Below are 144,179 nucleotides of genomic sequence, written 5' to 3' on the forward strand. Positions count from 1 at the left end.
ATACTTCGGATCCCTTTGAAGACTATAGGGCCAAAGGAAATATCCTCTGATAACAAAGAGAAAGAAGCTTTCTGAGAAACTTCTTTGTGTTCTGTGAAATCATCTCACAGAGTTACATCTTTCCCCTAAAGAAGCCTTTCGCTAAGACAGTTCTTGTGGAATTGGCCAAGTGATATTTGGAAGCCCATAGAGGGCTACGGTTAAAAAGGAAATATCCTCAGATGAAATCCGGAAAGAAGCTTTCTGAGAAACTGCTTAGTGTTCTGTTAATTCATCTCACAGAGTTACATCTGTATTTCGTGCATCTCTTTGCTAGCCTTATTTCTGTGGAATCTGAGAACAGATATTTCGGATCCCTTTGAAGACTATAGGGCCAAAGGAAATATCCTCCGATAACAAAGAGAAAGAAGCTTTCAGAGAAACTTCTTTGTGTTCTGTGAAATCATCTCACAGAGTTACAGCTTTCCCCTCAAGAAGCCTTTCGCTAAGACAGTTCTTGTGGAATTGGCAAAGTGATATTTGGAAGCCCTTAGAGGGCTATGGTGAAAAAGGAAATATCCTCAGATGAAATCTGGAAAGAAGCTTTCTGAGAAACTGCTTAGTGTTCTGTTAATTCATCTCACAGAGTTACATCTGTATTTCGTGCATCTCTTTGCTAGCCTTATTTCTTTGGAATCTGAGAACAGATATTTCAGATCCCTTTGAAGACTATAGGGCCAAAGGAAATATCCTCCGATAACAAAGAGAAAGAAGCTTTCTGAGAAACTTCTTTGTGTTCTGTGAAATCATCTCACAGAGTTACAACTTTCCCCTCAAGAAGCCTTTCGCTAAGACAGTTCTTGTGGAATTGGCAAAGTGATATTTGGAAGCCCTTAGAGGGCTATTGTGAAAACGGAAATATCCTCAGATGAAATCTGGAAAGAAGCTTTCTGAGAAACTGCTTAGTGTTCTGTTAATTCATCTCAGAGAGTTACATCTGTATTTCGTGGATCTCTTTGCTAGCCTTATTTCTGTGGAATCTGAGAACAGATACTTCGGATCCCTTTGAAGACTATAGGGCCAAAGGAAATATCCTCCGATAACAAAGAGAAAGAAGCTTCCTGAGAAACTTCTTTGTGTTCCGTGAAATCATCTCACAGAGTTACAGCTTTCCCCTCAAGAAGCCTTTCGCTAAGACAGTTCTTGTGGAATTGGCAAAGTGATATTTGGAAGCCCATAGAGGGCTATGGTGAAAAAGGAAATATCCTCAGATGAAATCTGGAAAGAAGCTTTCTGAGAAACTGCTTAGTGTTCTGTTAATTCATCTCACAGAGTTACATCTGTATTTCGTGCATCTCTTTGCTAGCCTTTTTACTTTGGAATCTGAGAACAGATATTTCGGATCCCTTTGAAGACTATAGGGCCAAAGGAAATATCCTCCGATAACAATGAGAAAGAAGCTTTCTGAGAAACTTCTTTGTGTTCTATGAAATCATCTCACAGAGTTACAGCTTTCCCCTCAAGAAGAATTTCGCTAAGACAGTTCTTGTGGAATTGGCAAAGTGATATTTGGAAGCCCATAGAGGGCTATGGTGAAAAAGGAAATATCCTCAGATGAAATCTGGAAAGAAGCTTTCTGAGAAACTGCTCAGTGATGTGTGACTTCAACTCACAGAGTTACATCTGTATTTCGTGGATCTCTTTGCTAGCATTATTTCTGTGGAATCTGAGAAGCGATATTTCGGATCCCTTTGAAGACTATAGAGCCAAAGGAAATATCCTCAGATAACAAACAGAAAGAAGCTTTCTGAGAAACTTCTTTGTGTTCTGTAAAATCATCTCACAGAGTTACAGCTTTCCCCTCAAGAAACCTTTCGCTAAGACAGTTCTTGTGGAATTGGCAAAGTGATATTTGGAAGCCCATAGAGGGCTATGGTGAAAAAGGAAATATCCTCAGATGAAATCTGGAAAGAAGCTTTCTGAGAAACTGCTTAGTGTTCTGTTAATTCATCTCACTGAGTTACATCTGTATTTCGTGGATCTCTTTGCTAGCCTTATTTCTGTGGAATCTGAGGACAGATATTTCGGATCCCTTTGAAGACTATAGAGCCAAAGGAAATATCCTCAGATAACAAACAGAAAGAAGCTTTCTGAGAAACTTCTTTGTGTTCTCTGAAATCATCTCACAGAGTACAGCTTTCCCCTCAAGAAACCTTTCGCTAAGACAGTTCTTGTGGAATTGGCAAAGTGATATTTGGAAGCCCATAGAGGGCTATGGTGAAAAAGGAAATATCCTCAGATGAAATCTGGAAAGAAGCTTTCTGAGAAACTGCTTAGTGTTCTGTTAATTCATCTCACAGAGTTACATCTGTATTTCGTGCATCTCTTTGCTAGCCTTTTTTCTTTGGAATCTGAGAACAGATATTTCAGATCCCTTTGAAGACTATAGGGCCAAAGGAAATATCCTCCGATAACATAGAGAAAGAAGCTTTCTGAGAAACTTCTTTGTGTTCTGTGAAATCATCTCACAGAGTTACAGCTTTCCCCTCAAGAAGCCTTTCGCTAAGACAGTTCTTGTGGAATTGGCAAAGTGATATTTGGAAGCCCATAGAGGGCTATGGTGAAAAAGGAAATATCCTCAGATGAAATCTGGAAAGAAGCTTTCTGAGAAACTGCTCTGTGATGTGTGACTTCCACTCACAGAGTTACAACTGTATTTCGTGGATCTCTTTGCTAGCCTTATTTCTGTGGAATCTGAGAAGAAATACTTCGGATCCCTTTGAAGACTATAGGGCCAAAGGAAATATCCTCTGATAACAAAGAGAAAGAAGCTTTCTGAGAAACTTCTTTGTGTTCTGTGAAATCATCTCACATAGTTACATCTTTCCCCTCAAGAAGCCTTTCGCTAAGACAGTTCTTGTGGAATTGGCCAAGTGATATTTGGAAGCCCATAGAGGGCTACGGTTAAAAAGGAAATATCCTCAGATGAAATCCGGAAAGAAGCTTTCTGAGAAACTGCTTAGTGTTCTGTTAATTCATCTCACAGAGTTACATCTGTATTTCGTGCATCTCTTTGCTAGCCTTATTTCTGTGGAATCTGAGAACAGATATTTCGGATCCCTTTGAAGACTATAGGGCCAAAGGAAATATCCTCCGATAACAAAGAGAAAGAAGCTTTCAGAGAAACTTCTTTGTGTTCTGTGAAATCATCTCACAGAGTTACAGCTTTCCCCTCAAGAAGCCTTTCGCTAAGACAGTTCTTGTGGAATTGGCAAAGTGATATTTGGAAGCCCATAGAGGGCTATGGTGAAAAAGGAAATATCCTCAGATGAAATCTGGAAAGAAGCTTTCTGAGAAACTGCTTAGTGTTCTGTTAATTCATCTCACAGAGTTACATCTGTATTTCGTGGATCTCTTTGCTAGCCTTATTTCTTTGGAATCTGAGAACAGATATTTCGGATCCCTTTGAAGACTATAGGGCCAAAGGTAATATCCTCCGATAACAAAGAGAAAGAAGCTTTCTGAGTTACTTCTTTGTGTTCCGTGAAATCATCTCACAGAGTTACAGCTTTCCCCTCAAGAAGCCTTTCGCTAAGACAGTTCTTGTGGAATTGGCAAAGTGATATTTGGAAGCCCATAGAGGGCTATGGTGAAAAAGGAAATATCCTCAGATGAAATCTGGAAAGAAGCTTTCTGAGAAACTGCTTAGTGTTCTGTTAATTCATCTCACAGAGTTACATCTGTATTTCGTGGATCTCTTTGCTATCCTTATTTCTGTGGAATCTGAGAACAGATACTTCGGATCCCTTTGAAGACTATAGGGCCAAAGGAAATATCCTCCGATAACAAACAGAAAGAAGCTTTCTGAGAAACTTCTTTGTGTTACGTGAAATCATCTCACAGAGTTACACCTTTCCACTAAAGAAGCCTTTCGCTAAGACAGTTCTTGTGGAATTGGCAAAGTGATATTTGGAAGCCCATAGAGGGCTATGGTGAAAAAGGAAATATCCTCAGATGAAATCTGGAAAGAAGCTTTCTGAGAAACTGCTTAGTGTTCTGTTAATTCATCTCACGGAGTTACATCTGTATTTCGTGGATCTCTTTGCCAGCCTTATTTCTGTGGAATCTGAGAACAGATATTTCGGATCCCTTTGAAGACTATAGGGCCAAAGGAAATATCCTCCGATAACAAAGAGAAAGAAGCTTTCTGAGATACTTCTTTGTGTTCCGTGAAATCATCTCACAGAATTACAGCTTTCCACTCAAGAAGCGTTTCGCTAAGACATTTCTTGTGGAATTGGCAAAGTGATATTTGGAAGCCCTTAGAGGGCTATGGTGAAAAAGGAAATATCCTCAGATGAAATCTGGAAAGAAGCTTTCTGAGAAACTGCTTAGTGTTCTGTTAATTCATCTCACAGAGTTACATCTGTATTTCGTGTATCTCTTTGCTAGCCTTATTTCTGTGGAATCTGAGAACAGATATTTCGGATCCCTTTGAAGACTATAGGGCCAAAGGAAATATCCTCCGATAACAAAGAGAAAGAAGCTTTCTGAGAAACTTCTTTGTGTTCTGTGAAATCATCTCACAGAGTTACAGCTTTCCCCTCAAGAAGCCTTCCGCTAAGACAGTTCTTGTAGAATTGGAAAAGTGATATTTGGAAGCCCATAGAGGGCTATGGTGAAAAAGGAAATATCCTCAGATGAAATCTGGAAAGAAGCTTTCTGAGAAACTGCTTAGTGTTCTGTTAATTCATCTCACAGAGTTACATCTGTATTTCGTGGGTCTCTTTGCTAGCCTTATTTCTGTGGAATCTGAGAACAGATATTTCGGATCCCTTTGAAGACTATAGGGCCAAAGGAAATATCCTCCGATAAAAAACAGAAAGAAGTTTTCTGAGAAACTTCTTTGTGTTCTGTGAAATCATCTCACAGAGTTACAGCTTTCCCCTCAAGAAGCCTTTCGCTAACACAGTTCTTATAGAATTGGCAAAGTGATATTTGGAAGCCCATAGAGGGCTATGGTGAAAAAGGAAATATCCTCACATGAAATCTGGAAAGAAGCTTTCTGAGAAACTGCTTAGTGTTCTGTTAATTCATCTCACAGAGTTACATCTGTATTTCGTGGATCTCTTTGCTAGCCTTATTTCTTTGGAATCTGAGAACAGATATTTCGGATCCCTTTGAAGACTATAGGGCCAAAGGAAATATCCTCCGATAACAAAGAGAAAGAAGCTTTCTGAGAAACTTCTTTGTGTTCTGTGAAATCATCTCACAGAGTTACAGCTTTCCCCTCAAGAAGCCTTTCGCTAAGACAGTTCTTGTGGAATTGGCAAAGTGATATTTGGAAGCCCATAGAGGGCTATGGTGAAAAAGGAAATATCCTCACATGAAATCTGGAAAGAAGCTTTCTGAGAAACTGCTTAGTGTTCTGTTAATTCATCTCACAGAGTTACATCTGTATTTCGTGGATCTCTTTGCTAGCCTTATTTCTTTGGAATCTGAGAACAGATATTTCGGATCCCTTTGAAGACTATAGGGCCAAAGGAAATATCCTCCGATAACAAAGAGAAAGAAGCTTTCTGAGAAACTTCTTTGTGTTCTGTGAAATCATCTCACAGAGTTACAGCTTTCCCCTCAAGAAGCCTTTCGCTAAGACAGTTCTTGTGGAATTGGCAAAGTGATATTTGGAAGCCCATAGAGGGCTATGGTGAAAAAGGAAATATCCTCAGATGAAATCTGGAAAGAAGCTTTCTGAGAAACTGCTTAGTGTTCTGTTAATTCATCTCACAGAGTTACATCTGTATTTCGTGCATCTCTTTGCTAGCCTTATTTCTGTGGAATCTGAGAACAGATATTTCGGATCCCTTTGAAGACTATAGGGCCAAAGGAATTATCCTCCGATAACAATGAGAAAGAAGCTTTTTGAGAAACTTCTTTGTGTTCTGTGAAATCATCTCACAGAGGTACAGCTTTCCCCTCAAGAAGAATTTCGCTAAGACAGTTCTTGTGGAATTGGCAAAGTGATATTTGGAAGCCCATAGAGGGCTATGGTGAAAAAGGAAATATCCTCAGATGAAATCTGGAAAGAAGCTTTCTGAGAAACTGCTCAGTGATGTGTGACTTCAACTCACAGAGTTACATCTGTATTTCGTGGATCTCTTTGCTAGCATTATTTCTGTGGAATCTGAGAAGAGATATTTCGGATCCCTTTGAAGACTATAGAGCCAAAGGAAATATCCTCAGATAACAAACAGAAAGAAGCTTTCTGAGAAACTTCTTTGTGTTCTGTGAAATCATCTCACAGAGTTACAGCTTTCCCCTCAATAAACCTTTCGCTAAGACAGTTCTTGTGGAATTGGCAAAGTGATATTTGGAAGCCCATAGAGTGCTATGGTGAAAAAGGAAATATCCTCAGATGAAATCTGGAAAGAAGCTTTCTGAGAAACTGCTTAGTGTTCTGTTAATTCATCTCACAGAGTTACATCTGTATTTCGTGGATCTCTTTGCTAGCCTTATTTCTGTGGAATCTGAGGACAGATATTTCGGATCCCTTTGAAGACTATAGAGCCAAAGGAAATATCCTCAGATAACAAACAGAAAGAAGCTTTCTGAGAAACTTCTTTGTGTTCTCTGAAATCATCTCACAGAGTACAGCTTTCCCCTCAAGAAACCTTTCGCTAAGACAGTTCTTGTGGAATTGGTAAAGTGATATTTGGACGCCCATAGAGGGCTATGGTGAAAAAGGAAATATCCTCAGATGAAATCTGGAAAGAAGCTTTCTGAGAAACTGCTTAGTGTTCTGTTAATTCATCTCACAGAGTTACATCTGTATTTCGTGCATCTCTTTGCTAGCCTTTTTTCTTTGGAATCTGAGAACAGATATTTCGGATCCCTTTGAAGACTATAGGGCCAAAGGAAATATCCTCCGATAACATAGAGAAAGAAGCTTTCTGAGAAACTTCTTTGTGTTCTGTGAAATCATCTCACAGAGTTACAGCTTTCCCCTCAAGAAGCCTTTCGCTAAGACAGTTCTTGTGGAATTGGCAAAGTGATATTTGGAAGCCCATAGAGGGCTATGGTGAAAAAGGAAATATCCTCAGATGAAATCTGGAAAGAAGCTTTCTGAGAAACTGCTTAGTGTTCTGTTAATTCATCTCACAGAGTTACATCTGTATTTCGTGGATCTCTTTGCTATCCTTATTTCTGTGGAATCTGAGAACAGATACTTCGGATCCCTTTGAAGACTATAGGCCAAAGGAAATATCCTCCGATAACAAACAGAAAGAAGCTTTCTGAGAAACTTCTTTGTGTTACGTGAAATCATCTCACAGAGTTACACCTTTCCACTAAAGAAGCCTTTCGCTAAGACAGTTCTTGTGGAATTGGCAAAGTGATATTTGGAAGCCCATAGAGGGCTATGGTGAAAAAGGAAATATCCTCAGATGAAATCTGGAAAGAAGCTTTCTGAGAAACTGCTTAGTGTTCTGTTAATTCATCTCACGGAGTTACATCTGTATTTCGTGGATCTCTTTGCTAGCCTTATTTCTGTGGAATCTGAGAACAGATATTTCGGATCCCTTTGAAGACTATAGGGCCAAAGGAAATATCCTCCGATAACAAAGAGAAAGAAGCTTTCTGAGATACTTCTTTGTGTTCCGTGAAATCATCTCACAGAGTTACAGCTTTCCACTCAAGAAGCGTTTCGCTAAGACATTTCTTGTGGAATTGGCAAAGTGATATTTGGAAGCCCTTAGAGGGCTATGGTGAAAAAGGAAATATCCTCAGATGAAATCTGGAAAGAAGCTTTCTGAGAAACTGCTTAGTGTTCTGTTAATTCATCTCACAGAGTTACATCTGTATTTCGTGGATCTCTTTGCTAGCCTTATTTCTGTGGAATCTGAGAACAGATATTTCGGATCCCTTTGAAGACTATAGGGCCAAAGGAAATATCCTCCGATAACAAACAGAAAGAAGCTTTCTGAGAAACTTCTTTGTGTTCTGTGAAATCATCTCACAGAGTTACAGCTTTCCCCTCAAGAAGCCTTCCGCTAAGACAGTTCTTGTAGAATTGGAAAAGTGATATTTGGAAGCCCATAGAGGGCTATGGTGAAAAAGGAAATATCCTCAGATGAAATCTGGAAAGAAGCTTTCTGAGAAACTGCTTAGTGTTCTGTTAATTCATCTCACAGAGTTACATCTGTATTTCGTGGGTCTCTTTGCTAGCCTTATTTCTGTGGAATCTGAGAACAGATATTTCGGATCCCTTTGAAGACTATAGGGCCAAAGGAAATATCCTCCGATGAAAAACAGAAAGAAGTTTTCTGAGAAACTTCTTTGTGTTCTGTGAAATCATCTCACAGAGTTACAGCTTTCCCCTCAAGAAGCCTTTCGCTAACACAGTTCTTGTGGAATTGGCAAAGTGATATTTGGAAGCCCATAGAGGGCTATGGTGAAAAAGGAAATATCCTCATATGAAATCTGGAAAGAAGCTTTCTGAGAAACTGCTTAGTGTTCTGTTAATTCATCTCACAGAGTTACATCTGTATTTCGTGCATCTCTTTGCTAGCCTTATTTCTGTGGAATCTGAGAACAGATATTTCGGATCCCTTTGAAGACTATAGGGCCAAAGGAATTATCCTCCGATAACAATGAGAAAGAAGCTTTTTGAGAAACTTCTTTGTGTTCTGCGAAATCATCTAACAGAGGTACAGCTTTCCCCTCAAGAAGCCTTTCGCTAAGACAGTTCTTCTGGAATTGGCAAAGTGATATTTGGAAGCCCATAGAGGGCTACGGTGAAAAAGGAAATATCCTCAGATGAAATCTGGAAAGAAGCTTTCTGAGAAACTGCTCTGTGATGTGTGACATCCACTCAAAGAGTTACATGTGCATTTCGTGGATCTCTTTGCTAACCTTATTTCTGTGGAATCTGAGAACAGATATTTCGGATCCCTTTGAAGACTATAGGGCCAAAGGAAATATCCTCTGATAACAAAGAGAAAGAAGCTTTCTGAGAAACTTCTTTGTGTTCTGTGAAATCATCTCACAGAGTTACATCTTTCCCCTCAAGAAGCCTTTCGCTAAGACAGTTCTTGTGGAATTGGCCAAGTGATATTTGGAAGCCCATAGAGGGCTACGGTTAAAAAGGAAATATCCTCAGATGAAATCTGGAAAGAAGCTTTCTGAGAAACTGCTTAGTGTTCTGTTAATTCATCTCACAGAGTTACATCTGTATTTCGTGCATCTCTTTGCTAGCCTTATATCTGTGGAATCTGAGAACAGATATTTCGGATCCCTTTGAAGACTATAGGGCCAAAGGAAATATCCTCCGATAACAAAGAGAAAGAAGCTTTCAGAGAAACTTCTTTGTGTTCTGTGAAATCATCTCACAGAGTTACAGCTTTCCCCTCAAGAAGCCTTTCGCTAAGACAGTTCTTGTGGAATTGGCAAAGTGATATTTGGAAGCCCATAGAGGGCTATGGTGAAAAAGGAAATATCCTCAGATGAAATCTGGAAAGAAGCTTTCTGAGAAACTGCTTAGTGTTCTGTTAATTCATCTCACAGAGTTACATCTGTATTTCGTGGATCTCTTTGCTAGCCTTATTTCTTTGGAATCTGAGAACAGATATTTCGGATCCCTTTGAAGACTATAGGGCCAAAGGTAATATCCTCCGATAACAAAGAGAAAGAAGCTTTCTGAGTTACTTCTTTGTGTTCCGTGAAATCATCTCACAGAGTTACAGCTTTCCCCTCAAGAAGCCTTTCGCTAAGACAGTTCTTGTGGAATTGGCAAAGTGATATTTGGAAGCCCATAGAGGGCTATGGTGAAAAAGGAAATATCCTCAGATGAAATCTGGAAAGAAGCTTTCTGAGAAACTGCTTAGTGTTCTGTTAATTCATCTCACAGAGTTACATCTGTATTTCGTGGATCTCTTTGCTATCCTTATTTCTGTGGAATCTGAGAACAGATACTTCGGATCCCTTTGAAGACTATAGGGCCAAAGGAAATATCCTCCGATAACAAACAGAAAGAAGCTTTCTGAGAAACTTCTTTGTGTTACGTGAAATCATCTCACAGAGTTACACCTTTCCACTAAAGAAGCCTTTCGCTAAGACAGTTCTTGTGGAATTGGCAAAGTGATATTTGGAAGCCCATAGAGGGCTATGGTGAAAAAGGAAATACCCTCACATGAAATCTGGAAAGAAGCTTTCTGAGAAACTGCTTAGTGTTCTGTTAATTCATCTCACGGAGTTACATCTGTATTTCGTGGATCTCTTTGCTAGCCTTATTTCTGTGGAATCTGAGAACAGATATTTCGGATCCCTTTGAAGACTATAGGGCCAAAGGAAATATCCTCCGATAACAAAGAGAAAGAAGCTTTCTGAGATACTTCTTTGTGTTCCGTGAAATCATCTCACAGAATTACAGCTTTCCACTCAAGAAGCGTTTCGCTAAGACATTTCTTGTGGAATTGGCAAAGTGATATTTGGAAGCCCTTAGAGGGCTATGGTGAAAAAGGAAATATCCTCAGATGAAATCTGGAAAGAAGCTTTCTGAGAAACTGCTTAGTGTTCTGTTAATTCATCTCACAGAGTTACATCTGTATTTCGTGGATCTCTTTGCTAGCCTTATTTCTGTGGAATCTGAGAACAGATATTTCGGATCCCTTTGAAGACTATAGGGCCAAAGGAAATATCCTCCGATAACAAACAGAAAGAAGCTTTCTGAGAAACTTCTTTGTGTTCTGTGAAATCATCTCACAGAGTTACAGCTTTCCCCTCAAGAAGCCTTCCGCTAAGACAGTTCTTGTAGAATTGGAAAAGTGATATTTGGAAGCCCATAGAGGGCTATGGTGAAAAAGGAAATATCCTCAGATGAAATCTGGAAAGAAGCTTTCTGAGAAACTGCTTAGTGTTCTGTTAATTCATCTCACAGAGTTACATCTGTATTTCGTGGGTCTCTTTGCTAGCCTTATTTCTGTGGAATCTGAGAACAGATATTTCGGATCCCTTTGAAGACTATAGGGCCAAAGGAAATATCCTCCGATAAAAAACAGAAAGAAGTTTTCTGAGAAACTTCTTTGTGTTCTGTGAAATCATCTCACAGAGTTACAGCTTTCCCCTCAAGAAGCCTTTCGCTAAGACAGTTCTTGTGGAATTGGCAAAGTGATATTTGGAAGCCCTTAGAGGGCTATGGTGAAAAAGGAAATATCCTCAGATGAAATCTGGAAAGAAGCTTTCTGAGAAACTGCTTAGTGTTCTGTTAATTCATCTCACAGAGTTACATCTGTATTTCGTGCATCTCTTTGCTAGCCTTATTTCTTTGGAATCTGAGAACAGATATTTCAGATCCCTTTGAAGACTATAGGGCCAAAGGAAATATCCTCCGATAACAAACAGAAAGAAGCTTTCTGAGAAACTTCTTTGTGTTCTGTGAAATCATCTCACAGAGTTACAACTTTCCCCTCAAGAAGCCTTTCGCTAAGACAGTTCTTGTGGAATTGGCAAAGTGATATTTGGAAGCCCTTAGAGGGCTATTGTGAAAACGGAAATATCCTCAGATGAAATCTGGAAAGAAGCTTTCTGAGAAACTGCTTAGTGTTCTGTTAATTCATCTCACAGAGTTACATCTGTATTTCGTGGATCTCTTTGCTATCCTTATTTCTGTGGAATCTGAGAACAGATACTTCGGATCCCTTTGAAGACTATAGGGCCAAAGGAAATATCCTCCGATAACAAAGAGAAAGAAGCTTCCTGAGAAACTTCTTTGTGTTCCGTGAAATCATCTCACAGAGTTACAGCTTTCCCCTCAAGAAGCCTTTCGCTAAGACAGTTCTTGTGGAATTGGCAAAGTGATATTTGGAAGCCCATAGAGGGCTATGGTGAAAAAGGAAATATCCTCAGATGAAATCTGGAAAGAAGCTTTCTGAGAAACTGCTTAGTGTTCTGTTAATTCATCTCACAGAGTTACATCTGTATTTCGTGCATCTCTTTGCTAGCCTTTTTACTTTGGAATCTGAGAACAGATATTTCGGATCCCTTGGAAGACTATAGGGCCAAAGGAAATATCCTCCGATAACAATGAGAAAGAAGCTTTCTGAGAAACTTCTTTGTGTTTTATGAAATCATCTCACAGAGTTACAGCTTTCCCCTCAAGAAGAATTTCGCTAAGACAGTTCTTGTGGAATTGGCAAAGTGATATTTGGAAGCCCATAGAGGGCTATGGTGAAAAAGGAAATATCCTCAGATGAAATCTGGAAAGAAGCTTTCTGAGAAACTGCTCAGTGATGTGTGACTTCAACTCACAGAGTTACATCTGTATTTCGTGGATCTCTTTGCTAGCATTATTTCTGTGGAATCTGAGAAGAGATATTTCGGATCCCTTTGAAGACTATAGAGCCAAAGGAAATATCCTCAGATAACAAACAGAAAGAAGCTTTCTGAGAAACTTCTTTGTGTTCTGTAAAATCATCTCACAGAGTTACAGCTTTCCCCTCAAGAAACCTTTCGCTAAGACAGTTCTTGTGGAATTGGCAAAGTGATATTTGGAAGCCCATAGAGGGCTATGGTGAAAAAGGAAATATCCTCAGATGAAATCTGGAAAGAAGCTTTCTGAGAAACTGCTTAGTGTTCTGTTAATTCATCTCACAGAGTTACATCTGTATTTCGTGGATCTCTTTGCTAGCCTTATTTCTGTGGAATCTGAGGACAGATATTTCGGATCCCTTTGAAGACTATAGAGCCAAAGGAAATATCCTCAGATAACAAACAGAAAGAAGCTTTCTGAGAAACTTCTTTGTGTTCTCTGAAATCATCTCACAGAGTACAGCTTTCCCCTCAAGAAACCTTTCGCTAAGACAGTTCTTGTGGAATTGGCAAAGTGATATTTGGAAGCCCATAGAGGGCTATGGTGAAAAAGGAAATATCCTCAGATGAAATCTGGAAAGAAGCTTTCTGAGAAACTGCTTAGTGTTCTGTTAATTCATCTCACAGAGTTACATCTGTATTTCGTGCATCTCTTTGCTAGCCTTTTTTCTTTGGAATCTGAGAACAGATATTTCGGATCCCTTTGAAGACTATAGAGCCAAAGGAAATATCCTCCGATAACATACAGAAAGAAGCTTTCTGAGAAACTTCTTTGTGTTCTGTGAAATCATCTCACAGAGTTACAGCTTTCCCCTCAAGAAGCCTTTCGCTAAGACAGTTCTTGTGGAATTGGCAAAGTGATATTTGGAAGCCCATAGAGGGCTATGGTGAAAAAGGAAATATCCTCAGATGAAATCTGGAAAGAAGCTTTCTGAGAAACTGCTCTGTGATGTGTGACTTCCACTCACAGAGTTACAACTGTATTTCGTGGATCTCTTTGCTAGCCTTATTTCTGTGGAATCTGAGAAGAAATACTTCGGATCCCTTTGAAGACTATAGGGCCAAAGGAAATATCCTCTGATAACAAAGAGAAAGAAGCTTTCTGAGAAACTTCTTTGTGTTCTGTGAAATCATCTCACAGAGTTACATCTTTCCCCTCAAGAAGCCTTTCGCTAAGACAGTTCTTGTGGAATTGGCCAAGTGATATTTGGAAGCCCATAGAGGGCTACGGTTAAAAAGGAAATATCCTCAGATGAAATCTGGAAAGAAGCTTTCTGAGAAACTGCTTAGTGTTCTGTTAATTCATCTCACGGAGTTACATCTGTATTTCGTGGATCTCTTTGCCAGCCTTATTTCTGTGGAATCTGAGAACAGATATTTCGGATCCCTTTGAAGACTATAGGGCCAAAGGAAATATCCTCCGATAACAAAGAGAAAGAAGCTTTCTGAGATACTTCTTTGTGTTCCGTGAAATCATCTCACAGAGTTACAGCTTTCCACTCAAGAAGCGTTTCGCTAAGACATTTCTTGTGGAATTGGCAAAGTGATATTTGGAAGCCCTTAGAGGGCTATGGTGAAAAAGGAAATATCCTCAGATGAAATCTGGAAAGAAGCTTTCTGAGAAACTGCTTAGTGATCTGTTAATTCATCTCACAGAGTTACATCTGTATTTCGTGGATCTCTTTGCTAGCCTTATTTCTGTGGAATCTGAGAACAGATATTTCGGATCCCTTTGAAGACTATAGGGCCAAAGGAAATATCCTCCGATAACAAACAGAAAGAAGCTTTCTGAGAAACTTCTTTGTGTTCTGTGAAATCATCTCACAGAGTTACAGCTCTCCCCTCAAGAAGCCTTCCGCTAAGACAGTTCTTGTAGAATTGGAAAAGTGATATTTGGAAGCCCATAGAGGCCTATGGTGAAAAAGGAAATATCCTCAGATGAAATCTGGAAAGAAGCTTTCTGAGAAACTGCTTAGTGTTCTGTTAATTCATCTCACAGAGTTACATCTGTATTTCGTGGGTCTCTTTGCTAGCCTTATTTCTGTGGAATCTGAGAACAGATATTTCGGATCCCTTTGAAGACTATAGGGCCAAAGGAAATATCCTCCGATAAAAAACAGAAAGAAGTTTTCTGAGAAACTTCTTTGTGTTCTGTGAAATCATCTCACAGAGTTACAGCTTTCCCCTCAAGAAGCCTTTCGCTAACACAGTTCTTATAGAATTGGCAAAGTGATATTTGGAAGCCCATAGAGGGCTATGGTGAAAAAGGAAATATCCTCACATGAAATCTGGAAAGAAGCTTTCTGAGAAACTGCTTAGTGTTCTGTTAATTCATCTCACAGAGTTACATCTGTATTTCGTGGATCTCTTTGCTAGCCTTATTTCTTTGGAATCTGAGAACAGATATTTCGGATCCCTTTGAAGACTATAGGGCCAAAGGAAATATCCTCCGATAACAAAGAGAAAGAAGCTTTCTGAGAAACTTCTTTGTGTTCTGTGAAATCATCTCACAGAGTTACAGCTTTCCCCTCAAGAAGCCTTTCGCTAAGACAGTTCTTGTGGAATTGGCAAAGTGATATTTGGAAGCCCATAGAGGGCTATGGTGAAAAAGGAAATATCCTCACATGAAATCTGGAAAGAAGCTTTCTGAGAAACTGCTTAGTGTTCTGTTAATTCATCTCACAGAGTTACATCTGTATTTCGTGGATCTCTTTGCTAGCCTTATTTCTTTGGAATCTGAGAACAGATATTTCGGATCCCTTTGAAGACTATAGGGCCAAAGGAAATATCCTCCGATAACAAAGAGAAAGAAGCTTTCTGAGAAACTTCTTTGTGTTCTGTGAAATCATCTCACAGAGTTACAGCTTTCCCCTCAAGAAGCCTTTCGCTAAGACAGTTCTTGTAGAATTGGCAAAGTGATATTTGGAAGCCCATAGAGGGCTATGGTGAAAAAGGAAATATCCTCATATGAAATCTGGAAAGAAGCTTTCTGAGAAACTGCTTAGTGTTCTGTTAATTCATCTCACAGAGTTACATCTGTATTTCGTGCATCTCTTTGCTAGCCTTATTTCTGTGGAATCTGAGAACAGATACTTCGGATCCCTTTGAAGACTATAGGGCCAAAGGAATTATCCTCCGATAACAATGAGAAAGAAGCTTTTTGAGAAACTTCTTTGTGTTCTGTGAAATCATCTCACAGAGGTACAGCTTTCCCCTCAAGAAGAATTTCGCTAAGACAGTTCTTGTGGAATTGGCAAAGTGATATTTGGAAGCCCATAGAGGGCTATGGTGAAAAAGGAAATATCCTCAGATGAAATCTGGAAAGAAGCTTTCTGAGAAACTGCTCAGTGATGAGTGACTTCAACTCACAGAGTTACATCTGTATTTCGTGGATCTCTTTGCTAGCATTATTTCTGTGGAATCTGAGAAGAGATATTTCGGATCCCTTTGAAGACTATAGAGCCAAAGGAAATATCCTCAGATAACAAACAGAAAGAAGCTTTCTGAGAAACTTCTTTGTGTTCTGTGAAATCATCTCACAGAGTTACAGCTTTCCCCTCAAGAAACCTTTCGCTAAGACAGTTCTTGTGGAATTGGCAAAGTGATATTTGGAAGCCCATAGAGGGCTATGGTGAAAAAGGAAATATCCTCAGATGAAATCTGGAAAGAAGCTTTCTGAGAAACTGCTTAGTGTTCTGTTAATTCATCTCACAGAGTTACATCTGTATTTCGTGGATCTCTTTGCTAGCCTTATTTCTGTGGAATCTGAGGACAGATATTTCGGATCCCTTTGAAGACTATAGAGCCAAAGGAAATATCCTCAGATAACAAACAGAAAGAAGCTTTCTGAGAAACTTCTTTGTGTTCTCTGAAATCATCTCACAGAGTACAGCTTTCCCCTCAAGAAACCTTTCGCTAAGACAGTTCTTGTGGAATTGGCAAAGTGATATTTGGAAGCCCATAGAGGGCTATGGTGAAAAAGGAAATATCCTCAGATGAAATCTGGAAAGAAGCTTTCTGAGAAACTGCTTAGTGTTCTGTTAATTCATCTCACAGAGTTACATCTGTATTTCGTGCATCTCTTTGCTAGCCTTTTTTCTTTGGAATCTGAGAACAGATATTTCGGATCCCTTTGAAGACTATAGGGCCAAAGGAAATATCCTCCGATAACATAGAGAAAGAAGCTTTCTGAGAAACTTCTTTGTGTTCTGTGAAATCATCTCACAGAGTTACAGCTTTCCCCTCAAGAAGCCTTTCGCTAAGACAGTTCTTGTGGAATTGGCAAAGTGATATTTGGAAGCCCATAGAGGGCTATGGTGATAAAGGAAATATCCTCAGATGAAATCTGGAAAGAAGCTTTCTGAGAAACTGCTTAGTGTTCTGTTAATTCATCTCACAGAGTTACATCTGTATTTCGTGGATCTCTTTGCTATCCTTATTTCTGTGGAATCTGAGAACAGATACTTCGGATCCCTTTGAAGACTATAGGGCCAAAGGAAATATCCTCCGATAACAAACAGAAAGAAGCTTTCTGAGAAACTTCTTTGTGTTACGTGAAATCATCTCACAGAGTTACACCTTTCCACTAAAGAAGCCTTTCGCTAAGACAGTTCTTGTGGAATTGGCAAAGTGATATTTGGAAGCCCATAGAGGGCTATGGTGAAAAAGGAAATATCCTCAGATGAAATCTGGAAAGAAGCTTTCTGAGAAACTGCTTAGTGTTCTGTTAATTCATCTCACGGAGTTACATCTGTATTTCGTGGATCTCTTTGCTAGCCTTATTTCTGTGGAATCTGAGAACAGATATTTCGGATCCCTTTGAAGACTATAGGGCCAAAGGAAATATCCTCCGATAACAAAGAGAAAGAAGCTTTCTGAGATACTTCTTTGTGTTCCGTGAAATCATCTCACAGAGTTACAGCTTTCCACTCAAGAAGCGTTTCGCTAAGACATTTCTTGTGGAATTGGCAAAGTGATATTTGGAAGCCCTTAGAGGGCTATGGTGAAAAAGGAAATATCCTCAGATGAAATCTGGAAAGAAGCTTTCTGAGAAACTGCTTAGTGTTCTGTTAATTCATCTCACAGAGTTACATCTGTATTTCGTGGATCTCTTTGCTAGCCTTATTTCTGTGGAATCTGAGAACAGATATTTCGGATCCCTTTGAAGACTATAGGGCCAAAGGAAATATCCTCCGATAACAAACAGAAAGAAGCTTTCTGAGAAACTTCTTTGTGTTCTGTGAAATCATCTCACAGAGTTACAGCTTTCCCCTCAAGAAGCCTTCCGCTAAGACAGTTCTTGTAGAATTGGAAAAGTGATATTTGGAAGCCCATAGAGGGCTATGGTGAAAAAGGAAATATCCTCAGATGAAATCTGGAAAGAAGTTTCTGAGAAACTGCTTAGTGTTCTGTTAATTCATCTCACAGAGTTACATCTGTATTTCGTGGGTCTCTTTGCTAGCCTTATTTCTGTGGAATCTGAGAACAGATATTTCGGATCCCTTTGAAGACTATAGGGCCAAAGGAAATATCCTCCGATAAAAAACAGAAAGAAGTTTTCTGAGAAACTTCTTTGTGTTCTGTGAAATCATCTCACAGAGTTACAGCTTTCCCCTCAAGAAGCCTTTCGCTAACACAGTTATTATAGAATTGGCAAAGTGATATTTGGAAGCCCATAGAGGGCTATGGTGAAAAAGGAAATATCCTCACATGAAATCTGGAAAGAATCTTTCTGAGAAACTGGTTAGTGTTCTGTTAATTCATCTCACAGAGTTACATCTGTATTTCGTGGATCTCTTTGCTAGCCTTATTTCTTTGGAATCTGAGAACAGATATTTCGGATCCCTTTGAAGACTATAGGGCCAAAGGAAATATCCTCCGATAACAAAGAGAAAGAAGCTTTCTGAGAAACTTCTTTGTGTTCTGTGAAATCATCTCACAGAGTTACAGCTTTCCCCTCAAGAAGCCTTTCGCTAAGACAGTTCTTGTGGAATTGGCAAAGTGATATTTGGAAGCCCATAGAGGGCTATGGTGAAAAAGGAAATATCCTCATATGAAATCTGGAAAGAAGCTTTCTGAGAAACTGCTTAGTGTTCTGTTAATTCATCTCACAGAGTTACATCTGTATTTCGTGCATCTCTTTGCTAGCCTTATTTCTGTGGAATCTGAGAACAGATATTTCGGATCCCTTTGAAGACTATAGGGTCAAAGGAATTATCCTCCGATAACAATGAGAAAGAAGCTTTTTGAGAAACTTCTTTGTGTTCTGCGAAATCATCTAACAGAGGTACAGCATTCCCCTCAAGAAGCCTTTCGCTAAGACAGTTCTTCTGGAATTGGCAAAGTGATATTTGGAAGACCATAGAGGGCTATGGTGAAAAAGGAAATATCCTCAGATGAAATCTGGAAAGAAGCTTTCTGAGAAACTGCTCTGTGATGTGTGACTTCCACTCAAAGAGTTACATGTGTATTTCGTGGATCTCTTTGCTAACCTTATTTCTGTGGAATCTGAGAACAGATATTTCGGATCCCTTTGAAGACTATAGGGCCAAAGGAAATATCCTCCGAAAACAAAGAGAAAGAAGCTTACTGAGAAACTTCTCTGTGTTCTGTGAAATCATCTCACAGAGTCACAGCTTTCCCCTCAAGAAGCCTTTCAATAAAACAGTTCTTGTGGAATTCGCAAAGTGATATTTGGAAGCCCATAGAGGGCTATGGTGAAAAAGGAAATATCCTCAGATGAAATCTGGAAAGAAGCTTTCTGAGAAAATGCTTAGTGATCTGTTAATTCATCTCACGGAGTTACATCTGTATTTCGTGCAACTCTTTGCTAGCCTTATTTCTGTGGAATCTGAGAACAGATATTTTGGATCCCTTTGAAGACTATAGGGCCAAAGGAAATATCCTCCGATAACAAAGAGAAAGAAGCTTTCAGAGAAACTTCTTTGTGTTCTGTGAAATCATCTCACAGAGTTACAGCATTCCCCTCAAGAAGCCTTTCGCTAAGACAGTTCTTGTGGAATTGGCAAAGTGATATTTGGAAGCCCATAGAGGGCTATGGTGAAAATGGAAATATCCTCAGATGAAATCTGGAAAGAAGCTTTCTGAGAAACTGCTTAGTGTTCTGTTAATTCATCTCACAGAGTTACATCTGTATGGCGTGCATCTCTTTGCTAGCCTTATTTCTGTGGAATCTGAGAACAGATATTTCGGATCCCTTTGAAGACTATAGGGCCAAAGGAAATATCCTCCGATAACAATGAGAAAGAAGCTTTCTAGAAACTTCTTTGTGTTCTATGACATCATCTCACAGAGTTACAGCTTTCCCCTCAAGAAGCCTTTCGCTAAGACAGTTCTTGTGGAATTGGCAAAGTGATATTTGGAAGCCCATAGAGGGCTATGGTGAAAAAGGAAATATCCTCAGATGAAATCTGGAAAGAAGCTTTCTGAGAAACTGCTTAGTGTTCTGTTAATTCATCTCACGGAGTTACATCTGTATTTCGTGGATCTTTTTGCTAGCCTTATTTCTGTGGAATCTGAGAACAGATATTTCGGATCCCTTTGAAGACTTTAGGGCCAAAGGAAATATCCTCCGATAACAAAGAGAAAGAAGCTTTCTGAGAAACTTCTTTGTGTTCTGTGAAATCATCTCACAGGGTTACAGCTTTCCCCTCAAGAAGCCATTCGCTAAGACAGTTCTTGTGGAATTGGCAAAGTGATATTTGGAAGCCCATAGAGGGCTATGGTGAAAAAGGAAATATCCTCAGATGAAATCTGGAAAGAAGCTTTCTGAGAAACTGCTTAGTGTTCTGTTAATTCATCTCACAGAGTTACATCTGTATTTCGTGTATCTCTTTGCTAGCCTTTTTTCTGTGGAATCTGAGAACAGATATTTCGGATCCCTTTGAAGACTATAGGGCCAAAGGAAATATCCTCCGATAAAAAACAGAAAGAAGTTTTCTGAGAAACTTCTTTGTGTTCTGTGAAATCATCTCACAGAGTTACAGCTTTCCCCTCAAGAAGCCTTTCGCTAAGACAGTTGTTATAGAATTGGCAAAGTGATATTTGGAAGCCCATAGAGGGCTATGGTGAAAAAGGAAATATCCTCAGATGAAATCTGGAAAGAAGCTTTCTGAGAAACTGCTTAGTGTTCTGTTAATTCATCTCACAGAGTTACATCTGTATTTCGTGGATCTCTTTGCTAGCCTCATTTCTTTGGAATCTGAGAACAGATATTTCGGATCCCTTTTAAGACTATAGGGCCAAAGGAAATATCCTCCGATAACAAACAGAAAGAAGCTTTCTGAGAAACTTCTTTGTGTTCTGTGAAATCATCTCACAGAGTTACAGCTTTCCCCTCAAGAAGCCTTTCGCTAAGACAGTTCTTGTGGAATTGGCAAAGTGATATTTGGAAGCCCATAGTGGGCTATGGTGAAAAAGGAAATATCCTCATATGAAATTTGGAAAGATGCTTTCTGAGAAACTGCTTAGTGTTCTGTTAATTCATCTCACAGAGTTACATCTGTATTTCGTGCATCTCTTTCCTAGCCTTATTTCTGTGGAATCTGAGAACAGATATTTCGGATCCCTTTGAAGACTATAGGGCCAAAGGAATTATCCTCCGATAACAATGAGAAAGAAGCTTTTTGAGAAACTTCTTTGTGTTCTGTGAAATCATCTCACAGAGGTACAGCTTTCCCCTCAAGAAGCCTTTCGCTAAGACAGTTCTTCTGGAATTGGCAAAGTGATATTTGGAAGCCCATAGAGGGCTATGGTGAAAAAGGAAATATCCTCAGATGAAATCTGGAAAGAAGCTTTCTGAGAAACTGCTCTGTGATGTGTGACTTCCACTCAAAGAGTTACATGTGTATTTCGTGGATCTCTTTGCTAACCTTATTTCTGTGGAATCTGAGAACAGATATTTCGGATCCCTTTGAAGACTATAGGGCCAAAGGAAATATCCTCCGATAACAAAGAGAAAGAAGCTTTCTGAGAAACTTCTTTGTGTTCTGTGAAATCATCTCTCAGAGTTACACCTTTCCCCTCAAGAAGCCTTTCGCTAAGACAGTTCTTGTGGAATTGGCAAAGTGATATTTGGAAGCCCATAGAGGGCTATGGTGAAAAAGGAAATATCCTCAGATGAAATCTGGAAAGAAGCTTTCTGAGAAACTGCTCTGTGATGTGTGACTTCCACTCACAGAGTTACATCTGTATTTCGTGCATCTCTATGCTAGCCTTATTTCTGTGGAATCTGAGAAGAGATATTTCGGATCCCTTTGAAGACTATAGGGCCAAAGGAAATATCCTCCGATAACAAAGAGAAAGAAGCTTTCTGAGAAACTTCTTTGTGATCTGTGAAATCATCTCACAGAGTTTCAGCTTTCCCCTCAAGAAGCCTTTCGCTAAGACAGTTCTTGTGGAATTGGCAAAGTGATATTTGGAATCCCATAGAGGGCTATGGTGAAAAAGGAAATATCCTCAGATGAAATCTGGAAAGAAGCTTTCTGAGAAACTGCTTAGTGTTCTGTTAATTCATCTCACAGAGTTACATCTGTATTTCGTGGATCTCTTTGCTAGCCTTATTTCTGTGGAATCTGAGAACAGATATTTCAGATCCCTTTGAAGACTATAGGGCCAAAGGAAATATCCTCCGATAACAAAGAGAAAGAAGCTTTCTGAGAAACTTCTTTGTGTTCTGTGAAATCATCTCACAGAGTTACAACTTTCCCCTCAAGAAGCCTTTCGCTAAGACAGTTCTTGTGGAATTGGCAAAGTGATATTTGGAAGCCCTTAGAGGGCTATGGTGAAAACGGAAATATCCTCAGATGAAATCTGGAAAGAAGCTTTCTGAGAAAGTGCTTAGTGTTCTGTTAATTCATCTCACGGAGTTACATCTGTATTTCGTGCATCTCTTTGCTAGCCTTATTTCTGTGGAATCTGAGAACAGATATTTTGGATCCCTTTGAAGACTATAGGGCCAAAGGAAATATCCTCCGATAACAAAGAGAAAGAAGCTTTCAGAGAAACTTTTTTGTGTTCTGTGAAATCATCTCACAGAGTTACAGCATTCCCCTCAAGAGGCCTTTCGCTAAGACAGTTCTTGTGGAATTGGCAAAGTGATATTTGGAAGCCCATAGAGGGCTATGGTGAAAAAGGAAATATCCTCAGATGAAATCTGGAAAGAAGCTTTCTGAGAAACTGCTTAGTGTTCTGTTAATTCATCTCACAGAGTTACATCTGTATTTCGTGCATCTCTTTGCTAGCCTTATTTCTGTGGAATCTGAGAAGAGATATTTCGGATCCCTTTGAAGACTATAGGGCCAAAGGAATTATCCTCCGATAACAATGAGAAAGAAGCTTTCTGAGAAACTTCTTTGTGTTCTGTGACATCATCTCACAGAGTTACAGCTTTCCCCTCCAGAAGCCTTTCGCTAAGACAGTTCTTGTGGAATTGGCAAAGTGATATTTGGAAGCCCATAGAGGGCTATGGTGAAAAAGGAAATATCCTCAGATGAAATCTGGAAAGAAGCTTTCTGAGAAACTGCTTAGTGTTCTGTTAATTCATCTCACAGAGTTACATCTGTATTTCGTGCATCTCTTTGCTATCCTTATTTCTTTGGAATCTGAGAACAGATATTTCGGATCCCTTTGAAGACTATAGGGCCAAAGGAAATATCCTCCGATAACAAAGACAAAGAAGCTTTCTGAGTTACTTCTTTGTGTTACGTGAAATCATCTCACAGAGTTACAGCTCTCCACTCAAGAAGCCTTTCGCAGAAACAGTTCTTGTGGAATTGGCAAAGTGATATTTGGAAGCCCATAGAGGGCTATGGTGAAAACGGAAATATCCTCAGATGAAATCTGGAAAGAAGCTTTCTGAGAAACTGCTTAGTGTTCTGTTAATTCATCTCACGGAGTTACATCTGTATTTCGTGGATCTCTTTGCTAGCCTTATTTCTGTGGAATCTGAGAACAGATATTTCGGATCCCTTTGAAGACTTTAGGGCCAAAGGAAATATCCTCCGATAACAAAGAGAAAGAAGCTTTCTGAGAAACTTCTTTGTGTTCTGTGAAATCATCTCACAGAGTTACAGCTTTCCCCTCAAGAAGCCTTTCGCTAAGACAGTTCTTGTGGAATTGGCAAAGTGATATTTGGAAGCCCATAGAGGGCTATGGTGAAAAAGGAAATATCCTCAGATGAAATCTGGAAAGAAGCTTTCTGAGAAACTGCTTAGTGTTCTGTTAATTCATCTCACAGAGTTACATCTGTATTTCGTGCATCTCTTTGCTAGCCTTATTTTTGTGGAATCTGAGAAGAGATATTTCGGATCCCCTTGAAGACTATAGGGCCAAAGGAAATATCCTCCGATAACAAAGAGAAAGAAGATTTCTGAGAAACTTCTTTGTGATCTGTGAAATCATCTTACAGGGTTACAGCTTTCCCCTCAAAAAGCCTTTCGCTAAGACAGTTCTTGTGGAATTGGCAAAGTGATATTTGGAAGCCCTTAGAGGACTATGTTGAAAAAGGAAATATCCTCAGATGAAATCTGGAAAGAAGCTTTCTGAGAAACTGCTCTGTGATGTGTGACTTCCACTCAGAGAGCTACATCTGTATTTCGTGCATCTCTTTGCTAGCCTTCTTTCTGTGGAATCTGAGAACAGATATTTCGGATCCCTTTGAAGACTATAGGGCCAAAGGAAATATCCTCCGATAACAAAGAGAAAGAAGCTTTCTGAGAAACTTCTTTGTGTTCTGTGAAATCATCTGTCAGAGTTACAGCTTTCCCCTCAAGAAGCCTTTCGCTAAGACAGTTCTTGTGGAATTGGCAAAGTGATATTTGGAAGCCCATAGAGGGCTATGGTGAAAAAGGAAATGTCCTCAGATGAAATCTGGAAAGAAGCTTTCTGAGAAACTGCTCTGTGATGTGTGACTTCCACTCACAGAGTTACATCTGTATTTCGTGCATCTCTATGCTAGCCTTATTTCTGTGGAATCTGAGAAGAGATATTTCGGATCCCTTTGAAGACTATAGGGCCAAAGGAAATATCCTCCGATAACAAAGAGAAAGAAGCTTACTGAGAAACTTCTTTGTGATCTGTGAAATCATCTCACAGAGTTTCAGCTTTCCCCTCAAGAAGCCTTTCGCTAAGACAGTTCTTGTGGAATTGGCAAAGTGATATTTGGAAGCCCATAGAGGGCTATGGTGAAAAAGGAAATATCCTCAGATGAAATCTGGAAAGAAGCTTTCTGAGAAACTGCTTAGTGTTCTGTTAATTCATCTCACAGAGTTACATCTGTATTTCGTGGATCTCTTTGCTAGCCTTATTTCTTTGGAATCTGAGAACAGATATTTCAGATCCCTTTGAAGACTATAGGGCCAAAGGAAATATCCTCCGATAACAAAGAGAAAGAAGCTTTCTGAGAAACTTCTTTGTGTTCTGTGAAATCATCTCACAGAGTTACAACTTTCCCCTCAAGAAGCCTTTCGCTAAGACAGTTCTTGTGGAATTGGCAAAGTGATATTTGGAAGCCCTTAGAGGGCTATGGTGAAAACGGAAATATCCTCAGATGAAATCTGGAAAGAAGCTTTCTGAGAAACTGCTTAGTGTTCTGTTAAATCATCTCACGGAGTTACATCTGTATTTCGTGCATCTCTTTGCTAGCCTTATTTCTGTGGAATCTGAGAACAGATATTTTGGATCCCTTTGAAGACAATAGGGCCAAAGGAAATATCCTCCGATAACAAAGAGAAACAAGCTTTCAGAGAAACTTCTTTGTGTTCTGTGAAATCATCTCACAGAGTTACAGCATTCCCCTCAAGAGGCCTTTCGCTAAGACACTTCTTGTGGAATTGGCAAAGTGATATTTGGAAGCCCATAGAGGGCTATAGTGAAAAAGGAAATATCCTCAGATGAAATCTGGAAAGAAGCTTTCTGAGAAACTGCTTAGTGTTCTGTTAATTCATCTCACAGGGTTACATCTGTATTTCGTGCATTTCTTTGCTAGCCTTATTTCTGTGGAATCTGAGAAGAGATATTTCGGATCCCTTTGAAGACTATAGGGCCAAAGGAATTATCCTCCGATAACAATGAGAAAGAAGCTTTCTGAGAAACTTCTTTGTGTTCTGTGACATCATCTCACAGAGTTACAGCTTTCCCCTCAAGAAGCCTTTCGCTAAGACAGTTCTTGTGGAATTGGCAAAGTGATATTTGGAAGCCCATAGAGGGCTATGGTGAAAAAGGAAATATCCTCAGATGAAATCTGGAAAGAAACTTTCTGAGAAACTGCTGAGTGTTCTGTTAATTCATCTCACAGAGTTACATCTGTATTTCGTGCATCTCTTTGCTAGCCTTATTTCTTTGTAATCTGAGAACAGATATTTCGGATCCCTTTGAAGTCTATAGGGCCAAAGGAAATATCCTCCGATAACAAAGAGAAAGAAGCTTTCTGAGTTACTTCTTTGTGTTCCGTGAAATCATCTCACAGAGTTACAGCTCTCCACTCAAGAAGCCTTTCGCTGAGACAGTTCTTGTGGAATTGGCAAAGTGATATTTGGAAGCCCATAGAGGGCTATGGTGAAAAAGGAAATATCCTCAGATGAAATCTGGAAAGAAGCTTTCTGAGAAACTGCTTAGTGTTCTGTTAATTCATCTCACGGAGTTACATCTGTATTTCGTGTATCTCTTTGCTAGCCTTATTTCTGTGGAATCTGAGAACAGATATTTCGGATCCCTTTGAAGACTATAGGGCCAAAGGAAATATCCTCCGATAACAAAGAGAAAGGAGCTTACTGAGAAACTTCTTTGTGTTTTGTGAAATCATCTCACAGAGTTACAGCTTTCCCCTCAAGAAGCCTTTCGCTAAGACATTTCTTGTGGAATTGGCAAAGTGATATTTGGAAGCCCATAGAGGGCTATGGTGAAAAAGGAAATATCCTCAGATGAAATCTGGAAAGAAGCTTTCTGAGAAACTGCTTAGTGTTCTGTTAATTCATCTCACAGAGTTACATCTGTATTTCGTGCATCTCTTTGCTAGCCTTATTACTGTGGAATCTGAGAAGAGATATTTCGGATCCCTTTGAAGACTATAGGGCCAAAGGAAATATCCTCCGATGACAAAGAGAAAGAAGCTTACTGAGAAACTTCTTTGTGGTCTGTGAAATCATCTCACAGAGTTTCAGCTTTCCCCTCAAGAAGCCTTTCGCTAAGACAGTTCTTGTGGAATTGGCAAAGTGATATTTGGAAGCCCATAGAGCGCTATGGTGAAAAAGGAAATATCCTCAGATGAAATCTGGAAAGAAGCTTTCTGAGAAACTGCTTAGGGTTCTGTTAATTCATCTCACAGAGTTACATCTGTATTTCGTGGATCTCTTTACTAGCCTTATTTCTTTGGAATCTGAGAACAGATATTTCAGATCCCTTTGAAGACTATAGGGCCAAAGGAAATATCCTCCGATAACAAAGAGAAAGAAGCTTTCTGAGAAACTTCTTTGTGATCTGTGAAATCATCTTACAGGGTTACAGCTTTCCCCTCAAAAAGCCTTTCGCTAAGACAGTTCTTGTGGAATTGGCAAAGTGATATTTGGAAGCCCTTAGAGGGCTATGTTGAAAAAGGAAATATCCTCAGATGAAATCTGGAAAGAAGCTTTCTGAGAAACTGCTCTGTGATGTGTGACTTCCACTCAGAGAGCTACATCTGTATTTCGTGCATCTCTTTGCTAGCCTTCTTTCTGTGGAATCTGAGAACAGATATTTCGGATCCCTTTGAAGACTATAGGGCCAAAGGAAATATCCTCCGATAACAAAGAGAAAGAAGCTTTCTGAGAAACTTCTTTGTGTTCTGTGAAATCATCTCTCAGAGTTACAGCTTTCCCCTCAAGAAGCCTTTCGCTAAGACAGTTCTTGTGGAATTGGCAAAGTGATATTTGGAAGCCCATAGAGGGCTATGGTGAAAAAGGAAATATCCTCAGATGAAATCTGGAAAGAAGCTTTCTGAGAAACTGCTCTGTGATGTGTGACTTCCACTCACAGAGTTACATCTGTATTTCGTGCATCTCTATGCTAGCCTTATTTCTGTGGAATCTGAGAAGAGATATTTCGGATCCCTTTGAAGACTATAGGGCCAAAGGAAATATCCTCCGATAACAAAGAGAAAGAAGCTTACTGAGAAACTTCTTTGTGATCTGTGAAATCATCTCACAGAGTTTCAGCTTTCCCCTCAAGAAGCCTTTCGCTAAGACAGTTCTTGTGGAATTGGCAAAGTGATATTTGGAAGCCCATAGAGGGCTATGGTGAAAAAGGAAATATCCTCAGATGAAATCTGGAAAGAAGTTTCTGAGAAACTGCTTAGTGTTCTGTTAATTCATCTCACAGAGTTACATCTGTATTTCGTGGGTCTCTTTGCTAGCCTTATTTCTGTGGAATCTGAGAACAGATATTTCGGATCCCTTTGAAGACTATAGGGCCAAAGGAAATATCCTCCGATAAAAAACAGAAAGAAGTTTTCTGAGAAACTTCTTTGTGTTCTGTGAAATCATCTCACAGAGTTACAGCTTTCCCCTCAAGAAGCCTTTCGCTAACACAGTTATTATAGAATTGGCAAAGTGATATTTGGAAGCCCATAGAGGGCTATGGTGAAAAAGGAAATATCCTCACATGAAATCTGGAAAGAAGCTTTCTGAGAAACTGGTTAGTGTTCTGTTAATTCATCTCACAGAGTTACATCTGTATTTCGTGGATCTCTTTGCTAGCCTTATTTCTTTGGAATCTGAGAACAGATATTTCGGATCCCTTTGAAGACTATAGGGCCAAAGGAAATATCCTCCGATAACAAAGAGAAAGAAGCTTTCTGAGAAACTTCTTTGTGTTCTGTGAAATCATCTCACAGAGTTACAGCTTTCCCCTCAAGAAGCCTTTCGCTAAGACAGTTCTTGTGGAATTGGCAAAGTGATATTTGGAAGCCCATAGAGGGCTATGGTGAAAAAGGAAATATCCTCATATGAAATCTGGAAAGAAGCTTTCTGAGAAACTGCTTAGTGTTCTGTTAATTCATCTCACAGAGTTACATCTGTATTTCGTGCATCTCTTTGCTAGCCTTATTTCTGTGGAATCTGAGAACAGATATTTCGGATCCCTTTGAAGACTATAGGGTCAAAGGAATTATCCTCCGATAACAATGAGAAAGAAGCTTTTTGAGAAACTTCTTTGTGTTCTGCGAAATCATCTAACAGAGGTACAGCATTCCCCTCAAGAAGCCTTTCGCTAAGACAGTTCTTCTGGAATTGGCAAAGTGATATTTGGAAGACCATAGAGGGCTATGGTGAAAAAGGAAATATCCTCAGATGAAATCTGGAAAGAAGCTTTCTGAGAAACTGCTCTGTGATGTGTGACTTCCACTCAAAGAGTTACATGTGTATTTCGTGGATCTCTTTGCTAACCTTATTTCTGTGGAATCTGAGAACAGATATTTCGGATCCCTTTGAAGACTATAGGGCCAAAGGAAATATCCTCCGAAAACAAAGAGAAAGAAGCTTACTGAGAAACTTCTCTGTGTTCTGTGAAATCATCTCACAGAGTCACAGCTTTCCCCTCAAGAAGCCTTTCAATAAAACAGTTCTTGTGGAATTCGCAAAGTGATATTTGGAAGCCCATAGAGGGCTATGGTGAAAAAGGAAATATACTCAGATGAAATCTGGAAAGAAGCTTTCTGAGAAAATGCTTAGTGATCTGTTAATTCATCTCACGGAGTTACATCTGTATTTCGTGCAACTCTTTGCTAGCCTTATTTCTGTGGAATCTGAGAACAGATATTTTGGATCCCTTTGAAGACTATAGGGCCAAAGGAAATATCCTCCGATAACAAAGAGAAAGAAGCTTTCAGAGAAACTTCTTTGTGTTCTGTGAAATCATCTCACAGAGTTACAGCATTCCCCTCAAGAAGCCTTTCGCTAAGACAGTTCTTGTGGAATTGGCAAAGTGATATTTGGAAGCCCATAGAGGGCTATGGTGAAAATGGAAATATCCTCAGATGAAATCTGGAAAGAAGCTTTCTGAGAAACTGCTTAGTGTTCTGTTAATTCATCTCACAGAGTTACATCTGTATGGCGTGCATCTCTTTGCTAGCCTTATTTCTGTGGAATCTGAGAAGAGATATTTCGGATCCCTTTGAAGACTATAGGGCCAAAGGAAATATCCTCCGATAACAATGAGAAAGAAGCTTTCTAGAAACTTCTTTGTGTTCTATGACATCATCTCACAGAGTTACAGCTTTCCCCTCAAGAAGCCTTTCGCTAAGACAGTTCTTGTGGAATTGGCAAAGTGATATTTGGAAGCCCATAGAGGGCTATGGTGAAAAAGGAAATATCCTCAGATGAAATCTGGAAAGAAGCTTTCTGAGAAACTGCTTAGTGTTCTGTTAATTCATCTCACGGAGTTACATCTGTATTTCGTGGATCTTTTTGCTAGCCTTATTTCTGTGGAATCTGAGAACAGATATTTCGGATCCCTTTGAAGACTTTAGGGCCAAAGGAAATATCCTCCGATAACAAAGAGAAAGAAGCTTTCTGAGAAACTTCTTTGTGTTCTGTGAAATCATCTCACAGGGTTACAGCTTTCCCCTCAAGAAGCCATTCGCTAAGACAGTTCTTGTGGAATTGGCAAAGTGATATTTGGAAGCCCATAGAGGGCTATGGTGAAAAAGGAAATATCCTCAGATGAAATCTGGAAAGAAGCTTTCTGAGAAACTGCTTAGTGTTCTGTTAATTCATCTCACAGAGTTACATCTGTATTTCGTGTATCTCTTTGCTAGCCTTTTTTCTGTGGAATCTGAGAACAGATATTTCGGATCCCTTTGAAGACTATAGGGCCAAAGGAAATATCCTCCGATAAAAAACAGAAAGAAGTTTTCTGAGAAACTTCTTTGTGTTCTGTGAAATCATCTCACAGAGTTACAGCTTTCCCCTCAAGAAGCCTTTCGCTAAGACAGTTGTTATAGAATTGGCAAAGTGATATTTGGAAGCCCATAGAGGGCTATGGTGAAAAAGGAAATATCCTCAGATGAAATCTGGAAAGAAGCTTTCTGAGAAACTGCTTAGTGTTCTGTTAATTCATCTCACAGAGTTACATCTGTATTTCGTGGATCTCTTTGCTAGCCTCATTTCTTTGGAATCTGAGAACAGATATTTCGGATCCCTTTTAAGACTATAGGGCCAAAGGAAATATCCTCCGATAACAAAGAGAAAGAAGCTTTCTGAGAAACTTCTTTGTGTTCTGTGAAATCATCTCACAGAGTTACAGCTTTCCCCTCAAGAAGCCTTTCGCTAAGACAGTTCTTGTGGAATTGGCAAAGTGATATTTGGAAGCCCATAGAGGGCTATGGTGAAAAAGGAAATATCCTCATATGAAATTTGGAAAGATGCTTTCTGAGAAACTGCTTAGTGTTCTGTTAATTCATCTCACAGAGTTACATCTGTATTTCGTGCATCTCTTTCCTAGCCTTATTTCTGTGGAATCTGAGAACAGATATTTCGGATCCCTTTGAAGACTATAGGGCCAAAGGAATTATCCTCCGATAACAATGAGAAAGAAGCTTTTTGAGAAACTTCTTTGTGTTCTGTGAAATCATCTCACAGAGGTACAGCTTTCCCCTCAAGAAGCCTTTCGCTAAGACAGTTCTTCTGGAATTGGCAAAGTGATATTTGGAAGCCCATAGAGGGCTATGGTGAAAAAGGAAATATCCTCAGATGAAATCTGGAAAGAAGCTTTCTGAGAAACTGCTCTGTGATGTGTGACTTCCACTCAAAGAGTTACATGTGTATTTCGTGGATCTCTTTGCTAACCTTATTTCTGTGGAATCTGAGAACAGATATTTCGGATCCCTTTGAAGACTATAGGGCCAAAGGAAATATCCTCCGATAACAAAGAGAAAGAAGCTTTCTGAGAAACTTCTTTGTGTTCTGTGAAATCATCTCTCAGAGTTACACCTTTCCCCTCAAGAAGCCTTTCGCTAAGACAGTTCTTGTGGAATTGGCAAAGTGATATTTGGAAGCCCATAGAGGGCTATGGTGAAAAAGGAAATATCCTCAGATGAAATCTGGAAAGAAGCTTTCTGAGAAACTGCTCTGTGATGTGTGACTTCCACTCACAGAGTTACATCTGTATTTCGTGCATCTCTATGCTAGCCTTATTTCTGTGGAATCTGAGAAGAGATATTTCGGATCCCTTTGAAGACTATAGGGCCAAAGGAAATATCCTCCGATAACAAAGAGAAAGAAGCTTTCTGAGAAACTTCTTTGTGATCTGTGAAATCATCTCACAGAGTTTCAGCTTTCCCCTCAAGAAGCCTTTCGCTAAGACAGTTCTTGTGGAATTGGCAAAGTGATATTTGGAATCCCATAGAGGGCTATGGTGAAAAAGGAAATATCCTCAGATGAAATCTGGAAAGAAGCTTTCTGAGAAACTGCTTAGTGTTCTGTTAATTCATCTCACAGAGTTACATCTGTATTTCGTGGATCTCTTTGCTAGCCTTATTTCTGTGGAATCTGAGAACAGATATTTCAGATCCCTTTGAAGACTATAGGGCCAAAGGAAATATCCTCCGATAACAAAGAGAAAGAAGCTTTCTGAGAAACTTCTTTGTGTTCTGTGAAATCATCTCACAGAGTTACAACTTTCCCCTCAAGAAGCCTTTCGCTAAGACAGTTCTTGTGGAATTGGCAAAGTGATATTTGGAAGCCCTTAGAGGGCTATGGTGAAAACGGAAATATCCTCAGATGAAATCTGGAAAGAAGCTTTCTGAGAAAGTGCTTAGTGTTCTGTTAATTCATCTCACGGAGTTACATCTGTATTTCGTGCATCTCTTTGCTAGCCTTATTTCTGTGGAATCTGAGAACAGATATTTTGGATCCCTTTGAAGACTATAGGGCCAAAGGAAATATCCTCCGATAACAAAGAGAAAGAAGCTTTCAGAGAAACTTTTTTGTGTTCTGTGAAATCATCTCACAGAGTTACAGCATTCCCCTCAAGAGGCCTTTCGCTAAGACAGTTCTTGTGGAATTGGCAAAGTGATATTTGGAAGCCCATAGAGGGCTATGGTGAAAAAGGAAATATCCTCAGATGAAATCTGGAAAGAAGCTTTCTGAGAAACTGCTTAGTGTTCTGTTAATTCATCTCACAGAGTTACATCTGTATTTCGTGCATCTCTTTGCTAGCCTTATTTCTGTGGAATCTGAGAAGAGATATTTCGGATCCCTTTGAAGACTATAGGGCCAAAGGAATTATCCTCCGATAACAATGAGAAAGAAGCTTTCTGAGAAACTTCTTTGTGTTCTGTGACATCATCTCACAGAGTTACAGCTTTCCCCTCAAGAAGCCTTTCGCTAAGACAGTTCTTGTGGAATTGGCAAAGTGATATTTGGAAGCCCATAGAGGGCTATGGTGAAAAAGGAAATATCCTCAGATGAAATCTGGAAAGAAGCTTTCTGAGAAACTGCTTAGTGTTCTGTTAATTCATCTCACAGAGTTACATCTGTATTTCGTGCATCTCTTTGCTAGCCTTATTTCTTTGGAATCTGAGAACAGATATTTCGGATCCCTTTGAAGACTATAGGGCCAAAGGAAATATCCTCCGATAACAAAGACAAAGAAGCTTTCTGAGTTACTTCTTTGTGTTACGTGAAATCATCTCACAGAGTTACAGCTCTCCACTCAAGAAGCCTTTCGCAGAAACAGTTCTTGTGGAATTGGCAAAGTGATATTTGGAAGCCCATAGAGGGCTATGGTGAAAACGGAAATATCCTCAGATGAAATCTGGAAAGAAGCTTTCTGAGAAACTGCTTAGTGTTCTGTTAATTCATCTCACGGAGTTACATCTGTATTTCGTGGATCTCTTTGCTAGCCTTATTTCTGTGGAATCTGAGAACAGATATTTCGGATCCCTTTGAAGACTTTAGGGCCAAAGGAAATATCCTCCGATAACAAAGAGAAAGAAGCTTTCTGAGAAACTTCTTTGTGTTCTGTGAAATCATCTCACAGAGTTACAGCTTTCCCCTCAAGAAGCCTTTCGCTAAGACAGTTCTTGTGGAATTGGCAAAGTGATATTTGGAAGCCCATAGAGGGCTATGGTGAAAAAGGAAATATCCTCAGATGAAATCTGGAAAGAAGCTTTCTGAGAAACTGCTTAGTGTTCTGTTAATTCATCTCACAGAGTTACATCTGTATTTCGTGCATCTCTTTGCTAGCCTTATTTTTGTGGAATCTGAGAAGAGATATTTCGGATCCCCTTGAAGACTATAGGGCCAAAGGAAATATCCTCCGATAACAAAGAGAAAGAAGATTTCTGAGAAACTTCTTTGTGATCTGTGAAATCATCTTACAGGGTTACAGCTTTCCCCTCAAAAAGCCTTTCGCTAAGACAGTTCTTGTGGAATTGGCAAAGTGATATTTGGAAGCCCTTAGAGGACTATGTTGAAAAAGGAAATATCCTCAGATGAAATCTGGAAAGAAGCTTTCTGAGAAACTGCTCTGTGATGTGTGACTTCCACTCAGAGAGCTACATCTGTATTTCGTGCATCTCTTTGCTAGCCTTCTTTCTGTGGAATCTGAGAACAGATATTTCGGATCCCTTTGAAGACTATAGGGCCAAAGGAAATATCCTCCGATAACAAAGAGAAAGAAGCTTTCTGAGAAACTTCTTTGTGTTCTGTGAAATCATCTGTCAGAGTTACAGCTTTCCCCTCAAGAAGCCTTTCGCTAAGACAGTTCTTGTGGAATTGGCAAAGTGATATTTGGAAGCCCATAGAGGGCTATGGTGAAAAAGGAAATGTCCTCAGATGAAATCTGGAAAGAAGCTTTCTGAGAAACTGCTCTGTGATGTGTGACTTCCACTCACAGAGTTACATCTGTATTTCGTGCATCTCTATGCTAGCCTTATTTCTGTGGAATCTGAGAAGAGATATTTCGGATCCCTTTGAAGACTATAGGGCCAAAGGAAATATCCTCCGATAACAAAGAGAAAGAAGCTTACTGAGAAACTTCTTTGTGATCTGTGAAATCATCTCACAGAGTTTCAGCTTTCCCCTCAAGAAGCCTTTCGCTAAGACAGTTCTTGTGGAATTGGCAAAGTGATATTTGGAAGCCCATAGAGGGCTATGGTGAAAAAGGAAATATCCTCAGATGAAATCTGGAAAGAAGCTTTCTGAGAAACTGCTTAGTGTTCTGTTAATTCATCTCACAGAGTTACATCTGTATTTCGTGGATCTCTTTGCTAGCCTTATTTCTTTGGAATCTGAGAACAGATATTTCAGATCCCTTTGAAGACTATAGGGCCAAAGGAAATATCCTCCGATAACAAAGAGAAAGAAGCTTTCTGAGAAACTTCTTTGTGTTCTGTGAAATCATCTCACAGAGTTACAACTTTCCCTTCAAGAAGCCTTTCGCTAAGACAGTTCTTGTGGAATTGGCAAAGTGATATTTGGAAGCCCTTAGAGGGCTATGGTGAAAACGGAAATATCCTCAGATGAAATCTGGAAAGAAGCTTTCTGAGAAACTGCTTAGTGTTCTGTTAAATCATCTCACGGAGTTACATCTGTATTTCGTGCATCTCTTTGCTAGCCTTATTTCTGTGGAATCTGAGAACAGATATTTTGGATCCCTTTGAAGACAATAGGGCCAAAGGAAATATCCTCCGATAACAAAGAGAAACAAGCTTTCAGAGAAACTTCTTTGTGTTCTGTGAAATCATCTCACAGAGTTACAGCATTCCCCTCAAGAGGCCTTTCGCTAAGACACTTCTTGTGGAATTGGCAAAGTGATATTTGGAAGCCCATAGAGGGCTATAGTGAAAAAGGAAATATCCTCAGATGAAATCTGGAAAGAAGCTTTCTGAGAAACTGCTTAGTGTTCTGTTAATTCATCTCACAGGGTTACATCTGTATTTCGTGCATTTCTTTGCTAGCCTTATTTCTGTGGAATCTGAGAAGAGATATTTCGGATCCCTTTGAAGACTATAGGGCCAAAGGAATTATCCTCCGATAACAATGAGAAAGAAGCTTTCTGAGAAACTTCTTTGTGTTCTGTGACATCATCTCACAGAGTTACAGCTTTCCCCTCAAGAAGCCTTTCGCTAAGACAGTTCTTGTGGAATTGGCAAAGTGATATTTGGAAGCCCATAGAGGGCTATGGTGAAAAAGGAAATATCCTCAGATGAAATCTGGAAAGAAACTTTCTGAGAAACTGCTGAGTGTTCTGTTAATTCATCTCACAGAGTTACATCTGTATTTCGTGCATCTCTTTGCTAGCCTTATTTCTTTGTAATCTGAGAACAGATATTTCGGATCCCTTTGAAGTCTATAGGGCCAAAGGAAATATCCTCCGATAACAAAGAGAAAGAAGCTTTCTGAGTTACTTCTTTGTGTTCCGTGAAATCATCTCACAGAGTTACAGCTCTCCACTCAAGAAGCCTTTCGCTGAGACAGTTCTTGTGGAATTGGCAAAGTGATATTTGGAAGCCCATAGAGGGCTATGGTGAAAAAGGAAATATCCTCAGATGAAATCTGGAAAGAAGCTTTCTGAGAAACTGCTTAGTGTTCTGTTAATTCATCTCACGGAGTTACATCTGTATTTCGTGTATCTCTTTGCTAGCCTTATTTCTGTGGAATCTGAGAACAGATATTTCGGATCCCTTTGAAGACTATAGGGCCAAAGGAAATATCCTCCGATAACAAAGAGAAAGGAGCTTACTGAGAAACTTCTTTGTGTTTTGTGAAATCATCTCACAGAGTTACAGCTTTCCCCTCAAGAAGCCTTTCGCTAAGACATTTCTTGTGGAATTGGCAAAGTGATATTTGGAAGCCCATAGAGGGCTATGGTGAAAAAGGAAATATCCTCAGATGAAATCTGGAAAGAAGCTTTCTGAGAAACTGCTTAGTGTTCTGTTAATTCATCTCACAGAGTTACATCTGTATTTCGTGCATCTCTTTGCTAGCCTTATTACTGTGGAATCTGAGAAGAGATATTTCGGATCCCTTTGAAGACTATAGGGCCAAAGGAAATATCCTCCGATGACAAAGAGAAAGAAGCTTACTGAGAAACTTCTTTGTGGTCTGTGAAATCATCTCACAGAGTTTCAGCTTTCCCCTCAAGAAGCCTTTCGCTAAGACAGTTCTTGTGGAATTGGCAAAGTGATATTTGGAAGCCCATAGAGCGCTATGGTGAAAAAGGAAATATCCTCAGATGAAATCTGGAAAGAAGCTTTCTGAGAAACTGCTTAGGGTTCTGTTAATTCATCTCACAGAGTTACATCTGTATTTCGTGGATCTCTTTACTAGCCTTATTTCTTTGGAATCTGAGAACAGATATTTCAGATCCCTTTGAAGACTATAGGGCCAAAGGAAATATCCTCCGATAACAAAGAGAAAGAAGCTTTCTGAGAAACTTCTTTGTGATCTGTGAAATCATCTTACAGGGTTACAGCTTTCCCCTCAAAAAGCCTTTCGCTAAGACAGTTCTTGTGGAATTGGCAAAGTGATATTTGGAAGCCCTTAGAGGGCTATGTTGAAAAAGGAAATATCCTCAGATGAAATCTGGAAAGAAGCTTTCTGAGAAACTGCTCTGTGATGTGTGACTTCCACTCAGAGAGCTACATCTGTATTTCGTGCATCTCTTTGCTAGCCTTCTTTCTGTGGAATCTGAGAACAGATATTTCGGATCCCTTTGAAGACTATAGGGCCAAAGGAAATATCCTCCGATAACAAAGAGAAAGAAGCTTTCTGAGAAACTTCTTTGTGTTCTGTGAAATCATCTCTCAGAGTTACAGCTTTCCCCTCAAGAAGCCTTTCGCTAAGACAGTTCTTGTGGAATTGGCAAAGTGATATTTGGAAGCCCATAGAGGGCTATGGTGAAAAAGGAAATATCCTCAGATGAAATCTGGAAAGAAGCTTTCTGAGAAACTGCTCTGTGATGTGTGACTTCCACTCACAGAGTTACATCTGTATTTCGTGCATCTCTATGCTAGCCTTATTTCTGTGGAATCTGAGAAGAGATATTTCGGATCCCTTTGAAGACTATAGGGCCAAAGGAAATATCCTCCGATAACAAAGAGAAAGAAGCTTACTGAGAAACTTCTTTGTGATCTGTGAAATCATCTCACAGAGTTTCAGCTTTCCCCTCAAGAAGCCTTTCGCTAAGACAGTTCTTGTGGAATTGGCAAAGTGATATTTGGAAGCCCATAGAGGGCTATGGTGAAAAAGGAAATATCCTCAGATGAAATCTGGAAAGAAGCTTTCTGAGAAACTGCTTAGTGTTCTGTTAATTCATCTCACAGAGTTACATCTGTATTTCGTGGATCTCTTTGCTAGCCTTATTTCTTTGGAATCTGAGAACAGATATTTCAGATCCCTTTGAAGACTATAGGGCCAAAGGAAATATCCTCCGATAACAAAGAGAAAGAAGCTTTCTGAGAAACTTCTTTGTGTTCTGTGAAATCATCTCACAGAGTTACAACTTTCCCCTCAAGAAGCCTTTCGCTAAGACAGTTCTTGTGGAATTGGCAAAGTGATATTTGGAAGCCCTTAGAGGGCTATGGTGAAAACGGAAATATCCTCAGATGAAATCTGGAAAGAAGCTTTCTGAGAAACTGCTTAGTGTTCTGTTAAATCATCTCACGGAGTTACATCTGTATTTCGTGCATCTCTTTGCTAGCCTTATTTCTGTGGAATCTGAGAACAGATATTTTGGATCCCTTTGAAGACAATAGGGCCAAAGGAAATATCCTCCGATAACAAAGAGAAACAAGCTTTCAGAGAAACTTCTTTGTGTTCTGTGAAATCATCTCACAGAGTTACAGCATTCCCCTCAAGAGGCCTTTCGCTAAGACACTTCTTGTGGAATTGGCAAAGTGATATTTGGAAGCCCATAGAGGGCTATAGTGAAAAAGGAAATATCCTCAGATGAAATCTGGAAAGAAGCTTTCTGAGAAACTGCTTAGTGTTCTGTTAATTCATCTCACAGGGTTACATCTGTATTTCGTGCATCTCTTTGCTAGCCTTATTTCTGTGGAATCTGAGAAGAGATATTTCGGATCCCTTTGAAGACTATAGGGCCAAAGGAATTATCCTCCGATAACAATGAGAAAGAAGCTTTCTGAGAAACTTCTTTGTGTTCTGTGACATCATCTCACAGAGTTACAGCTTTCCCCTCAAGAAGCCTTTCGCTAAGACAGTTCTTGTGGAATTGGCAAAGTGATATTTGGAAGCCCATAGAGGGCTATGGTGAAAAAGGAAATATCCTCAGATGAAATCTGGAAAGAAACTTTCTGAGAAACTGCTGAGTGTTCTGTTAATTCATCTCACAGAGTTACATCTGTATTTCGTGCATCTCTTTGCTAGCCTTATTTCTTTGGAATCTGAGAACAGATATTTCGGATCCCTTTGAAGTCTATAGGGCCAAAGGAAATATCCTCCGATAACAAAGAGAAAGAAGCTTTCTGAGTTACTTCTTTGTGTTCCGTGAAATCATCTCACAGAGTTACAGCTCTCCACTCAAGAAGCCTTTCGCTGAGACAGTTCTTGTGGAATTGGCAAAGTGATATTTGGAAGCCCATAGAGGGCTATGGTGAAAAAGGAAATATCCTCAGATGAAATCTGGAAAGAAGCTTTCTGAGAAACTGCTTAGTGTTCTGTTAATTCATCTCACGGAGTTACATCTGTATTTCGTGTATCTCTTTGCTAGCCTTATTTCTGTGGAATCTGAGAACAGATATTTCGGATCCCTTTGAAGACTATAGGGCCAAAGGAAATATCCTCCGATAACAAAGAGAAAGGAGCTTACTGAGAAACTTCTTTGTGTTTTGTGAAATCATCTCACAGAGTTACAGCTTTCCCCTCAAGAAGCCTTTCGCTAAGACATTTCTTGTGGAATTGGCAAAGTGATATTTGGAAGCCCATAGAGGGCTAAGGTGAAAAAGGAAATATCCTCAGATGAAATCTGGAAAGAAGCTTTCTGAGAAACTGCTTAGTGTTCTGTTAATTCATCTCACAGAGTTACATCTGTATTTCGTGCATCTCTTTGCTAGCCTTATTTCTGTGGAATCTGAGAAGAGATATTTCGGATCCCTTTGAAGACTATAGGGCCAAAGGAAATATCCTCCGATAACAAAGAGAAAGAAGCTTACTGAGAAACTTCTTTGTGATCTGTGAAATCATCTCACAGAGTTTCAGCTTTCCCCTCAAGAAGCCTTTCGCTAAGACAGTTCTTGTGGAATTGGCAAAGTGATATTTGGAAGCCCATAGAGCGCTATGGTGAAAAAGGAAATATCCTCAGATGAAATCTGGAAAGAAGCTTTCTGAGAAACTGCTTAGGGTTCTGTTAATTCATCTCACAGAGTTACATCTGTATTTCGTGGATCTCTTTACTAGCCTTATTTCTTTGGAATCTGAGAACAGATATTTCAGATCCCTTTGAAGACTATAGGGCCAAAGGAAATATCCTCCGATAACAAAGAGAAAGAAGCTTTCTGAGAAACTTCTTTGTGATCTGTGAAATCATCTTACAGGGTTACAGCTTTCCCCTCAAAAAGCCTTTCGCTAAGACAGTTCTTGTGGAATTGGCAAAGTGATATTTGGAAGCCCTTAGAGGGCTATGTTGAAAAAGGAAATATCCTCAGATGAAATCTGGAAAGAAGCTTTCTGAGAAACTGCTCTGTGATGTGTGACTTCCACTCAGAGAGCTACATCTGTATTTCGTGCATCTCTTTGCTAGCCTTCTTTCTGTGGAATCTGAGAACAGATATTTCGGATCCCTTTGAAGACTATAGGGCCAAAGGAAATATCCTCCGATAACAAAGAGAAAGAAGCTTTCTGAGAAACTTCTTTGTGTTCTGTGAAATCATCTCTCAGAGTTACAGCTTTCCCCTCAAGAAGCCTTTCGCTAAGACAGTTCTTGTGGAATTGGCAAAGTGATATTTGGAAGCCCATAGAGGGCTATGGTGAAAAAGGAAATATCCTCAGATGAAATCTGGAAAGAAGCTTTCTGAGAAACTGCTCTGTGATGTGTGACTTCCACTCACAGAGTTACATCTGTATTTCGTGCATCTCTATGCTAGCCTTATTTCTGTGGAATCTGAGAAGAGATATTTCGGATCCCTTTGAAGACTATAGGGCCAAAGGAAATATCCTCCGATAACAAAGAGAAAGAAGCTTACTGAGAAACTTCTTTGTGATCTGTGAAATCATCTCACAGAGTTTCAGCTTTCCCCTCAAGAAGCCTTTCGCTAAGACAGTTCTTGTGGAATTGGCAAAGTGATATTTGGAAGCCCATAGAGGGCTATGGTGAAAAAGGAAATATCCTCAGATGAAATCTGGAAAGAAGCTTTCTGAGAAACTGCTTAGTGTTCTGTTAATTCATCTCACAGAGTTACATCTGTATTTCGTGGATCTCTTTGCTAGCCTTATTTCTTTGGAATCTGAGAACAGATATTTCAGATCCCTTTGAAGACTATAGGGCCAAAGGAAATATCCTCCGATAACAAAGAGAAAGAAGCTTTCTGAGAAACTTCTTTGTGTTCTGTGAAATCATCTCACAGAGTTACAACTTTCCCCTCAAGAAGCCTTTCGCTAAGACAGTTCTTGTGGAATTGGCAAAGTGATATTTGGAAGCCCTTAGAGGGCTATGGTGAAAACGGAAATATCCTCAGATGAAATCTGGAAAGAAGCTTTCTGAGAAACTGCTTAGTGTTCTGTTAAATCATCTCACGGAGTTACATCTGTATTTCGTGCATCTCTTTGCTAGCCTTATTTCTGTGGAATCTGAGAACAGATATTTTGGATCCCTTTGAAGACAATAGGGCCAAAGGAAATATCCTCCGATAACAAAGAGAAACAAGCTTTCAGAGAAACTTCTTTGTGTTCTGTGAAATCATCTCACAGAGTTACAGCATTCCCCTCAAGAGGCCTTTCGCTAAGACACTTCTTGTGGAATTGGCAAAGTGATATTTGGAAGCCCATAGAGGGCTATAGTGAAAAAGGAAATATCCTCAGATGAAATCTGGAAAGAAGCTTTCTGAGAAACTGCTTAGTGTTCTGTTAATTCATCTCACAGGGTTACATCTGTATTTCGTGCATCTCTTTCCTAGCCTTATTTCTGTGGAATCTGAGAAGAGATATTTCGGATCCCTTTGAAGACTATAGGGCCAAAGGAATTATCCTCCGATAACAATGAGAAAGAAGCTTTCTGAGAAACTTCTTTGTGTTCTGTGACATCATCTCACAGAGTTACAGCTTTCCCCTCAAGAAGCCTTTCGCTAAGACAGTTCTTGTGGAATTGGCAAAGTGATATTTGGAAGCCCATAGAGGGCTATGGTGAAAAAGGAAATATCCTCAGATGAAATCTGGAAAGAAACTTTCTGAGAAACTGCTGAGTGTTCTGTTAATTCATCTCACAGAGTTACATCTGTATTTCGTGCATCTCTTTGCTAGCCTTATTTCTTTGGAATCTGAGAACAGATATTTCGTATCCCTTTGAAGTCTATAGGGCCAAAGGAATTATCCTCCGATAACAAAGAGAAAGAAGCTTTCTGAGTTACTTCTTTGTGTTCCGTGAAATCATCTCACAGAGTTACAGCTCTCCACTCAAGAAGCCTTTCGCTGAGACAGTTCTTGTGGAATTGGCAAAGTGATATTTGGAAGCCCATAGAGGGCTATGGTGAAAAAGGAAATATCCTCAGATGAAATCTGGAAAGAAGCTTTCTGAGAAACTGCTTAGTGTTCTGTTAATTCATCTCACGGAGTTACATCTGTATTTCGTGTATCTCTTTGCTAGCCTTATTTCTGTGGAATCTGAGAACAGATATTTCGGATCCCTTTGAAGACTATAGGGCCAAAGGAAATATCCTCCGATAACAAAGAGAAAGGAGCTTACTGAGAAACTTCTTTGTGTTTTGTGAAATCATCTCACAGAGTTACAGCTTTCCCCTCAAGAAGCCTTTCGCTAAGACATTTCTTGTGGAATTGGCAAAGTGATATTTGGAAGCCCATAGAGGGCTATGGTGAAAAAGGAAATATCCTCAGATGAAATCTGGAAAGAAGCTTTCTGAGAAACTGCTTAGTGTTCTGTTAATTCATCTCACAGAGTTACATCTGTATTTCGTGCATCTCTTTGCTAGCCTTATTTCTGTGGAATCTGAGAAGAGATATTTCGGATCCCTTTGAAGACTATAGGGCCAAAGGAAATATCCTCCGATAACAAAGAGAAAGAAGCTTACTGAGAAACTTCTTTGTGATCTGTGAAATCATCTCACAGAGTTTCAGCTTTCCCCTCAAGAAGCCTTTCGCTAAGACAGTTCTTGTGGAATTGGCAAAGTGATATTTGGAAGCCCATAGAGCGCTATGGTGAAAAAGGAAATATCCTCAGATGAAATCTGGAAAGAAGCTTTCTGAGAAACTGCTTAGGGTTCTGTTAATTCATCTCACAGAGTTACATCTGTATTTCGTGGATCTCTTTACTAGCCTTATTTCTTTGGAATCTGAGAACAGATATTTCAGATCCCTTTGAAGACTATAGGGCCAAAGGAAATATCCTCCGATAACAAAGAGAAAGAAGCTTTCTGAGAAACTTCTTTGTGTTCTGTGAAATCATCTCACAGAGTTACAACTTTCCCCTCAAGAAGCCTTTCGCTAAGACAGTTCTTGTGGAATTGGCAAAGTGATATTTGGAAGCCCTTAGAGGGCTATGGTGAAAACGGAAATATCCTCAGATGAAATCTGGAAAGAAGCTTTCTGAAAAACTGCTTAGTGTTCTGTTAATTCATCTCACGGAGTTACATCTGTATTTCGTGCATCTCTTTGCTAGCCTTATTTCTGTGGAATCTGAGAACAGATATTTTGGATCCCTTTGAAGACTATAGGGCCAAAGGAAATATCCTCCGATAACAAAGAGAAAGAAGCTTTCAGAGAAACTTCTTTGTGTTCTGTGAAATCATCTCACAGAGTTACAGCATTCCCCTAAAGAGGCCTTTCGCTAAGACAGTTCTTGTGGAATTGGCAAAGTGATATTTGGAAGCCCATAGAGGGCTATGGTGAAAAAGGAAATATCCTCAGATGAAATCTGGAAAGAAGCTTTCTGAGAAACTGCTTAGTGTTCTGTTAATTCATCTCACAGAGTTACATCTGTATTTCGTGCATCTCTTTGCTAGCCTTATTTCTGTGGAATCTGAGAAGAGATATTTCGGATCCCTTTGAAGACTATAGGGCCAAAGGAATTATCCTCCGATAACAATGAGAAAGAAGCTTTCTGAGAAACTTCTTTGTGTTCTGTGACATCATCTCACAGAGTTACAGCTTTCCCCTCAAGAAACCTTTCGCTAACACAGTTCTTGTGGAATTGGCAAAGTGATATTTGGAAGCCCATAGAGGGCTATGGTGAAAAAGGAAATATCCTCAGATGAAATCTGGAAAGAAGCTTTCTGAGAAACTGCTTAGTGTTCTGTTAATTCATCTCACAGAGTTACATCTGTATTTCGTGCATCTCGTTGCTAGCCTTATTTCTGTGGAATCTGAGAACAGATATTTCGGATCCCTTTGAAGACTATAGGGCCAAAGGAAATATCCTCCGATAACAAAGAGAAAGAAGCTTTCTGAGTTACTTCTTTGTGTTCCGTGAAATCATCTCACAGAGTTACAGCTCTCCACTCAAGAAGCCTTTCGCAGAAACAGTTCTTGTGGAATTGGCAAAGTGATATTTGGAAGCCCATAGAGGGCTATGGTGAAAACGGAAATATCCTCAGATGAAATCTGGAAAGAAGCTTTCTGAGAAACTGCTTAGTGTTCTGTTAATTCATCTCACGGAGTTACATCTGTATTTCGTGGATCTCTTTGCTAGCCTTATTTCTGTGGAATCTGAGAACAGATATTTCGGATCCCTTTGAAGACTTTAGGGCCAAAGGAAATATCCTCCGATAACAAAGAGAAAGAAGCTTTCTGAGAAACTTCTTTGTGTTCTGTGAAATCATCTCACAGAGTTACAGCTTTCCCCTCAAGAAGCCTTTCGCTAAGACAGTTCTTGTGGAATTGGCAAAGTGATATTTGGAAGCCCATAGAGGGCTATGGTGAAAAAGGAAATATCATCAGATGAAATCTGGAAAGAAGCTTTCTGAGAAACTGCTTAGTGTTCTGTTAATTCATCTCACAGAGTTACATCTGTATTTCGTGCATCTCTTTGCTAGCCTTATTTTTGTGGAATCTGAGAAGAGATATTTCGGATCCCTTTGAAGACTATAGGGCCAAAGGAAATATCCTCCGATAACAATGAGAAAGAAGCTTTTTGAGAAACTTCTTTGTGTTCTGTGAAATCATCTCACAGAGGTACAGCTTTCCCCTCAAGAAGCCTTTCGCTAAGACAGTTCTTCTGGAATTGGCAAAGTGATATTTGGAAGCCCATAGAGGGCTATGGTGAAAAAGGAAATATCCTCAGATGAAATCTGGAAAGAAGCTTTCTGAGAAACTGCTCTGTGATGTGTGACTTCCACTCAAAGAGTTACATGTGTATTTCGTGGATCTCTTTGCTAACCTTATTTCTGTGGAATCTGAGAACAGATATTTCGGATCCCTTTGAAGACTATAGGGCCAAAGGAAATATCCTCCGATAACAAAGAGAAAGAAGCTTTCTGAGAAACTTCTTTGTGTTCTGTGAAATCATCTCTCAGAGTTACAGCTTTCCCCTCAAGAAGCCTTTCGCTAAGACAGTTCTTGTGGAATTGGCAAAGTGATATTTGGAAGCCCATAGAGGGCTATGGTGAAAAAGGAAATATCCTCAGATGAAATCTGGAAAGAAGCTTTCTGAGAAACTGCTCTGTGATGTGTGACTTCCACTCACAGAGTTACATCTGTATTTCGTGCATCTCTATGCTAGCCTTATTTCTGTGGAATCTGAGAAGAGATATTTCGGATCCCTTTGAAGACTATAGGGCCAAAGGAAATATCCTCCGATAACAAAGAGAAAGAAGCTTTCTGAGAAACTTCTTTGTGATCTGTGAAATCATCTCACAGAGTTTCACCTTTCCCCTCAAGAAGCCTTTCGCTAAGACAGTTCTTGTGGAATTGGCAAAGTGATATTTGGAAGCCCATAGAGGGCTATGGTGAAAAAGGAAATATCCTCAGATGAAATCTGGATAGAAGCTTTCTGAGAAACTGCTTAGTGTTCTGTTAATTCATCTCACAGAGTTACATCTGTATTTCGTGCATCTCTTTGCTAGCCTTATTTCTGTGGAATCTGAGAAGAGATATTTCGGATCCCTTTGAAGACTATAGGGCCAAAGGAATTATCCTCCGATAACAATGAGAAAGAAGCTTTCTGAGAAACTTCTTTGTGTTCTGTGACATCATCTCACAGAGTTACAGCTTTCCCCTCAAGAAACCTTTCGCTAAGACAGTTCTTGTGGAATTGGCAAAGTGATATTTGGAAGCCCATAGAGGGCTATGGTGAAAAAGGAAATATCCTCAGATGAAATCTGGAAAGAAGCTTTCTGAGAAACTGCTTAGTGTTCTGTTAATTCATCTCACAGAGTTACATCTGTATTTCGTGCATCTCTTTGCTAGCCTTATTTCTTTGGAATCTGAGAACAGATATTTCGGATCCCTTTGAAGACTATAGGGCCAAAGGAAATATCCTCCGATAACAAAGACAAAGAAGCTTTCTGAGTTACTTCTTTGTGTTACGTGAAATCATCTCACAGAGTTACAGCTCTCCACTCAAGAAGCCTTTCGCAGAAACAGTTCTTGTGGAATTGGCAAAGTGATATTTGGAAGCCCATAGAGGGCTATGGTGAAAACGGAAATATCCTCAGATGAAATCTGGAAAGAAGCTTTCTGAGAAACTGCTTAGTGTTCTGTTAATTCATCTCACGGAGTTACATCTGTATTTCGTGGATCTCTTTGCTAGCCTTATTTCTGTGGAATCTGAGAACAGATATTTCGGATCCCTTTGAAGACTTTAGGGCCAAAGGAAATATCCTCCGATAACAAAGAGAAAGAAGCTTTCTGAGAAACTTCTTTGTGTTCTGTGAAATCATCTCACAGAGTTACAGCTTTCCCCTCAAGAAGCCTTTCGCTAAGACAGTTCTTGTGGAATTGGCAAAGTGATATTTGGAAGCCCATAGAGGGCTATGGTGAAAAAGGAAATATCCTCAGATGAAATCTGGAAAGAAGCTTTCTGAGAAACTGCTTAGTGTTCTGTTAATTCATCTCACAGAGTTACATCTGTATTTCGTGCATCTCTTTGCTAGCCTTATTTTTGTGGAATCTGAGAAGAGATATTTCGGATCCCCTTGAAGACTATAGGGCCAAAGGAAATATCCTCCGATAACAAAGAGAAAGAAGATTTCTGAGAAACTTCTTTGTGATCTGTGAAATCATCTTACAGGGTTACAGCTTTCCCCTCAAAAAGCCTTTCGCTAAGACAGTTCTTGTGGAATTGGCAAAGTGATATTTGGAAGCCCTTAAAGGGCTATGTTGAAAAAGGAAATATCCTCAGATGAAATCTGGAAAGAAGCTTTCTGAGAAACTGCTCTGTGATGTGTGACTTCCACTCAGAGAGCTACATCTGTATTTCGTGCATCTCTTTGCTAGCCTTCTTTCTGTGGAATCTGAGAACAGATATTTCGGATCCCTTTGAAGACTATAGGGCCAAAGGAAATATCCTCCGATAACAAAGAGAAAGAAGCTTTCTGAGAAACTTCTTTGTGTTCTGTGAAATCATCTCTCAGAGTTACAGCTTTCCCCTCAAGAAGCCTTTCGCTAAGACAGTTCTTGTGGAATTGGCAAAGTGATATTTGGAAGCCCATAGAGGGCTATGGTGAAAAAGGAAACATCCTCAGATGAAATCTGGAAAGAAGCTTTCTGAGAAACTGCTCTGTGATGTGTGACTTCCACTCACAGAGTTACATCTGTATTTCGTGCATCTCTATGCTAGCCTTATTTCTGTGGAATCTGAGAAGAGATATTTCGGATCCCTTTGAAGACTATAGGGCCAAAGGAAATATCCTCCGATAACAAAGAGAAAGAAGCTTACTGAGAAACTTCTTTGTGATCTGTGAAATCATCTCACAGAGTTTCAGCTTTCCCCTCAAGAAGCCTTTCGCTAAGACAGTTCTTGTGGAATTGGCAAAGTGATATTTGGAAGCCCATAGAGGGCTATGGTGAAAAAGGAAATATCCTCAGATGAAATCTGGAAAGAAGCTTTCTGAGAAACTGCTTAGTGTTCTGTTAATTCATCTCACAGAGTTACATCTGTATTTCGTGGATCTCTTTGCTAGCCTTATTTCTTTGGAATCTGAGAACAGATATTTCAGATCCCTTTGAAGACTATAGGGCCAAAGGAAATATCCTCCGATAACAAAGAGAAAGAAGCTTTCTGAGAAACTTCTTTGTGTTCTGTGAAATCATCTCACAGAGTTACAACTTTCCCCTCAAGAAGCCTTTCGCTAAGACAGTTCTTGTGGAATTGGCAAAGTGATATTTGGAAGCCCTTAGAGGGCTATGGTGAAAACGGAAATATCCTCAGATGAAATCTGGAAAGAAGCTTTCTGAGAAACTGCTTAGTGTTCTGTTAAATCATCTCACGGAGTTACATCTGTATTTCGTGCATCTCTTTGCTAGCCTTATTTCTGTGGAATCTGAGAACAGATATTTTGGATCCCTTTGAAGACAATAGGGCCAAAGGAAATATCCTCCGATAACAAAGAGAAACAAGCTTTCAGAGAAACTTCTTTGTGTTCTGTGAAATCATCTCACAGAGTTACAGCATTCCCCTCAAGAGGCCTTTCGCTAAGACACTTCTTGTGGAATTGGCAAAGTGATATTTGGAAGCCCATAGAGGGCTATAGTGAAAAAGGAAATATCCTCAGATGAAATCTGGAAAGAAGCTTTCTGAGAAACTGCTTAGTGTTCTGTTAATTCATCTCACAGGGTTACATCTGTATTTCGTGCATCTCTTTGCTAGCCTTATTTCTGTGGAATCTGAGAAGAGATATTTCGGATCCCTTTGAAGACTATAGGACCAAAGGAATTATCCTCCGATAACAATGAGAAAGAAGCTTTCTGAGAAACTTCTTTGTGTTCTGTGACATCATCTCACAGAGTTACAGCTTTCCCCTCAAGAAGCCTTTCGCTAAGACAGTTCTTGTGGAATTGGCAAAGTGATATTTGGAAGCCCATCGAGGGCTATGGTGAAAAAGGAAATATCCTCAGATGAAATCTGGAAAGAAACTTTCTGAGAAACTGCTGAGTGTTCTGTTAATTCATCTCACAGAGTTACATCTGTATTTCGTGCATCTCTTTGCTAGCCTTATTTCTTTGGAATCTGAGAACAGATATTTCGGATCCCTTTGAAGTCTATAGGGCCAAAGGAAATATCCTCCGATAACAAAGAGAAAGAAGCTTTCTGAGTTACTTCTTTGTGTTCCGTGAAATCATCTCACAGAGTTACAGCTCTCCACTCAAGAAGCCTTTCGCTGAGACAGTTCTTGTGGAATTGGCAAAGTGATATTTGGAAGCCCATAGAGGGCTATGGTGAAAAAGGAAATATCCTCAGATGAAATCTGGAAAGAAGCTTTCTGAGAAACTGCTTAGTGTTCTGTTAATTCATCTCACGGAGTTACATCTGTATTTCGTGTATCTCTTTGCTAGCCTTATTTCTGTGGAATCTGAGAACAGATATTTCGGATCCCTTTGAAGACTATAGGGCCAAAGGAAATATCCTCCGATAACAAAGAGAAAGGAGCTTACTGAGAAACTTCTTTGTGTTTTGTGAAATCATCTCACAGAGTTACAGCTTTCCCCTCAAGAAGCCTTTCGCTAAGACATTTCTTGTGGAATTGGCAAAGTGATATTTGGAAGCCCATAGAGGGCTATGGTGAAAAAGGAAATATCCTCAGATGAAATCTGGAAAGAAGCTTTCTGAGAAACTGCTTAGTGTTCTGTTAATTCATCTCACAGAGTTACATCTGTATTTCGTGCATCTCTTTGCTAGCCTTATTTCTGTGGAATCTGAGAAGAGATATTTCGGATCCCTTTGAAGACTATAGGGCCAAAGGAATTATCCTCCGATAACAATGAGAAAGAAGCTTTCTGAGAAACTTCTTTGTGTTCTGTGACATCATCTCACAGAGTTACAGCTTTCCCCTCAAGAAGCCTTTCGCTAAGACAGTTCTTGTGGAATTGGCAAAGTGATATTTGGAAGCCCATAGAGGGCTATGGTGAAAAAGGAAATATCCTCAGATGAAATCTGGAAAGAAGCTTTCTGAGAAACTGCTTAGTGTTCTGTTAATTCATCTCACAGAGTTACATCTGTATTTCGTGCATGTCTTTGCTAGCCTTATATCTTTGGAATCTGAGAACAGATATTTCGGATCCCTTTGAAGACTATAGGGCCAAAGGAAATATCCTCCGATAACAAAGACAAAGAAGCTTTCTGAGTTACTTCTTTGTGTTACGTGAAATCATCTCACAGAGTTACAGCTCTCCACTCAAGAAGCCTTTCGCAGAAACAGTTCTTGTGGAATTGGCAAAGTGATATTTGGAAGCCCATAGAGGGCTATGGTGAAAACGGAAATATCCTCAGATGAAATCTGGAAAGAAGCTTTCTGAGAAACTGCTTAGTGTTCTGTTAATTCATCTCACGGAGTTACATCTGTATTTCGTGGATCTCTTTGCTAGCCTTATTTCTGTGGAATCTGAGAACAGATATTTCGGATCCCTTTGAAGACTTTAGGGCCAAAGGAAATATCCTCCGATAACAAAGAGAAAGAAGCTTTCTGAGAAACTTCTTTGTGTTCTGTGAAATCATCTCACAGAGTTACAGCTTTCCCCTCAAGAAGCCTTTCGCTAAGACAGTTCTTGTGGAATTGGCAAAGTGATATTTGGAAGCCCATAGAGGGCTATGGTGAAAAAGGAAATATCCTCAGATGAAATCTGGAAAGAAGCTTTCTGAGAAACTGCTTAGTGTTCTGTTAATTCATCTCACAGAGTTACATCTGTATTTCGTGCATCTCTTTGCTAGCCTTATTTTTGTGGAATCTGAGAAGAGATATTTCGGATCCCCTTGAAGACTATAGGGCCAAAGGAAATATCCTCCGATAACAAAGAGAAAGAAGATTTCTGAGAAATTTCTTTGTGATCTGTGAAATCATCTTACAGGGTTACAGCTTTCCCCTCAAAAAGCCTTTCGCTAAGACAGTTCTTCTGGAATTGGCAAAGTGATATTTGGAAGCCCTTAGAGGGCTATGTTGAAAAAGGAAATATCCTCAGATGAAATCTGGAAAGAAGCTTTCTGAGAAACTGCTCTGTGATGTGTGACTTCCACTCAGAGAGCTACATCTGTATTTCGTGCATCTCTTTGCTAGCCTTCTTTCTGTGGAATCTGAGAACAGATATTTCGGATCCCTTTGAAGACTATAGGGCCAAAGGAAATATCCTCCGATAACAAAGAGAAAGAAGCTTTCTGAGAAACTTCTTTGTGTTCTGTGAAATCATCTCTCAGAGTTACAGCTTTCCCCTCAAGAAGCCTTTCGCTAAGACAGTTCTTGTGGAATTGGCAAAGTGATATTTGGAAGCCCATAGAGGGCTATGGTGAAAAAGGAAACATCCTCAGATGAAATCTGGAAAGAAGCTTTCTGAGAAACTGCTCTGTGATGTGTGACTTCCACTCACAGAGTTACATCTGTATTTCGTGCATCTCTATGCTAGCCTTATTTCTGTGGAATCTGAGAAGAGATATTTCGGATCCCTTTGAAGACTATAGGGCCAAAGGAAATATCCTCCGATAACAAAGAGAAAGAAGCTTACTGAGAAACTTCTTTGTGATCTGTGAAATCATCTCACAGAGTTTCAGCTTTCCCCTCAAGAAGCCTTTCGCTAAGACAGTTCTTGTGGAATTGGCAAAGTGATATTTGGAAGCCCATAGAGGGCTATGGTGAAAAAGGAAATATCCTCAGATGAAATCTGGAAAGAAGCTTTCTGAGAAACTGCTTAGTGTTCTGTTAATTCATCTCACAGAGTTACATCTGTATTTCGTGGATCTCTTTGCTAGCCTTATTTCTTTGGAATCTGAGAACAGATATTTCAGATCCCTTTGAAGACTATAGGGCCAAAGGAAATATCCTCCGATAACAAAGAGAAAGAAGCTTTCTGAGAAACTTCTTTGTGTTCTGTGAAATCATCTCACAGAGTTACAACTTTCCCCTCAAGAAGCCTTTCGCTAAGACAGTTCTTGTGGAATTGGCAAAGTGATATTTGGAAGCCCTTAGAGGGCTATGGTGAAAACGGAAATATCCTCAGATGAAATCTGGAAAGAAGCTTTCTGAGAAACTGCTTAGTGTTCTGTTAAATCATCTCACGGAGTTACATCTGTATTTCGTGCATCTCTTTGCTAGCCTTATTTCTGTGGAATCTGAGAACAGATATTTTGGATCCCTTTGAAGACAATAGGGCCAAAGGAAATATCCTCCGATAACAAAGAGAAACAAGCTTTCAGAGAAACTTCTTTGTGTTCTGTGAAATCATCTCACAGAGTTACAGCATTCCCCTCAAGAGGCCTTTCGCTAAGACACTTCTTGTGGAATTGGCAAAGTGATATTTGGAAGCCCATAGAGGGCTATAGTGAAAAAGGAAATATCCTCAGATGAAATCTGGAAAGAAGCTTTCTGAGAAACTGCTTAGTGTTCTGTTAATTCATCTCACAGGGTTACATCTGTATTTCGTGCATCTCTTTGCTAGCCTTATTTCTGTGGAATCTGAGAAGAGATATTTCGGATCCCTTTGAAGACTATAGGACCAAAGGAATTATCCTCCGATAACAATGAGAAAGAAGCTTTCTGAGAAACTTCTTTGTGTTCTGTGACATCATCTCACAGAGTTACAGCTTTCTCCTCAAGAAGCCTTTCGCTAAGACAGTTCTTGTGGAATTGGCAAAGTGATATTTGGAAGCCCATCGAGGGCTATGGTGAAAAAGGAAATATCCTCAGATGAAATCTGGAAAGAAACTTTCTGAGAAACTGCTGAGTGTTCTGTTAATTCATCTCACAGAGTTACATCTGTATTTCGTGCATCTCTTTGCTAGCCTTATTTCTTTGGAATCTGAGAACAGATATTTCGGATCCCTTTGAAGTCTATAGGGCCAAAGGAAATATCCTCCGATAACAAAGAGAAAGAAGCTTTCTGAGTTACTTCTTTGTGTTCCGTGAAATCATCTCACAGAGTTACAGCTCTCCACTCAAGAAGCCTTTCGCTGAGACAGTTCTTGTGGAATTGGCAAAGTGATATTTGGAAGCCCATAGAGGGCTATGGTGAAAAAGGAAATATCCTCAGATGAAATCTGGAAAGAAGCTTTCTGAGAAACTGCTTAGTGTTCTGTTAATTCATCTCACGGAGTTACATCTGTATTTCGTGTATCTCTTTGCTAGCCTTATTTCTGTGGAATCTGAGAACAGATATTTCGGATCCCTTTGAAGACTATAGGGCCAAAGGAAATATCCTCCGATAACAAAGAGAAAGGAGCTTACTGAGAAACTTCTTTGTGTTTTGTGAAATCATCTCACAGAGTTACAGCTTTCCCCTCAAGAAGCCTTTCGCTAAGACATTTCTTGTGGAATTGGCAAAGTGATATTTGGAAGCCCATAGAGGGCTATGGTGAAAAAGGAAATATCCTCAGATGAAATCTGGAAAGAAGCTTTCTGAGAAACTGCTTAGTGTTCTGTTAATTCATCTCACAGAGTTACATCTGTATTTCGTGCATCTCTTTGCTAGCCTTATTTCTGTGGAATCTGAGAAGAGATATTTCGGATCCCTTTGAAGACTATAGGGCCAAAGGAATTATCCTCCGATAACAATGAGAAAGAAGCTTTCTGAGAAACTTCTTTGTGTTCTGTGACATCATCTCACAGAGTTACAGCTTTCCCCTCAAGAAGCCTTTCGCTAAGACAGTTCTTGTGGAATTGGCAAAGTGATATTTGGAAGCCCATAGAGGGCTATGGTGAAAAAGGAAATATCCTCAGATGAAATCTGGAAAGAAGCTTTCTGAGAAACTGCTTAGTGTTCTGTTAATTCATCTCACAGAGTTACATCTGTATTTCGTGCATCTCTTTGCTAGCCTTATATCTTTGGAATCTGAGAACAGATATTTCGGATCCCTTTGAAGACTATAGGGCCAAAGGAAATATCCTCCGATAACAAAGACAAAGAAGCTTTCTGAGTTACTTCTTTGTGTTACGTGAAATCATCTCACAGAGTTACAGCTCTCCACTCAAGAAGCCTTTCGCAGAAACAGTTCTTGTGGAATTGGCAAAGTGATATTTGGAAGCCCATAGAGGGCTATGGTGAAAACGGAAATATCCTCAGATGAAATCTGGAAAGAAGCTTTCTGAGAAACTGCTTAGTGTTCTGTTAATTCATCTCACGGAGTTACATCTGTATTTCGTGGATCTCTTTGCTAGCCTTATTTCTGTGGAATCTGAGAACAGATATTTCGGATCCCTTTGAAGACTTTAGGGCCAAAGGAAATATCCTCCGATAACAAAGAGAAAGAAGCTTTCTGAGAAACTTCTTTGTGTTCTGTGAAATCATCTCACAGAGTTACAGCTTTCCCCTCAAGAAGCCTTTCGCTAAGACAGTTCTTGTGGAATTGGCAAAGTGATATTTGGAAGCCCATAGAGGGCTATGGTGAAAAAGGAAATATCCTCAGATGAAATCTGGAAAGAAGCTTTCTGAGAAACTGCTTAGTGTTCTGTTAATTCATCTCACAGAGTTACATCTGTATTTCGTGCATCTCTTTGCTAGCCTTATTTTTGTGGAATCTGAGAAGAGATATTTCGGATCCCCTTGAAGACTATAGGGCCAAAGGAAATATCCTCCGATAACAAAGAGAAAGAAGATTTCTGAGAAACTTCTTTGTGATCTGTGAAATCATCTTACAGGGTTACAGCTTTCCCCTCAAAAAGCCTTTCGCTAAGACAGTTCTTGTGGAATTGGCAAAGTGATATTTGGAAGCCCTTAGAGGGCTATGTTGAAAAAGGAAATATCCTCAGATGAAATCTGGAAAGAAGCTTTCTGAGAAACTGCTCTGTGATGTGTGACTTCCACTCAGAGAGCTACATCTGTATTTCGTGCATCTCTTTGCTAGCCTTCTTTCTGTGGAATCTGAGAACAGATATTTCGGATCCCTTTGAAGACTATAGGGCCAAAGGAAATATCCTCCGATAACAAAGAGAAAGAAGCTTTCTGAGAAACTTCTTTGTGTTCTGTGAAATCATCTCTCAGAGTTACAGCTTTCCCCTCAAGAAGCCTTTCGCTAAGACAGTTCTTGTGGAATTGGCAAAGTGATATTTGGAAGCCCATAGAGGGCTATGGTGAAAAAGGAAATATCCTCAGATGAAATCTGGAAAGAAGCTTTCTGAGAAACTGCTCTGTGATGTGTGACTTCCACTCACAGAGTTACATCTGTATTTCGTGCATCTCTATGCTAGCCTTATTTCTGTGGAATCTGAGAAGAGATATTTCGGATCCCTTTGAAGACTATAGGGCCAAAGGAAATATCCTCCGATAACAAAGAGAAAGAAGCTTACTGAGAAACTTCTTTGTGATCTGTGAAATCATCTCACAGAGTTTCAGCTTTCCCCTCAAGAAGCCTTTCGCTAAGACAGTTCTTGTGGAATTGGCAAAGTGATATTTGGAAGCCCATAGAGGGCTATGGTGAAAAAGGAAATATCCTCAGATGAAATGTGGAAAGAAGCTTTCTGAGAAACTGCTTAGTGTTCTGTTAATTCATCTCACAGAGTTACATCTGTATTTCGTGGATCTCTTTGCTAGCCTTATTTCTTTGGAATCTGAGAACAGATATTTCGGATCCCTTTGAAGACTATAGGCCCAAAGGAAATATCCTCCGATAACAAAGAGAAAGAAGCTTTCTGAGAAACTTCTTTGTGTTCTGTGAAATCATCTCACAGAGTTACAACTTTCCCCTCAAGAAGCCTTTCGCTAAGACAGTTCTTGTGGAATTGGCAAAGTGATATTTGGAAGCCCTTAGAGGGCTATGGTGAAAACGGAAATATCCTCAGATGAAATCTGGAAAGAAGCTTTCTGAGAAACTGCTTAGTGTTCTGTTAAATCATCTCACGGAGTTACATCTGTATTTCGTGCATCTCTTTGCTAGCCTTATTTCTGTGGAATCTGAGAACAGATATTTTGGATCCCTTTGAAGACAATAGGGCCAAAGGAAATATCCTCCGATAACAAAGAGAAACAAGCTTTCAGAGAAACTTCTTTGTGTTCTGTGAAATCATCTCACAGAGTTACAGCATTCCCCTCAAGAGGCCTTTCGCTAAGACACTTCTTGTGGAATTGGCAAAGTGATATTTGGAAGCCCATAGAGGGCTATAGTGAAAAAGGAAATATCCTCAGATGAAATCTGGAAAGAAGCTTTCTGAGAAACTGCTTAGTGTTCTGTTAATTCATCTCACAGGGTTACATCTGTATTTCGTGCATCTCTTTGCTAGCCTTATTTCTGTGCAATCTGAGAAGAGATATTTCGGATCCCTTTGAAGACTATAGGGCCAAAGGAATTATCCTCCGATAACAATGAGAAAGAAGCTTTCTGAGAAACTTCTTTGTGTTCTGTGACATCATCTCACAGAGTTACAGCTTTCCCCTCAAGAAGCCTTTCGCTAAGACAGTTCTTGTGGAATTGGCAAAGTGATATTTGGAAGCCCATAGAGGGCTATGGTGAAAAAGGAAATATCCTCAGATGAAATCTGGAAAGAAACTTTCTGAGAAACTGCTGAGTGTTCTGTTAATTCATCTCACAGAGTTACATCTGTATTTCGTGCATCTCTTTGCTAGCCTTATTTCTTTGGAATCTGAGAACAGATATTTCGGATCCCTTTGAAGTCTATAGGGCCAAAGGAAATATCCTCCGATAACAAAGAGAAAGAAGCTGTCTGAGTTACTTCTTTGTGTTCCGTGAAATCATCTCACAGAGTTACAGCTCTCCACTCAAGAAGCCTTTCGCTGAGACAGTTCTTGTGGAATTGGCAAAGTGATATTTGGAAGCCCATAGAGGGCTATGGTGAAAAAGGAAATATCCTCAGATGAAATCTGGAAAGAAGCTTTCTGAGAAACTGCTTAGTGTTCTGTTAATTCATCTCACGGAGTTACATCTGTATTTCGTGTATCTCTTTGCTAGCCTTATTTCTGTGGAATCTGAGAACAGATATTTCGGATCCCTTTGAAGACTATAGGGCCAAAGGAAATATCCTCCGATAACAAAGAGAAAGGAGCTTACTGAGAAACTTCTTTGTGTTTTGTGAAATCATCTCACAGAGTTACAGCTTTCCCCTCAAGAAGCCTTTCGCTAAGACAGTTCTTGTGGAATTGGCAAAGTGATATTTGGAAGCCCATAGAGGGCTATGGTGAAAAAGGAAATATCCTCAGATGAAATCTGGAAAGAAGCTTTCTGAGAAACTGCTTAGTGTTCTGTTAATTCATCTCACAGAGTTACATCTGTATTTCGTGCATCTCTTTGCTAGCCTTATTTCTGTGGAATCTGAGAAGAGATATTTCGGATCCCTTTGAAGACTATAGGGCCAAAGGAAATATCCTCCGATAACAAAGAGAAAGAAGCTTACTGAGAAACTTCTTTGTGATCTGTGAAATCATCTCACAGAGTTTCAGCTTTCCCCTCAAGAAGCCTTTCGCTAAGACAGTTCTTGTGGAATTGGCAAAGTGATATTTGGAAGCCCATAGAGCCCTATGGTGAAAAAGGAAATATCCTCAGATGAAATCTGGAAAGAAGCTTTCTGAGAAACTGCTTAGGGTTCTGTTAATTCATCTCACAGAGTTACATCTGTATTTCGTGGATCTCTTTACTAGCCTTATTTCTTTGGAATCTGAGAACAGATATTTCAGATCCCTTTGAAGACTATAGGGCCAAAGGAAATATCCTCCGATAACAAAGAGAAAGAAGCTTTCTGAGAAACTTCTTTGTGTTCTGTGACATCATCTCACAGAGTTACAACTTTCCCCTCAAGAAGCCTTTCGCTAAGACAGTTCTTGTGGAATTGGCAAAGTGATATTTGGAAGCCCTTAGAGGGCTATGGTGAAAACGGAAATATCCTCAGATGAAATCTGGAAAGAAGCTTTCTGAGAAACTGCTTAGTGTTCTGTTAATTCATCTCACGGAGTTACATCTGTATTTCGTGCATCTCTTTGCTCGCCTTATTTCTGTGGAATCTGAGAACAGATATTTTGGATCCCTTTGAAGACTATAGGGCCAAAGGAAATATCCTCCGATAACAAAGAGAAAGAAGCTTTCAGAGAAACTTCTTTGTGTTCTGTGAAATCATCTCACAGAGTTACAGCATTCCCCTAAAGAGGCCTTTCGCTAAGACAGTTCTTGTGGAATTGGCAAAGTGATATTTGGAAGCCCATAGAGGGCTATGGTGAAAAAGGAAATATCCTCAGATGAAATCTGGAAAGAAGCTTTCTGAGAAACTGCTTAGTGTTCTGTTAATTCATCTCACAGAGTTACATCTGTATTTCGTGCATCTCTTTGCTAGCCTTATTTCTGTGGAATCTGAGAAGAGATATTTCGGATCCCTTTGAAGACTATAGGGCTAAAGGAATTATCCTCCGATAACAATGAGAAAGAAGCTTTCTGAGAAACTTCTTTGTGTTCTGTGACATCATCTCACAGAGTTACAGCTTTCCCCTCAAGAAGCCTTTCGCTAACACAGTTCTTGTGGAATTGGCAAAGTGATATTTGGAAGCCCATAGAGGGCTATGGTGAAAAAGGAAATATCCTCAGATGAAATCTGGAAAGAAGCTTTCCGAGAAACTGCTTAGTGTTCTGTTAATTCATCTCACAGAGTTACATCTGTATTTCGTGGATCTCTTTGCTAGCCTTATTTCTTTGGAATCTGAGAACAGATATTTCGGATCCCTTTGAAGACTATAGGGCCAAAGGAAATATCCTCCGATAACAAAGAGAAAGAAGCTTTCTGAGTTACTTCTTTGTGTTCCGTGAAATCATCTCACAGAGTTACAGCTCTCCACTCAAGAAGCCTTTCGCAGAAACAGTTCTTGTGGAATTGGCAAAGTGATATTTGGAAGCCCATAGAGGGCTATGGTGAAAACGGAAATATCCTCAGATGAAATCTGGAAAGAAGCTTTCTGAGAAACTGCTTAGTGTTCTGTTAATTCATCTCACGGAGTTACATCTGTATTTCGTGGATCTCTTTGCTAGCCTTATTTCTGTGGAATCTGAGAACAGATAGTTCGGATCCCTTTGAAGACTTTAGGGCCAAAGGAAATATCCTCCGATAACAAAGAGAAAGAAGCTTTCTGAGAAACTTCTTTGTGTTCTGTGAAATCATCTCACAGAGTTACAGCTTTCCCCTCAAGAAGCCTTTCGCTAAGACAGTTCTTGTGGAATTGGCAAAGTGATATTTGGAAGCCCATAGAGGGCTATGGTGAAAAAGGAAATATCCTCAGATGAAATCTGGAAAGAAGCTTTCTGAGAAACTGCTTAGTGTTCTGTTAATTCATCTCACAGAGTTACATCTGTATTTCGTGCATCTCTTTGCTAGCCTTATTTTTGTGGAATCTGAGAAGAGATATTTCGGATCCCTTGGAAGACTATAGGGCCAAAGGAAATATCCTCCGATAACAATGAGAAAGAAGCTTTCTGAGAAACTTCTTTGTGTTCTGTGAAATCATCTCACAGAGTTACAGCTTTCCCCTCAAGAAGCCTTTCGCTAAGACAGTTCTTGTGGAATTGGCAAAGTGATATTTGGAAGCCCATAGAGGGCTATGGTGAAAAAGGAAATATCCTCAGATGAAATCTGGAAAGAAACTTTCTGAGAAACTGCTTAGTGTTCTGTTAATTCATCTCACAGAGTTACATCTGTATTTCGTGCATCTCTTTGCTAGCCTTATTTCTTTGGAATCTGAGAACAGATATTTCGCATCCCTTTGAAGTCTATAGGGCCAAAGGAAATATCCTCCGATAACAAAGAGAAAGAAGCTTTCTGAGTTACTTCTTTGTGTTCCGTGAAATCATCTCACAGAGTTACAGCTCTCCACTCAAGAAGCCTTTCGCTGAGACAGTTCTTGTGGAATTGGCAAAGTGATATTTGGAAGCCCATAGAGGGCTATGGTGAAAAAGGAAATATCCTCAGATGAAATCTGGAAAGAAGCTTTCTGAGAAACTGCTTAGTGTTCTGTTAATTCATCTCACGGAGTTACATCTGTATTTCGTGGATCTCTTTGCTAGCCTTATTTCTGTGGAATCTGAGAACAGATATTTCGGATCCCTTTGAAGACTTTAGGGCCAAAGGAAATATCCTCCGATAACAAAGAGAAAGAAGCTTTCTGAGAAACTTCTTTGTGTTCTGTGAAATCATCTCACAGAGTTACAGCTTTCCCCTCAAGAAGCCTTTCGCTAAGACAGTTCTTGTGGAATTGGCAAAGTGATATTTGGAAGCCCATAGAGGGCTATGGTGAAAAAGGAAATATCCTCAGATGAAATCTGGAAAGAAGCTTTCTGAGAAACTGCTTAGTGTTCTGTTAATTCATCTCACAGAGTTACATCTGTATTTCGTGCATCTCTTTGCTAGCCTTATTTTTGTGGAATCTGAGAAGAGATATTTCGGATCCCTTGGAAGACTATAGGGCCAAAGGAAATATCCTCCGATAACAATGAGAAAGAAGCTTTCTGAGAAACTTCTTTGTGTTCTGTGAAATCATCTCACAGAGTTACAGCTTTCCCCTCAAGAAGCCTTTCGCTAAGACAGTTCTTGTGGAATTGGCAAAGTGATATTTGGAAGCCCATAGAGGGCTATGGTGAAAAAGGAAATATCCTCAGATGAAATCTGGAAAGAAACTTTCTGAGAAACTGCTTAGTGTTCTGTTAATTCATCTCACAGAGTTACATCTGTATTTCGTGCATCTCTTTGCTAGCCTTATTTCTTTGGAATCTGAGAACAGATATTTCGGATCCCTTTGAAGTCTATAGGGCCAAAGGAAATATCCTCCGATAACAAAGAGAAAGAAGCTTTCTGAGTTACTTCTTTGTGTTCCGTGAAATCATCTCACAGAGTTACAGCTCTCCACTCAAGAAGCCTTTCGCTAACACAGTTCTTGTGGAATTGGCAAAGTGATATTTGGAAGCCCATAGAGGGCTATGGTGAAAAAGGAAATATCCTCAGATGAAATCTGGAAAGAAGCTTTCTGAGAAACTGCTTAGTGTTCTGTTAATTCATCTCACGGAGTTACATCTGTATTTCGTGGATCTTTTTGCTAGCCTTATTTCTGTGGAATCTGAGAACAGATATTTCGGATCCCTTTGAAGACTATAGGGCCAAAGGAAATATCCTCCGATAACAAAGAGAAAGAAGCTTTCTGAGAAACTTCTTTGTGTTCTGTGAAATCATCTCACAGAGTTACAGCTTTCCCCTCAAGAAGCCTTTCGCTAAGACAGTTCTTATAGAATTGGCAAAGTGATATTTGGAAGCCCATAGAGGGCTATGGTGAAAAAGGAAATGTCCTCACATGAAATCTGGAAAGAAGCTTTCTGAGAAACTGCTTAGTGTTCTGTTAATTCATCTCACAGAGTTACATCTGTATTTCGTGGATCTCTTTGCTAGCCTTATTTCTTTGGAATCTGAGAACAGATATTTCGGATCCCTTTGAAGACTATAGGGACAAAGGAAATATCCTCCGATAACAAAGAGAAAGAAGCTTTCTGAGAAACTTCTTTGTGCTCTGTGAAATCATCTCACAGAGTTACAGCTTTCCCCTCAAGAAGCCTTTCGCTAAGACAGTTCTTGTGGAATTGGCAAAGTGATATTTGGAAGCCCATAGAGGGCTATGGTGAAAAAGGAAATATCCTCATACGAAATCTGGAAAGATGCTTTCTGAGAAACTGCTTAGTGTTCTGTTAATTCATCTCACAGAGTTACATCTGTATTTCGTGCATCTCTTTGCTAGCCTTATTTCTATGGAATCTGAGAACAGATATTTCGGATCCCTTTGAAGACTATAGGGCCAAAGGAATTATCCTCCGATAACAATGAGAAAGAAGCTTTTTGAGAAACTTCTTTGTGTTCTGTGAAATCATCTCACAGAGTTACAGCTTTTCCCTCAGGAAGCCTTTCGCTAAGACAGTTCTTGTGGAATTGGCAAAGTGATATTTGGAAGCCCTTAGAGGGCTATGGTGAAAAAGGAAATATCCTCAGATGAAATCTGGAAAGAAGCTTTCTGAGAAACTGCTCTGTGATGTGTGACTTCCACTCACAGAGTTACATCTGTATTTCGTGCATCTCTTTGCTAGCCTTCTTTCTGTGGAATCTGAGAACAGATATTTCGGATCCCTTTGAAGACTCTAGGGCCAAAGGAAATATCCTCCGATAACAAAGAGAAAGAAGCTTTCTGAGAAACTTCTTTGTGTTCTGTGAAATCATCTCACAGAGTTACAGCTTTCCCCTCAAGAAGCCTTTCGCTAAGACAGTTCTTGTGGAATTGGCAAAGTGATATATGGAAGCCCATAGAGGGCTATGGTGAAAAAGGAAATATCCTCAGATGAAATCTGGAAAGAAGCTTTCTGAGAAACTGCTCTGTGATGTGTGACTTCCACTCACAGAGTTACATCTGTATTTCGTGCATCTCTTTGCTAGCCTTATTTCTGTGGAATCTGAGAAGAGATATTTCGGATCCCTTTGAAGACTATAGGGCCAAAGGAAATATCCTCCGATAACAAAGAGAAAGGAGCTTACTGAGAAACTTCTTTGTGTTTTGTGAAATCATCTCACAGAGTTACAGCTTTCCCCTCAAGAAGCCTTTCGCTAAGACATTTCTTGTGGAATTGGCAAAGTGATATTTGGAAGCCCATAGAGGGCTATGGTGAAAAAGGAAATATCCTCAGATGAAATCTGGAAAGAAGCTTTCTGAGAAACTGCTTAGTGTTCTGTTAATTCATCTCACAGAGTTACATCTGTATTTCGTGCATCTCTTTGCTAGCCTTATTTCTGTGGAATCTGAGAAGAGATATTTCGGATCCCTTTGAAGACTATAGGGCCAAAGGAATTATCCTCCGATAACAATGAGAAAGAAGCTTTCTGAGAAACTTCTTTGTGTTCTGTGACATCATCTCACAGAGTTACAGCTTTCCCCTCAAGAAGCCTTTCGCTAAGACAGTTCTTGTGGAATTGGCAAAGTGATATTTGGAAGCCCATAGAGGGCTATGGTGAAAAAGGAAATATCCTCAGATGAAATCTGGAAAGAAGCTTTCTGAGAAACTGCTTAGTGTTCTGTTAATTCATCTCACAGAGTTACATCTGTATTTCGTGCATCTCTTTGCTAGCCTTATATCTTTGGAATCTGAGAACAGATATTTCGGATCCCTTTGAAGACTATAGGGCCAAAGGAAATATCCTCCGATAACAAAGACAAAGAAGCTTTCTGAGTTACTTCTTTGTGTTACGTGAAATCATCTCACAGAGTTACAGCTCTCCACTCAAGAAGCCTTTCGCAGAAACAGTTCTTGTGGAATTGGCAAAGTGATATTTGGAAGCCCATAGAGGGCTATGGTGAAAACGGAAATATCCTCAGATGAAATCTGGAAAGAAGCTTTCTGAGAAACTGCTTAGTGTTCTGTTAATTCATCTCACAGAGTTACATCTGTATTTCGTGCATCTCTTTGCTAGCCTTATTTTTGTGGAATCTGAGAAGAGATATTTCGGATCCCCTTGAAGACTATAGGGCCAAAGGAAATATCCTCCGATAACAAAGAGAAAGAAGATTTCTGAGAAACTTCTTTGTGATCTGTGAAATCATCTTACAGGGTTACAGCTTTCCCCTCAAAAAGCCTTTCGCTAAGACAGTTCTTGTGGAATTGGCAAAGTGATATTTGGAAGCCCTTAGAGGGCTATGTTGAAAAAGGAAATATCCTCAGATGAAATCTGGAAAGAAGCTTTCTGAGAAACTGCTCTGTGATGTGTGACTTCCACTCAGAGAGCTACATCTGTATTTCGTGCATCTCTTTGCTAGCCTTCTTTCTGTGGAATCTGAGAACAGATATTTCGGATCCCTTTGAAGACTATAGGGCCAAAGGAAATATCCTCCGATAACAAAGAGAAAGAAGCTTTCTGAGAAACTTCTTTGTGTTCTGTGAAATCATCTCTCAGAGTTACAGCTTTCCCCTCAAGAAGCCTTTCGCTAAGACAGTTCTTGTGGAATTGGCAAAGTGATATTTGGAAGCCCATAGAGGGCTATGGTGAAAAAGGAAATATCCTCAGATGAAATCTGGAAAGAAGCTTTCTGAGAAACTGCTCTGTGATGTGTGACTTCCACTCACAGAGTTACATCTGTATTTCGTGCATCTCTATGCTAGCCTTATTTCTGTGGAATCTGAGAAGAGATATTTCGGATCCCTTTGAAGACTATAGGGCCAAAGGAAATATCCTCCGATAACAAAGAGAAAGAAGCTTACTGAGAAACTTCTTTGTGATCTGTGAAATCATCTCACAGAGTTTCAGCTTTCCCCTCAAGAAGCCTTTCGCTAAGACAGTTCTTGTGGAATTGGCAAAGTGATATTTGGAAGCCCATAGAGGGCTATGGTGAAAAAGGAAATATCCTCAGATGAAATCTGGAAAGAAGCTTTCTGAGAAACTGCTTAGTGTTCTGTTAATTCATCTCACAGAGTTACATCTGTATTTCGTGGATCTCTTTGCTAGCCTTATTTCTTTGGAATCTGAGAACAGATATTTCAGATCCCTTTGAAGACTATAGGGCCAAAGGAAATATCCTCCGATAACAAACAGAAAGAAGCTTTCTGAGAAACTTCTTTGTGTTCTGTGAACTCATCTCACAGAGTTACAACTTTCCCCTCAAGAAGCCTTTCGCTAAGACAGTTCTTGTGGAATTGGCAAAGTGATATTTGGAAGCCCTTAGAGGGCTATGGTGAAAACGGAAATATCCTCAGATGAAATCTGGAAAGAAGCTTTCTGAGAAACTGCTTAGTGTTCTGTTAAATCATCTCACGGAGTTACATCTGTATTTCGTGCATCTCTTTGCTAGCCTTATTTCTGTGGAATCTGAGAACAGATATTTTGGATCCCTTTGAAGACAATAGGGCCAAAGGAAATATCCTCCGATAACAAAGAGAAACAAGCTTTCAGAGAAACTTCTTTGTGTTCTGTGAAATCATCTCACAGAGTTACAGCATTCCCCTCAAGAGGCCTTTCGCTAAGACACTTCTTGTGGAATTGGCAAAGTGATATTTGGAAGCCCATAGAGGGCTATAGTGAAAAAGGAAATATCCTCAGATGAAATCTGGAAAGAAGCTTTCTGAGAAACTGCTTAGTGTTCTGTTAATTCATCTCACAGGGTTACATCTGTATTTCGTGCATCTCTTTGCTAGCCTTATTTCTGTGGAATCTGAGAAGAGATATTTCGGATCCCTTTGAAGACTATAGGGCCAAAGGAATTATCCTCCGATAACAATGAGAAAGAAGCTTTCTGAGAAACTTCTTTGTGTTCTGTGACATCATCTCACAGAGTTACAGCTTTCCCCTCAAGAAGCCTTTCGCTAAGACAGTTCTTGTGGAATTGGCAAAGTGATATTTGGAAGCCCATAGAGGGCTATGGTGAAAAAGGAAATATCCTCAGATGAAATCTGGAAAGAAACTTTCTGAGAAACTGCTGAGTGTTCTGTTAATTCATCTCACAGAGTTACATCTGTATTTCGTGCATCTCTTTGCTAGCCTTATTTCTTTGGAATCTGAGAACAGATATTTCGGATCCCTTTGAAGTCTATAGGGCCAAAGGAAATATCCTCCGATAACAAAGAGAAAGAAGCTTTCTGAGTTACTTCTTTGTGTTCCGTGAAATCATCTCACAGAGTTACAGCTCTCCACTCAAGAAGCCTTTCGCTGAGACAGTTCTTGTGGAATTGGCAAAGTGATATTTGGAAGCCCATAGAGGGCTATGGTGAAAAAGGAAATATCCTCAGATGAAATCTGGAAAGAAGCTTTCTGAGAAACTGCTTAGTGTTCTGTTAATTCATCTCACGGAGTTACATCTGTATTTCGTGTATCTCTTTGCTAGCCTTATTTCTGTGGAATCTGAGAACAGATATTTCGGATCCCTTTGAAGACTATAGGGCCAAAGGAAATATCCTCCGATAACAAAGAGAAAGGAGCTTACTGAGAAACTTCTTTGTGTTTTGTGAAATCATCTCACAGAGTTACAGCTTTCCCCTCAAGAAGCCTTTCGCTAAGACATTTCTTGTGGAATTGGCAAAGTGATATTTGGAAGCCCATAGAGGGCTATGGTGAAAAAGGAAATATCCTCAGATGAAATCTGGAAAGAAGCTTTCTGAGAAACTGCTTAGTGTTCTGTTAATTCATCTCACAGAGTTACATCTGTATTTCGTGCATCTCTTTGCTAGCCTTATTTCTGTGGAATCTGAGAAGAGATATTTCGGATCCCTTTGAAGACTATAGGGCCAAAGGAAATATCCTCCGATAACAAAGAGAAAGAAGCTTACTGAGAAACTTCTTTGTGATCTGTGAAATCATCTCACAGAGTTTCAGCTTTCCCCTCAAGAAGCCTTTCGCTAAGACAGTTCTTGTGGAATTGGCAAAGTGATATTTGGAAGCCCATAGAGCGCTATGGTGAAAAAGGAAATATCCTCAGATGAAATCTGGAAAGAAGCTTTCTGAGAAACTGCTTAGGGTTCTGTTAATTCATCTCACAGAGTTACATCTGTATTTCGTGGATCTCTTTACTAGCCTTATTTCTTTGGAATCTGAGAACAGATATTTCAGATCCCTTTGAAGACTATAGGGCCAAAGGAAATATCCTCCGATAACAAAGAGAAAGAAGCTTTCTGAGAAACTTCTTTGTGTTCTGTGAAATCATCTCACAGAGTTACAACTTTCCCCTCAAGAAGCCTTTCGCTAAGACAGTTCTTGTGGAATTGGCAAAGTGATATTTGGAAGCCCTTAGAGGGCTATGGTGAAAACGGAAATATCCTCAGATGAAATCTGGAAAGAAGCTTTCTGAGAAACTGCTTAGTGTTCTGTTAATTCATCTCACAGAGTTACATCTGTATTTCGTGCATCTCTTTGCTAGCCTTATTTCTGTGGAATCTGAGAAGAGATATTTCGGATCCCTTTGAAGACTATAGGGCCAAAGGAATTATCCTCCGATAACAATGAGAAAGAAGCTTTCTGAGAAACTTCTTTGTGTTCTGTGACATCATCTCACAGAGTTACAGCTTTCCCCTCAAGAAGCCTTTCGCTAAGACAGTTCTTGTGGAATTGGCAAAGTGATATTTGGAAGCCCATAGAGGGCTATGGTGAAAAAGGAAATATCCTCAGATGAAATCTGGAAAGAAGCTTTCTGAGAAACTGCTTAGTGTTCTGTTAATTCATCTCACAGAGTTACATCTGTATTTCGTGGATCTCTTTGCTAGCCTTATTTCTTTGGAATCTGAGAACAGATATTTCGGATCCCTTTGAAGACTATAGGGCCAAAGGAAATATCCTCCGATAACAAAGAGAAAGAAGCTTTCTGAGTTACTTCTTTGTGTTCCGTGAAATCATCTCACAGAGTTACAGCTCTCCACTCAAGAAGCCTTTCGCAGAAACAGTTCTTGTGGAATTGGCAAAGTGATATTTGGAAGCCCATAGAGGGCTATGGTGAAAACGGAAATATCCTCAGATGAAATCTGGAAAGAAGCTTTCTGAGAAACTGCTTAGTGTTCTGTTAATTCATCTCACGGAGTTACATCTGTATTTCGTGGATCTCTTTGCTAGCCTTATTTCTGTGGAATCTGAGAACAGATATTTCGGATCCCTTTGAAGACTTTAGGGCCAAAGGAAATATCCTCCGATAACAAAGAGAAAGAAGCTTTCTGAGAAACTTCTTTGTGTTCTGTGAAATCATCTCACAGAGTTACAGCTTTCCCCTCAAGAAGCCTTTCGCTAAGACAGTTCTTGTGGAATTGGCAAAGTGATATTTGGAAGCCCATAGAGGGCTATGGTGAAAAAGGAAATATCCTCAGATGAAATCTGGAAAGAAGCTTTCTGAGAAACTGCTTAGTGTTCTGTTAATTCATCTCACAGAGTTACATCTGTATTTCGTGCATCTCTTTGCTAGCCTTATTTTTGTGGAATCTGAGAAGAGATATTTCGGATCCCTTGGAAGACTATAGGGCCAAAGGAAATATCCTCCGATAACAATGAGAAAGAAGCTTTCTGAGAAACTTCTTTGTGTTCTGTGAAATCATCTCACAGAGTTACAGCTTTCCCCTCAAGAAGCCTTTCGCTAAGACAGTTCTTGTGGAATTGGCAAAGTGATATTTGGAAGCCCATAGAGGGCTATGGTGAAAAAGGAAATATCCTCAGATGAAATCTGGAAAGAAACTTTCTGAGAAACTGCTTAGTGTTCTGTTAATTCATCTCACAGAGTTACATCTGTATTTCGTGCATCTCTTTGCTAGCCTTATTTCTTTGGAATCTGAGAACAGATATTTCGCATCCCTTTGAAGTCTATAGGGCCAAAGGAAATATCCTCCGATAACAAAGAGAAAGAAGCTTTCTGAGTTACTTCTTTGTGTTCCGTGAAATCATCTCACAGAGTTACAGCTCTCCACTCAAGAAGCCTTTCGCTGAGACAGTTCTTGTGGAATTGGCAAAGTGATATTTGGAAGCCCATAGAGGGCTATGGTGAAAAAGGAAATATCCTCAGATGAAATCTGGAAAGAAGCTTTCTGAGAAACTGCTTAGTGTTCTGTTAATTCATCTCACGGAGTTACATCTGTATTTCGTGGATCTCTTTGCTAGCCTTATTTCTGTGGAATCTGAGAACAGATATTTCGGATTCCTTTGAAGACTTTAGGGCCAAAGGAAATATCCTCCGATAACAAAGAGAAAGAAGCTTTCTGAGAAACTTCTTTGTGTTCTGTGAAATCATCTCACAGAGTTACAGCTTTCCCCTCAAGAAGCCTTTCGCTAAGACAGTTCTTGTGGAATTGGCAAAGTGATATTTGGAAGCCCATAGAGGGCTATGGTGAAAAAGGAAATATCCTCACATGAAATCTGGAAAGAAGCTTTCTGAGAAACTGCTTAGTGTTCTGTTAATTCATCTCACAGAGTTACATCTGTATTTCGTGCATCTCTTTGCTAGCCTTATTTTTGTGGAATCTGAGAAGAGATATTTCGGATCCCTTGGAAGACTATAGGGCCAAAGGAAATATCCTCCGATAACAATGAGAAAGAAGCTTTCTGAGAAACTTCTTTGTGTTCTGTGAAATCATCTCACAGAGTTACAGCTTTCCCCTCAAGAAGCCTTTCGCTAAGACAGTTCTTGTGGAATTGGCAAAGTGATATTTGGAAGCCCATAGAGGGCTATGGTGAAAAAGGAAATATCCTCAGATGAAATCTGGAAAGAAACTTTCTGAGAAACTGCTTAGTGTTCTGTTAATTCATCTCACAGAGTTACATCTGTATTTCGTGCATCTCTTTGCTAGCCTTATTTCTTTGGAATCTGAGAACAGATATTTCGGATCCCTTTGAAGTCTATAGGGCCAAAGGAAATATCCTCCGATAACAAAGAGAAAGAAGCTTTCTGAGTTACTTCTTTGTGTTCCGTGAAATCATCTCACAGAGTTACAGCTCTCCACTCAAGAAGCCTTTCGCTGAGACAGTTCTTGTGGAATTGGCAAAGTGATATTTGGAAGCCCATAGAGGGCTATGGTGAAAAAGGAAATATCCTCATATGAAATCTGGAAAGATGCTTTCTGAGAAACTGCTTAGTGTTCTGTTAATTCATCTCACAGAGTTACATCTGTATTTCGTGCATCTCTTTGCTAGCCTTATTTCTATGGAATCTGAGAACAGATATTTCGGATCCCTTTGAAGACTATAGGGCCAAAGGAATTATCCTCCGATAACAATGAGAAAGAAGCTTTTTGAGAAACTTCTTTGTGTTCTGTGAAATCATCTCACAGAGTTACAGCTTTCCCCTCAGGAAGCCTTTCGCTAAGACAGTTCTTGTGGAATTGGCAAAGTGATATTTGGAAGCCCTTAGAGGGCTATGGTGAAAAAGGAAATATCCTCAGATGAAATCTGGAAAGAAGCTTTCTGAGAAACTGCTCTGTGATGTGTGACTTCCACTCACAGAGTTACATCTGTATTTCGTGCATCTCTTTGCTAGCCTTCTTTCTGTGGAATCTGAGAACAGATATTTCGGATCCCTTTGAAGACTATAGGGCCAAAGGAAATATACTCCGATAACAAAGAGAAAAAAGCTTTCTGAGAAACTTCTTTGTGTTCTGTGAAATCATCTCACAGAGTTACAACTTTCCCCTCAAGAAGCCTTTCGCTAAGACAGTTCTTGTGGAATTGGCAAAGTGATATTTGGAAGCCCTTAGAGGGCTATGGTGAAAACGGAAATATCCTGAGATGAAATCTGGAAAGAATCTTTCTGAGAAACTGCTTAGTGTTCTGTTAATTCATCTCACGGAGTTACATCTGTATTTCGTGCATCTCTTTGCTAGCCTTATTTCTGTGGAATCTGAGAACAGATATTTTGGATCCCTTTGAAGAGTATAGGGCCAAAGGAAATATCCTCCGATAACAAAGAGAAAGAAGCTTTCAGAGAAACTTCTTTGTGTTCTGTGAAATCATCTCACAGAGTTACAGCATTCCCCTCAAGAGGCCTTTCGCTAAGACAGTTCTTGTGGAATTGGCAAAGTGATATTTGGAAGCCCATAGAGGGCTATGGTGAAAAAGGAAATATCCTCAGATGAAATCTGGAAAGAAGCTTTCTGAGAAACTACTTAGTGTTCTGTTAATTCATCTCACAGAGTTACATCTGTATTTCGTGCATCTCTTTGCTAGCCTTATTTCTGTGGAATCTGAGAAGAGATATTTCGGATCCCTTTGAAGACTATAGGGCCAAAGGAATTATCCTCCGATAACAATGAGAAAGAAGCTTTCTGAGAAACTTCTTTGTGTTCTGTGACATCATCTCACAGAGTTACAGCTTTCCCCTCAAGAAGCCTTTCGCTAAGACAGTTCTTGTGGAATTGGCAAAGTGATATTTGGAAGCCCATAGAGGGCTATGGTGAAAAAGGAAATATCCTCAGATGAAATCTGGAAAGAAGCTTTCTGAGAAACTGCTTAGTGTTCTGTTAATTCATCTCACAGAGTTACATCTGTATTTCGTGCATCTCTTTGCTAGCCTTATTTCTTTGGAATCTGAGAACAGATATTTCGGATCCCTTTGAACACTATAGGGCCAAAGGAAATATCCTCCGATAACAAGGAGAAAGAAGCTTTCTGAGTTACTTCTTTGTGTTCCGTGAAATCATCTCACAGAGTTACAGCTCTCCACTCAAGAAGCCTTTCGCAGAAACAGTTCTTGTGGAATTGGCAAAGTGATATTTGGAAGCCCATAGAGGGCTATGGTGAAAACGGAAATATCCTCAGATGAAATCTGGAAAGAAGCTTTCTGAGAAACTGCTTAGTGTTCTGTTAATTCATCTCACGGAGTTACATCTGTATTTCGTGGATCTCTTTGCTAGCCTTATTTCTGTGGAATCTGAGAACAGATATTTCGGATCCCTTTGAAGACTATAGGGCCAAAGGAAATATCCTCCGATAACAAAGAGAAAGAAGCTTTCTGAGAAACTACTTTGTGTTCTGTGAAATCATCTCACAGAGTTACAGCTTTCCCCTCAAGAAGCCTTTCGCTAAGACAGTTCTTGTGGAATTGGCAAAGTGATATTTGGAAGCCCATAGAGGGCTATGGTGAAAAAGGAAATATCCTCAGATGAAATCTGGAAAGAAGCTTTCTGAGAAACTGCTTAGTGTTCTGTTAATTCATCTCACAGAGATACATCTGTATTTCGTGCATCTCTTTGCTAGCCTTATTTTTGTGGAATCTGAGAAGAGATATTTCGGATCCCTTTGAAGACTATAGGGCCAAAGGAAATATCCTCCGATAACAATGAGAAAGAAGCTTTCTGAGAAACTTCTTTGTGTTCCTTGAAATCATCTCACAGAGTTACAGCTTTCCCCTCAAGAAGCCTTTCGCTAAGACAGTTCTTGTGGAATTGGCAAAGTGATATTTGGAAGCCCATAGAGGGCTATGGTGAAAAAGGAAATATCCTCAGATGAAATCTGGAAAGAAACTTTCTGAGAAACTGCTGAGTGTTCTGTTAATTCATCTCACAGAGTTACATCTGTATTTCGTGCATCTCTTTGCTAGCCTTATTTCTTTGGAATCTGAGAACAGATATTTCGGATCCCTTTGAAGTCTATAGGGCCAAAGGAAATATCCTCCGATAACAAAGATAAAGAAGCTTTCTGAGTTACTTCTTTGTGTTCCGTGAAATCATCTCACAGAGTTACAGCTCTCCACTCAAGAAGCCTTTCGCTGAGACAGTTCTTGTGGAATTGGCAAAGTGATATTTGGAAGCCCATAGAGGGCTATGGTGAAAAAGGAAATATCCTCAGATGAAATCTGGAAAGAAGCTTTCTGAGAAACTGCTTAGTGTTCTGTTAATTCATCTCACGGAGTTACATCTGTATTTCGTGGATCTTTTTGCTAGCCTTATTTCTGTGGAATCTGAGAACAGATATTTCGGATCCCTTTGAAGACTATAGGGCCAAAGGAAATATCCTCCGATAACAAAGAGAAAGAAGCTTTCTGAGAAACTTCTTTGTGTTCTGTGAAATCATCTCACAGAGTTACAGCCTTCCCCTCAAGAAGCCTTTCACTAAGACAGTTCTTGTGGAATTGGCAAAGTGATATTTGGAAGCCCATAGAGGGCTATGGTGAAAAAGGAAATATCCTCACATGAAATCTGGAAAGAAGCTTTCTGAGAAACTGCTCTGTGATGTGTGACTTCCACTCACAGAGTTACATCTGTATTTCGTGTATCTCTTTGCTAGCCTTATTTCTGTGGAATCTGAGAACAGATATTTCGGATACCTTTGAAGACTATAGGGCCAAAGGAAATATCCTCCGATAACAAAGAGAAAAAGCTTACTGAGAAACTTCTTTGTGTTTTGTGACATCATCTCACAGAGTTACAGCTTTCCCCTCAAGAAGCCTTTCGCTAAGACAGTTCTTGTGGAATTGGCAAAGTGATATTTGGAAGCCCATAGAGGGCTATGGTGAAAAAGGAAATATCCTCAGATGAAATCTGGAAAGAAGCTTTCTGAGAAACTGCTTAGTGTTCTGTTAATTCATCTCACAGAGTTACATCTGTATTTCGTGCATCTCTTTGCTAGCCTTATTTCTGTGGAATCTGAGAAGAGATATTTCGAATCCCTTTGAAGACTATAGGGCAAAAGGAAATATCCTCCGATAACAATGAGAAAGAAGCTTTTTGAGAAACTTCTTTGTGTTCTGTGAAATCATCTCACAGAGTTACAGCTTTCCCTTCAAGAAGCCTTTCGCTAAGACAGTTCTTGTGGAATTGGCAAAGTGATATTTGGAAGCCCATAGAGGGCTATGGTGAAAAACGAAATATCCTCAGATGAAATCTGGAAAGAAGCTTTTGAGAAACTGCTCTGTGATGTGTGACTTCCACTCACAGAGTTACATCTGTATTTCGTGCAACTCTTTGCTAGCCTTATTTCTGTGGAATCTGAGAAGAGATATTTCGGATCCCTTTGAAGACTATAGGGCCAAAGGAATTATCCTCCGATAACAATGAGAAAGAAGCTTTCGGAGAAACTTCTTTGTGTTCTGTGACATCATCTCACAGAGGTACAGCTTTCCCCTCAAGAAGCCTTTCGCTAAGACAGTTCTTGTGGAATTGGCAAAGTGATATTTGGAAGCCCATAGAGGGCTATGGTGAAAAAGGAAATATCCTCAGATGAAATCTGGAAAGAAGCTTTCTGAGAAACTGCTTAGTGTTCTGTTAATTCATCTCACAGAGTTACATCTGTATTTCGTGCATCTCTTTGCTAGCCTTATTTCTTTGGAATCTGAGAACAGATATTTCGGATCCCTTTGAAGACTATAGGGCCAAAGGAAATATCCTCCGATAACAAAGAGAAAGAAGCTTTCTGAGTTACTTCTTTGTGTTCCGTGAAATCATCTCACAGAGTTACAGCTCTCCACTCAAGAAGCCTTTCGCAGAAACAGTTCTTGTGGAATTGGCAAAGTGATATTTGGAAGCCCATAGAGGGCTATGGTGAAAACGGAAATATCCTCAGATGAAATCTGGAAAGAAGCTTTCTGAGAAACTGCTTAGTGTTCTGTTAATTCATCTCACGGAGTTACATCTGTATTTCGTGGATCTCTTTGCTAGCCTTATTTCTGTGGAATCTGAGAACAGATATTTCGGATCCCTTTGAAGACTATAGGGCCAAAGGAATTATCCTCCGATAACAATGAGAAAGAAGCTTTTTGAGAAACTTCTTTGTGTTCTGTGAAATCATCTCACAGAGTTACAGCTTTCCCCTCAGGAAGCCTTTCGCTAAGACAGTTCTTGTGGAATTGGCAAAGTGATATTTGGAAGCCCTTAGAGGGCTATGGTGAAAAAGGAAATATCCTCAGATGAAATCTGGAAAGAAGCTTTCTGAGAAACTGCTCTGTGATGTGTGACTTCCACTCACAGAGTTACATCTGTATTTCGTGCATCTCTTTGCTAGCCTTCTTTCTGTGGAATCTGAGAACAGATATTTCGGATCCCTTTGAAGACTATAGGGCCAAAGGAAATATCTTCCGATAACAAAGAGAAAGAAGCTTTCTGAGAAACTTCTTTGTGCTCTGTGAAATCATCTCACAGAGTTACAGCTTTCCCCTCAAGAAGCCTTTCGCTAAGACAGTTCTTGTGGAATTGGCAAAGTGATATTTGGAAGCCCATAGAGGGCTATGGTGAAAAAGGAAATATCCTCATATGAAATCTGGAAAGATGCTTTCTGAGAAACTGCTTAGTGTTCTGTTAATTCATCTCACAGAGTTACATCTGTATTTCGTGCATCTCTTTGCTAGCCTTATTTCTATGGAATCTGAGAACAGATATTTCGGATCCCTTTGAAGACTATAGGGCCAAAGGAATTATCCTCCGATAACAATGAGAAAGAAGCTTTTTGAGAAACTTCTTTGTGTTCTGTGAAATCATCTCACAGAGTTACAGCTTTCCCCTCAGGAAGCCTTTCGCTAAGACAGTTCTTGTGGAATTGGCAAAGTGATATTTGGAAGCCCTTAGAGGGCTATGGTGAAAAAGGAAATATCCTCAGACGAAATCTGGAAAGAAGCTTTCTGAGAAACTGCTCTGTGATGTGTGAATTCCACTCACAGAGTTACATCTGTATTTCGTGCATCTCTTTGCTAGCCTTCTTTCTGTGGAATCTGAGAACAGATATTTCGGATCCCGTTGAAGACTATAGGGCCAAAGGAAATATCCTCCGATAACAAAGAGAAAGAAGCTTACTGAGAAACTTCTTTGTGATCTGTGAAATCATCTCACAGAGTTTCAGCTTTCCCCTCAAGAAGCCTTTCGCTAAGACAGTTCTTGTGGAATTGGCAAAGTGATATTTGGAAGCCCATAGAGGGCTATGGTGAAAAAGGAAATATCCTCAGATGAAATCTGGAAAGAAGCTTTCTGAGAAACTGCTTAGTGTTCTGTTAATTCATCTCACAGAGTTACATCTGTATTTCGTGGATCTCTTTGCTAGCCTTATTTCTTTGGAATCTGAGAACAGATATTTCAGATCCCTTTGAAGACTATAGGGCCAAAGGAAATATACTCCGATAACAAAGAGAAAAAAGCTTTCTGAGAAACTTCTTTGTGTTCTGTGAAATCATCTCACAGAGTTACAACTTTCCCCTCAAGAAGCCTTTCGCTAAGACAGTTCTTGTGGAATTGGCAAAGTGATATTTGGAAGCCCTTAGAGGGCTATGGTGAAAACGGAAATATCCTGAGATGAAATCTGGAAAGAAGCTTTCTGAGAAACTGCTTAGTGTTCTGTTAATTCATCTCACGGAGTTACATCTGTATTTCGTGCATCTCTTTGCTAGCCTTATTTCTGTGGAATCTGAGAACAGATATTTTGGATCCCTTTGAAGAGTATAGGGCCAAAGGAAATATCCTCCGATAACAAAGAGAAAGAAGCTTTCAGAGAAACTTCTTTGTGTTCTGTGAAATCATCTCACAGAGTTACAGCATTCCCCTCAAGAGGCCTTTCGCTAAGACAGTTCTTGTGGAATTGGCAAAGTGATATTTGGAAGCCCATAGAGGGCTATGGTGAAAAAGGAAATATCCTCAGATGAAATCTGGAAAGAAGCTTTCTGAGAAACTACTTAGTGTTCTGTTAATTCATCTCACAGAGTTACATCTGTATTTCGTGCATCTCTTTGCTAGCCTTATTTCTGTGGAATCTGAGAAGAGATATTTCGGATCCCTTTGAAGACTATAGGGCCAAAGGAATTATCCTCCGATAACAAAGAGAAAGAAGCTTTCTGAGAAACTTCTTTGTGTTCTGTGACATCATCTCACAGAGTTACAGCTTTCCCCTCAAGAAGCCTTTCGCTAAGACAGTTCTTGTGGAATTGGCAAAGTGATATTTGGAAGCCCATAGAGGGCTATGGTGAAAAAGGAAATATCCTCAGATGAAATCTGGAAAGAAGCTTTCTGAGAAACTGCTTAGTGTTCTGTTAATTCATCTCACAGAGTTACATCTGTATTTCGTGCATCTCTTTGCTAGCCTTATTTCTTTGGAATCTGAGAACAGATATTTCGGATCCCTTTGAAGACTATAGGGCCAAAGGAAATATCCTCCGATAACAAAGAGAAAGAAGCTTTCTGAGTTACTTCTTTGTGTTCCGTGAAATCATCTCACAGAGTTACAGCTCTCCACTCAAGAAGCCTTTCCCAGAAACAGTTCTTGTGGAATTGGCAAAGTGATATTTGGAAGCCCATAGAGGGCTATGGTGAAAACGGAAATATCCTCAGATGAAATCTGGAAAGAAGCTTTCTGAGAAACTGCTTAGTGTTCTGTTAATTCATCTCACGGAGTTACATCTGTATTTCGTGGATCTCTTTGCTAGCCTTATTTCTGTGGAATCTGAGAACAGATATTTCGGATCCCTTTGAAGACTTTAGGGCCAAAGGAAATATCCTCCGATAACAAAGAGAAAGAAGCTTTCTGAGAAACTACTTTGTGTTCTGTGAAATCATCTCACAGAGTTACAGCTTTCTCCTCAAGAAGCCTTTCGCTAAGACAGTTCTTGTGGAATTGGCAAAGTGATATTTGGAAGCCCATAGAGGGCTATGGTGAAAAAGGAAATATCCTCAGATGAAATCTGGAAAGAAGCTTTCTGAGAAACTGCTTAGTGTTCTGTTAATTCATCTCACAGAGATACATCTGTATTTCGTGCATCTCTTTGCTAGCCTCATTTTTGTGGAATCTGAGAAGAGATATTTCGGATCCCTTTGAAGACTATAGGGCCAAAGGAAATATCCTCGGATAACAATGAGAAAGAAGCTTTCTGAGAAACTTCTTTGTGTTCCTTGAAATCATCTCACAGAGTTACAGCTTTCCCCTCAAGAAGCCTTTCGCTAAGACAGTTCTTGTGGAATTGGCAAAGTGATATTTGGAAGCCCATAGAGGGCTATGGTGAAAAAGGAAATATCCTCAGATGAAATCTGGAAAGAAACTTTCTGAGAAACTGCTGAGTGTTCTGTTAATTCATCTCACAGAGTTACATCTGTATTTCGTGCATCTCTTTGCTAGCCTTATTTCTTTGGAATCTGAGAACAGATATTTCGGATCCCTTTGAAGTCTATAGGGCCAAAGGAAATATCCTCCGATAACAAAGAGAAAGAAGCTTTCTGAGTTACTTCTTTGTGTTCCGTGAAATCATCTCACAGAGTTACAGCTCTCCACTCAAGAAGCCTTTCGCTGAGACAGTTCTTGTGGAATTGGCAAAGTGATATTTGGAAGCCCATAGAGGGCTATGGTGAAAAAGGAAATATCCTCAGATGAAATCTGGAAAGAAGCTTTCTGAGAAACTGCTTAGTGTTCTGTTAATTCATCTCACGGAGTTACATCTGTATTTCGTGGATCTTTTTGCTAGCCTTATTTCTGTGGAATCTGAGAACAGATATTTCGGATCCCTTTGAAGACTATAGGGCCAAAGGAAATATCCTCCGATAACAAAGAGAAAGAAGCTTTCTGAGAAACTTCTTTGTGTTCTGTGAAATCATCTCACAGAGTTACAGCTTTCCCCTCAAGAAGCCTTTCACTAAGACAGTTCTTGTGGAATTGGCAAAGTGATATTTGGAAGCCCATAGAGGGCTATGGTGAAAAAGGAAATATCCTCACATGAAATCTGGAAAGAAGCTTTCTGAGAAACTGCTCTGTGATGTGTGACTTCCACTCACAGAGTTACATCTGTATTTCGTGTATCTCTTTGCTAGCCTTATTTCTGTGGAATCTGAGAACAGATATTTCGGATCCCTTTGAAGACTATAGGGCCAAAGGAAATATCCTCCGATAACAAAGAGAAAAAGCTTACTGAGAAACTTCTTTGTGTTTTGTGACATCATCTCACAGAGTTACAGCTTTCCCCTCAAGAAGCCTTTCGCTAAGACAGTTCTTGTGGAATTGGCAAAGTGATATTTGGAAGCCCATAGAGGGCTATGGTGAAAAAGGAAATATCCTCAGATGAAATCTGGAAAGAAGCTTTCTGAGAAACTGCTTAGTGTTCTGTTAATTCATCTCACAGAGTTACATCTGTATTTCGTGCATCTCTTTGCTAGCCTTATTTCTGTGGAATCTGAGAAGAGATATTTCGGATCCCTTTGAAGACTATAGGGCAAAAGGAAATATCCTCCGATAACAATGAGAAAGAAGCTTTTTGAGAAACTTCTTTGTGTTCTGTGAAATCATCTCACAGAGTTACAGCTTTCCCTTCAAGAAGCCTTTCGCTAAGACAGTTCTTGTGGAATTGGCAAAGTGATATTTGGAAGCCCATAGAGGGCTATGGTGAAAAACGAAATATCCTCAGATGAAATCTGGAAAGAAGCTTTTGAGAAACTGCTCTGTGATGTGTGACTTCCACTCAGAGAGTTACATCTGTATTTCGTGCAACTCTTTGCTAGCCTTATTTCTGTGGAATCTGAGAAGAGATATTTCGGATCCCTTTGAAGACTATAGGGCCAAAGGAATTATCCTCCGATAACAATGAGAAAGAAGCTTTCGGAGAAACTTCTTTGTGTTCTGTGACATCATCTCACAGAGGTACAGCTTTCCCCTCAAGAAGCCTTTCGCTAAGACAGTTCTTGTGGAATTGGCAAAGTGATATTTGGAAGCCCATAGAGGGCTATGGTGAAAAAGGAAATATCCTCAGATGAAATCTGGAAAGAAGCTTTCTGAGAAACTGCTTAGTGTTCTGTTAATTCATCGCACAGAGTTACATCTGTATTTCGTGCATCTCTTTGCTAGCCTTATTTCTTTGGAATCTGAGAACAGATATTTCGGATCCCTTTGAAGACTATAGGGCCAAAGGAAATATCCACCGATAACAAAGAGAAAGAAGCTTTCTGAGTTACTTCTTTGTGTTCCGTGAAATCATCTCACAGAGTTACAGCTCTCCACTCAAGAAGCCTTTCGCAGAAACAGTTCTTGTGGAATTGGCAAAGTGATATTTGGAAGCCCATAGAGGGCTATGGTGAAAACGGAAATATCCTCAGATGAAATCTGGAAAGAAGCTTTCTGAGAAACTGCTTAGTGTTCTGTTAATTCATCTCACGGAGTTACATCTGTATTTCGTGGATCTCTTTGCTAGCCTTATTTCTGTGGAATCTGAGAACAGATATTTCGGATCCCTTTGAAGACTATAGGGCCAAAGGAATTATCCTCCGATAACAATGAGAAAGAAGCTTTTTGAGAAACTTCTTTGTGTTCTGTGAAATCATCTCACAGAGTTACAGCTTTCCCCTCAGGAAGCCTTTCGCTAAGACAGTTCTTGTGGAATTGGCAAAGTGATATTTGGAAGCCCTTAGAGGGCTATGGTGAAAAAGGAAATATCCTCAGACGAAATCTGGAAAGAAGCTTTCTGAGAAACTGCTCTGTGATGTGTGAATTCCACTCACAGAGTTACATCTGTATTTCGTGCATCTCTTTGCTAGCCTTCTTTCTGTGGAATCTGAGAACAGATATTTCGGATCCCGTTGAAGACTATAGGGCCAAAGGAAATATCCTCCGATAACAAAGAGAAAGAAGCTTACTGAGAAACTTCTTTGTGATCTGTGAAATCATCTCACAGAGTTTCAGCTTTCCCCTCAAGAAGCCTTTCGCTAAGACAGTTCTTGTGGAATTGGCAAAGTGATATTTGGAAGCCCATAGAGGGCTATGGTGAAAAAGGAAATATCCTCAGATGAAATCTGGAAAGAAGCTTTCTGAGAAACTGCTTAGTGTTCTGTTAATTCATCTCACAGAGTTACATCTGTATTTCGTGGATCTCTTTGCTAGCCTTATTTCTTTGGAATCTGAGAACAGATATTTCAGATCCCTTTGAAGACTATAGGGCCAAAGGAAATATACTCCGATAACAAAGAGAAAAAAGCTTTCTGAGAAACTTCTTTGTGTTCTGTGAAATCATCTCACAGAGTTACAACTTTCCCCTCAAGAAGCCTTTCGCTAAGACAGTTCTTGTGGAATTGGCAAAGTGATATTTGGAAGCCCTTAGAGGGCTATGGTGAAAACGGAAATATCCTGAGATGAAATCTGGAAAGAAGCTTTCTGAGAAACTGCTTAGTGTTCTGTTAATTCATCTCACGGAGTTACATCTGTATTTCGTGCATCTCTTTGCTAGCCTTATTTCTGTGGAATCTGAGAACAGATATTTTGGATCCCTTTGAAGAGTATAGGGCCAAAGGAAATATCCTCCGATAACAAAGAGAAAGAAGCTTTCAGAGAAACTTCTTTGTGTTCTGTGAAATCATCTCACAGAGTTACAGCATTCCCCTCAAGAGGCCTTTCGCTAAGACAGTTCTTGTGGAATTGGCAAAGTGATATTTGGAAGCCCATAGAGGGCTATGGTGAAAAAGGAAATATCCTCAGATGAAATCTGGAAAGAAGCTTTCTGAGAAACTACTTAGTGTTCTGTTAATTCATCTCACAGAGTTACATCTGTATTTCGTGCATCTCTTTGCTAGCCTTATTTCTGTGGAATCTGAGAAGAGATATTTCGGATCCCTTTGAAGACTATAGGGCCAAAGGAATTATCCTCCGATAACAAAGAGAAAGAAGCTTTCTGAGAAACTTCTTTGTGTTCTGTGACATCATCTCACAGAGTTACAGCTTTCCCCTCAAGAAGCCTTTCGCTAAGACAGTTCTTGTGGAATTGGCAAAGTGATATTTGGAAGCCCATAGAGGGCTATGGTGAAAAAGGAAATATCCTCAGATGAAATCTGGAAAGAAGCTTTCTGAGAAACTGCTTAGTGTTCTGTTAATTCATCTCACAGAGTTACATCTGTATTTCGTGCATCTCTTTGCTAGCCTTATTTCTTTGGAATCTGAGAACAGATATTTCGGATCCCTTTGAAGACTATAGGGCCAAAGGAAATATCCTCCGATAACAAAGAGAAAGAAGCTTTCTGAGTTACTTCTTTGTGTTCCGTGAAATCATCTCACAGAGTTACAGCTCTCCACTCAAGAAGCCTTTCCCAGAAACAGTTCTTGTGGAATTGGCAAAGTGATATTTGGAAGCCCATAGAGGGCTATGGTGAAAACGGAAATATCCTCAGATGAAATCTGGAAAGAAGCTTTCTGAGAAACTGCTTAGTGTTCTGTTAATTCATCTCACGGAGTTACATCTGTATTTCGTGGATCTCTTTGCTAGCCTTATTTCTGTGGAATCTGAGAACAGATATTTCGGATCCCTTTGAAGACTTTAGGGCCAAAGGAAATATCCTCCGATAACAAAGAGAAAGAAGCTTTCTGAGAAACTACTTTGTGTTCTGTGAAATCATCTCACAGAGTTACAGCTTTCTCCTCAAGAAGCCTTTCGCTAAGACAGTTCTTGTGGAATTGGCAAAGTGATATTTGGAAGCCCATAGAGGGCTATGGTGAAAAAGGAAATATCCTCAGATGAAATCTGGAAAGAAGCTTTCTGAGAAACTGCTTAGTGTTCTGTTAATTCATCTCACAGAGATACATCTGTATTTCGTGCATCTCTTTGCTAGCCTCATTTTTGTGGAATCTGAGAAGAGATATTTCGGATCCCTTTGAAGACTATAGGGCCAAAGGAAATATCCTCGGATAACAATGAGAAAGAAGCTTTCTGAGAAACTTCTTTGTGTTCCTTGAAATCATCTCACAGAGTTACAGCTTTCCCCTCAAGAAGCCTTTCGCTAAGACAGTTCTTGTGGAATTGGCAAAGTGATATTTGGAAGCCCATAGAGGGCTATGGTGAAAAAGGAAATATCCTCAGATGAAATCTGGAAAGAAACTTTCTGAGAAACTGCTGAGTGTTCTGTTAATTCATCTCACAGAGTTACATCTGTATTTCGTGCATCTCTTTGCTAGCCTTATTTCTTTGGAATCTGAGAACAGATATTTCGGATCCCTTTGAAGTCTATAGGGCCAAAGGAAATATCCTCCGATAACAAAGAGAAAGAAGCTTTCTGAGTTACTTCTTTGTGTTCCGTGAAATCATCTCACAGAGTTACAGCTCTCCACTCAAGAAGCCTTTCGCTGAGACAGTTCTTGTGGAATTGGCAAAGTGATATTTGGAAGCCCATAGAGGGCTATGGTGAAAAAGGAAATATCCTCAGATGAAATCTGGAAAGAAGCTTTCTGAGAAACTGCTTAGTGTTCTGTTAATTCATCTCACGGAGTTACATCTGTATTTCGTGGATCTTTTTGCTAGCCTTATTTCTGTGGAATCTGAGAACAGATATTTCGGATCCCTTTGAAGACTATAGGGCCAAAGGAAATATCCTCCGATAACAAAGAGAAAGAAGCTTTCTGAGAAACTTCTTTGTGTTCTGTGAAATCATCTCACAGAGTTACAGCTTTCCCCTCAAGAAGCCTTTCACTAAGACAGTTCTTGTGGAATTGGCAAAGTGATATTTGGAAGCCCATAGAGGGCTATGGTGAAAAAGGAAATATCCTCACATGAAATCTGGAAAGAAGCTTTCTGAGAAACTGCTCTGTGATGTGTGACTTCCACTCACAGAGTTACATCTGTATTTCGTGTATCTCTTTGCTAGCCTTATTTCTGTGGAATCTGAGAACAGATATTTCGGATCCCTTTGAAGACTATAGGGCCAAAGGAAATATCCTCCGATAACAAAGAGAAAAAGCTTACTGAGAAACTTCTTTGTGTTTTGTGACATCATCTCACAGAGTTACAGCTTTCCCCTCAAGAAGCCTTTCGCTAAGACAGTTCTTGTGGAATTGGCAAAGTGATATTTGGAAGCCCATAGAGGGCTATGGTGAAAAAGGAAATATCCTCAGATGAAATCTGGAAAGAAGCTTTCTGAGAAACTGCTTAGTGTTCTGTTAATTCATCTCACAGAGTTACATCTGTATTTCGTGCATCTCTTTGCTAGCCTTATTTCTGTGGAATCTGAGAAGAGATATTTCGGATCCCTTTGAAGACTATAGGGCAAAAGGAAATATCCTCCGATAACAATGAGAAAGAAGCTTTTTGAGAAACTTCTTTGTGTTCTGTGAAATCATCTCACAGAGTTACAGCTTTCCCTTCAAGAAGCCTTTCGCTAAGACAGTTCTTGTGGAATTGGCAAAGTGATATTTGGAAGCCCATAGAGGGCTATGGTGAAAAACGAAATATCCTCAGATGAAATCTGGAAAGAAGCTTTTGAGAAACTGCTCTGTGATGTGTGACTTCCACTCAGAGAGTTACATCTGTATTTCGTGCAACTCTTTGCTAGCCTTATTTCTGTGGAATCTGAGAAGAGATATTTCGGATCCCTTTGAAGACTATAGGGCCAAAGGAATTATCCTCCGATAACAATGAGAAAGAAGCTTTCGGAGAAACTTCTTTGTGTTCTGTGACATCATCTCACAGAGGTACAGCTTTCCCCTCAAGAAGCCTTTCGCTAAGACAGTTCTTGTGGAATTGGCAAAGTGATATTTGGAAGCCCATAGAGGGCTATGGTGAAAAAGGAAATATCCTCAGATGAAATCTGGAAAGAAGCTTTCTGAGAAACTGCTTAGTGTTCTGTTAATTCATCGCACAGAGTTACATCTGTATTTCGTGCATCTCTTTGCTAGCCTTATTTCTTTGGAATCTGAGAACAGATATTTCGGATCCCTTTGAAGACTATAGGGCCAAAGGAAATATCCACCGATAACAAAGAGAAAGAAGCTTTCTGAGTTACTTCTTTGTGTTCCGTGAAATCATCTCACAGAGTTACAGCTCTCCACTCAAGAAGCCTTTCGCAGAAACAGTTCTTGTGGAATTGGCAAAGTGATATTTGGAAGCCCATAGAGGGCTATGGTGAAAACGGAAATATCCTCAGATGAAATCTGGAAAGAAGCTTTCTGAGAAACTGCTTAGTGTTCTGTTAATTCATCTCACGGAGTTACATCTGTATTTCGTGGATCTCTTTGCTAGCCTTATTTCTGTGGAATCTGAGAACAGATATTTCGGATCCCTTTGAAGACTATAGGGCCAAAGGAATTATCCTCCGATAACAATGAGAAAGAAGCTTTTTGAGAAACTTCTTTGTGTTCTGTGAAATCATCTCACAGAGTTACAGCTTTCCCCTCAGGAAGCCTTTCGCTAAGACAGTTCTTGTGGAATTGGCAAAGTGATATTTGGAAGCCCTTAGAGGGCTATGGTGAAAAAGGAAATATCCTCAGATGAAATCTGGAAAGAAGCTTTCTGAGAAACTGCTCTGTGATGTGTGACTTCCACTCACAGAGTTACATCTGTATTTCGTGCATCTCTTTGCTAGCCTTCTTTCTGTGGAATCTGAGAACAGATATTTCGGATCCCTTTGAAGACTATAGGGCCAAAGGAAATATCCTCCGATAGCAAAGAGAAAGAAGCTTTCTGAGAAACTTCTTTGTGTTCTGTGAAATCATCTCACAGAGTTACAGCTTTCCCTTCAAGAAGCCTTTCGCTAAGACAGTTCTTGTGGAATTGGCAAAGTGATATATGGAAGCCCATAGAGGGCTATGGTGAAAAAGGAAATATCCTCAGATGAAATCTGGAAAGAAGCTTTCTGAGAAACTGCTCTGTGATGTGTGACTTCCACTCACAGAGTTACATCTTTATTTCGTGCATCTCTTTGCTAGCCTTATTTCTGTGGAATCTGAGAAGAGATATTTCGGATCCCTTTGAAGACTATAGGGCCAAAGGAAATATCCTCCGATAACAAAGAGAAAGAAGCTTACTGAGAAACTTCTTTGTGATCTGTGAAATCATCTCACAGAGTTTCAGCTTTCCCCTCAAGAAGCCTTTCGCTAAGACAGTTCTTGTGGAATTGGCAAAGTGATATTTAGAAGCCCATAGAGGGCTATGGTGAAAAAGGAAATATCCTCAGATGAAATCTGGAAAGAAGCTTTCTGAGAAACTGCTTAGTGTTCTGTTAATTCATCTCACAGAGTTACATCTGTATTTCGTGGATCTCTTTGCTAGCCTTATTTCTTTGGAATCTGAGAACAGATATTTCAGATCCCTTTGAAGACTATAGGGCCAAAGGAAATATACTCCGATAACAAAGAGAAAAAAGCTTTCTGAGAAACTTCTTTGTGTTCTGTGAAATCATCTCACAGAGTTACAACTTTCCCCTCAAGAAGCCTTTCGCTAAGACAGTTCTTGTGGAATTGGCAAAGTGATATTTGGAAGCCCTTAGAGGGCTATGGTGAAAACGGAAATATCCTGAGATGAAATCTGGAAAGAAGCTTTCTGAGAAACTGCTTAGTGTTCTGTTAATTCATCTCACGGAGTTACATCTGTATTTCGTGCATCTCTTTGCTAGCCTTATTTCTGTGGAATCTGAGAACAGATATTTTGGATCCCTTTGAAGACTATAGGGCCAAAGGAAATATCCTCCGATAACAAAGAGAAAGAAGCTTTCAGAGAAACTTCATTGTGTTCTGTGAAATCATCTCACAGAGTTACAGCATTCCCCTCAAGAGGCCTTTCGCTAAGACAGTTCTTGTGGAATTGGCAAAGTGATATTTGGAAGCCCATAGAGGGCTATGGTGAAAAAGGAAATATCCTCAGATGAAATCTGGAAAAAAGCTTTCTGAGAAACTGCTTAGTGTTCTGTTAATTCATCTCACAGAGTTACATCTGTATTTCGTGCATCTCTTTGCTAGCCTTATTTCTGTGGAATCTGAGAAGAGATATTTCGGATCCCTTTGAAGACTATAGGGCCAAAGGAATTATCCTCCGATAACAATGAGAAAGAAGCTTACTGAGAAACTTCTTTGTGTTCTGTGACATCATCTCACAGAGTTACAGCTTTCCCCTCAAGAAGCCTTTCGCTAAGACAGTTCTTGTGGAATTGGCAAAGTGATATTTGGAAGCCCATAGAGGGCTATGGTGAAAAAGGAAATATCCTCAGATGAAATCTGGAAAGAAGCTTTCTGAGAAACTGCTTAGTGTTCTGTTAATTCATCTCACAGAGTTACATCTGTATTTCGTGCATCTCTTTGCTAGCCTTATTTCTCTGGAATCTGAGAACAGATATTTCGGATCCCTTTGAAGACTACAGGGCCAAAGGAAATATCCTCCGATAACAAAGAGAAAGAAGCTTTCTGAGTTACTTCTTTGTGTTCCGTGAAATCATCTCACAGAGTTACAGCTCTCCACTCAAGAAGCCTTTCGCAGAAACAGTTCTTGTGGAATTGGCAAAGTGATATTTGGAAGCCCATAGAGGGCTATGGTGAAAACGGAAATATCCTCAGATGAAATCTGGAAAGAAGCTTTCTGAGAAACTGCTTAGTGTTCTGTTAATTCATCTCACGGAGTTACATCTGTATTTCGTGGATCTCTTTGCTAGCCTTATTTCTGTGGAATCTGAGAACAGATATTTCGGATCCCTTTGAAGACTTTAGGGCCAAAGGAAATATCCTCCGATAACAAAGAGAAAGAAGCTTTCTGAGAAACTACTTTGTGTTCTGTGAAATCATCTCACAGAGTTACAGCTTTCCCCTCAAAAAGCCTTTCGCTAAGACAGTTCTTGTGGAATTGGCAAAGTGATATTTGGAAGCCCATAGAGGGCTATGGTGAAAAAGGAAATATCCTCAGATGAAATCTGGAAAGAAGCTTTCTGAGAAACTGCTTAGTGTTCTGTTAATTCATCTCACAGAGATACATCTGTATTTCGTGCATCTCTTTGCTAGCCTTATTTTTGTGGAATCTGAGAAGAGATATTTCGGATCCCTTTGAAGACTATAGGGCCAAAGGAAATATCCTCCGATAACAATGAGAAAGAAGCTTTCTGAGAAACTTCTTTGTGTTCTGTGAAATCATCTCACAGAGTTACAGCTTTCCCCTCAAGAAGCCTTTCGCTAAGACAGTTCTTGTGGAATTGGCAAAGTGATATTTGGAAGCCCATAGAGGGCTATGGTGAAAAAGGAAATATCCTCAGATGAAATCTGGAAAGAAACTTTCTGAGAAACTGCTGAGTGTTCTGTTAATTCATCTCACAGAGTTACATCTGTATTTCGTGCATCTCTTTGCTAGCCTTATTTCTTTGGAATCTGAGAACAGATATTTCGGATCCCTTTGAAGTCTATAGGGCCAAAGGAAATATCCTCCGATAACAAAGAGAAAGAAGCTTTCTGAGTTACTTCTTTGTGTTCCGTGAAATCATCTCACAGAGTTACAGCTCTCCACTCAAGAAGCCTTTCGCTGAGACAGTTCTTGTGGAATTGGCAAAGTGATATTTGGAAGCCCATAGAGGGCTATGGTGAAAAAGGAAATATCCTCAGATGAAATCTGGAAAGAAGCTTTCTGAGAAACTGCTTAGTGTTCTGTTAATTCATCTCACGGAGTTACATCTGTATTTCGTGCATCTTTTTGCTAGCCTTATTTCTGTGGAATCTGAGAACAGATATTTCGGATCCCTTTGAAGACTATAGGGCCAAAGGAAATATCCTCCGATAACAAAGAGAAAGAAGCTTTCTGAGAAACTTCTTTGTGTTCTGTGAAATCATCTCACAGAGTTACAGCTTTCCCCTCAAGAAGCCTTTCGCTAAGACAGTTCTTGTGGAATTGGCAAAGTGATATTTGGAAGCCCATAGAGGGCTATGGTGAAAAAGGAAATATCCTCACATGAAATCTGGAAAGAAGCTTTCTGAGAAACTGCTGTGTGATGTGTGACTTCCACTCACAGAGTTACATCTGTATTTCGTGTATCTCTTTGCTAGCCTTATTTCTGTGGAATCTGAGAACAGATATTTCGGATCCCTTTGAAGACTATAGGGCCAAAGGAAATATCCTCCGATAACAAAGAGAAAGGAGCTTACTGAGAAACTTCTTTGTGTTTTGTGAAATCATCTCACAGAGTTACAGCTTTCCCCTCAAGAAGCCTTTCGCTAAGACATTTCTTGTGGAATTGGCAAAGTGATATTTGGAAGCCCATAGAGGGCTATGGTGAAAAAGGAAATATCCACAGATGAAATCTGGAAAGAAGCTTTCTGAGAAACTGCTTAGTGTTCTGTTAATTCATCTCACAGAGTTACATCTGTATTTCGTGCATCTCTTTGCTAGCCTTATTTCTGTGGAATCTGAGAAGAGATATTTCGGATCCCTTTGAAGACTATAGGGCCAAAGGAAATATCCTCCGATAACAAAGAGAAAGAAGCTTACTGAGAAACTTCTTTGTGATCTGTGAAATCATCTCACAGAGTTTCAGCTTTCCCCTCAAGAAGCCTTTCGCTAAGACAGTTCTTGTGGAATTGGCAAAGTGATATTTGGAAGCCCATAGAGGGCTATGGTGAAAAAGGAAATATCCTCAGATGAAATCTGGAAAGAAGCTTTCTGAGAAACTGCTTAGGGTTCTGTTAATTCATCTCACAGAGTTACATCTGTATTTCGTGGATCTCTTTACTAGCCTTATTTCTTTGGAATCTGAGAACAGATATTTCAGATCCCTTTGAAGACTATAGGGCCAAAGGAAATATCCTCCGATAACAAAGAGAAAGAAGCTTTCTGAGAAACTTCTTTGTGTTCTGTGAAATCATCTCACAGAGTTACAACTTTCCCCTCAAGAAGCCTTTCGCTAAGACAGTTCTTGTGGAATTGGCAAAGTGATATTTGGAAGCCCTTAGAGGGCTATGGTGAAAACGGAAATATCCTGAGATGAAATCTGGAAAGAAGCTTTCTGAGAAACTGCTTAGTGTTCTGTTAATTCATCTCACGGAGTTACATCTGTATTTCGTGCATCTCTTTGCTAGCCTTATTTCTGTGGAATCTGAGAACAGATATTTTGGATCCCTTTGAAGACTATAGGGCCAAAGGAAATATCCTCCGATAACAAAGAGAAAGAAGCTTTCAGAGAAACTTCTTTGTGTTCTGTGAAATCATCTCACAGAGTTACAGCATTCCCCTAAAGAGGCCTTTCGCTAAGACAGTTCTTGTGGAATTGGCAAAGTGATATTTGGAAGCCCATAGAGGGCTATGGTGAAAAAGGAAATATCCTCAGATGAAATCTGGAAAGAAGCTTTCTGAGAAACTGCTTAGTGTTCTGTTAATTCATCTCACAGAGTTACATCTGTATTTCGTGCATCTCTTTGCTAGCCTTATTTCTGTGGAATCTGAGAAGAGATATTTCGGATCCCTTTGAAGACTATAGGGCCAAAGGAATTATCCTCCGATAACAATGAGAAAGAAGCTTTCTGAGAAACTTCTTTGTGTTCTGTGACATCATCTCACAGAGTTACAGCTTTCCCCTCAAGAAGCCTTTCGCTAAGACAGTTCTTGTGTAATTGGCAAAGTGATATTTGGAAGCCCATAGAGGGCTATGGTGAAAAAGGAAATATCCTCAGATGAAATCTGGAAAGAAGCTTTCTGAGAAACTGCTTAGTGTTCTGTTAATTCATCTCACAGAGTTACATCTGTATTTCGTGGATCTCTTTGCTAGCCTTATTTCTTTGGAATCTGAGAACAGATATTTCGGATCCCTTTGAAGACTATAGGGCCAAAGGAAATATCCTCCGATAACAAAGAGAAAGAAGCTTTCTGAGTTACTTCTTTGTGTTCCGTCAAATCATCTCACAGAGTTACAGCTCTCCACTCAAGAAGCCTTTCGCAGAAACAGTTCTTGTGGAATTGGCAAAGTGATATTTGGAAGCCCATAGAGGGCTATGGTGAAAACGGAAATATCCTCAGATGAAATCTGGAAAGAAGCTTTCTGAGAAACTGCTTAGTGTTCTGTTAATTCATCTCACGGAGTTACATCTGTATTTCGTGGATCTCTTTGCTAGCCTTATTTCTGTGGAATCTGAGAACAGATATTTCGGATCCCTTTGAAGACTTTAGGGCCAAAGGAAATATCCTCCGATAACAAAGAGAAAGAAGCTTTCTGAGAAACTTCTTTGTGTTCTGTGAAATCATCTCACAGAGTTACAGCTTTCCCCTCAAGAAGCCTTTCGCTAAGACAGTTCTTGTGGAATTGGCAAAGTGATATTTGGAAGCCCATAGAGGGCTATGTTGAAAAAGGAAATATCCTCAGATGAAATCTGGAAAGAAGCTTTCTGAGAAACTGCTTAGTGTTCTGTTAATTCATCTCACAGAGTTACATCTGTATTTCGTGCATCTCTTTGCTAGCCTTATTTTTGTGGAATCTGAGAAGAGATATTTCGGATCCCTTTGAAGACTATAGGGCCAAAGGAAATATCCTCCGATAACAAAGAGAAAGAAGCTTTCTGAGAAACTTCTTTGTGTTCTGTGAAATCATCTCACAGACTTACAGCTTTCCCCTCAAGAAGCCTTTCGCTAAGACAGTTCTTGTGGAATTGGCAAAGTGATATTTGAAAGCCCATAGAGGGCTATGGTGAAAAAGGAAATATCCTCTTATGAAATCTGGAAAGATGCTTTCTGAGAAACTGCTTAGTGTTCTGTTAATTCATCTAACAGAGTTACATCTGTATTTCGTGCATCCCTTTGCTAGCCTTATTTCTTTGGAATCTGAGAACAGATATTTCGGATCCCTTTGAAGACTATAGGGCCAAAGGAAATATCCTCCGATAACAAAGAGAAAGAAGCTTTCTGAGTTACTTCTTTGTGTTCCGTGAAATCATCTCACAGAGTTACAGCTCTCCACTCAAGAAGCCTTTCGCAGAAACAGTTCTTGTGGAATTGGCAAAGTGATATTTGGAAGCCCATAGAGGGCTATGGTGAAAACGGAAATATCCTCAGATGAAATCTGGAAAGAAGCTTTCTGAGAAACTGCTTAGTGTTCTGTTAATTCATCTCACGGAGTTACATCTGTATTTCGTGGATCTCTTTGCTAGCCTTATTTCTGTGGAATCTGAGAACAGATATTTCGGATCCCTTTGAAGACTTTAAGGCCAAAGGAAATATCCTCCGATAACAAAGTGAAAGAAGCTTTCTGAGAAACTTCTTTGTGTTCTGTGAAATCATCTCACAGAGTTACAGCTTTCCCCTCAAGAAGCCTTTCGCTAAGACAGTTCTTGTGGAATTGGCAAAGTGATATTTGGAAGCCCATAGAGGGCTATGGTGAAAAAGGAAATATCCTCAGATGAAATCTGGAAAGAAGCTTTCTGAGAAACTGCTTAGTGTTCTGTTAATTCATCTCACAGAGTTACATCTGTATTTCGTGCATCTCTTTGCTAGCCTTATTTTTGTGGAATCTAAGAAGAGATATTTCGGATCCCTTGGAAGACTATAGGGCCAAAGGAAATATCCTCCGATAACAATGAGAAAGAAGCTTTCTGAGAAACTTCTTTGTGTTCTGTGAAATCATCTCACAGAGTTACAGCTTTCCCCTCAAGAAGCCTTTCGCTAAGACAGTTCTTGTGGAATTGGCAAAGTGATATTTGGAAGCCCATAGAGGGCTATGGTGAAAAAGGAAATATCCTCAGATGAAATCTGGAAAGAAACTTTCTGAGAAACTGCTTAGTGTTCTGTTAATTCATCTCACAGAGTTACATCTGTATTTCGTGCATCTCTTTGCTAGCCTTATTTCTTTGGAATTTGAGAACAGATATTTCGGATCCCTTTGAAGTCTATAGGGCCAAAGGAAATATCCTCCGATAACAAAGAGAAAGAAGATTTCTGAGTTACTTCTTTGTGTTCCGTGAAATCATCTCACAGAGTTACAGCTCTCCACTCAAGAAGCCTTTCGCTGAGACAGTTCTTGTGGAATTGGCAAAGTGATATTTGGAAGCCCATAGAGGGCTATGGTGAAAAAGGAAATATCCTCAGATGAAATCTGGAAAGAAGCTTTCTGAGAAACTGCTTAGTGTTGTGTTAATTCATCTCACGGAGTTACATCTGTATTTCGTGGATCTTTTTGCTAGCCTTATTTCTGTGGAATCTGAGAACAGATATTTCGGATCCCTTTGAAGACTATAGGGCCAAAGGAAATATCCTCCGATAACAAAGAGAAAGAAGCTTTCTGAGAAACTTCTTTGTGTTCTGTGAAATCATCTCACAGAGTTACAGCTTTCCCCTCAAGAAGCCTTTCGCTAAGACAGTTCTTTTAGAATTGGCAAAGTGATATTTGGAAGCCCATAGAGGGCTATGGTGAAAAAGGAAATGTCCTCACATGAAATCTGGAAAGAAGCTTTCTGAGAAACTGCTTAGTGTTCTGTTAATTCATCTCACAGAGTTACATCTGTATTTCGTGGATCTCTTTGCTAGCCTTATTTCTTTGGAATCTGAGAACAGATATTTCGGATCCCTTTGAAGACTATAGGGCCAAAGGAAATATCTTCCGATAACAAAGAGAAAGAAGCTTTCAGAGAAACTTCTTTGTGTTCCGTGAAATCATCTCACAGAGTTACAGCTTTCCCCTCAAGAAGCCTTTCGCTAAGACAGTTCTTGTGGAATTGGCAAAGTGATATTTGGAAGCCCATAGAGGGCTATGGTGAAAAAGGAAATATCCTCATATGAAATCTGGAAAGATGCTTTCTGAGAAACTGCTTAGTGTTCTGTTAATTCATCTCACAGAGTTACATCTGTATTTCGTGCATCTCTTTGCTAGCCTTATTTCTGTGGAATCTGAGAACAGATATTTCGGATCCCTTTGAAGACTATAGGGCCAAAGGAATTATCCTCCGATAGCAATGAGAAAGAAGCTTTTTGAGAAACTTCTTTGTGTTCTGTGAAATCATCTCACAGAGTTACAGCTTTCCCCTCAGGAAGCCTTTCGCTAAGACAGTTCTTGTGGAATTGGCAAAGTGATATTTTGAAGCCCTTAGAGGGCTATGGTGAAAAAGGAAATATCCTCAGATGAAATCTGGAAAGAAGCTTTCTGAGAAACTGCTCTGTGATGTGTGACTTCCACTCACAGAGTTACATCTGTATTTCGTGCATCTCTTTGCTAGCCTTCTTTCTGTGGAATCTGAGAACAGATATTTCGGATCCCTTTGAAGACTACAGGGCCAAAGGAAATATCCTCCGATAACAAAGAGAAAGAAGCTTTCTGAGAAACTTCTTTGTGTTCTGTGAAATCATCTCACAGAGTTACAGCTTTCCCCTCAAGAAGCCTTTCGCTAAGACAGTTCTTGTGGAATTGGCAAAGTGATATATGGAAGCCCATAGAGGGCTATGGTGAAAAAGGAAATATCCTCAGATGAAATCTGGAAAGAAGCTTTCTGAGAAACTGCTCTGTGATGTGTGACTTCCACTCACAGAGTTACATCTGTATTTCGTGCATCTCTTTGCTAGCCTTATTTCTGTGGAATCTGAGAAGAGATATTTCGGATCCCTTTGAAGACTATAGGGCCAAAGGAAATATCCTCCGATAACAAAGAGAAAGAAGCTTACTGAGAAACTTCTTTGTGATCTGTGAAATCACCTCACAGAGTTTCAGCTTTCCCCTCAAGAAGCCTTTCGCTAAGACAGTTCTTGTGGAATTGGCAAAGTGATATTTGGAAGCCCATAGAGGGCTATGGTGAAAAAGGAAATATCCTCAGATGAAATCTGGAAAGAAGCTTTCTGAGAAACTGCTTAGTGTTCTGTTAATTCATCTCACAGAGTTACATCTGTATTTCGTGGATCTCTTTGCTAGCCTTATTTCTTTGGAATCTGAGAACAGATATTTCAGATCCCTTTGAAGACTATAGGGCCAAAGGAAATATACTCCGATAACAAAGAGAAAAAAGCTTTCTGAGAAACTTCTTTGTGTTCTGTGAAATCATCTCACAGAGTTACAACTTCCCCTCAAGAAGCCTTTCGCTAAGACAGTTCTTGTGGAATTGGCAAAGTGATATTTGGAAGCCCTTAGAGGGCTATGGTGAAAACGGAAATATCCTCAGATGAAATCTGGAAAGAAGCTTTCTGAGAAACTGCTTAGTGTTCTGTTAATTCATCTCACGGAGTTACATCTGTATTTCGTGGATCTCTTTGCTAGCCTTATTTCTGTGGAATCTGAGAACAGATATTTCGGATCCCTTTGAAGACTTTAGGGCCAAAGGAAATTTCCTCCGATAACAAAGAGAAAGAAGCTTTCTGAGAAACTACTTTGTGTTCTGTGAAATCATCTCACAGAGTTACAGCTCTCCACTCAAGAAGCCTTTCGCTGAGACAGTTCTTGTGGAATTGGCAAAGTGATATTTGGAAGCCCATAGAGGGCTATGGTGAAAAAGGAAATATCCTCAGATGAAATCTGGAAAGAAGCTTTCTGAGAAACTGCTTAGTGTTGTGTTAATTCATCTCACGGAGTTACATCTGTATTTCGTGGATCTTTTTGCTAGCCTTATTTCTGTGGAATCTGAGAACAGATATTTCGGATCCCTTTGAAGACTATAGGGCCAAAGGAAATATCCTCCGATAACAAAGAGAAAGAAGCTTTCTGAGAAACTTCTTTGTGTTCTGTGAAATCATCTCACAGAGTTACAGCTTTCCCCTCAAGAAGCCTTTCGCTAAGACAGTTCTTTTAGAATTGGCAAAGTGATATTTGGAAGCCCATAGAGGGCTATGGTGAAAAAGGAAATGTCCTCACATGAAATCTGGAAAGAAGCTTTCTGAGAAACTGCTTAGTGTTCTGTTAATTCATCTCACAGAGTTACATCTGTATTTCGTGGATCTCTTTGCTAGCCTTATTTCTTTGGAATCTGAGAACAGATATTTCGGATCCCTTTGAAGACTATAGGGCCAAAGGAAATATCTTCCGATAACAAAGAGAAAGAAGCTTTCAGAGAAACTTCTTTGTGTTCCGTGAAATCATCTCACAGAGTTACAGCTTTCCCCTCAAGAAGCCTTTCGCTAAGACAGTTCTTGTGGAATTGGCAAAGTGATATTTGGAAGCCCATAGAGGGCTATGGTGAAAAAGGAAATATCCTCATATGAAATCTGGAAAGATGCTTTCTGAGAAACTGCTTAGTGTTCTGTTAATTCATCTCACAGAGTTACATCTGTATTTCGTGCATCTCTTTGCTAGCCTTATTTCTGTGGAATCTGAGAACAGATATTTCGGATCCCTTTGAAGACTACAGGGCCAAAGGAATTATCCTCCGATAGCAATGAGAAAGAAGCTTTTTGAGAAACTTCTTTGTGTTCTGTGAAATCATCTCACAGAGTTACAGCTTTCCCCTCAGGAAGCCTTTCGCTAAGACAGTTCTTGTGGAATTGGCAAAGTGATATTTTGAAGCCCTTAGAGGGCTATGGTGAAAAAGGAAATATCCTCAGATGAAATCTGGAAAGAAGCTTTCTGAGAAACTGCTCTGTGATGTGTGACTTCCACTCACAGAGTTACATCTGTATTTCGTGCATCTCTTTGCTAGCCTTCTTTCTGTGGAATCTGAGAACAGATATTTCGGATCCCTTTGAAGACTACAGGGCCAAAGGAAATATCCTCCGATAACAAAGAGAAAGAAGCTTTCTGAGAAACTTCTTTGTGTTCTGTGAAATCATCTCACAGAGTTACAGCTTTCCCCTCAAGAAGCCTTTCGCTAAGACAGTTCTTGTGGAATTGGCAAAGTGATATATGGAAGCCCATAGAGGGCTATGGTGAAAAAGGAAATATCCTCAGATGAAATCTGGAAAGAAGCTTTCTGAGAAACTGCTCTGTGATGTGTGACTTCCACTCACAGAGTTACATCTGTATTTCGTGCATCTCTTTGCTAGCCTTATTTCTGTGGAATCTGAGAAGAGATATTTCGGATCCCTTTGAAGACTATAGGGCCAAAGGAAATATCCTCCGATAACAAAGAGAAAGAAGCTTACTGAGAAACTTCTTTGTGATCTGTGAAATCACCTCACAGAGTTTCAGCTTTCCCCTCAAGAAGCCTTTCGCTAAGACAGTTCTTGTGGAATTGGCAAAGTGATATTTGGAAGCCCATAGAGGGCTATGGTGAAAAAGGAAATATCCTCAGATGAAATCTGGAAAGAAGCTTTCTGAGAAACTGCTTAGTGTTCTGTTAATTCATCTCACAGAGTTACATCTGTATTTCGTGGATCTCTTTGCTAGCCTTATTTCTTTGGAATCTGAGAACAGATATTTCAGATCCCTTTGAAGACTATAGGGCCAAAGGAAATATACTCCGATAACAAAGAGAAAAAAGCTTTCTGAGAAACTTCTTTGTGTTCTGTGAAATCATCTCACAGAGTTACAACTTCCCCTCAAGAAGCCTTTCGCTAAGACAGTTCTTGTGGAATTGGCAAAGTGATATTTGGAAGCCCTTAGAGGGCTATGGTGAAAACGGAAATATCCTCAGATGAAATCTGGAAAGAAGCTTTCTGAGAAACTGCTTAGTGTTCTGTTAATTCATCTCACGGAGTTACATCTGTATTTCGTGGATCTCTTTGCTAGCCTTATTTCTGTGGAATCTGAGAACAGATATTTCGGATCCCTTTGAAGACTTTAGGGCCAAAGGAAATTTCCTCCGATAACAAAGAGAAAGAAGCTTTCTGAGAAACTACTTTGTGTTCTGTGAAATCATCTCACAGAGTTACAGCTCTCCACTCAAGAAGCCTTTCGCTGAGACAGTTCTTGTGGAATTGGCAAAGTGATATTTGGAAGCCCATAGAGGGCTATGGTGAAAAAGGAAATATCCTCAGATGAAATCTGGAAAGAAGCTTTCTGAGAAACTGCTTAGTGTTCTGTTAATTCATCTCACAGAGATACATCTGTATTTCGTGCATCTCTTTGCTAGCCTTATTTTTGTGGAATCTGAGAAGAGATATTTCGGATCCCTTTGAAGACTATAGGGCCAAAGGAAATATCCTCCGATAACAATGAGAAAGAAGCTTTCTGAGAAACTTCTTTGTGTTCCTTGAAATCATCTCACAGAGTTACAGCTTTCCCCTCAAGAAGCCTTTCGCTAAGACAGTTCTTGTGGAATTGGCAAAGTGATATTTGGAAGCCCATAGAGGGCTATGGTGAAAAAGGAAATATCCTCAGATGAAATCTGGAAAGAAACTTTCTGAGAAACTGCTGAGTGTTCTGTTAATTCATCTCACAGAGTTACATCTGTATTTCGTGCATCTCTTTGCTAGCCTTATTTCTTTGGAATCTGAGAACAGATATTTCGGATCCCTTTGAAATCTATAGGGCCAAAGGAAATATCCTCCGATAACAAAGAGAAAGAAGCTTTCTGAGTTACTTCTTTGTGTTCCGTGAAATCATCTCACAGAGTTACAGCTCTCCACTCAAGAAGCCTTTCGCTGAGACAGTTCTTGTGGAATTGGCAAAGTGATATTTGGAAGCCCATAGAGGGCTATGGTGAAAAAGGAAATATCCTCAGATGAAATCTGGAAAGAAGCTTTCTGAGAAACTGCTTAGTGTTCTGTTAATTCATCTCACGGAGTTACATCTGTATTTCGTGGATCTTTTTGCTAGCCTTATTTCTGTGGAATCTGAGAACAGATATTTCGGATCCCTTTGAAGACTATAGGGCCAAAGGAAATATCCTCCGATAACAAAGAGAAAGAAGCTTTCTGAGAAACTTCTTTGTGTTCTGTGAAATCATCTCACAGAGTTACAGCTTTCCCCTCAAGAAGCCTTTCACTAAGACAGTTCTTGTGGAATTGGCAAAGTGATATTTGGAAGCCCATAGAGGGCTATGGTGAAAAAGGAAATATCCTCACATGAAATCTGGAAAGAAGCTTTCTGAGAAACTGCTCTGTGATGTGTGACTTCCACTCACAGAGTTACATCTGTATTTCGTGTATCTCTTTGCTAGCCTTATTTCTGTGGAATCTGAGAACAGATATTTCGGATCCCTTTGAAGACTATAGGGCCAAAGGAAATATCCTCCGATAACAAAGAGAAAAATCTTACTGAGAAACTTCTTTGTGTTTTGTGACATCATCTCACAGAGTTACAGCTTTCCCCTCAAGAAGCCTTTCGCTAAGACAGTTCTTGTGGAATTGGCAAAGTGATATTTGGAAGCCCATAGAGGGCTATGGTGAAAAAGGAAATATCCTCAGATGAAATCTGGAAAGAAGCTTTCTGAGAAACTGCTTAGTGTTCTGTTAATTCATCTCACAGAGTTACATCTGTATTTCGTGCATCTCTTTGCTAGCCTTATTTCTGTGGAATCTGAGAAGAGATATTTCGGATCCCTTTGAAGACTATAGGGCAAAAGGAAATATCCTCCGATAACAATGAGAAAGAAGCTTTCTGAGAAACTTCTTTGTGTTCTGTGAAATCATCTCACAGAGTTACAGCTTTCCCTTCAAGAAGCCTTTCGCTAAGACAGTTCTTGTGGAATTGGCAAAGTGATATTTGGAAGCCCATAGAGGGCTATGGTGAAAAACGAAATATCCTCAGATGAAATCTGTAAAGAAGCTTTTGAGAAACTGCTCTGTGATGTGTGACTTCCACTCACAGAGTTACATCTGTATTTCGTGCAACTCTTTGCTAGCCTTATTTCTGTGGAATCTGAGAAGAGATATTTCGGATCCCTTTGAAGACTATAGGGCCAAAGGAATTATCCTCCGATAACAATGAGAAAGAAGCTTTCGGAGAAACTTCTTTGTGTTCTGTGACATCATCTCACAGAGTTACAGCTTTCCCCTCAAGAAGCCTTTCGCTAAGACAGTTCTTGTGGAATTGGCAAAGTGATATTTGGAAGCCCATAGAGGGCTATGGTGAAAAAGGAAATATCCTCAGATGAAATCTGGAAAGAAGCTTTCTGAGAAACTGCTTAGTGTTCTGTTAATTCATCTCACAGAGTTACATCTGTATTTCGTGCATCTCTTTGCTAGCCTTATTTCTTTGGAATCTGAGAACAGATATTTCGGATCCCTTTGAAGACTATAGGGCCAAAGGAAATATCCTCCGATAACAAAGAGAAAGAAGCTTTCTGAGTTACTTCTTTGTGTTCCGTGAAATCATCTCACAGAGTTACAGCTCTCCACTCAAGAAGCCTTTCGCAGAAACAGTTCTTGTGGAATTGGCAAACTGATATTTGGAAGCCCATAGAGGGCTATGGTGAAAACGGAAATATCCTCAGATGAAATCTGGAAAGAAGCTTTCTGAGAAACTGCTTAGTGTTCTGTTAATTCATCTCACGGAGTTACATCTGTATTTCGTGGATCTCTTTGCTAGCCTTATTTCTGTGGAATCTGAGAACAGATATTTCGGATCCCTTTGAAGACTTTAGGGCCAAAGGAAATATCCTCCGATAACAAAGAGAAAGAAGCTTTCTGAGAAACTACTTTGTGTTCTGTGAAATCATCTCACAGAGTTACAGCTTTCCCCTCAAGAAGCCTTTCGCTAAGACAGTTCTTGTGGAATTGGCAAAGTGATATTTGGAAGCCCATAGAGGGCTATGGTGAAAAAGGAAATATCCTCAGATGAAATCTGGAAAGAAGCTTTCTGAGAAACTGCTTAGTGTTCTGTTAATTCATCTCACAGAGATACATCTGTATTTCGTGCATCTCTTTGCTAGCCTTATTTTTGTGGAATCTGAGAAGAGATATTTCGGATCCCTTTGAAGACTATAGGGCCAAAGGAAATATCCTCCGATAACAATGAGAAAGAAGCTTTCTGAGAAACTTCTTTGTGTTCTGTGAAATCATCTCACAGAGTTACAGCTTTCCCCTCAAGAAGCCTTTCGGTAAGACAGTTCTTGTGGAATTGGCAAAGTGATATTTGGAAGCCCATAGAGGGCTATGGTGAAAAAGGAAATATCCTCAGATGAAATCTGGAAAGAAGCTTTCTGAGAAACTGCTTAGTGTTCTGTTAATTCATCTCACGGAGTTACATCTGTATTTCGTGGATCTTTTTGCTAGCCTTATTTCTGTGGAATCTGAGAACAGATATTTCGGATCCCTTTGAAGACTATAGGGCCAAAGGAAATATCCTCCGATAACAAAGAGAAAGAAGCTTTCTGAGAAACTTCTTTGTGTTCTGTGAAATCATCTCACAGAGTTACAGCTTTCCCCTCAAGAAGCCTTTCACTAAGACAGTTCTTATGGAATTGGCAAAGTGATATTTGGAAGCACATAGAGGGCTATGGTGAAAAAGGAAATATCCTCACATGAAATCTGGAAAGAAGCTTTCTGAGAAACTGCTCTGTGATGTGTGACTTCCACTCACAGAGTTACATCTGTATTTCGTGTATCTCTTTGCTAGCCTTATTTCTGTGGAATCTGAGAACAGATATTTCGGATCCATTTGAAGACTATAGGGCCAAAGGAAATATCCTCCGATAACAAAGAGAAAAAAGCTTACTGAGAAACTTCTTTGTGTTTTGTGACATCATCTTACAGAGTTACAGCTTTCCCCTCAAGAAGCCTTTCGCTAAGACAGTTCTTGTGGAATTGGCAAAGTGATATTTGGAAGCCCATAGAGGGCTATGGTGAAAAAGGAAATATCCTCAGATGAAATCTGGAAAGAAGCTTTCTGAGAAACTGCTTAGTGTTCTGTTAATTCATCTCACAGAGTTACATCTGTATTTCGTGCATCTCTTTGCTAGCCTTATTTCTGTGGAATCTGAGAAGAGATATTTCGGATCCCTTTGAAGACTATAGGGCCAAAGGAAATATCCTCCGATAACAATGAGAAAGAAGCTTTCTGAGAAACTTCTTTGTGTTCTGTGAAATCATCTCACAGAGTTACAGCTTTCCCTTCAAGAAGCCTTTCGCTAAGACAGTTCTTGTGGAATTGGCAAAGTGATATTTGGAAGCCCATAGAGGGCTATGGTGAAAAAGGAAATATCCTCAGATGAAATCTGGAAAGAAGCTTTCTGAGAAACTGCTTAGTGTTCTGTTAATTCATCTCACAGAGTTACATCTGTATTTCGTGTATCTCTTTGCTAGCCTTATTTCTGTGGAATCTGAGAACAGATATTTCGGATCCCTTTGAAGACTATAGGGCCAAAGGGAATATCCTCCGATAAGAAAGAGAAAGAAGCTTACTGAGAAACTTCTTTGTGTTTTGTGAAATCATCTCACAGAGTTACAGCTTTCCCCTCAAGAAGCCTTTCGCTAAGATAGTTCTTGTGGAATTGGCAAAGTGATATTTGGAAGCCCATAGAGGGCTACAGTGAAAAAGGAAATATCCTCAGATGAAATCTGGAAAGAAGCTTTCTGAGAAACTGCTTAGTGTTCTGTTAATTCATCTCACAGAGTTACATCTGTATTTCGTGCATCTCTTTGCTAGCCTTATTACTGTGGAATCTGAGAAGAGATATTTCGGATCCCTTTGAAGACTATAGGGCCAAAGGAAATATCCTCCGATAACAAAGAGAAAGAAACTTTCTGAGAAACTTCTTTGTGTTCTGTGAAATCATCTCACAGAGTTACAGCTTTCCCTTCAAGAAGCCTTTCGCTAAGACAGTTCTTGTGGAATTGGCAAAGTGATATTTGGAAGCCCATAGAGGGCTATGGTGAAAAAGGAAATATCCTCAGATGAAATCTGGAAAGAAGCTTTTTGAGAAACTGCTCTGTGATGTGTGACTTCCACTCACAGAGTTACATCTGTATTTCGTGCATCTCTTTGCTAGCCTTATTTCTGTGGAATCTGAGAACAGATATTTCGGATCCCTTTGAAGACTATAGGGCCAAAGGAAATATCCTCCGATAACAAAGAGAAAGAAGCTTTCTGAGAAACTTCTTTGTGTTCTGTGAAATCATCTCACAGAGTTACAGCTTTCCCCTCAAGAAGCCTTTCGCTAAGACAGTTCTTGTGGAATTGGCAAAGTGATATTTGGAAGCCCATAGAGGGCTATGGTGAAAAAGGAAATATCCTCAGATGAAATCTGGAAAGAAGCTTTCTGAGAAACTGCTTAGTGTTCTGTTAATTCATCTCACAGAGTTACATCTGTATTTCGTGCATCTCTTTGCTAGCCTTATTTCTGTGGAATCTGAGAACAGATATTTCGGATCCCTTTGAAGACTATAGGGCCAAAGGAAATAACCTCCGATAACAAAGAGAAAGAAGCTTTCAGAGAAACTTCTTTGTGTTCTTTGAAATCATCTCACAGAGTTACAGCTTTCCCCTCAAGAAGCCTTTCGCTAACACAGTTCTTGTGGAATTGGCAAAGTGATATTTGGAAGCCCATAGAGGGCTATGGTGAAAAAGGAAATATCCTCAGATGAAATCTGGAAAGAAGCTTTCTGAGAAACTGCTCTGTGATGTGTGACTTCCTCTCACAGAGTTACATCTGTATTTCGTGGATCTCTTTGCTAACCTTATTTCTGTGGAATCTGAGAAGAGATATTTCAGATCCCTTTGAGGACCATAAGGCCAAAGGAAATATCCTCCGATAACAAAGAGAAAGTAGCTTTCTGAGAAACTTCTTTGTGATCTGTGAAATCAACTCACAGAGTTACAGCTTTCCCCTCAAGAAGCCTTTCGCTAACACAGTTCTTGTGGAATTGGCAAAGTGATATTTGGAAGCCCATAGAGGGCTATGGTGTAAACGGAAATATCCTCAGATGAAATCTGGAAAGAAGCTTTCTGAGAAACTGCTTAGTGTTCTGTTAATTCATCTCACAGAGTTACATCTGTATTTCGTGGATCTCTTTGCTAGCCTTATTTCTGTGGAATCTGAGAACAGATATTTCGGATCCCTTTGAAGACTATAGAGCCAAAGGAAATATCCTCCGATAACAAACAGAAAGAAGCTTTCTGAGAAACTTCTTTGTGTTCTGTGAAATCATCTCACAGAGTTACAGCTTTCCCCTCAAGAAGCCTTTCGCTAAGACAGTTCTTGTGGAATTGGCAAAGTGATATTTGGAAGACTCTGGAGGGCTATGGTGAAAAAGGAAATATCCTAAGATGAAATCTGGAAAGAAGCTTTCTGAGAAACTGCTTAGTGTTCTGTTAATTCATCTCACGGAGTTACATCTGTATTTCGTGGATCTTTTTGCTAGCCTTATTTCTGTGGAATCTGAGAACAGATATTTCGGATCCCTTTGAAGACTTTAGGGCCAAAGGAAATATCCTCCGATAACAAAGAGAAAGAAGCTTTCTGAGAAACTTCTTTGTGTTCTGTGAAATCATCTCACAGAGTTACAGCTTTCCCCTCAAGAAGCCATTCGCTAAGACAGTTCTTGTGGAATTGGCAAAGTGATATTTGGAAGCCCATAGAGGGCTATGGTGAAAAAGGAAATATCCTCAGATGAAATCTGGAAAGAAGCTTTCTGAGAAACTGATTAGTGTTCGGTTAATTCATCTCACAAAGTTACATCTGTATTTCGTGTATCTCTTTGCTAGCCTTATTTCTGTGGAATCTGAGAACAGATATTTCGGATCCCTTTGAAGACTATAGGGCCAAAGGAAATATCCTCCGATAACAAAGAGAAAGAAGCTTTCTGAGAAACTTCTTTGTGTTTTGTGAAATCATCTCACAGAGTTACAGCTTTCCCCTCAAGAAGCCTTTCGCTAAGACAGTTCTTGTGGAATTGGCAAAGTGATATTTGGAAGCCCATAGAGGGCTATGGTGAAAAAGGAAATATCCTCAGATGAAATCTGGAAAGAAGCTTTCTGAGAAACTGCTTAGTGTTCTGTTAATTCATCTCACAGAGTTACATCTGTATTTCGTGCATCTCTTTGCTAGCCTTATTTCTTTGGAATCTGAGAACAGATATTTCAGATCCCTTTGAAGACTATAGGGCCAAAGGAAATATCCTCCGATAACAAAGAGAAAGAAGCTTTCTGAGAAACTTCTTTGTGTTCTGTGAAATCATCTCACAGAGTTACAACTTTCCCCTCAAGAAGCATTTCGCTAAGACATTTCTTGTGGAATTGGCAAAGTGATATTTGGAAGCCCTTAGAGGGCTATGGTGAAAACGGAAATATCCTCAGATGAAATCTGGAAAGAAGCTTTCTGAGAAACTGCTTAGTGTTCTGTTAATTCATCTCACAGGGTTACATCTGTATTTCGTGCATCTCTTTGCTAGCCTTATTTCTGTGGAATCTGAGAACAGATATTTCGGATCCCTTTGAAGACTATAGGGCCAAAGGAAATATCCTCCGATAACAAAGAGAAAGAAGCTTTCAGAAAAACTTCTTTGTGTTCTGTGAAATCATCTCACAGAGTTACAGCATTCCCCTCAAGAAGCCTTTCGCTAAGACAGTTCTTGTGGAATTGGCAAAGTGATATTTGGAAGCCCATAGAGGGCTATGCTGAAAAAGGAAATATCCTCAGATGAAATCTGGAAAGAAGCTTTCTGAGAAACTGCTTAGTGTTCTGTTAATTCATCTCACAGAGTTACATCTGTATTTCGTGCATCTCTTTGCTAGCCTTATTTCTGTGGAATCTGTGAAGAGATATTTCGGACCCCTTTTAAGACTATAGGGCGAAAGGAAATATCCTCCGATAAAAAAGAGAAAGAAGCTTTCTGAGAAACTTCTTTGTGTTCTGTGAAATCATCTCACAGAGTTACAGCTTTCCCCTCAAGTAGCCTTTCGCTAAGACAGTTCTTGTGGAGTTGGCAAAGTGATAATTGGAAGCCCATAGAAGGCTATGGTGAAACAGGAAATATCCTCCGATGAAATGTATAAAGAAGCTTTCTGAGAAACTGCTTAGTGTTCTGTTAATTCATCCCTCAGAGTTACATCTGTATTTCGTAGATCTCTTTGCTAGCGTTATTTCTGTGGAATCTGAGAACAGATATTTCGGATCCCTTTGAAGACTATAGGGCCAAAGGAAATATCCTCTGATATCAAAGAGAAAGAAGCTTTCTGAGAAACTTCTTTGTGGTCTGTGAAATCATCTCACAGAGTTACAGCTTTCCCCTCAAGAAGCCTTTCACTAAGACAGTTCTTGTGGAATTAGCAAAGTGATATTTGGAAGCCCATAGAGGCCTATGTTGAAAAAGGAAATATCCTCAGATGAAATCTGGAAAGAAGCTTTCTGAGAAACTGCTTAGTGTTCTGTTATTTCATCTAACAGAGTTACATCTGTATTTCGTGGATCTCTTTGCTACGCTTACTTCTGTGGAATCTGAGAACAGATATTTCGGATCCCTTTGCAGACTATAGGGCCGAAGGAAATATCCTCCTATAACAAAGGGAAAGAAGCTTTCTGAGAAACTTCTTTGTGTTCTGTGAAATCATCTCACAGAGTTACAGCTTTCCACTAAAGAAGCCTTTCGCTAAGACAGTTCTTGTGGAATTGGCAAAGTGATATTTGGAAGCCCATAGACGGCTATGGTGAAAAAGGAAATATCCTCAAATGAAATCTGGAAAGAAACTTTCTGAGTAACTGCTTAGTGTTCTGTTAGTTCATCCCACAGACTTACATCAGTATTTCGTGGATCTCTTTGCTAGCCTTGTTTCTGTGGAATCTGAGAACAGATATTTCGGATCCCTTTGAAGACTATAGGGCTAAAGGAAATATCCTCCGATAACAAAGAGAAAGAAGCTTTCTGAGAAACTTCTTTGTGTTCTGTGAAATCATTTCTCAGAGTTACAGCTTTCCCCTAGGGAAGCCTTTCGCTAAGACAGTTCTTGTGGAATTGGCAAAGTGATATTTGGAAGCCCATAGAGGGCTATGGTGAAAAAGGAACTATCCTCCGATGAAATCTAGAAAGAATCTTTCTGAGAAACTGCTTAGTGTTCTGTTAATTCATCTCACAGAGTTACATCTGTATTTCGTGGATCTCTTGCTAGCCTTATTTATGTGGAATCTGAGAACAGATATTTCGGATCCCTTTGAAGACTGTATGGCCAAAGGAAATATCCTCCGATAACAAAGAAAAAGACGCTTTCTGAGAAACTTCTTTGTGTTCTGTGAAATCATCTCACAGAGTTACAGCTTTCCCCTCAAGAAGCCGTTCGCTAAGACAGTTCTTGTGGAATTGGCAAAGTGATATTTGGAAGCCCATAGAAGGCTATGGTGAAAAAGGAAATATCCTCCGATGAAATCTATAAAGAAGCTTTCTGAGAAACTGCTTAGTGTTTTGTTAATTCATCCCTCAGAGTTACATCTGTATTTCGTGCATCACTTTGCTAGGCTTATTTCTGTGGAATCTGAGAACAGATATTTCGGATCCCTTTGAAGACTATAGGGCCAAAGGAAATATCCTCCGATAACAAAGAGAAAGAAGCTTACTGAGAAACTTCTTTGTGTTTTGTGAAATCATCTCACAGAGTTACAGCTTTCCCTTCAAGAAGCCTTTCGCTAAGACAGTTCTTGTGGAATTGGCAAAGTGATATTTTGAAGCCCATAGAGGGCTATGGTGAAAAAGGAAATATCCTCAGATGAAATCTGGAAAGAAGCTTTCTGAGAAACTGCTTAGTGTTCTGTTAATTCATCTCACAGAGTTACATCTGTATTTCGTGCATCTCTTTGCTAGCCTTATTTCTGTGGAATCTGAGAACAGATATTTCGGATCCCTTTGAAGACTGTAGAGCCAAAGGAAATATCCTCCGATAACAAACAGAAAGAAGCTTTCTGAGAAACTTCTTTGTGGTCTGTGAAATCATCTCACAGAGTTACAGCTTTCCCCTCAAGAAGCCTTTCACTAAGACAGTTCTTGTGGAATTAGCAAAGTGATATTTGGAAGCCCATAGAGGGCTATGGTGAAAAAGGAAATATCCTCAGATGAAATCTGGAAAGAAGCTTTCTGAGAAACTGCTTAGTGTTCTGTTATATCATCTAACAGAGTTACATCTGTATTTCGTGGATCTCTTTGCTACGCTTACTTCTGTGGAATCTGAGAACAGATATTTCGGATCCCTTTGCAGACTATAGGGCCGAAGGAAATATCCTCCTATAACAAAGAGAAAGAAGCTTTCTGAGAAACTTCTTTGTGTTCTGTGAAATCATCTCACAGAGTTACAGCTTTCCACTAAAGAAGCCTTTCGCTAAGACAGTTCTTGTGGAATTGGCAAAGTGATATTTGGAAGCCCATAGACGGCTAAGGTGAAAAAGGAAATATCCTCAAATGAAATCTGGAAAGAAACTTTCTGAGTAACTGCTTAGTGTTCTGTTAGTTCATCCCACAGAGTTACATCAGTATTTCGTGGATCTCTTTGCTAGCCTTATTTCTGTGGAATCTGAGAACAGATATTTCGGATCGCTTTGAAGACTATAGGGCTAAAGGAAATATCCTCCGATAACAAAGAGAAAGAAGCTTTCTGAGAAACTTCTTTGTGTTCTGTGAAATCATTTCTCAGAGTTACAGCTTTCCCCTAGGGAAGCCTTTCGCTAAGACAGTTCTTGTGGAATTGGAAAAGTGATATTTGGAAGCCCATAGAGGGCTATGGTGAAAAAGGGACTATCCTCCGATGAAATCTAGAAAGAATCTTTCTGAGAAACTGCTTAGTGTTCTGTTAATTCATCTCACAGAGTTACATCTGTATTTCGTGGATCTCTTGCTAGCCTTATTTATGTGGAATCTGAGAACAGATATTTCGGATCCCTTTGAAGACTGAATGGCCAAAGGAAAAATCCTCCGATAACAAAGAAAAAGACGCTTTCTGAGAAACTTCTTTGTGTTCTGTGAAATCATCTCACAGAGTTACAGCTTTCCCCTCAAGAAGCCTTTCGCTAAGACAGTTCTTGTGGAATTGGCAAAGTGATATTTGGAAGCCCATAGAATGCTATGGTGAAAAAGGAAATATCCTCCGATGAAATCTATAAAGAAGCTTTCTGAGAAACTGCTTAGTGTTCTGTTAATTCATCCCTCAGAGTTACATCTGTATTTCGTGCATCACTTTGCTAGGCTTATTTCTGTGGAATCTGAGAACAGATATTTCGGATCCCTTTGAAGACTATAGGGCCAAAGGAAATATCCTCCGATAACAAAGAGAAAGAAGCTTACTGAGAAACTTCTTTGTGTTTTGTGAAATCATCTCACAGAGTTACAGCTTTCCCTTCAAGATGCCTTTCGCTAAGACAGTTCTTGTGGAATTTACAAAGTGATATTTGGAAGCCCATAGAGGGCTATGGTGAAAAAGGAAATATCCTCAGATGAAATCTGGAAAGAAGCTTTCTGAGAAACTGCTTAGTGTTCTGTTAATTCATCTCACAGAGTTACATCTGTATTTCGTGCATCTCTTTGCTAGCCTTATTTCTGTGGAATCTGAGAACAGATATTTCGGATCCCTTTGAAGACTGTAGAGCCAAAGGAAATATCCTCCGATAACAAACAGAAAGAAGCTTTCTGAGAAACTTCTTTGTGTTCTTTGAAATCATCTCAGAGAGTTACAGCTTTCCCTTCAAGAAGCCTTTCGCTAAGACAGTTCTTGTGGAATTGGCAAAGTGATATTTAGAAGCCCATAGAGGGCTATGGTGAAAAAGGAAATATCCTCAGATGAAATCTGGAAAGAAGCTTTCTGAGAAACTGCTTAGTGTTCTGTTAATTCATCTCACAGATTTAAATCTGTATTTCGTGCATCTCTTTGCTAGCCTTATTTCTTTGGAATCTGAGAACAGATATTTCGGATCCCTTTGAAGACTATAGGGCCAAAGGAAATATCCTCCGATAACAATGAAAAAGAAGCTTTCTGAGAAACTTCTTTGTATTCTGTGAAATCCTCTCACAGAGTTACAGCTTTCCCCTCAAGAAGCCTTTCGCTAAGACAGTTCTTGTGGAATTGGCAAAGTGATATTTGGAAGCCCATAGAGTGCTATGGTGAAAAAGGAAATATCCTCAGATGAAATCTGGAAAGAAGCTTTCTGAGAAACTGCTCTGTGATGTGTGACTTCAACTCACAGAGTTACGTCTGTATTTCGTGGATCTCTTTGCTAGCCTTATTTCTGTGGAATCTGAGAACAGATATTTCGGATCCCTTTGAAGACTGTGGAGCCAAAGGAAATATCTTCCGATAACAAACAGAAAGAAGCTTTCTGAGAAACTTCTTTGTGTTCTGTGAAATCATCTCACAGAGTTACAGCTTTCCACTCAAGAAGCCTTTTGCTAAGACACTTCTTGTGGAATTGGCAAAGTGATATTTGGAAGCCCATAGAGGGCAATGGTGAAAAAGGAAATATCCTCAGATGAAATCTGGAAAGAAGCTTTTTGAGAAACTGCTTAGTGTTCTGTTAATTCATCTCACAGAGTTACGTCTATTTTTCGTGGATCTCTTTGCTAGCCTTATTTCTGTGGAATCTGAGAACAGATACTTCGGATCCCTTTGAAGACTATAGGGCCAAAGGAAATATCCTCCGATAACAAAGAGAAAGAAGCTTTCTGAGAAACTTCTTTGTGTTCCGTGAAATCATCTCACAGATTTACATCTTTCCCCTCAAGTAGCCTTTCGCTAAGACAGTTTTTGTGGAGTTGGAAAGGGTGATATTTGGAAGCCCATAGAAGGCTATGGTGAAAAAGGAAATATCCTCTGATGAAATCTATAAAGAAGCTTTCTGAGAAACTGCTTAGTGTTCTGTTAATTCATCCCTCAGAGTTACATCTGTATTTCGTGGATCTCTTTGCTAGCCTTATTTCTGTGGAATCTGAGAACAGATATTTCGGATCCCTTTGAAGACTATAGGGCCAAAGGAAATATCCTCCGATATAAAAGAGAAAGAAGCTTTCTGAGAAACTTCTTTGTGTTCTGTGAAATCATCACAGAGTTACAGCTTTCCCCTCAAGAAGCCTTTCGCTAAGACAGTTCTTGAGGAATTGGCAAAGTGATATTTGGAAGCCCTTAGAGGGCTATGGTGAAAAAGGAAATATCCTCAGATGAAATCTAGAAAGAAGCTTTCTGAGAAACTGCTTAGTGTTCTGTTAATTCATCTCACAGAGTTACATCTGTATTTCGTGGATCTCTTTGCTAGCCTTATTTCTGTGGAATCTGAGAACAGATATTTCGGATCCCTTTGAAGACTCTATGGCCAAAGGAAATATTCTCCCATAACAAAGAAAAAGACGCTTTCGGAGAAACTTCTTTGTGTTCTGTGAAATCATCTCACAGAGTTACAGCTTTCCCCTCAAGAAACCTTTCGCTAAGACAGTTCTTGTGGAATTGGCAAAGTGATATTTGGAAGCCCATAGAGGGCTATGATGAAAAAGGAAATATCCTCAGATGAAATCTAGAAAGAAGCATTCTGAGAAACTGCTTAGTGTTCTGTTAATTCATCCCTCAGAGTTACATCTGTTTTTCGTGGATCTCCTTGCTAGCCTTATTTCTGTGGAATCTGAGAACAGATATTTCGGATCCCTTTGAAGACTATAGGGCCAAAGGAAATATCCTCCGATATCAAAGGGTAAGAAGCTTTCTGAGAAACTTCTTTGTGGTCTGTGAAATCACGTCACAGAGTTACAGCTTTCCCCTCAAGAAGCCTTTCGCTAAGACAGTTCTTGTGGAATTAGCAAAGTTATATTTGGAAGCCCATAGAGGGCTATGGTGAAAAAGGAAATATCCTCAGATGAAATCTGGAAAGAAGCTTTCTGAGAAACTGCTTAGTGTTCTGTTATTTCATCGAACAGAGTTATATCTCTATTTCGTGGATCTCTTTCCTAGGCTTATTTCTGTGGAATCTGAGAACAGATATTTCGGATCCGTTTGCAGACTATAGGGCCAAAGGAAATATCCTCCTATAACAAAGAGAAAGAAGCTTTCTGACAAACTTCTTTGTGTTCTGTGAAATCATCTCACAGAGTTACAGCTTTCCCCTCAAGAAGCCTTTCGCTAAGACAGTTCTTGTGGAATTGGCAAAGTGATATTTTGAAGCCCATAGAGGGCTATGGTGAAAAAGGAAATATCCTCTGATGAAATCTAGAAAGAAGCTTTCTGAGAAACTGCTTAGTGTTCTGTAAATTCATCTCACAGAGTTACATCTGTATTTCGTGGATCTCTATGCTAGCCTTATTTCTGTGGAATCTGAGAACAGATATTTCGGATCCCTTTGAAGACTATAGGGCCAAAGGAAGTATTCTCCCATAACAAAGAGAAACAAGCTTTCTGAGAAACTTCTTTGTGTTCTGTGAAATCATCTCACAGAGTTACAGCTTTCCCCTAGGGAAGCCTTTCTCTAAGACAGTTCTTGTGGAATTGGCAAAGTGATATTTGGAAGCCCATAGAGGGCTATGGTGAAAAAGGAAATATCCTCAGATGAAATCTAGAAAGAAGCTTTCTGAGAAACTGCTTAGTGTTCTGTTAATTCATCCCACAGAGTTACATCTGTATTTCGTGGATCTCCTTGCTAGCCTTATTTCTGTGGAATCTGAGAACAGATATTTCGGATCCCTTTGAAGACTATAGGGCCAAAGGAAATATCCTCCGATATCAAAGAGAAAGAAGCTTTCTGAGAAACTTCTTTGTGATCTGTGAAATCACGTCAAAGAGTTACAGCTTTCCCCTCAAGAAGCCTTTCGCTAAGATGGTTCTTGTGGAATTAGCAAAGTGATATTTGGAAGCCCATAGAGAGCTATGGTGAAAAAGGAAATATCCTCAGATGAAATCTGGAAAGAAGCTTTCTGAGAAACTGCTTAGTGTTCTGTTATTTCATCTAACAGAGTTACATCTGTATTTCGTGGATCTCTTTGCTAGGCTTATTTCTGTGGAATCTGAGAACAGATATTTCGGAATCGTTTGCAGAATACAGGGCCAAAGGAAATATCCTCCTATAACAAAGAAAAAGAAGCTTCCTGAGAAACTTCCTTGTGTTCTGTGAAATCATCTCACAGAGTTACAGCTTTCCCCTCAAGAAGCCTTTCGCTAAGACAGTTCTTGTGGAGTTGGCAAAGTGATATTTGGAAGCCCATAGAAGGCTAAGGTGAAAAAGGAAATATCCTCTGATGAAATCTATAAAGAAGCTTTCTGAGAAACTGCCTAGTGTTCTGTTAATTCCTCCCTCAGAGTTACATCTGTATTTCGTGGATCTCTTTGCTAGCCTTATTTCTGTGGAATCCGAGAACAGATATTTCGGATCCCTTGGAAGACTATAGGGCCAAAGGAAATATCCTTTGATAACAAAGAGAAAGAAGCTTTCTGAGAAACTGCTTAGTGTTCTGTTAATTCATCTCACAGAGTTACATCTGTATTTCGTGCATCTCTTTGCTAGCCTTATTTCTGTGGAATCTGAGAACAGATATTTCGGATCCCTTTGAAGACTCTATGGCCAAAGAAAATATCCTCCGATAACAAAGAAAAAGACGCTTTCTGAGAAACTTCTTTGTGTTCTGTGAAATCATCTCACAGAGTTACAGCTTTCCCCTCAAGAAGCCTTTCGCTAAGACAGTTCTTGTGGAATTGGCAAAGTGATATTTGGAAGCCCATAGAGGGCTATGGTGAAAAAGGAAATATCCTCCGATGAAACCTGGAAAGAAGCTTTCTGAGAAACTGATTAGTGTTCTGTTAATTCATCTCACAGAGTTACATCTGTATTTCGTGGATCTCTTTGCTAGCCTTATTTCTGTGGAATCTGAGAACAGATATTTCGGATCCCTTTGAAGACTCTATGGCCAAAGGAAATATTCTCCCATAACAAAGAAAAAGACGCTTTCTGAGAAACTTCTTTGTGTTCTGTGAAATCATCTCACAGAGTTACAGCTTTCCCCTCAAGAAGCCTTTCGCTAAGACAGTTCTTGTGGAATTGGCAAAGTGATATTTGGAAGCCCATAGAGGGCTATGGTGAAAAAGGAAATATCCTCAGATGAAATCTAGAAAGAAGCTTTCTGAGAAACTGCTTAGTGTTCTGTTAATTCATCTCACAGAGTTACATCTGTATTTCGTGGATCTCTTTGCCAGCCTTATTTCTGTGGAATCTGAGAACAGATATTTCGGATCCCTTTGAAGACTATAGGGCCAAAGGAAATATCCTCCGATAACAATGAGAAAGAAGCTTTCTGAAAAACTTCTTTGTGTTCTGTGAAATCATCTCACAGAGTTACAGCTTTCCCCTCAAGAAGCCTTTCGCTAAGACAGTTCTTGTGGAATTGGCAAAGTGATATTTGGAAGCCCATAGAGGGCTATGGTGAAAAAGGAAATATCCTCAGATGAAATCTGGAAAGAAGCTTTCTGAGAAACTGCTCTGTGATATGTGACTTCAACTCACAGAGTTACGTCTGTATTTCGTGGATCTCTTTGCTAGCCTTATTTCTGTGGAATCTGAGAACAGATATTTCGGATCCCTTTGAAGACTATAGGGCCAAAGGAAATATCCTCCGATAACAAAGAGAAAGAAGCTTTCTGAGAAACTTCTTTGTGTTTCATGAAATCATCTCACAGAGTTTCAGCTTTCCCCTCAAGAAGACTTTCGCTAAGACAGTTCTTGTGGAATTGGCAAAGTGATATTTGGAAGCCCATAGAGGGCTATGGTGAAAAAGGAAATATCCTCAGATGAAATCTGGAAAGAAGTTTTCTGAGAAACTGCTTAGTGTTCTGTTAATTCATCTCACGGAGTTACATCTGTATTTCGAGGATCTCTTTGCTAGCCTTATTTCTGTGGAATCTGAGAACAGATATTTCGGATCCCTTTGAAGACTATAGGGCCAAAGGAAATATCCTCCGATAACAAACAGAAAGAAGCTTTCTGAGAAACTTCTTTGTGTTCTGTGAAATCATCTCATAGAGTTACAGCTTTACCCTCAAGAAGCCTTTTGCTAAGACAGTTCTTGTGGAATTGGCAAAGTGATATTTGGAAGCCCATAGAGGGCTATGGTGAAAAAGGAAATATCCTCAGATGAAATCTGGAAAGAAGCTTTCTGAGAAACTGCTTAGTGTTCTGTTAATTCATCTCACAGAGTTACATCTGTATTTCGTGCATCTCTTTGCTAGCCTTATTTCTGTGGAATCTGAGAACGGATATTTCGGATCCCTTTGAAGACTCTATGGCCAAAGGAAATATCCTCTGATAACAAAGACAAAGAAGCTTTCTGAGAAGCTTCTTTGTGATCTGTGAAATCATCTCACAGAGATACAGCTTTCCCTTCAAGAAGCCTTTCGCTAAGACAGTTCTTGTGGAATTGGCAAAGTGATATTTGGAAGCCCATAGAGGGCTATGGTGAAAAAGGAAATATCCTCAGATGAAATCTGGAAAGAAGCTTTCTGAGAAACTGCTCTGTGATGTGTGACTTCAACTCACAGAGTTACGTCTGTATTTCGTGGATCTCTTTGCTAGCCTTATTTCTGTGGAATCTGAGAACAGATATTTCGGATCCCTTTGAAGACTATAGGGCCAAAGGAAATATCCTCCGATAACAAACAGAAAGAAGCTTTCTGAGAAACTTCTTTGTGTTCTGTGAAATCATCTCACAGAGTTACAGCTTTCGCCTCAAGAAGCCTTTCGCTAAGACAGTTCTTGTGGAATTGGCAAAGTTATATTTGGAAGCCCATAGAGGGCTATAGTGAAAAAGGAAATATCCTCAGATGAAATCTGGAAAGAAGCTTTCTGAGAAACTGCTTAGTGTTCTGTTAATTCATCTCACAGAGTTACATCTGTATTTCGTGCATCTCTTTGCTAGCCTTATTTCTTTGGAATCTGAGAACAGATATTTCGGATCCCTTTGAAGACTATAGGGCCAAAGGAAATATCCTCCATAACAATGAGAAAGAAGCTTTCTGAGAAACTTCTTTGTGTTCTGTGAAATCATCTCACAGAGTTACAGCTTTCCCCTCAAGAAGCCTTTCGCTAAGACAGTTCTTGTGGAATTGGCAAAGTGATATTTGGAAGCCCATAGAGGGCTATGGTGAAAAAGGAAATATCCTCAGATGATATCTGGAAAGAAGCTTTCTGAGAAACTGCTTAGTGTTCTGTTAATTCATCTCACAGAGTTACATCTGTATTTCGTGGATCTCTTTGGTAGCCTTATTTCTGTGGAATCTGAGAACAAATATTTCGGATCCCTTGGAAGACTATAGGGCCAAAGGAAATATCCTCCGATAACAAAGAGAAAGAAGCTTTCTGAGAAACTTCTTTGTGTTCTGTGAAATCATCTCACAGAGTTACAGCTTTCCCTTCAAGAAGCCTTTCGCTAAGACAGTTCTTGTGGAATTGGCAAAGTGATATTTGGAAGCCCATAGAGGGCTATGGTGAAAAAGGAAATATCCTCAGATGAAATCTGGAAAGAAGCTTTCTGAGAAACTGCTTAGTGTTCCGTTAATTCATCTCACAGAGTTACATCTGTATTTCGTGGATCTCTTTGCTAGCCTTATTTCTGTGGAATCTGAGAACAGATATTTCGGATCCCTTTGAAGACTATAGGGCCAAAGGAAATATCCTCCGATAACAAAGAGAAAGAAGCTTTCTGAGAAACTTCTTTGTGTTCTGTGAAATCATCTCACAGAGTTACAGCTTTCCCTTCAAGAAGCCTTTCGCTAAGACAGTTCTTGTGGAATTGGCAAAGTGATATTTGGAAGCCCATAGAGGGCTATGGTGAAAAAGGAAATATCCTCAGATGAAATCTGGAAAGAAGCTTTCTGAGAAACTGCTTAGTGTTCTGTTAATTCATCTCACAGAGTTACATCTGTATTTCGTGCATCTCTTTGCTAGCCTTATTTCTGTGGAATCTGAGAACAGATATTTCGGATCCCTTTGAAGACTATAGGGCCAAAGGAAATATCCTCCGATAACAAAGAGAAAGAAGCTTACTGAGAAACTTCTTTGTGTTTTGTGAAATCATCTCACAGAGTTACAGCTTTCCCTTCAAGAAGCCTTTCGCTAAGACAGTTCTTGTGGAATAGGCAAAGTGATATTTGGAAGCCCATAGAGGGCTATGGTGAAAGAGGAAATATCCTCAGATGAAATCTGGAAAGAAGCTTTCTGAGAAACTGCTTAGTGTTCTGTTAATTCATCTCAATGAGTTACATCTGTATTTCGTGGATCTCTTTGCTAGCCTTATTTCTGTGGAATCTGAGAACAGATATTTCGGATCCCTTTGAAGACTGTGGAGCCAAAGGAAATATCCTCCGATAACAAACAGAAAGAAGCTTTCTGAGAAACTTCTTTGTGTTCTGTGAAATCATCTCACAGAGTTACAGCTTTCCCTTCAAGAAGCCTTTCGCTAAGACAGTTCTTGTGGAATTGGCAAAGTGATATTTGGAAGCCCATAGAGGGCTATGGTGAAAAAGGAAATATCCTCAGATGAAATCTGGAAAGAAGCTTTCTGAGTAACTGCTTAGTGTTCTGTTAATTCATCTCACAGAGTTACATCTGTATTTCGTGCATCTCTTTGCTAGCCTTATTTCTGTGGAATCTGAGAACAGATATTTCGGATCCCTTTGAAGACTATAGGGCCAAAGGAAACATCCTCCGATAACAATGAGAAAGAAGGTTTCTGAGAAACTTCTTTGTGTTCTGTGAAATCATCTCACAGAGTTACAGCTTTCCCCTCAAGAAGCCTTTCGCTAAGACAGTTCTTGTGGAATTGGCAAAGTGATATTTGGAAGCCCATAGAGGGCTATGGTGAAAAAGGAAATATCCTCAGATGAAATCTGGAAAGAAGCTTTCTGAGAAACTGCTCTGTGATGTGTGACTTCAACTCACAGAGTTACGTCTGTATTTCGTGGATCTCTTTGCTAGCCTTATTTCTGTGGAATCTGAGAACAGATATTTCGGATCCCTTTGAAGACTATAGGGCCAAAGGAAATATCCTCCGATAACAAAGAGAAAGAAGCTTTCTGAGAAACTTCTTTGTGTTTCATAAAATCATCTCACAGAGTTTCAGCTTTCCCCTCAAGAAGACTTTCGCTAAGACAGTTCTTGTGGAATTGGCAAAGTGATATTTGGAAGCCCATAGAGGGCTATGGTGAAAAAGGAAATATCCTCAGATGAAATCTGGAAAGAAGCTTTCTGAGAAACTGCTTAGTGTTCTGTTAATTCATCTCACGGAGTTACATCTGTATTTCGAGGATCTCTTTGCTAGCCTTATTTCTGTGGAATCTGAGAACAGATATTTCGGATCCCTTTGAAGACTATAGGGGCAAAGGAAATATCCTCCGATAACAAACAGAAAGAAGCTTTCTGAGAAACTTCTTTGTGTTCTGTGAAATCATCTCATAGAGTTACAGCTTTACCCTCAAGAAGCCTTTTGCTAAGACAGTTCTTGTGGAATTGGCAAAGTGATATTTGGAAGCCCATAGAGGGCTATGGTGAAAAAGGAAATATCCTCAGATGAAATCTGGAAAGAAGCTTTCTGAGAAACTGCTTAGTGTTCTGTTAATTCATCTCACAGAGTTACATCTGTATTTCGTGCATCTCTTTGCTAGCCTTATTTCTGTGGAATCTGAGAACGGATATTTCGGATCCCTTTGAAGACTCTATGGCCAAAGAAAATATCCTCCGGTAACAAAGAAAAAGACGCTTTCTGAGAAACTTCTTTGTGTTCTGTGAAATCATCTCAGAGAGTTACAGCTTTCCCCTCAAGAAGCCTTTCGCTAAGACAGTTCTTGTGGAATTGGCAAAGTGATATTTGGAAGCCCATAGAGGGCTATGGTGAAAAAGGAAATATCCTCAGATGAAATCTGGAAAGAAGCTTTCTGAGAAACTGCTTAGTGTTCTGTTAATTCATCTCACAGAGTTACATCTGTATTTCGTGCATCACTTTGCTAGCCTCCTTTCTGTGGAATCTGAGAACAGATATTTCGGATGCCTTTGAAGACTATAGGGCCAAAGGAAATATCCTCCGATAACAAAGAGAAAGAAGCTTTCTGAGAAACTTCTTTGTGATCTGTGAAATCACCTCACAGAGTTACAGCTTTCCCCTCAAGAAGCCTTTCGCTAAGACAGTTCTTGTGGAATGGGCAAAGTGATATTTGGAAGCCAATAGAGGGCTATGGTGAAAAAGGAAATATCCTCAGATGATGTCTGGAAAGAAGCTTTCTGAGAAACTGCTCTGTGATGTGTGAATTCCACTCACAGAGTTACATCTGTATTTCGTGGATCTCTTTGCTAGCCTTATTTCTGTGGAATCTGAGAACAGATATTTCGGATCCCTTTGCAGACTATAGGGCCAAAGGAAATATCCTCCCATAACAAAGAGAAAGAAGCTTTCTGAGAAACTTCTTTGTGTTCTGTGAAATCATCTCACAGAGTTGCAGCTTTCCCCTCCAGAAGCCTTTCGCTAAGACAGTTCTTGTGGAATTGGCAAAGTGATATTTGGAAGCCCATAGAGGGCTATGGTGAAAAAGGAAATATCCTCCGATGAAATCTAGAAAGAAGCTTTCTGAGAAACTGCTTAGTGTTCTGTTAATTCATCTCACAGAGTTACATCTGTATTTCGTGGATCTCTTTTCTAGCCTTATTTCTGTGGAATCTGAGAACAGATATTTCGGATCCCTTTGAAGACTCTATGGCCAAAGAAAATATCCTCCGATAACAAAGAAAAAGACGCTTTCTGAGAAACTTCTTTGTGTTCTGTGAAATCATCTCACAGAGTTACAGCTTTCCCCTCAAGAAGCCTTTCGCTAAGACAGTTCTTGTGGAATTGGCAAAGTGATATTTGGAAGCCCATAGAGGGCTATGGTGAAAAAGGAAATATCCTCAGATGAAACCTGGAAAGAAGCTTTCTGAGAAACTGATTAGTGTTCTGTTAATTCATCTCACAGAGTTACATCTGTATTTCGTGGATCTCTTTGCTAGCCTTATTTCTGTGGAATCTGAGAACAGATATTTCGGATCCCTTTGAAGACTATAGGGCCAAAGGAAATATCCTCCGATAACAAAGAGAAAGAAGTTTACTGAGAAACTTCTATGTGTTTTGTGAAATCATCTCACAGTTACAGCTTTCCCTTCAGGAAGCCTTACGCTAAGACAGTTCTTGTGGAATTGGCAAAGTGATATTTGGAAGCCCATAGAGGGCTATGGTGAAAGAGGAAATATCCTCAGATGAAATCTGGAAAGAAGCTTTCTGAGAAACTGCTTAGTGTTCTGTTAATTCATCTCACTGAGTTACATCTTTATTTCGTGGATCTCTTTGCTAGCCATATTTTTGTGGAATCTGAGAAAAGATATTTCGGATCCCTTTGAAGAGTATAAGGCCAAAGGAAATATCCTCCGATAACAAACAGAAAGAAGCTTTCTGAGAAACTTCTTTGTGTTCTGTGAAATCATCTCACAGAGTTACAGGTTTCCCCTCAAGAAGCCTTTCACTAAGACACTTCTTGTGGAATTGGCAAAGTGATATTTGGAAGCCCATAGAGGGCTATGGTGAAAAAGGAAATATCCTCAGATGAAATCTGGAAAGAAGCTTTCTGAGAAACTGCTTAGTGTTCTGTTAATTCATCTCACAGAGTTACATCTGTATTTCGTGCATCTCTTTGCTAGCCTTATTTCTGTGGAATCTGAGAACAGATATTTCGGATCCCTTTGAAGACTATAGGGCCAAAGGAAATATCCTCCGATAACAATGAGAAAGAAGCTTTCTGAGAAACTTCTTTGTGTTCTGTGAAATCATCTCACAGAGTTACAGCTTTCCCCTCAAGAAGCCTTTCGCTAAGACAGTTCTTGTGGAATTGGCAAAGTGATATTTGGAAGCCCATAGAGGGCTATGGTGAAAAAGGAAATATCCTCAGATGAAATCTGGAAAGAAGCTTTCTGAGAAACTGCTTAGTGTTCTGTTATTTCAACTAACAGAGTTATATCTGTATTTCGTGGATCTCTTTCCTAGGCTTATTTCTGTGGAATCTGAGAACAGATATTTCGGATCCGTTTGCAGACTATAGGGCCAAAGGAAATATCCTCCTATAACAAAGAGAAAGAAGCTTTCTGAGAAACTTCTTTGTGTTCTGTGAAATCATCTCACAGAGTTACAGCTTTCCCCTCAAGAAGCCTTTCGCTAAGACAGTTCTTGTGGAATTGGCAAAGTGATATTTTGAAGCCCATAGAGGGCTAAGGTGAAAAAGGAAATATCCTCTGATGAAATCTAGAAAGAAGCTTTCTGAGAAACTGCTTAGTGTTTTGTAAATTCATCTCACAGAGTTACATCTGTATTTCGTGGATCTCTATGCTAGCCTTATTTCTGTGGAATCTGAGAACAGATATTTCGGATCCCTTTGAAGACTCTAGGGCCAAAGGAAATATCCTCCGATAACAAAGAGAAAGAAGCTTTCTGAGAAACTTCTTTGTGTTCTGTGAAATCATCTCATAGAGTTACAGCTTTCCCCTCAAGAAGCCTTTCGCTAAGACAGTTCTTGTGGAATTGGCAAAGTGATATATGGAAGCCCATAGAGGGCTATGGTGAAAAAGGAAATATCCTCAGATGAAATCTAGAAAGAAGCTTTCTGAGAAACTGCTTAGTGTTCTGTTAATTCATCCCACAGAGTTACATCTGTATTTCGTGGATCTCCTTGCTAGCCTTATTTCTGTGGAATCTGAGAACAGATATTTCGGATCCCTTTGAAGACTATAGGGCCAAAGGAAATATCCTCCGATATCAAAGAGAAAGAAGCTTTCTGAGAAACTTCTTTGTGATCTGTGAAATCACGTCAAAGAGTTACAGCTTTCCCCTCAAGAAGCCTTTCGCTAAGATGGTTCTTGTGGAATTAGCAAAGTGATATTTGGAAGCCCATAGAGAGCTATGGTGAAAAAGGAAATATCCTCAGATGAAATCTGGAAAGAAGCTTTCTGAGAAACTGCTTAGTGTTCTGTTATTTCATCTAACAGAGTTACATCTGTATTTCGTGGATCTCTTTGCCAGGCTTATTTCTGTGGAATCTGAGAACAGATATTTCGGATCCCTTTGAAGACTCTATGGCCAAAGAAAATATCCTCCGATAACAAAGAAAAAGACGCTTTCTGAGAAACTTCTTTGTGTTCTGTGAAATCATCTCACAGAGTTACAGCTTTCCCCTCAAGAAGCCTTTCGCTAAGACAGTTCTTGTGGAATTGGCAAAGTGATATTTGGAAGCCCATAGAGGGCTATGGTGAAAAAGGAAATATCCTCCGATGAAACCTGGAAAGAAGCTTTCTGAGAAACTGATTAGTGTTCTGTTAATTCATCTCACAGAGTTACATCTGTATTTCGTGGATCTCTTTGCTAGCCTTATTTCTGTGGAATCTGAGAACAGATATTTCGGATCCCTTTGAAGACTCTATGGCCAAAGGAAATATTCTCCCATAACAAAGAAAAAGACGCTTTCTGAGAAACTTCTTTGTGTTCTGTGAAATCATCTCACATAGTTACAGCTTTCCCCTCAAGAAGCCTTTCGCTAAGACAGTTCTTGTGGAATTGGCAAAGTGATATTTGGAAGCCCATAGAGGGCTATGGTGAAAAAGGAAATATCCTCAGATGAAATCTAGAAAGAAGCTTTCTGAGAAACTGCTTAGTGTTCTGTTAATTCATCTCACAGAGTTACATCTGTATTTCGTGGATCTCTTTGCCAGCCTTATTTCTGTGGAATCTGAGAACAGATATTTCGGATCCCTTTGAAGACTATAGGGCCAAAGGAAATATCCTCCGATAACAATGAGAAAGAAGCTTTCTGAAAAACTTCTTTGTGTTCTGTGAAATCATCTCACAGAGTTACAGCTTTCCCCTCAAGAAGCCTTTCGCTAAGACAGTTCTTGTGGAATTGGCAAAGTGATATTTGGAAGCCCATAGAGGGCTATGGTGAAAAAGGAAATATCCTCAGATGAAATCTGGAAAGAAGCTTTCTGAGAAACTGCTCTGTGATATGTGACTTCAACTCACAGAGTTACGTCTGTATTTCGTGGATCTCTTTGCTAGCCTTATTTCTGTGGAATCTGAGAACAGATATTTCGGATCCCTTTGAAGACTATAGGGCCAAAGGAAATATCCTCCGATAACAAAGAGAAAGAAGCTTTCTGAGAAACTTCTTTGTGTTTCATGAAATCATCTCACAGAGTTTCAGCTTTCCCCTCAAGAAGACTTTCGCTAAGACAGTTCTTGTGGAATTGGCAAAGTGATATTTGGAAGCCCATAGAGGGCTATGGTGAAAAAGGAAATATCCTCAGATGAAATCTGGAAAGAAGTTTTCTGAGAAACTGCTTAGTGTTCTGTTAATTCATCTCACGGAGTTACATCTGTATTTCGAGGATCTCTTTGCTAGCCTTATTTCTGTGGAATCTGAGAACAGATATTTCGGATCCCTTTGAAGACTATAGGGCCAAAGGAAATATCCTCCGATAACAAACAGAAAGAAGCTTTCTGAGAAACTTCTTTGTGTTCTGTGAAATCATCTCATAGAGTTACAGCTTTACCCTCAAGAAGCCTTTTGCTAAGACAGTTCTTGTGGAATTGGCAAAGTGATATTTGGAAGCCCATAGAGGGCTATGGTGAAAAAGGAAATATCCTCAGATGAAATCTGGAAAGAAGCTTTCTGAGAAACTGCTTAGTGTTCTGTTAATTCATCTCACAGAGTTACATCTGTATTTCGTGCATCTCTTTGCTAGCCTTATTTCTGTGGAATCTGAGAACGGATATTTCGGATCCCTTTGAAGACTCTATGGCCAAAGGAAATATCCTCTGATAACAAAGACAAAGAAGCTTTCTGAGAAGCTTCTTTGTGATCTGTGAAATCATCTCACAGAGATACAGCTTTCCCTTCAAGAAGCCTTTCGCTAAGACAGTTCTTGTGGAATTGGCAAAGTGATATTTGGAAGCCCATAGAGGGCTATGGTGAAAAAGGAAATATCCTCAGATGAAATCTGGAAAGAAGCTTTCTGAGAAACTGCTCTGTGATGTGTGACTTCAACTCACAGAGTTACGTCTGTATTTCGTGGATCTCTTTGCTAGCCTTATTTCTGTGGAATCTGAGAACAGATATTTCGGATCCCTTTGAAGACTATAGGGCCAAAGGAAATATCCTCCGATAACAAACAGAAAGAAGCTTTCTGAGAAACTTCTTTGTGTTCTGTGAAATCATCTCACAGAGTTACAGCTTTCGCCTCAAGAAGCCTTTCGCTAAGACAGTTCTTGTGGAATTGGCAAAGTTATATTTGGAAGCCCATAGAGGGCTATAGTGAAAAAGGAAATATCCTCAGATGAAATCTGGAAAGAAGCTTTCTGAGAAACTGCTTAGTGTTCTGTTAATTCATCTCACAGAGTTACATCTGTATTTCGTGCATCTCTTTGCTAGCCTTATTTCTTTGGAATCTGAGAACAGATATTTCGGATCCCTTTGAAGACTATAGGGCCAAAGGAAATATCCTCCATAACAATGAGAAAGAAGCTTTCTGAGAAACTTCTTTGTGTTCTGTGAAATCATCTCACAGAGTTACAGCTTTCCCCTCAAGAAGCCTTTCGCTAAGACAGTTCTTGTGGAATTGGCAAAGTGATATTTGGAAGCCCATAGAGGGCTATGGTGAAAAAGGAAATATCCTCAGATGATATCTGGAAAGAAGCTTTCTGAGAAACTGCTTAGTGTTCTGTTAATTCATCTCACAGAGTTACATCTGTATTTCGTGGATCTCTTTGGTAGCCTTATTTCTGTGGAATCTGAGAACAAATATTTCGGATCCCTTGGAAGACTATAGGGCCAAAGGAAATATCCTCCGATAACAAAGAGAAAGAAGCTTTCTGAGAAACTTCTTTGTGTTCTGTGAAATCATCTCACAGAGTTACAGCTTTCCCTTCAAGAAGCCTTTCGCTAAGACAGTTCTTGTGGAATTGGCAAAGTGATATTTGGAAGCCCATAGAGGGCTATGGTGAAAAAGGAAATATCCTCAGATGAAATCTGGAAAGAAGCTTTCTGAGAAACTGCTTAGTGTTCTGTTAATTCATCTCACAGAGTTACATCTGTATTTCGTGGATCTCTTTGCTAGCCTTATTTCTGTGGAATCTGAGAACAGATATTTCGGATCCCTTTGAAGACTATAGGGCCAAAGGAAATATCCTCCGATAACAAAGAGAAAGAAGCTTTCTGAGAAACTTCTTTGTGTTCTGTGAAATCATCTCACAGAGTTACAGCTTTCCCTTCAAGAAGCCTTTCGCTAAGACAGTTCTTGTGGAATTGGCAAAGTGATATTTGGAAGCCCATAGAGGGCTATGGTGAAAAAGGAAATATCCTCAGATGAAATCTGGAAAGAAGCTTTCTGAGAAACTGCTTAGTGTTCTGTTAATTCATCTCACAGAGTTACATCTGTATTTCGTGCATCTCTTTGCTAGCCTTATTTCTGTGGAATCTGAGAACAGATATTTCGGATCCCTTTGAAGACTATAGGGCCAAAGGAAATATCCTCCGATAACAAAGAGAAAGAAGCTTACTGAGAAACTTCTTTGTGTTTTGTGAAATCATCTCACAGAGTTACAGCTTTCCCTTCAAGAAGCCTTTCGCTAAGACAGTTCTTGTGGAATAGGCAAAGTGATATTTGGAAGCCCATAGAGGGCTATGGTGAAAGAGGAAATATCCTCAGATGAAATCTGGAAAGAAGCTTTCTGAGAAACTGCTTAGTGTTCTGTTAATTCATCTCAATGAGTTACATCTGTATTTCGTGGATCTCTTTGCTAGCCTTATTTCTGTGGAATCTGAGAACAGATATTTCGGATCCCTTTGAAGACTGTGGAGCCAAAGGAAATATCCTCCGATAACAAACAGAAAGAAGCTTTCTGAGAAACTTCTTTGTGTTCTGTGAAATCATCTCACAGAGTTACAGCTTTCCCTTCAAGAAGCCTTTCGCTAAGACAGTTCTTGTGGAATTGGCAAAGTGATATTTGGAAGCCCATAGAGGGCTATGGTGAAAAAGGAAATATCCTCAGATGAAATCTGGAAAGAAGCTTTCTGAGTAACTGCTTAGTGTTCTGTTAATTCATCTCACAGAGTTACATCTGTATTTCGTGCATCTCTTTGCTAGCCTTATTTCTGTGGAATCTGAGAACAGATATTTCGGATCCCTTTGAAGACTATAGGGCCAAAGGAAACATCCTCCGATAACAATGAGAAAGAAGGTTTCTGAGAAACTTCTTTGTGTTCTGTGAAATCATCTCACAGAGTTACAGCTTTCCCCTCAAGAAGCCTTTCGCTAAGACAGTTCTTGTGGAATTGGCAAAGTGATATTTGGAAGCCCATAGAGGGCTATGGTGAAAAAGGAAATATCCTCAGATGAAATCTGGAAAGAAGCTTTCTGAGAAACTGCTCTGTGATGTGTGACTTCAACTCACAGAGTTACGTCTGTATTTCGTGGATCTCTTTGCTAGCCTTATTTCTGTGGAATCTGAGAACAGATATTTCGGATCCCTTTGAAGACTATAGGGCCAAAGGAAATATCCTCCGATAACAAAGAGAAAGAAGCTTTCTGAGAAACTTCTTTGTGTTTCATAAAATCATCTCACAGAGTTTCAGCTTTCCCCTCAAGAAGACTTTCGCTAAGACAGTTCTTGTGGAATTGGCAAAGTGATATTTGGAAGCCCATAGAGGGCTATGGTGAAAAAGGAAATATCCTCAGATGAAATCTGGAAAGAAGCTTTCTGAGAAACTGCTTAGTGTTCTGTTAATTCATCTCACGGAGTTACATCTGTATTTCGAGGATCTCTTTGCTAGCCTTATTTCTGTGGAATCTGAGAACAGATATTTCGGATCCCTTTGAAGACTATAGGGGCAAAGGAAATATCCTCCGATAACAAACAGAAAGAAGCTTTCTGAGAAACTTCTTTGTGTTCTGTGAAATCATCTCATAGAGTTACAGCTTTACCCTCAAGAAGCCTTTTGCTAAGACAGTTCTTGTGGAATTGGCAAAGTGATATTTGGAAGCCCATAGAGGGCTATGGTGAAAAAGGAAATATCCTCAGATGAAATCTGGAAAGAAGCTTTCTGAGAAACTGCTTAGTGTTCTGTTAATTCATCTCACAGAGTTACATCTGTATTTCGTGCATCTCTTTGCTAGCCTTATTTCTGTGGAATCTGAGAACGGATATTTCGGATCCCTTTGAAGACTCTATGGCCAAAGAAAATATCCTCCGGTAACAAAGAAAAAGACGCTTTCTGAGAAACTTCTTTGTGTTCTGTGAAATCATCTCACAGAGTTACAGCTTTCCCCTCAAGAAGCCTTTCGCTAAGACAGTTCTTGTGGAATTGGCAAAGTGATATTTGGAAGCCCATAGAGGGCTATGGTGAAAAAGGAAATATCCTCAGATGAAATCTGGAAAGAAGCTTTCTGAGAAACTGCTTAGTGTTCTGTTAATTCATCTCACAGAGTTACATCTGTATTTCGTGCATCACTTTGCTAGCCTCCTTTCTGTGGAATCTGAGAACAGATATTTCGGATGCCTTTGAAGACTATAGGGCCAAAGGAAATATCCTCCGATAACAAAGAGAAAGAAGCTTTCTGAGAAACTTCTTTGTGATCTGTGAAATCACCTCACAGAGTTACAGCTTTCCCCTCAAGAAGCCTTTCGCTAAGACAGTTCTTGTGGAATGGGCAAAGTGATATTTGGAAGCCAATAGAGGGCTATGGTGAAAAAGGAAATATCCTCAGATGATGTCTGGAAAGAAGCTTTCTGAGAAACTGCTCTGTGATGTGTGAATTCCACTCACAGAGTTACATCTGTATTTCGTGGATCTCTTTGCTAGCCTTATTTCTGTGGAATCTGAGAACAGATATTTCGGATCCCTTTGCAGACTATAGGGCCAAAGGAAATATCCTCCTATAACAAAGAGAAAGAAGCTTTCTGAGAAACTTCTTTGTGTTCTGTGAAATCATCTCACAGAGTTGCAGCTTTCCCCTCCAGAAGCCTTTCGCTAAGACAGTTCTTGTGGAATTGGCAAAGTGATATTTGGAAGCCCATAGAGGGCTATGGTGAAAAAGGAAATATCCTCCGATGAAATCTAGAAAGAAGCTTTCTGAGAAACTGCTTAGTGTTCTGTTAATTCATCTCACAGAGTTACATCTGTATTTCGTGGATCTCTTTTCTAGCCTTATTTCTGTGGAATCTGAGAACAGATATTTCGGATCCCTTTGAAGACTCTATGGCCAAAGAAAATATCCTCCGATAACAAAGAAAAAGACGCTTTCTGAGAAACTTCTTTGTGTTCTGTGAAATCATCTCACAGAGTTACAGCTTTCCCCTCAAGAAGCCTTTCGCTAAGACAGTTCTTGTGGAATTGGCAAAGTGATATTTGGAAGCCCATAGAGGGCTATGGTGAAAAAGGAAATATCCTCCGATGAAACCTGGAAAGAAGCTTTCTGAGAAACTGATTAGTGTTCTGTTAATTCATCTCACAGAGTTACATCTGTATTTCGTGGATCTCTTTGCTAGCCTTATTTCTGTGGAATCTGAGAACAGATATTTCGGATCCCTTTGAAGACTATAGGGCCAAAGGAAATATCCTCCGATAACAAAGAGAAAGAAGTTTACTGAGAAACTTCTATGTGTTTTGTGAAATCATCTCACAGTTACAGCTTTCCCTTCAGGAAGCCTTACGCTAAGACAGTTCTTGTGGAATTGGCAAAGTGATATTTGGAAGCCCATAGAGGGCTATGGTGAAAGAGGAAATATCCTCAGATGAAATCTGGAAAGAAGCTTTCTGAGAAACTGCTTAGTGTTCTGTTAATTCATCTCACTGAGTTACATCTTTATTTCGTGGATCTCTTTGCTAGCCATATTTTTGTGGAATCTGAGAAAAGATATTTCGGATCCCTTTGAAGAGTATAAGGCCAAAGGAAATATCCTCCGATAACAAACAGAAAGAAGCTTTCTGAGAAACTTCTTTGTGTTCTGTGAAATCATCTCACAGAGTTACAGGTTTCCCCTCAAGAAGCCTTTCACTAAGACACTTCTTGTGGAATTGGCAAAGTGATATTTGGAAGCCCATAGAGGGCTATGGTGAAAAAGGAAATATCCTCAGATGAAATCTGGAAAGAAGCTTTCTGAGAAACTGCTTAGTGTTCTGTTAATTCATCTCACAGAGTTACATCTGTATTTCGTGCATCTCTTTGCTAGCCTTATTTCTGTGGAATCTGAGAACAGATATTTCGGATCCCTTTGAAGACTATAGGGCCAAAGGAAATATCCTCCGATAACAATGAGAAAGAAGCTTTCTGAGAAACTTCTTTGTGTTCTGTGAAATCATCTCACAGAGTTACAGCTTTCCCCTCAAGAAGCCTTTCGCTAAGACAGTTCTTGTGGAATTGGCAAAGTGATATTTGGAAGCCCATAGAGGGCTATGGTGAAAAAGGAAATATCCTCAGATGAAATCTGGAAAGAAGCTTTCTGAGAAACTGCTTAGTGTTCTGTTATTTCAACTAACAGAGTTATATCTGTATTTCGTGGATCTCTTTCCTAGGCTTATTTCTGTGGAATCTGAGAACAGATATTTCGGATCCGTTTGCAGACTATAGGGCCAAAGGAAATATCCTCCTATAACAAAGAGAAAGAAGCTTTCTGAGAAACTTCTTTGTGTTCTGTGAAATCATCTCACAGAGTTACAGCTTTCCCCTCAAGAAGCCTTTCGCTAAGACAGTTCTTGTGGAATTGGCAAAGTGATATTTTGAAGCCCATAGAGGGCTAAGGTGAAAAAGGAAATATCCTCTGATGAAATCTAGAAAGAAGCTTTCTGAGAAACTGCTTAGTGTTTTGTAAATTCATCTCACAGAGTTACATCTGTATTTCGTGGATCTCTATGCTAGCCTTATTTCTGTGGAATCTGAGAACAGATATTTCGGATCCCTTTGAAGACTATAGGGCCAAAGGAAGTATTCTCCCATAACAAAGAGAAACAAGCTTTCTGAGAAACTTCTTTGTGTTCTGTGAAATCATCTCACAGAGTTACAGCTTTCCCCTCAAGAAACCTTTCGCTAAGACAGTTCTTGTGGAATTGGCAAAGTGATATTTGGAAGCCCATAGAGGACTATGGTGAAAAACGAAATATCCTCAGATGAAATCTATAAAGAAGCTTTCTGAGAAACTGCTTAGTGTTCTGTTAATTCATCTCACAGAGTTACATCTGTATTTCGTGGATCTCTTTGCTAGCCTTATTTCTGTGGAATCTGAGAACAGATATTTCGGATCCCTTTGAAGACTCTACGGCCAAAGGAAATATTCTCCCATAACAAAGAAAAACAAGCTTTCTGAGAAACTTCTTGGTGTTCTGTGAAATCATCTCACAGAGTTACAGCTTTCCCCTCAAGAAGCCTTTCGCTAAGACAGTTCTTGTGTAATTGGCAAAGTGATATTTGGAAGCCCATAAAGGGCTATGGTGAAAGAGGAAATATCCTCAGATGAAATCTGGAAAGAAGCTTTCTGAGAAACTGCTTAGTGTTCTGTTAATTCATCTCACAGTGTTACATCTGTATTTCGTGGATCTCTTTGCTGGCCTTATTTCTGTGGAATCTGTGAACAGATTTTTCGGATCACTTTGAAGACTGTAGAGCCAAAGGAAATATCCCCCGATAACAAACAGAAAGAAGCTTTCTGAGAAACTTCTTTGTGTTCTGTGAAATCATCACACAGTGTTACAGCTTTCCCCTCAAGAAGCCTTTCGCTAAGACAGTTCTTGTGGAATTGGCAAAGTGATATTTGGAAGCCCATAGAGGGCTATGGTGAAAAAGGAAATATCCTCCGATGAAATCTAGAAAGAAGCTTTCTGAGAAACCGCTTAGTGTTCTTTTAATTCAACTCACAGTGTTACATCTGTATTTCGTGGATCTCTTTGCTAGCCTTATTACTGTGGAATCTGAGAACAGATATTTCGGATCCCTTTGAAGACTCTATGGCCAAAGGAAATATCCTCCGATAACAAAGAAAAAGAAGCTTTCTGAGAAACTTCTTTGTGTTCTGTGAAATCACCTCACAGAGTTACACCTTTCCCCTCAAGAAGCCTTTCGCTAAGAGAGTTCTTTTGGAATTGGCAAAGTGATATTTGGAAGCCCATAGAGGGCTATGGTGAAAGAGGAAATATCCTCAGATGAAATCTGGAAAGAAGCTTTCTGAGAAACTGCTTAGTGTTCTGTTAATTCATCTCACAGAGTTACATCTGTATTTCGTGGATCTCTTTGCTAGCCTTATTTCTGTGGAATCTGAGAACAGATATTTCGGATCCCTTTGAAGACTCTATGGCCAAAGGAAATATTCTCCCATAACAAAGAAAAACAAGCTTTCTGAGAAACTTCTTGGTGTTCTGTGAAATCATCTCACAGAGTTACAGCTTTCCCCTCAAGAAGCCTTTCGCTAAGACAGTTCTTGTGTAATTGGCAAAGTGATATTTGGAAGCCCATAAAGGGCTATGGTGAAAGAGGAAATATCCTCAGATGAAATCTGGAAAGAAGCTTTCTGAGAAACTGCTTAGTGTTCTGTTAATTCATCTCACAGTGTTACATCTGTATTTCGTGGATCTCTTTGCTGGCCTTATTTCTGTGGAATCTGTGAACAGATTTTTCGGATCACTTTGAAGACTGTAGAGCCAAAGGAAATATCCCCCGATAACAAACAGAAAGAAGCTTTCTGAGAAACTTCTTTGTGTTCTGTGAAATCATCACACAGTGTTACAGCTTTCCCCTCAAGAAGCCTTTCGCTAAGACAGTTCTTGTGGAATTGGCAAAGTGATATTTGGAAGCCCATAGAGGGCTATGGTGAAAAAGGAAATATCCTCCGATGAAATCTAGAAAGAAGCTTTCTGAGAAACCGCTTAGTGTTCTTTTAATTCAACTCACAGTGTTACATCTGTATTTCGTGGATCTCTTTGCTAGCCTTATTACTGTGGAATCTGAGAACAGATATTTCGGATCCCTTTGAAGACTCTATGGCCAAAGGAAATATCCTCCGATAACAAAGAAAAAGAAGCTTTCTGAGAAACTTCTTTGTGTTCTGTGAAATCACCTCACAGAGTTACACCTTTCCCCTCAAGAAGCCTTTCGCTAAGAGAGTTCTTTTGGAATTGGCAAAGTGATATTTGGAAGCCCATAGAGGGCTATGGTGAAAGAGGAAATATCCTCAGATGAAATCTGGAAAGAAGCTTTCTGAGAAACTGCTTAGTGTTCTGTTAATTCATCTCACAGAGTTACATCTGTATTTCGTGGATCTCTTTGCTAGCCTTATTTCTGTGGAATCTGAGAACAGATATTTCGGATCCCTTTGAAGACTCTATGGCCAAAGGAAATATTCTCCCATAACAAAGAAAAACAAGCTTTCTGAGAAACTTCTTGGTGTTCTGTGAAATCATCTCACAGAGTTACAGCTTTCCCCTCAAGAAGCCTTTCGCTAAGACAGTTCTTGTGTAATTGGCAAAGTGATATTTGGAAGCCCATAAAGGGCTATGGTGAAAGAGGAAATATCCTCAGATGAAATCTGGAAAGAAGCTTTCTGAGAAACTGCTTAGTGTTCTGTTAATTCATCTCACAGAGTTACATCTGTATTTCGTGGATCTCTTTGCTAGCCTTATTTCTGTGGAATCTGAGAACAGATATTTCGGATCCCTTGGAAGACTATAGGACCAAAGGAAATATCCTCCGATAACAAAGAGAAAGAAGCTTTCTGAGAAACTTCTTTGTGTTCTGTGAAATCATCTCACAGAGTTACAGCTTTCCCTTCAAGAAGCCTTTCGCTAAGACAGTTCTTGTGGAATTGGCAAAGTGATATTTGGAAGCCCCTAGAGGGCTATGGTGAAAAAGGAAATATCCTCAGATGAAATCTGGAAAGAAGCTTTCTGAGAAACTGCTTAGTGTTCTGTTAATTCATCTCACAGAGTTACATCTGTATTTCGTGCATCTCTTTGCTAGCCTTATTTCTGTGGAATCTGAGAACAGATATTTCGGATCCCTTTGAAGACTATAGGGCCAAAGGAAATATCCTCCGATAACAAACAGAAAGAAGCTTTCTGAGAAACTTCTTTGTGTTCTGTGAAATCATCTCACAGAGTTACAGCTTTCCCCTCAAGAAGCCTTTCGCTAAGACAGTTCTTGTGGAATTGGCAAAGTGATATTTGGAAGCCCATAGAGGGCTATGGTGAAAAAGGAAATAGCCTCAGATGAAATCTGGAAAGAAGCTTTCTGAGAAACTGCTTAGTGTTCTGTTAATTCATCTCACAGAGTTACATCTGTATTTCGTGCATCTCTTTGCTAGCCTTATTTCTGTGCAATCTGAGAACAGATATTTCGGATCCCTTTGAAGACTATAGGGCCAAAGGAAATATCCTCCGATAACAATGAGAAAGAAGCTTTCTGAGAAACTTCTTTGTGTTCTGTGAAATCATCTCACAGAGTTACAGATTTCCCCTCAAGAAGCCTTTCGCTAAGACAGTTCTTGTGGAATTGGCAAAGTGATATTTGGAAGCCCATAGAGGGCTATGGTGAAAAAGGAAATATCCTCAGATGAAATCTGGAAAGAAGCTTTCTGAGAAACTGCTCTGTGATGTGTGACTTCAACTCACAGAGTTACGTCTGTATTTCGTGGATCTCTTTGCTAGCCTTATTTCTGTGGAATCTGAGAACAGATATTTCGGATCCCTTTGAAGACTATAGGGCCAAAGGAAATATCCTCCGATAACAAACAGAAAGAAGCTTTCTGAGAAACTTCTTTGTGTTATGTGAAATCATCTCACAGAGTTACAGATTTCCCCTCAAGAAGCCTTTCGCTAAGACAGTTCTTTTGGAATTGGCAAAGTGATATTTGGAAGCCCATAGAGGGCTATGGTGAAAAAGGAAATATCCTCAGATGAAATCTGGAAAGAAGCTTTCTGAGAAACTGCTTAGTGTTCTGTTAATTCATCTCATAGAGTTACATCTGTATTTCGTGCATCTCTTTGCTAGCCTTATTTCTGTGGAAATTGAGAACAGATATTTCTTATCCCTTTGAAGACTATAGGGCCAAAGGAAATGTCCTCCGATAACAAAGAGAAAGAAGCTTTCTGAGAAACTTCTTTGTGTTTTGTGAAATCATCTCACAGAGTTACAGCTTTCCCCTCAAGAAGCCTTTCGCTAAGACAGTTCTTGTGAAATTGGCAAAGTGATATTTGGAAGCCCATAGAGGGCTATGGTGAAAAAGGAAATATCCTCAGATGAAATCTGGAAGGAAGCTTTCTGAGAAACTGCTTAGTGTTCTGTTAATTCATCTCACAGAGTTACATCTTTATTTCGTGGATCTCTTTGCTAGCCATATTTTTGTGGAATCTGAGAAAAGATATTTCGGATCCCTTTGAAGACTATAGGGCCAATGGAAATATCCTCCGATAACAAACAGAAAGAAGCTTTCTGAGAAACTTCTTTGTGTTCTGTGAAGTCATCTCACAGAGTTACAGGTTTCCCCTCAAGAAGCCTTTCTCTAAGACAGTTCTTGTGGAATTGGCAAAGTGATATTTGGAAGCCCATAGAGGGCTATGGTGAAAAAGGAAATATCCTCAGATGAAATCTGGAAAGAAGCTTTCTGAGAAACTGCTTAGTGTTCTGTTAATTCATCTCACAGAGTTACATCTGTATTTCGTGCATCTCTTTGCTAGACTTATTTCTGTGGAATCTGAGAACAGATATTTCGGATCCCTTTGAAGACTATAGGGCCAAAGGAAATATCCTCCGATAACAATGAGAAAGAAGCTTTCTGAGAAACTTCTTTGTGTTCTGTGAAATCATCTCACAGAGTTACAGATTTCCCCTCAAGAAGCCTTTCGCTAAGACAGTTCTTGTGGAATTGGCAAAGTGATATTTGGAAGCCCATAGAGGGCTATGGTGAAAAAGGAAATATCCTCAGATGAAATCTGGAAAGAAGCTTTCTGAGAAACTGCTCTGTGATGTGTGACTTCAACTCACAGAGTTACGTCTGTATTTCGTGGATCTCTTTGCTAGCCTTATTTCTGTGGAATCTGAGAACAGATATTTCGGATCCCTTTGAAGACTATAGGGCCAAAGGAAATATCCTCCGATAACAAACAGAAAGAAGCTTTCTGAGAAACTTCTTTGTGTTCTGTGAAATCATCTCACAGAGTTACAGCTTTCGCCTCAAGAAGCCTTTCGCTAAGACAGTTCTTGTGGAATTGGCAAAGTGATATTTGGAAGCCCATAGAGGGCTATGGTGAAAAAGGAAATATCCTCAGATGAAATCTGGAAAGAAGCTTTCTGAGAAACTGCTTAGTGTTCTGTTAATTCATCTCACAGAGTTACATCTGTATTTCGTGCATCTCTTTGCTAGCCTTATTTCTTTGGAATCTGAGAACAGATATTTCGGATCCCTTTGAAGACTATAGGGCCAAAGGAAATATCCTCCGATAACAATGAGAAAGAAGCTTTCTGAGAAACTTCTTTGTGTTCTGTGAAATCATCTCACAGAGTTACAGCTTTCCCCTCAAGAAGCCTTTCGCTAAGACAGTTCTTGTGGAATTGGCAAAGTGATATTTGGAAGCCCATAGAGGGCTATGGTGAAAAAGGAAATGTCCTCAGATGATATCTGGAAAGAAGCTTTCTGAGAAACTGCTTACTGTTCTGTTAATTCATCTCACAGAGTTACATCTGTATTTCGTGGATCTCTTTGCTAGCCTTATTTCTGTGGAATCTGAGAACAGATATTTCGGATCCCTTGGAAGACTATAGGGCCAAAGGAAATATCCTCCGATAACAAAGAGAAAGAAGCTTTCTGAGAAACTTCTTTGTGTTCTGTGAAATCATCTCACAGAGTTACAGCTTTCCCTTCAAGAAGCCTTTCGCTAAGACAGTTCTTGTGGAATTGGCAAAGTGATATTTGGAAGCCCATAGAGGGCTATGGTGAAAAAGGAAATATCCTCAGATGAAATCTGGAAAGAAGCTTACTGAGAAACTGCTTAGTGTTCTGTTAATTCATCTCACAGAGTTACATCTGTATTTCGTGCATCTCTTTGCTAGCCTTATTTCTGTGGAATCTGAGAACAGATACTTCGGATCCCTTTGAAGACTATAGGGCCAAAGGAAATATCCTCCGATAACAAAGAGAAAGAAGCTTACTGAGAAACTTCTTTGTGTTTTGTGAAATCATCTCACAGAGTTACATCTTTCCCTTCAAGAAGCCTTTCGCTAAGACAGTTCTTGTGGAATAGGCAAAGTGATATTTGGAAGCCCATAGAGGGCTATGGTGAAAGAGGAAATATCCTCAGATGAAATCTGGAAAGAAGCTTTCTGAGAAACTCCTTAGTGTTCTGTTAATTCATCTCACTGAGTTACATCTGTATTTCGTGGATCTCTTTGCTAGCCTTATTTCTGTGGAATCTGAGAACAGATATTTCGGATCCCTTTGAAGACTGTGGAGCCAAAGGAAATATCCTCCGATAACAAACAGAAAGAAGCTTTCTGAGAAACTTCTTTGTGTTCTGTGAAATCATCTCACAGAGTTACAGCTTTCCCTCAAGAAGCCTTTCGCTAAGACAGTTCTTGTGGAATTGGCAAAGTGATATTTGGAAGCCCATAGAGGGCTATGGTGAAAAAGGAAATATCCTCAGATGAAATCTGGAAAGAAGCTTTCTGAGAAACTGCTTAGTGTTCTGTTAATTCATCTCACAGAGTTACATCTGTATTTCGTGCATCTCTTTGCTAGCCTTATTTCTTTGGAATCTGAGAACAGATATTTCGGATCCCTTTGAAGACTATAGGGCCAAAGGAAATATCCTCCGATAACAATGAGAAAGAAGCTTTCTGAGAAACTTCTTTGTGTTCTGTGAAATCATCTCACAGAGTTACAGATTTCCCCTCAAGAAGCCTTTCGCTAAGACAGTTCTTGTGGAATTGGCAAAGTGATATTTGGAAGCCCTTAGAGGGCTATGGTGAAAAAGGAAATATCCTCAGATGAAATCTGGAAAGAAGCTTTCTGAGAAACTGCTCTGTGATGTGTGACTTCAACTCACAGAGTTACGTCTGTATTTCGTGGATCTCTTTGCTAGCCTTATTTCTGTGGAATCTGAGAACAGATATTTCGGATCCCTTTGAAGACTATAGGGCCAAAGGAAATATCCTCCGATAACAATGAGAAAGAAGCTTTCTGAGAAACTTCTTTGTGTTCTGTGAAATCATCTCACAGAGTTACAGCTTTCCCCTCAAGAAGCCTTTCGCTAAGACAGTTCTTTTGGAATTGGCAAAGTGATATTTGGAAGCCCATAGAGGGCTATGGTGAAAAAGGAAATATCCTCAGATGAAATCTGGAAAGAAGCTTCCTGAGAATCTGCTTAGTGTTCTGTTAATTCATCTCATAGAGTTACATCTGTATTTCGTGCATCTCTTTGCTAGCCTTATTTCTGTGGAATCTGAGAACAGATATTTCTTATCCCTTTGAAGACTATAGGGCCAAAGGAAATATCCTCCGATAACAAAGAGAAAGAAGCTTTCTGAGAAACTTCTTTGTGTTTTGTGAAATCATCTCACAGAATTACAGCTTTCCCCTCAAGAAGCCTTTCGCTAAGACAGTTCTTGTGGAATTGGCAAAGTGATATTTGGAAGCCCATAGAGGGCTATGGTGAAAAAGGAAATATCCTCAGATGAAATCTGGAAGGAAGCTTTCTGAGAAACTGTTTAGTGTTCTGTTAATTCATCTCACAGAGTTACATCTGTATTTCGTGGATCTCTTTGCTAGCCATATTTTTGTGGAATCTGAGAAAAGATATTTCGGATCCCTTTGAAGACTATAGGGCCAAAGGAAATATCCTCCGATAACAAACAGAAAGAAGCTTTCTGAGAAACTTCTTTGTGTTCTGTGAAATCATCTCATAGAGTTACAGGTTTCCCCTCAAGAAGCCTTTCGCTAAGACAGTTGTTGTGGAATTGGCAAAGTGATATTTGGAAGCCCATAGAGGGCTATGGTGAAAAAGGAAATAGCCTCAGATGAAATCTGGAAAGAAGCTTTCTGAGAAACTGCTTAGTGTTCTGTTAATTCATCTCACAGAGTTACATCTGTATTTCGTGCATCTCTTTGCTAGCCTTATTTCTGTGGAATCTGAGAACAGATATTTCGGATCCCTTTGAAGACTATAGGGCCAAAGGAAATATCCTCCGATAACAAACAGAAAGAAGCTTTCTGAGAAACTTCTTTGTGTTCTGTGAAGTCATCTCACAGAGTTACAGGTTTCCCCTCAAGAAGCCTTTCTCTAAGACAGTTCTTGTGGAATTGGCAAAGTGATATTTGGAAGCCCATAGAGGGCTATGGTGAAAAAGGAAATATCCTCAGATGAAATCTGGAAAGAAGCTTTCTGAGAAACTGCTTAGTGTTCTGTTAATTCATCTCACAGAGTTACATCTGTATTTCGTGCATCTCTTTGCTAGACTTATTTCTGTGGAATCTGAGAACAGATATTTCGGATCCCTTTGAAGACTATAGGGCCAAAGGAAATATCCTCCGATAACAATGAGAAAGAAGCTTTCTGAGAAACTTCTTTGTGTTCTGTGAAATCATCTCACAGAGTTACAGATTTCCCCTCAAGAAGCCTTTCGCTAAGACAGTTCTTGTGGAATTGGCAAAGTGATATTTGGAAGCCCATAGAGGGCTATGGTGAAAAAGGAAATATCCTCAGATGAAATCTGGAAAGAAGCTTTCTGAGAAACTGCTCTGTGATGTGTGACTTCAACTCACAGAGTTACGTCTGTATTTCGTGGATCTCTTTGCTAGCCTTATTTCTGTGGAATCTGAGAACAGATATTTCGGATCCCTTTGAAGACTATAGGGCCAAAGGAAATATCCTCCGATAACAAACAGAAAGAAGCTTTCTGAGAAACTTCTTTGTGTTCTGTGAAATCATCTCACAGAGTTACAGCTTTCGCCTCAAGAAGCCTTTCGCTAAGACAGTTCTTGTGGAATTGGCAAAGTGATATTTGGAAGCCCATAGAGGGCTATGGTGAAAAAGGAAATATCCTCAGATGAAATCTGGAAAGAAGCTTTCTGAGAAACTGCTTAGTGTTCTGTTAATTCATCTCACAGAGTTACATCTGTATTTCGTGCATCTCTTTGCTAGCCTTATTTCTTTGGAATCTGAGAACAGATATTTCGGATCCCTTTGAAGACTATAGGGCCAAAGGAAATATCCTCCGATAACAATGAGAAAGAAGCTTTCTGAGAAACTTCTTTGTGTTCTGTGAAATCATCTCACAGAGTTACAGCTTTCCCCTCAAGAAGCCTTTCGCTAAGACAGTTCTTGTGGAATTGGCAAAGTGATATTTGGAAGCCCATAGAGGGCTATGGTGAAAAAGGAAATGTCCTCAGATGATATCTGGAAAGAAGCTTTCTGAGAAACTGCTTACTGTTCTGTTAATTCATCTCACAGAGTTACATCTGTATTTCGTGGATCTCTTTGCTAGCCTTATTTCTGTGGAATCTGAGAACAGATATTTCGGATCCCTTGGAAGACTATAGGGCCAAAGGAAATATCCTCCGATAACAAAGAGAAAGAAGCTTTCTGAGAAACTTCTTTGTGTTCTGTGAAATCATCTCACAGAGTTACAGCTTTCCCTTCAAGAAGCCTTTCGCTAAGACAGTTCTTGTGGAATTGGCAAAGTGATATTTGGAAGCCCATAGAGGGCTATGGTGAAAAAGGAAATATCCTCAGATGAAATCTGGAAAGAAGCTTACTGAGAAACTGCTTAGTGTTCTGTTAATTCATCTCACAGAGTTACATCTGTATTTCGTGCATCTCTTTGCTAGCCTTATTTCTGTGGAATCTGAGAACAGATACTTCGGATCCCTTTGAAGACTATAGGGCCAAAGGAAATATCCTCCGATAACAAAGAGAAAGAAGCTTACTGAGAAACTTCTTTGTGTTTTGTGAAATCATCTCACAGAGTTACATCTTTCCCTTCAAGAAGCCTTTCGCTAAGACAGTTCTTGTGGAATAGGCAAAGTGATATTTGGAAGCCCATAGAGGGCTATGGTGAAAGAGGAAATATCCTCAGATGAAATCTGGAAAGAAGCTTTCTGAGAAACTCCTTAGTGTTCTGTTAATTCATCTCACTGAGTTACATCTGTATTTCGTGGATCTCTTTGCTAGCCTTATTTCTGTGGAATCTGAGAACAGATATTTCGGATCCCTTTGAAGACTGTGGAGCCAAAGGAAATATCCTCCGATAACAAACAGAAAGAAGCTTTCTGAGAAACTTCTTTGTGTTCTGTGAAATCATCTCACAGAGTTACAGCTTTCCCTCAAGAAGCCTTTCGCTAAGACAGTTCTTGTGGAATTGGCAAAGTGATATTTGGAAGCCCATAGAGGGCTATGGTGAAAAAGGAAATATCCTCAGATGAAATCTGGAAAGAAGCTTTCTGAGAAACTGCTTAGTGTTCTGTTAATTCATCTCACAGAGTTACATCTGTATTTCGTGCATCTCTTTGCTAGCCTTATTTCTTTGGAATCTGAGAACAGATATTTCGGATCCCTTTGAAGACTATAGGGCCAAAGGAAATATCCTCCGATAACAATGAGAAAGAAGCTTTCTGAGAAACTTCTTTGTGTTCTGTGAAATCATCTCACAGAGTTACAGATTTCCCCTCAAGAAGCCTTTCGCTAAGACAGTTCTTGTGGAATTGGCAAAGTGATATTTGGAAGCCCTTAGAGGGCTATGGTGAAAAAGGAAATATCCTCAGATGAAATCTGGAAAGAAGCTTTCTGAGAAACTGCTCTGTGATGTGTGACTTCAACTCACAGAGTTACGTCTGTATTTCGTGGATCTCTTTGCTAGCCTTATTTCTGTGGAATCTGAGAACAGATATTTCGGATCCCTTTGAAGACTATAGGGCCAAAGGAAATATCCTCCGATAACAATGAGAAAGAAGCTTTCTGAGAAACTTCTTTGTGTTCTGTGAAATCATCTCACAGAGTTACAGCTTTCCCCTCAAGAAGCCTTTCGCTAAGACAGTTCTTTTGGAATTGGCAAAGTGATATTTGGAAGCCCATAGAGGGCTATGGTGAAAAAGGAAATATCCTCAGATGAAATCTGGAAAGAAGCTTCCTGAGAATCTGCTTAGTGTTCTGTTAATTCATCTCATAGAGTTACATCTGTATTTCGTGCATCTCTTTGCTAGCCTTATTTCTGTGGAATCTGAGAACAGATATTTCTTATCCCTTTGAAGACTATAGGGCCAAAGGAAATATCCTCCGATAACAAAGAGAAAGAAGCTTTCTGAGAAACTTCTTTGTGTTTTGTGAAATCATCTCACAGAATTACAGCTTTCCCCTCAAGAAGCCTTTCGCTAAGACAGTTCTTGTGGAATTGGCAAAGTGATATTTGGAAGCCCATAGAGGGCTATGGTGAAAAAGGAAATATCCTCAGATGAAATCTGGAAGGAAGCTTTCTGAGAAACTGTTTAGTGTTCTGTTAATTCATCTCACAGAGTTACATCTGTATTTCGTGGATCTCTTTGCTAGCCATATTTTTGTGGAATCTGAGAAAAGATATTTCGGATCCCTTTGAAGACTATAGGGCCAAAGGAAATATCCTCCGATAACAAACAGAAAGAAGCTTTCTGAGAAACTTCTTTGTGTTCTGTGAAATCATCTCATAGAGTTACAGGTTTCCCCTCAAGAAGCCTTTCGCTAAGACAGTTGTTGTGGAATTGGCAAAGTGATATTTGGAAGCCCATAGAGGGCTATGGTGAAAAAGGAAATAGCCTCAGATGAAATCTGGAAAGAAGCTTTCTGAGAAACTGCTTAGTGTTCTGTTAATTCATCTCACAGAGTTACATCTGTATTTCGTGCATCTCTTTGCTAGCCTTATTTCTGTGGAATCTGAGAACAGATATTTCGGATCCCTTTGAAGACTATAGGGCCAAAGGAAATATCCTCCGATAACAAACAGAAAGAAGCTTTCTGAGAAACTTCTTTGTGTTCTGTGAAATCATCTCACAGAGTTACAGCTTTCCCCTCAAGAAGCCTTTCGCTAAGACAGTTCTTTTGGAATTGGCAAAGTGATATTTGGAAGCCCATAGAGGGCTATGGTGAAAAAGGAAATATCCTCAGATGAAATCTGGAAAGAAGCTTTCTGAGAATCTGCTTAGTGTTCTGTTAATTCATCTCATAGAGTTACATCTGTATTTCGTGCATCTCTTTGCTAGCCTTATTTCTGTGGAATCTGAGAACAGATATTTCTTATCCCTTTGAAGACTATAGGGCCAAAGGAAATATCCTCCGATAACAAAGAGAAAGAAGCTTTCTGAGAAACTTCTTTGTGTTTTGTGAAATCATCTCACAGAATTACAGCTTTCCCCTCAAGAAGCCTTTCGCTAAGACAGTTCTTGTGGAATTGGCAAAGTGATATTTGGAAGCCCATAGAGGGCTATGGTGAAAAAGGAAATATCCACAGATGAAATCTGGAAGGAAGCTTTCTGAGAAACTGTTTAGTGTTCTGTTAATTCATCTCACAGAGTTACATCTGTATTTCGTGGATCTCTTTGCTAGCCATATTTTTGTGGAATCTGAGAAAAGATATTTCGGATCCCTTTGAAGACTATAGGGCCAAAGGAAATATCCTCCGATAACAAACAGAAAGAAGCTTTCTGAGAAACTTCTTTGTGTTCTGTGAAATCATCTCATAGAGTTACAGGTTTCCCCTCAAGAAGCCTTTCGCTAAGACAGTTCTTGTGGAATTGGCAAAGTGATATTTGGAAGCCCATAGAGGGCTATGGTGAAAAAGGAAATATCCTCAGATGAAATCTGGAAAGAAGCTTTCTGAGAAACTGCTTAGTGTTCTGTTAATTCATCTCACAGAGTTACATCTGTATTTCGTGCATCTCTTTGCTAGCCTTATTTCTGTGGAATCTGAGAACAGATATTTCGGATCCCTTTGAAGACTATAGGGCCAAAGGAAATATCCTCCGATAACAATGAGAAAGAAGCTTTCTGAGAAACTTCTTTGTGTTCTGTGAAATCATCTCACAGAGTTACAGCTTTCCCCTCAAGAAGCCTTTCGCTAAGACAGTTCTTGTGGAATTGGCAAAGTGATATTTGGAAGCCCTTAGAGGGCTATGGTGAAAAAGGAAATATCCTCAGATGAAATCTGGAAAGAAGCTTTCTGAGAAACTGCTCTGTGATGTGTGACTTCAACTCACAGAGTTACGTCTGTATTTCGTGGATCTCTTTGCTAGCCTTATTTCTGTGGAATCTGAGAACAGATATTTCGGATCCCTTTGAAGACTATAGGGCCAAAGGAAATATCCTCCGATAACATACAGAAAGAAGCTTTCTGAGAAACTTCTTTGTGTTCTGTGAAATCATCTCACAGAGTTACAGCTTTCGCCTCAAGAAGCCTTTCGCTAAGACAGTTCTTTTGGAATTGGCAAAGTGATATTTGGAAGCCCATAGAGGGCTATGGTGAAAAAGGAAATATCCTCAGATGAAATCTGGAAAGAAGCTTTCTGAGAAACTGCTTAGTGTTCTGTTAATTCATCTCATAGAGTTACATCAGTATTTCGTGCATCTCTTTGCTAGCCTTATTTCTGTGGAATCTGAGAACAGATATTTCTTATCCCTTTGAAGACTATAGGGCCAAAGGAAATATCCTCCGATAACAAAGAGAAAGAAGCTTTCTGAGAAACTTCTTTGTGTTTTGTGAAATCATCTCACAGAATTACAGCTTTGCCCTCAAGAAGCCTTTCGCTAAGACAGTTCTTGTGGAATTGGCAAAGTGATATTTGGAAGCCCATAGAGGGCTCTGGTGAAAATGGAAATATCCTCAGATGAAATCTGGAAAGAAGCTTTCTGAGAAACTGCTTAGTGTTCTGTTAATTCATCTCACAGAGTTACATCTGTATTTCGTGGATCTCTTTGCTAGCCATATTTTTGTGGAATCTGAGAAAAGATATTTCGGATCCCTTTGAAGACTATAGGGCCAAAGGAAATATCCTCCGATAACAAAGAGAAAGAAGCTTTCTGAGAAACTTCTTTGTGTTCTGTGAAATCATGTCACAGAGTTACAGCTTTCCCCTCAAGAAGCCTTTCGCTAAGACAGTTCTTGTGGCATTCGCAAAGTGATATTTGGAAGCCCATAGAGGGCTATGTTGAAAAAGGAAATATCCTCAGATGAAATCTGGAAAGAAGCTTTCTGAGAAACTGCTCTGTGATGTGTGACTTCCACTCACAGAGTTACATGGGTATTTCGTGGATCTCTTTGCTAGCCTTATTTCTGTGGAATCTGAGAACAGATATTTCGGATCCCTTTGAAGACTATAGGGCCAAAGGAAATATCCTCCAATAACAAAGAGAAAGAAGCTTTCTGAGAAACTTCTTTGTGATCTGTGAAATCATCTCACAGAGTTACAGCTTTCCCCTCAAGAAGCCTTTCGCTAAAACAGTTCTTGTGGAATTCGCAAAGTGATATTTGGAAGCCCATAGAGGGCTATGGTGAAAAAGGAAATATCCTCAGATCAAATCTGGAAAAAAGATTTCTGAGAATCTGCTTAGTGTTCTGTTAATTCATCTCATAGAGTTACATCTGTATTTCGTGCATCTCTTTGCTAGCCTTATTTCTGTGGAATCTGAGAACAGATATTTCTTATCCCTTTGAAGACTATAGGGCCAAAGGAAATATCCTCCGATAACAAAGAGAAAGAAGCTTTCTGAGAAACTTCTTTGTGTTTTGTGAAATCATCTCACAGAATTACAGCTTTCCCCTCAAGAAGCCTTTCGCTAAGACAGTTCTTGTGGAATTGGCAAAGTGATATTTGGAAGCCCATAGAGGGCTATGGTGAAAAAGGAAATATCCGCAGATGAAATCTGGAAGGAAGCTTTCTGAGAAACTGTTTAGTGTTCTGTTAATTCATCTCACAGAGTTACATCTGTATTTCGTGCATCTCTTTGCTAGCCTTATTTCTTTGGAATCTGAGAACAGATATTTCGGATCCCTTTGAAGACTATAAGGCCAAAGGAAATATCCTCCGATAACAATGAGAAAGAAGCTTTCTGAGAAACTTCTTTGTGTTCTGTGAAATCATCTCACAGAGTTACAGCTTTCCCCTCAAGAAGCCTTTCGCTAAGACAGTTCTTGTGGAATTGGCAAAGTGATATTTGGAAGCCCATAGAGGGCTATGGTGAAAAAGGAATTATCCTCAGATGAAATCTGGAAAGAAGCTTTCTGAGAAACTGCTCTGTGATGTGTGACTTCCACTCACAAAGTTACATCTGTATTTCGTGGATCTCTTTGCTAGCCTTATTTCTGTGGAATCTGAGAACAGATATTTCGGATCCTTTTGAAGACTATAGAGCCAAAGGAAATATCCTCCGATAACAAACAGAAAGAAGCTTTCTGAGAAACTTCTTTGTGTTCTGTGAAATCATCTCACAGAGTTACAGCTTTCCCCTCAAGAAGCCTTTCGCTAAGACAGTTCTTGTGGAATTGGCAAAGTGATATTTGGAAGCCCATAGAGGGCTATGGTGAAAAAGGAAATATCCTCAGATGAAATCTGGAAAGAAGCTTTCTGAGAAACTGCTTAGTGTTCTGTTAATTCATCTCAGAGAGTTACATCTGTATTTCGTGCATCTCTTTGCTAGCCTTA

The sequence above is a fragment of the Macaca nemestrina genome, chromosome X (assembly GCF_043159975.1).
Source record: "Macaca nemestrina isolate mMacNem1 chromosome X, mMacNem.hap1, whole genome shotgun sequence".
Lineage (NCBI taxonomy): Eukaryota > Metazoa > Chordata > Mammalia > Primates > Cercopithecidae > Macaca > Macaca nemestrina.